The following is a 144,179-nucleotide window of genomic DNA, read 5'->3' on the forward strand; positions in this document are numbered from 1 at the left end:
TGGCTTTCTGCGACTCTTCAGTGAGTCAGAGCAGAAGAGACCGTTTCCAACCCTCTGCCTTAGAGCAGAGAGACTGCAGTCTGTTCTTCAGTGAGCTCTCCAGGCCACACCATCTCCGTTTCAGTCCGTGCTGCTATAAACTGCAGCGGCCTGGGTTGTGCGCCCCTCCGCAGCGCTCCCAGTCCTGCCTCCAGGTCGGGGCACGTCTCTGCCCTTTGTGCTTCTAAAACTGCCAACCGCTCACAGTTGGCGTGCGCATGACCCCGCCACTCTGGGTTTCCGACCGGGGGGCTGCAGTTCACAGGCGCGACCCCGCCGCTCTGGGTTTCCGCACCGGGGGCTGCCCTAAAGTCCTTTCCCAGCCGCTACCGGTCTGCGAGTCTGTGCCCATCTGCAGCACGTGAGGCTGTCGCTCACCGGCGGTGTAGGATCCCCATGGCCAGGCACCCTCCCGCTGCCATTTATCCTCCGATATCTGCCCGCGGAATCACGGCTCCCCGCTTTGTACCTCAAAACCAACCACCTGCGATAATCTGTTTGTAGAGATCCAGATCTTCTTACACCTCAGTCTGGTTTCGTGGGTGCTCAGAGTGGTCCGGTAGATATCCAGCTCAATTCCGGGGACCAGCTGAAATTACATTAGCAACAGACCTATCCAGACCTACTCCTCTGACATCTTTCCCCCCTCCTGTTTTTATCTTCTTCTTCTTGTTGTTTTTTTTTTCTCTTTTTTCTTTCTTTCCCTTTCTTTCCCCCCAGTTTCAGGTCTTTTCTGATTTGTTTAGAGTATATTTTCTAGGGATGTTATTACCCTGTTAGCATTTTGTTCTCTCATTCATCTATTCTCCTCTGGACAAAATGACAAGACCAAAAAAATCACCTCAACAAAAAGAACAAGAGGCAGTACCTACTGCCAGGGACCTACCCAATACAGACATTAGTACGATGTTGGAACTAGAATTCAGAATGATGATTTTAAAGATACTAGCTGGGCTTGAAAAAAGCATGGAAGTTATTAGAGAAACCCTTTCTGGAGAAATAAAAACTAAAATCTAACCAAGTCGAAATCAAAAAGGCTATTAATGAGGTGCAATCCAAAATGGGGGTGCTTACTGCTAGGATAAATGAGGCAGAAGAAAGAATCAGTGAGATAGAAGACCAAATGATGGAGAATAAAGAAGCTGAGAAAAAGAGAGATAAACAACTACTGGATCACAAGGGCAGAATTCGAGAGATAAGCGATACCATAAGACGAAACATTAGAATAATTGGGATCCCAGAAGAAGAAGAAAGAGAGAGAGGGGCAGAAGGTATATTGGAGCAAATTATTGCAGAGAACTTCCCTAATTTGGGGAAGGAAACAGGCATCAAAATCCAGGAGGCACAGAGAACCCCTCTCAAAATCAGTAAAAATAGGTCAACACCCCGACATCTAATAGTAAAACTTATGAGTCTCAGAGACAAAGAGAAAATCCTGAAAGCAGCTCAGGAGAAGAGATATGTAACCTACAATTGCAGGAAAATTAGATTGGTAACAGACCTATCCACAGAGACCTGGGAGGCCAGAAAGGACTGGCAGGATATATTCAGAACACTAAATGAGAAAAATATGCAGCCAAGAATACTATATCCAGCTAGGCTGTCATTGAAAATAGAAGGAGGAATAAAAAGCTTCCAGGACAAACAAAAACTAAAGGAATTTGCAAACACGAAACCAGCCCTACAAGAAATATTGAAAGGGGTCCTCTAAGCAAAGAGAGAGCCTAAAAGCAACATAGACCAGAAAGGAACACAGATAATATACAGTAACAGTCACCTTACAGGCAATACAATGGCACTAAATTCCTATCTTTCAATAGTTACCCTGAATGTAAATGGGCTAAATGCCCCAATCGAAAGACAAAGGCTATCCGTTTGGATAAAAAAACAAGAACCATCGATATGCTGTCTGCAAGAGACTCATTTTAGGCCCAAAGACACCCCCAGATTGAAAGTGAGGGGATGGAAAACCATTTACCATGCTAATGGACACCAAAAGAAAGCTGGGGTGGCAATCCTTATATTAGACAAATTCAATTTTAAACCAAAGACTGTAATAAGAGATGAAGAAGGACACTATATCCTACTTAAAGGGTCTATCCAACAAGAAGATCTAACAATTGTACATATCTATGCCCCTAACATGGGAGCAGCCAATTAGATAAGGCAATTAATAACAAAAGCAAAGAAACACATCGACAATACAATAATAGTGGGGGACTTTGACACCCCCCTCACTGAAATGGACAGATCATCTAAGCAAAAGATCAACAAGGAAATAAACACTTTAAATGACACACTGGACCAAATGGACTTCACAGATATATTCAGAACATTCTATCCCAAAGCAACGGAATACACATTCTTCTCTAGTGCCCATGGAACATTCTCCAGAATCGATCACATCCTAGGTCACAAATCAGGTCTCAACCAGTACCAAAAGATTGGGATCATTCCCTGCCTATTTTCAGACCACAGTGCTTTGAAACTAGAACTCAATCACAAGAGGAAAGTTGGAAAGAACTCAAATACATGGAGGCTAAAGAGCATCCTACTAAAGAATGAATGGTTCAACCAGGAAATTAAAGAAGAATTTTAAAAATTCATGGAAACCAATGAAAATGAAAACACAACTGTTCAAAATCTTTGGGATACAAAGGCAGTCCTAAGAGGAAAGTATATAGCAATACAAGCCTTTCTCAAGAAACAAGAAAGGTCTCAAATACACAACCTAACCCTACACCTAAAGGAGCTGGAGAAAGAACAGCAAATAAAGCCTAAATCCAGCAGAAGAGAAATAATAAAGATCAGAGCAGAAATCAATGAAATAGAAACCAAAAGAACAGTAGAACAGATCAACGAAACTAGGAGCTGGTTCTTTGAAAGAATTAACAAGATTGATAAACCCCTGGCCAGACTTATCAAAAAGAAAAGAGAAAGGACCCAAATCAACAAAATCATGAATGAAAGAGGAGAAATCACAACCAACACCAAAGAAATACAAACAATTATAAGAACGTATTATGAGCAACTCTATGCTAGCAAATTAGATAACCTGGAAGAAACGGATGCATTCCTAGAGATGTATCAACTACCAAAACTGAACCAGGAAGAAATAGAAAACCTGAACAGACCTATAACCACTAAGGAAATTGAAGTAGTCATCAAAAATCTCCCAAAAACAAAAGCCCAGGGCCAGATGGCTTCCCAGGGGAATTCTACCAAACATTTAAAGAAGAATTAATACCTATTCTTCTGAAACTGTTTCAAAAAATAGAAAGGGAAGGAAAACTTCCAAACTCGTTTTATGAGGCCACCGTTACCTTGATCCCAAAACCAGACAAAGACCCCATCAAAAAGGAGAATTACAGACCAATATCCTTGATGAACATGGATGCAAAAATTCTCACCAAAATACTAGCCAATAGGATCCAACAGTACATTAAAAGGATTATTCACCACGACCAAGTGGGATTTATCCCTGGGCTGCAAGGTTGGTTCAACATCCACAAGTCAATCAACGTGATACATTAACAAAAGAAAGAACAAGAATCATATGATCCTCTCAATAGATGCAGAAAAAGCATTTGACAAAGTACAGCATCCTTTCTTGATCAAAACTCTTCAGAGTATAGGGATAGAGGGTACATACCTCAATATCATAAAAGCCATCTATGAAAAACCCACAGCGAATATCATTCTCAATGGGGAAAAACTGAGAGCTTTCCCCCTAAGGTCAGGAACGCGGCAGGGATGTCCACTATCACCACTGCTATTCAACATAGTATTAGAAGTCCTAGCCACAGCAATCAGACAACAAAAAGAAATCAAAGGCATCCAAATCGGCAAAGAAGAAGTCAAACTCTCACTCTTTGCAGATGATATGATACTTTATGTGGAAAACCCAAAAGACTCCACCCCAAAACTGCTAGAACTCATACAGGAATTCAGTAAAGTGGCAGGATATAAAATCAATGCACAGAAATCAGTGGCATTCCTATACATCAACAACAAGACAGAAGAAAGAGAAATTAAGGAGTCGATCCCATTTACAATTGCACCCAAAACCATAAGATACCTAGGAATAAATCCAACCAAAGAGGCAAAGGATCTGTACTCAGAAAACTAGAAAATACTCATGAAACAAATTGAGGAAGACACAAAGTAATGGAAAAACGTTCCATGTTCATGGACTGGAAGAACAAATATTGTGAAAATGTCAATGCTACCTAGAGCAATCTACACATTCAATGCAATCCCCATCAAAATACCATCCACTTTTTTCAAAGAAATGGAACAAATAATCCTAAAATTTGTATGGAACCAGAAAAGACCCCGAATAGCCAGAGGAATGTTGAAAAAGAAAATCAAAGCTGGCGGCATCACAATTCCGGACTTCAAGCTCTATTACAAAGCTGTCATCATCAAGACAGTATGGCACTGGCACAAAAACTGACACATAGATCAATGGAACAGAATAGAGAGCCCAGAAATGGACCCTCAACTCTATGGTCAACTCATCTTCGACAAAGCAGGAAAGAAAGTCCAATGGAAAAAAGACAGTCTCTTCAACAAATGGTGTTGGGAAAATTGGACAGCCACATGCAGAAGAATGAAACTGGACCATTTCCTTACACCACACACAAAAATAGACTCAAAATGGTTAAAAGACCTAAATGTGAGACAGGAGTCCATCAAAATCCTAAAGGAGAACACAGGCAGCAATCTCTTCGACCTCAGCCGCAGCAACTTCTTCCTAGAAACATCGCCAAAGGCAAGGGAAACATGGGCAAAAATGAACTATTGGGACCTCATCAAGATAAAAAGCTTTTGCACAGCAAAAGAAACAGTCAATAAAACCAAAAGACAACTGACAGAATGGGAGAAGATATTTGCAAATGACATATCTGATAAAAGACTAGTATCCAAAATCTATAAAGAACTTCTTAAACTCAACACCCGAAGAACAAATGACCCAATCAAGAAATGGGCAGAAGACAAGAACAGACATTTTTCCAGAAGACATCCAAATGGCCAACAGACACATGAAAATGTGCTCAACATCGCTTGGCATCAGGGAAATCCAAATCAAAACCTCAATGAGATATCACCTCACACCAGTCAGAATGGCTAAAATTAACAAGTCAGGAAATGACAGATGTTGGCTGGGATGCAGAGAAAGGGGAACCCTCCTACACTGTTGGTGGGAATGCAAGCTGGTGTAGCCACTCTGGAAAACAGTATGGAGATTCCTCAAAAAGTTGAAAATAGAGCTACCATACGATCCAGCAATTACACTACTGGGTATTTACCCCAAAGATACAAATGTAGGGATCCGAAGGGGTACGTGCACCCCGCTGTTTATAGCAGCAATGTCCACAATAGCCAAACTGTGGAAAGAGCCAAGATGTCCATCGACAGATGAATGGATAAAGAAGATGTGGTATATATATACAATGGAATATTATGCATCCATCAAACGGAATGAGATCTTGCCATTTGCAATGACGTGGATGGAACTAGAGATTGTGCTAAGCGAAATAAGTCAATCAGAGAAAGACATGTATCATATGACCTCACTGATATGAGGAATTCTTAATCTCAGGAAACAAACTGAGGGTTGCTGGAGTGGTGGGGGGTGGGAGGGATGGGGTGGCTGGGTGATAGACACTGGGGAGGGTATGTGCTATGGTGGGCGCTGTGAATTGTGCAAGACTGTTGAATCACAGACCTGTACCTCTGAAACAAATAATACAATATATGTTAAAAAAAAAAAAGAAGAAGAAGATAGCAGGAGGGGAAGAATGAAAGGGCGAAATCGGAGGGGGAGAGCAACCATGAAACCATGAGAGACGGTGGACACTGAAAAACAAACTGAGGTTTCTAGAGGGGAGGGGCGTGGAAGGATGGGTTAGCCTGGTGATGGGTATTCAGGAGGGCATGTTCTGCATGGAGCACTGGGTGTTATACACAAACAATGAATCATGGAACACTACATCAAAAACTAATGATGTAATGTATGGTGATTAACATAACAATAAAAATTAAAAAAAAAAAAGAAGTGCCACTGACTTACTTCCCAGTGAAACTGGTGAAAATTATTTTTTAAAAAATAATTATTCAAAGCCTTTGGTAATGGTCCTAAAGGTAAAAAGCAAAGGAAGAAGTACCTATTCAAGAAAATCTATGAAAATTCAGACAGAAAGATGAGAGTCTATGGTATCTGACTCAATAACTGTTCCTTTCTTCTCTTTCCCTCCAGCTCAGTAGTTGGACACTTCATCCCAGACTACTTCAGTCAAGAGCCCAGAGCTCCTACTTGGTAACAAGATATCTGTGTTTCTTATTCCATCCTCAGTACCTTATTGCTAAAGCTAAGTTTGGGCAAGTGTGATTAAGAAATGGAGATTCCCTTCTTCCACCCAATTCCTACTCATGGAATAGAGGTTCTACCTTGGGTGTGGCACACTGAGAATACTAGGGCCCTGATGGTCCTTTCTTTGACTCACGAATCAGTGGTTCCATAGCAGAAGAGGCAAGCTGAGAAGAACCCAGGCTGCTGCCCCCTAACAGTGTTCAGCAGCTCCTAGAGTGGGGGTGTCCTTCAAAGAGGCTTGCCATTTTCCCTACTCTCAGCCCCAGAGTCCTGCCTCAAAGATTTTTGCTTAGGGGAAGAAGCAGGTCATAAAAAAGATAGCTCCTAATATCTTCCCAAAAGAACTGACTTCATTTTCAACAGAGCATGTAGAAGTTCAAGCCTCAGAATGCTCTCATGAATAATGAGGATTGTAGTGAAAGGCAATTGGAAGGAGATTCCATGGATCAATGAAGATACAGCCTAGAGTGTAGGCTGGCTACTACAGTAGAGAAATGAGGAATAACACAGCTGGGAGGAGCTTTCTTGAGATCAGAACAAATATGAAGCACTAACCACAAAAATCATTCCTACAAAAGAACCACAATTTAATTAGATTAGTTTGCAGAGGAATATATACTCCAGAGCATTGTTAAAACCCTGGAGCAATCAGCTGGCAATTAATGGAGCTTAATAGCTGTGTGTGAAAGGAGTAGAAGAAAGCTTTATCAGTACCACCACCATGTGGTTTCATCCTAGGGTGAGGAGCAACATCAGAGGATTAATACTGTGGGGAAGGCAGGGAACAGACTTCACTAAAATAATCCAGCCAGTCATTAAACAAGCAAACAAGCAAATAACAATAAAAAGCCTAGGCAGTGTTGAGGGGAGTTAAACCAATACCCAGATTTGCTGCAATATATTAACTAAAATATCAGTTTCCCTAAAAAAAAATTACAAGGAATGCAAAGAAATAGGAAAGTATGACTAATAACAGGCAACAGAAACTGCCTGTCAGAGTGAATAGACAAAAGATTTAACAGAAAAAAGGTTTCAAGGTAGCCATTATAAATATGTTCACAGAACTATAGTAAAGCATGATTAAAGAAGTAAAGGAAGGCTTAATAACAATTTTGCATCAGATATAGAATATCAATAAAAATAGAAATTATTAAAAAAGGGAAATTCTGGAGCTAAAAAGTACAGTAAGTTAAAAAAAGATGAAAGATTCAAAATTACTAGAATCAGACATGAAAGAGGGAACATTATTACCAACCCTACAGAAATAAGAAGGATTCTAAGGGAATACTATGAACAATGCATGCTAATAAGTTAGACTAGATGAAATGGACACATTCCTAGACAGATACAAACTACATAAACTGACTTAAGAAGAAGTAGACAATCTAAATAGACCTAAAACAAGTGAAGAGATTAAATTACCGATCAAAAAACTACCCACAAAGAAAAGCCCAGGTCTCGATGTTTTCACCACTGAGTCCCACCAATCAGTTAAATTAGAATTAACACCAAGTCTTCACAAACTCATCCAAAAATAGAAGAGGAGAGAACACCTTGCAACTCATTTTGTGAGGCCAGTATTACCCTGATGACAGAACCAGGAAGATACCACAAGAAAAGAAAATTACAGACCAATATTTCTTATGAATATGGATGTAAAACCCTTCAACAAAATGCTAGCAAACAATATCCAGCAATGTATAAAGGAAGTTATACACTATGACCAAGTGGGATTTATCCCAGAGATTCAAGGTTGGTTTAAAACAGGAAAATCAATTAATGTAAGACATTATATCATAAAAACAAAAATTACATGATCATCTCAATAGACACAGCAAAAACATTTGACAAAATCCAACATTATTTCAGGATAAAAGCACTCCACAAACTAAGAACAGAAGGAATTTCCTCAACCTGATAAAGAGCATCTATGAAAAGCCCAGAGCTAACATCTTACTTACTGGTGAAAAATTGAAGGCTTTTCCCCTAAGATCAGACACAAGACAAAGATGCCCATTCTTGCCACTTCTATTCAACATTGTACTAAATGTTCTAGCTGGGGCAATTAGCCCATTTGAGCTGCTATAAGAAAAACGCCACTGACTGGGTAGCTTAAACAACAAATATTTATTTCTCACAGTTCTGGAAGCTGGGAAATCCAAGAGCAAAGCACCAACAGATTCTCTGTCTGGTGAGAACATGTTTCCTGGTTCATTGACCAGTCTTCTCACTGTATCCTCATATCTCTTTTATAAGGCTCTGCATTCAAGACTTGATCACATTACCAAAGACCTTACCTCCTAATACCATCACATCAGCGGTTAGGATTTAAACATAAATTTGGGAGAGATACAAACATTCAGTATATAATAGCACTTAATGAAGAAAAATAAATAAAAGGAAATCATATTGAAAAGGAAGAAGTAAAACTATCTCTGTTCACAGATGATATGATCTTATATATAGAAAATCCTAATGAATTCACTAAAAAACTATTAGAACTAATAAATGAGCTTGGCAAAGTTGTAAGATACAACATCAATACATAAAAATCAATTGTATTTTAATACACTTGTAATAAATTATCCAAAAATGAAATTATGAAACAATTGCACTCATAATAGCATTAAAAAGAATAAAATACTTAGGAATAAATTTAACAAAGAAGTGCAAAATTTATATGCTAAAAACTACAATACATTATTGAAAGAAATTAAAGAGCTAAGTAAATAAATAAACATGTCATGTTTATGGATCAAAGGCTCAACATTATATTATGAAGGCAATCATCCCATGTAGCATTGTGTGTCAACTACACTTCAATAAATAATAAAAATAATAAAATTAAGTTAAATTTTAAAAGATGGCAATCATCCCCAAACCAATCTACAGATTCAAAGCAGTATCTATCAGAATCCTAGCTGACTTCATTGTAGAACTTGACAAGCCTTTTCTAAATTCATATGGAATTGCAAGAACACAGAATAGCTTAGAAAATCCAGAAAAAGGACAAATAGGCGGGATTATACTTCCCAATTTTGAAACTTATCACAAAGCAATGGTAATCAAGACAGATTGGTACCAGCACAAGATTAGACATGTAAATCAATGGGATAGAATTGGGAGTCCAAAAATAAACCCATACATCAATGGTCAACTGTTCTCCACAAGAGTGCTGAGACCATTCAAAGGAGAAAGAATAGCCTTCAACAAATGACACTGGAACAACTGGATAGCCACAAGCAAAAGAATGGAACTGAACCTTTACCTCACACCGTACACAAAGATAAATACAAAATGAATCAAAGACCTTAACGTAAGAACTAAAACTATAAAAATCTCAGGAGGAAACATAGAGGTAAATCTTCATTCACAACGTGGTATTTGGCAAAGGAGCCTTAGATATGACAACAAAGATAAGCAAGATGAGAAAAAAAATGAACAAATTGGTGAGGATATGGAAAATTGAAATGTTCATACACAGCTGGTGGGAATTTAAAATGATGCAGCCACTTTAAGAAAACAATCTGGCAATTCCTCCAACAATTAAATGCAGAGTGACCAATATGACCAACCAATTCCACTTCTAGGTATATACACCCAAGGTAAGTTAAAATATATTCCACACACACATACAAAAATTGTACTTGAATGTTTATAGCAGCATTGTAACAAGCGGGAAACAACCCAAATGTCCATCAACTGATGAATGAATAAACAAAATGCAGTAAATTCCATCAAAAGGAATGAAGTACTGATACGTGCCACAACACTGACCAGCCTTGATAACATTATGCGGAGTGAAAGAAGTCAGTCACAAAAGCCCACATATTCTATGATTCAATTCATATTAAATGCCAAGAATAGGGATATCTACAGAGACAGCAAGTAGATCAGTGGTTGCTTATCGTTGGGAGGTTAGCAATGTAGGAATAAAGCGTGACAGTTAGCTAAAGGATATAGGACTTCTATTTGAGGTGATGAAATGCTCTAAAATTCACCGTGGTGATAGCTGTACATACCTGTGAATATACTAAAAAACCTTGAATTGTACATTTTAAATAAGATAATTGGATAGTGTGTGAATTAGATCTCAATAAAGCTGTTTAAAAAAGTTTGAGCCATTGACTATTGGGGTCTATTTGTTACAATGCTTCAGCCTATCCTAACTACTATAACCCATAATCTCACAATCCAGTGAGATACTTATTTTGATATATATCCTCTGGACTTGTTTTGCATGAATATAGTTTTAAAAACAAGCCAATATTCCTTAAAATGCATTCTTCCACTTAATTATAACTATTTATGTCAATAAATGTCTCTTTTTCATTTCATTTTAATATCTAGCACTAAAAACTTTGTTTTATTACAGTTTAAAATCTTGGGTTTGTCAAATAGCTAAATTTTCCTTTTCTTTCAGTTTTTATTTTTTTCATAGTAGTATGAATTTTTTAGCTTTCTCCCCATATTTGTGTTATGTTTTATATTTTGAAAGATTTCCTTAACTTTATTACACCAATTCTTTTAGCACATTTTATATTTCTAACCTTCTATCTTTTTCTCTGAATATTCCTTCATTACAGTATCCTATTGCTTTTCATGAATGTAAAATCTTCTCTTATGTCGCTGAAGGTATTGGAAGTTTTTGTCTGATCTCCACATTGTCTGACTTCTCTGGGTTCTTTTTTTTTTTTTTTTTTTCCTGTTTGTTTGTTTTGTGCTCTGTGTTTCATCATAAAGGATTCTTCTGAGTATATGTTCTTCACTGGCTTTCTGTTCACGTCTAAAAGCAAGGCACTAAAACATGACTGGAAGCTAAGTGTGTCAAAGTGCAGTATACTACCTGGTGAGCTCACTGAGCATGAGGGAGCAAGTATCTGACTCCTTTGCTGTGGTTCCTAGATGTCAGTATGTGGCGTTATTCTATCTTACACTAGACAGTTTCTCCAGGCAGAAGTCCTCCCACCTCCTGGCCTTCACACTTAACCGCTGCCAGCTTTTTGGTTGCTGGGAAAGGCAATGAGGTGGAAGTTACCCCACCCAGTATGTAGAGTTTCCCTTGATCCCTTTTGTATTCCTTTGCCTTACTTCTGTGTGGCCACTCCCAAGCCCAGAGCTTCTCCCTCCCAAGCCCAGAGCTTCTCCCTCCCAGTCTCTCTCCTGAGCACATTTCTCTCTTCAGCTCATTCTGATCAGTTTTCCATCCTGACCTCTGCAATGAAGAGTCTCTTATCTAAGTCCTTAATGGCTTCCATTTTGCTAAATCCAAAGGATGTTTTTCTGTCCTCATCTCAGCCTCTTAGGAGAACTGAACAGAGTTTAGCACTCCTTCTTTCCAGAAACTCTTTATTTACTCCATGACAAGGGATCTCTCTGCTACCTTGCAATCCATTTCCCACAGTCTTTGTAAAAATAAAACAGACATGCCACTCTCCTGCTTAAAACACATGAAACTTCTCAACCCACTTTGAAAGTATCTGGTTTCCTTACCATAACCCACAAGGGTCCACATCACCTCTCCCTACCTGCCCCTCACTCATCTCCCACCACCCACTGTGCACTCACTCTGCCCCAGACACCCTTACCTTCTTTCTGTGGCTCCAACATACCGACTCGGTGCTGAGGGACAGTTTTGCACTTATGTTCTCCACTAACCACTCTTCCCTCAGATCTTCCTGAGGCTGGCTCCTTCTCATTATTCAATTCTCAGGTCAACATCACCTCCTCACCAATCCAATGATGCATTCCTACCACCATTACCCCAGCTACACTTACTGTATCAATCTCTTCTGCTGCCACCATGACATTTAAAATTATGTGATATTATCTTATTTTTTATTTGCTCTCTGTCTGAATTCCCATCAAGAATGGAAGCCCACATGGACAGAGGTGTTGTCTGTCTTGCTCACAAGTGTCATCAAATGATGCCTGGCATGCAAGAGGTCCTTGATAAGTGTTCACTGCATGAAGGAGTGAAGTGGCTCTACAGTCATGTGCTGAGCCCTCCGTGAGAAATCACTGCAGTACAGCTCAATGAAAGATCTATTTTCAGCTCAGACTACCACCCAGAAGGAAACTCTTCCCAACAGAACAGACTTAAATTCTCCTCAACCACCATGGTTCCTAGAACTACTCAGCACCTCAGAGAACACAGAACTTTTAACTAGAAAGTCAGGGGACATACCTCATACAGCCATTTCTCATCAGTAGAAAAACAGGCGACTAGCAAGCAGTAACATCTTTCAAAAAAATTAGTTACAATAAAGTCAGCCAGCACCTTAAAGCAGAACTTTGGACAAGTACACAAGTAATTATTAAGAATTTCACACAGATATGTGCAATCTGCAATAAGCAGAAGAATATCCAAAATAGTCTAAAAGAGGGACTGTTCTCTTGGTCCCCCTGGTCAAGGGTTCTAGCCACTTACTCAGTGTGAAAGAACTAAACTTTGCCACCAGAATTCACTATAAGTATTTTAGTTTTCAAGTTACATAAATATGCAAAGTGAACTATATAATAAAATGGTGATGGATTAGTCACTGTCAATGAATTCTGACTTAAAGAAATTCTCTCAATATTTCATACATACAGGACCCAAACAGATGGACTGTGCTGTGATTTCTTAAAAATTTGAACACTTTTTGGCCCTACAATTCTACTTTAAGGAAGTTAACCAAAGGAAATAATTAAGAATGTGTAATAATTTTTGACTGTAAGGATAGTCATTACCCCATCATTAATAATAGCAATCTAAATGTCCAACAATAGGGGGCACCTGGCTGGCTCAATGGGTAGAGCATGTGACTCTTGATTTTGAGGTTGTGAGTTCAACCCCATGTTGGGTGTGGAGCCTACTTAAAATTTAAAAAATTTTAAATAAATAAATATCCAACAATAAATATTTATTGGCATAGAATGAGTTCATCAGGTTGAAAAAATTTTAAATAAATAAATATTCAAACTCACATGCCCTGAAGTGTTCATCCTTCTCCAATCCTGCTTCTTCACCATATTCACCACTGTGAGAGATGCGTGGCACGACCATCCACCCATTTACCTGTGCTGGAAGACAGACTAGCAGCAGATGGCCTAGACTCTTCCTTTCACCCATAATAGCTAAGCACTCATTTTGTATCAGAAGCCTTGGCAGCTCCTGCCCATAGAAAGACACAGAGTACATAAGAGGTGTTCAGGCCCTGAAGCACTGGCAGAGAAAAGGGGAAATTGCTCAATCCAGAATCTCAGGACTCAGAATCCAGAGCTTAGCGTGACAGGTGCGACTTGCCTTGTGTGGAACTATCAGAGGCTTTAGGTTCTGATGCGGCCAGGCCATGGAACCCATAGCCCTTGGCCTCCCTGTCGTGGTGGACATCTCACTGAAGTGGACTGCCAAAACCTCCAAAATACAGGACCCCTCTAGAAGCAAGAGAGTCAATAGTAGGTCACAAATGGCATATCATCTGCCTACTTGAGGTTTTATGAGCAAAGTAAAAGCAGCCTTGGACTGAGTTGAAATCTTCCTTCTCGCCAGATCTGTCTTAACTCATACTGGTCCTGCAGGTTTCTAGAACATGTCCCAAATTTCCTTTTCCCATTCCTCTTCCCTCCTGTTCCAGCCATTTCTCATCCAGATTAAAGCTTAACTCCTAGTTTCCTCCTTCACTCAAATCTCTTCTGACTCCCAACTACTGTCCATGTTGCCCCAGGAATGGCCTTTCCAACATGTAAATCTAACACATTTCACCCATTGAAAACCCTGGGATGGCTTCCCATTATCCCCCAAAACAGGGATCCTTTATGACCTGGCTCCTGCTTGCCTGCCCACACCTCCACACCTCCACACCTCATTCTCACTCACTTTTGCCAAATTTGCTATTCCCGAGCAAGCCATGTTTCCGATGTCACCTCTAATCCTTGCACATGCATTCACTCTCACTGGGTCTCCCGTTCCCAGACTCCCAGCTCCTCTCCCACCTGAGAACTTCCCGGGGAGCCCTCCCTGACACCGCCCCCAGAGAGTTCAGAGTTCCTTTCTACTTGCCCCTGTTGTACCTCGTATAGCCTCTGGGGTAGCCAAACCTCACCATGTTTTGTGGACCTCTCTCTCCTCCATGATGTAAGCACTTAGAGAAGAGCTCTGGAGTCTTCTTACCTTTCTTCACACTTGTATTTTTGAGCTTAGCTATAAATGTACAATATTTTTGAATGAGTTGATTAACAAGATGAAAATCAAATCAAAGAATGACCAGGTGGCACCAATGAAAATAGACATTGCCTCTAGGGTTAAAAAATGCTTCCAAAGTGCTTGCAAAAAAAAAAAGTGCTTGGGAATCCTTGTGGTCATGGATATGGGACATTGGAATTGAGGGAATAAAAAGAGTAGGGGGTCTCTCTGTGATACATGGAAATCAGGAGAATCGGGGTCATCCAAAGATGGAAAGACATGAGATACTGGCCTGAAGAGATTTGCGAGCTTCTGTAATATGGACTTGGTGATTTTCCAATACCCAAGAGAAGGAAACATTGGAGCTTTTCTTAGCAAATAAACTCACATTTCCTCAGCAAATAAACCCACCCTTCCTTAGCAAATAAACTCCAAAAAAATGACCCTGGGAAAATAAACCCTACCGGAAGCAACATCCTTTTATCGGGGGCTCTGAGATGTGACCTGCCCAGGAGGCTACTGGACCTCTTCTGCCATTTTATATTTCCTCTTTAATCAAATCCCTGGATGCTACAGTTCTCAACTTGCAGAGATTTAAAAGGCACTTTGATTAATGGACTTGATCAGTGTCCGCTCTTGTTTAACCACGGTGTTCTCCTCCATGTTTCACATTTCACACCCACATAGCACCATTCTCCTTTTATTACAGGAACTGAAGAATGTGATGGCCTGCCAGACAGCAGAGTAATTTATGAAAAATATATTTTTAAAGGGAGAGTGTATTAAAACTTGAAAAGAACTCAGTGCCTGTTGCTATTTTAATTTTAAATAGGCTATGCAAATAATTAAATGTCAGGTCATATTGACACCATCAAATTTAGGAGAGTAGAGATGGTATACAACTCCAGAGTCCTAGGGAATATTAAATCAGATCAGATTTACCAGGACACTGAAACATATCTTGCTTTTGACATGAAATAACAGTACCGATTGGGTTAAAAATGAGCCAATTTCCAAAAACCTCTACCTGCTACAAATGTTTCCATATATACCACAATTCTTTAAAAAGAGATTTAAAAAAATCAAGATGAATTTGTAACTTTATATATAAGCATTAAATCCCTCTTTGTTTTTTTTTTTTGTTTGTTTGTTTGTTTGTTTTTCCCCAAGCCTCTCCTGCTTTACGCTAGCCTATTTCAAATATTGACTTCCAAGAAAGGATGGATGAAAACAGCCAACATTCAGGGCTAAGGTAATGGATGCTGCTCACCTTACTTTAAAACAGTTTAATTTGGATAGTTACCTGAACTTGCTCATGGCTTTGTACACTTGAATCTTAATTGGTCACACCAATGTGCACTGTGTACTATGTACTATGGTGCAGCTATTCTAGATTAATAGGAAAGTCAAAAATCCCTTTAAAATGGCACTGAAAAAACACAAGTGGTCAATGAATAAATATTTGCTGTGGGAAGAATTGCATAATATCATAGAAGTTCTGTGATCAATAAGACACTATAATACTTTTGAGGAAAGGAAATAACAGCAGAAAAATGTGCCCTTCTCCTTTTAAATTCTTAATTGGTGATTAAAGGAAATTCCTATTTCCAGAGTACCTAATGACTGGTCAAGCCAAATCAAGCTGCATGTCAGGAGGAAGCCAGTTTGTCATCCAGGATTGGTTGTCCAATGACCCAACCGTATGATGACAAAAGCTTGGCACCAACATCATGACTTGTCTATCCATTGACTATGGCAGACACCACTAATCAATACAGCATTTATCCATCAATTCCACCAATATTTACTGAGTTTTTCCTACATATCTGCACCCTAAAAAGCACAGAGACATTGTAGTGGATGAGAGAAACAAAGTCCTTGCCCTCTTGGAGTTCACATTCCAGTAGGAGAAGAGGCAATGCACAAGAAAGATTGATCATTTCAGATAAAGAAAGGTCCTAGAAATACAGTTAAGTAAGGAAAGGTGATAGAGTATGGCTTAGAGGATGGGGGAGGGATGTCACTTTAGCTAGGGTGGCTAAAGTCCTCTCTGCAGAGGTCACTTTGGGGGAGAAACTTGACCATTGAGAGAGGGCCAGCCATGAGCAGATCTGATTGAGTTCTTCTCAGCACAGCACTGCAGGTGGCCATTAACAGTCAACTGTTGATTGGCTGTGGATGAGTCCTGTGCAATGCATGTTGGGGAATGTAGAAAAATCCAAGGTGAAAATGCATTCTGTATAGCTATGGAAAAAACATTTAACAACATCAAACACCACAGGATTCTGAAACAGGGTATGGAAGGAAGACTTGGAATGCCTGGATTCTAGTCTTCCTTTTAGAATCTGGTTTCCTCACTGGTAAAATGAGAGGGTTTGACCAAATGACCTATAAAAATCCTTTTAGATCTTATGGTCAATAATTCTAGCCAAAAAGTAGAATAGGGTTTTAAACAATTGGAGAGATTAAGGTAGATTACGTGGAGAAGGCCTTTCGTGAGTGGGGTCACATGAACAGTTGAATGAGAACTAAAATATAGCTATGCCTTCCTGGAGGCTTCTTGGAGATTTCAGGAAAAAAACATAATCAGTCCCTAGTTTTTCAAACAGCTTCAACTGCCACAATCCAAAGCAGTTTTCACCTTGAATTCTGAATGAAAATTAATTGGTGTGATCTTCTCAGCCATACACATATTCAAAATCATCAACATCCCAATATGTCATCTGGTCATCTCAGAACAAAAGGGCTGCACAAAGGCAAATCACAATGCTGTGGAATAAAGAGGAAAGAGTTGTCAGGGATTCATATGAAAGAATTCACCTTTCACTGCTGCCTGACAACAGGAGAGCCAGCACAGGAGTGCCACAGGAGAGAATTATAGGCTTGCATGGTAATGATGGGTCTGGATCAAGACTCAGGTATTTAGTTCAAAAGTTCCTGATCTTGCTTCACAATGGCATTAAAAACATGTCCCAAGTGCATGAAAATATCCCCTGTCTTATAGGCAGTAGTTCAAGTTTGGGTCATCAGCCATAATACAAAAACTTACATGTTACCGTGATATTGTGAGTTTGGATGATAAATGATTGAAATTCACCTTGTGGGTGCAAAGTGCTTCATAAATACTTAACCTCCAGAGAGACTTCAACTTAGAGTTACTCACTCCATCTGGACTTCTCCAGGGTCACACAGGGTTCCTGTTCCACTTGTAAATACTTCATGTTCTGCACGAGCCTCTTCACAGTTCCCACTGTGGCTGATGGGTACTGGCTTGGATCTCGCTATTCCAGCAGACCAAGAGATCCAGGACAAGCCAGGAATGGTCTTTTGAGTAACTTCCGATTCATGAACAGCCCCACTGACTTATTATTTGTTTTTCCATGCTCTGAAGCAAAAATGGAACTCTCCCTGTGACTTATCCCAAACCTCAGGGATGGATGGTTTCATGGAGGATGCTTTCTCCAAAGAAAAGCCCATAAAACCAATACAATGCTTTGGGCCCAGGAACTGTTAATTGGCCAAGTTACAGCCCCCACTTCTCAGCCAGGAGCTAAACAGGAGAATAACCAAAGGCTTGCATTCTCTGGGAACATACAAGAAAGGGCAGTGCCAACATCATCTCCTCTACCTCCCTCCTAAAGCAACAGTTCTAAAGACACTCACTCAACATGGTTTTGGCCTGCACTCCAGAAACCCTTTAGGGCCAGGATGGAGTTGTACTGGCCAAAGAATTCGTGGTTAGTGATAGAACACAGCAGTGATATTATGCCCTCTTCCTGGTCCTCAATCTTCTCATTTATAAAATGAAGGCTTTAACATCTCATGGTCTCATAAGGCTTTAACATCCATGGTAGCCTGTTTGGTGGATAAGCCTGCTAGATGTTCAAAACTCATCTCTGGCACTTACTATTTCTGCAGCCTGACCTCAACTTACTTGTTCATGTAATAAAATAATGCCTACCTCACAAGGTAACTGTAAGAAACAAAATTAATTGAGCATGTGAGTGTTAAACCACAGTGAGCTCTTTCACCTTCTGTAGCAAGACCTCATAGATTACCATCCAGCATAGTTCCCTCCCCATGGAGGTGCTCACTAAACACTGGATTGATTACTTGTTAGACTTAAGCTGAGAACAAAGTTGGGCCCTCAGGGTAACCCAAACCCTGTTTGAATGAAGAGTTTATCTGGATAATCCCTGTTGAAGGTGGAGATCCCAGGCTAATCATACCTCCGAACTCGTGAAATCTGGTTAGAGCATCCACGCATGCAACATGAAGGATCCACATTAAGAGAAAAGGAAAACCAGGCACCAAGGTGTGAGTAGTAAGTGCATGTGTATCTGTTCCATTATTTTCCTGTCTTAAGAAAACACCATTTTATTATATCTCATAATTTTGTGGGTCTGGAATTCAGGCCAAATTTAGCATATTTAGCAGGCCAGTTATTAGTATATCAGCATTAACTGAGGTCAGTCTGTGGTATTTCGATGGTGAGTTGGCTGGACTAAAGGGCCCGAGACAGTTTCACTCATATTTTGGGGACCTGGGCAGGACTGGCTGGAAGTCTGGGCTCAGCTGGACTGTCAGCTGGAGCACCTGAATACAACTATGCCAACATGGTGATGCCAGGGTAGCCAAACTTCTTACACAGTAAGTTGGAGTCTTGAGGTAGCATTCGAAGAGACCAAGGCAGGAGCTGCAAGACTTCTTCTGACCTAGCTTTGGAAGGCATACACTATTGCTTCAGCCACATTCTATTGGTGTGCTGGTTCTGTTGGATGATTGAGGCTGATCCAGATTTCAGGGGACAAGTATCTTTAATTTACCTCAATACCTGAGCCTCAGTTCTGCTGCCTAGAACCAGCTATGGGTACCACCTCTTTCATCTTCGCATCCTTCCCATTGTCACCACCAATGTCTTCATCATGTAATGAGAATGCCAAGACTGAGATGTCACCAAGGCAACAGAAATCCCCAGCAGGTAAGAATGGAAGGACCCTCTGACTTGCCACCATCTTGAAATACCTGGCTGTGTCCAGCCAGCTTTTATTAGCTCAGAACCTAGAATACCAAAGGTCTTCCCACAGTCTCTGCTCCACAGAGATGAATACTGTCAACAGGAGGTTCTCTGGAGGCTGGCACTTCCCAGGATGCTCTCCAAAACCTACTGTTGATGGCAAGCATGCTGAAATGTGAAGGGGCTCAGTCTTCCTCAGAGAGGACAGTAAAACTGGGCAGCCAAAAGGCTGTGTTCTTCTGCAGTTGGTAGTCATCATGCAAGAGAGACCCAAGGCTGCTCAGAGTTGTCAGGGTGCCCAACCCCTCTTCATTAGTATTAGCATGCAGAGTCTTACAACAACAGAAGTTTAATTTTTTATATGCTGCATTCTTTGTGGGTCAGCTGTGGCTCTGTTCTGCATCATCCTTACTCCAGGACCAAGACTGGAAAAGCAGCTTCTATCGAGAACATCGCCAGTTGTCATAGCAGAGGGAAAAGTGAACACCGGGGTTCTTAATCCTTCTGCTCAGAAGTGGCTCCTGTCACCTCTGACACACACATGCCATTGGTCAAAGCAAATCAAATGGTCACACTGAATACCAAAGGATCAGGATGTAAAGCCCTCTCACCACAGGGAGAGGCCCTGCAGAGAAGGGTACCACAATATTTGGTGAATAAAAATATAATCCACCACCATCTGTATGCTGTACACCATACATGCAGTTCCTTTCCCTGCGCACGTAAGCGGACACTTACCCTCCCCGAGAGAGACAATGTCAAACTCCCCTCCAGGTGCCATTCTGAGCTCAAAGTCCAGGATCCATGCATAAGCACAAGCACCTCTCTAGCAAGTTTGGATGTGCCTCCTTTAGGTGGGGACGCTTCAGAAATTAAGTAAGTCACTTGCTCCCACAGACAAACTCAATATGCAATTAGGGGCAGGAACACAATAAACACTCCCACTTGGAGGTGGCAACGGGGGAGTATTAACAGTCCCTCCAGTCCCTCCAAGCAGATATTACAAGCAGCCCCTTGTCCTAAGGGAGGGGAGGGGCACATTCTTTGATTAGCTCCCACTGATTCTTTTCCCCCCAGAGAAACTCCCCAGTCCACTGTTCTCCATGGTCCTTGGCTCTGTCCACTGAGAGGTCCTTCCTTTTTCACTATTCTCCTTTGCTATATCTAAAAAGGACTATGGTCTCTTTGGGGTTAAGCAGAGCTCTCAGCCCACTCCCAACCTATAAAATGTTGGGGGGTTGGCAAAGTTTGTTTTAAGTATCAAATGGATGCAGTCTCTTTTACTCCAAGCTGGTAGCATTTTTGCCCATACAATTCTCTTAAAATATTAGTTGGTTTCTTATATGTTTGATTCTAGTCAGCCCCAAGGACAAGGAAAGATAATAATAAAATGACTATTTTTGCCTTAAGCTCCTCCGTTTGGGGTTGGTCTGTTATGTAGCTATAGATAAGCGGAACAAAACTGCTACAAAGTCCAGACACCCAGGCCTAGGCCAGGCCAACTGAATCAGAATCCCTGGTGGAGAAGCGTGTACCTCACCTATTTGTTTCTCTGGGTGATTCTGTTGTTGCTGAGGGTTGAAAAACTGCTGATCTTCTGTAGGCCATACAGGGAACAAAAACAAAGGGTTACACAAAACGTCATCTTTGGCTTATCCCTGCAAGAAACCACCTTTTCTTGTTTTGTTTTGTTTTTCTCCCATTACATTCACTTAGCAGTCAGATATAACCAAGTAGACAGTGACCAGATGGTAAAGGGTTGGAAACTACATCAAAGGAAATACGGGAGGCATGGGGAGGTGTTTAATGCAGAGAAAAAAAGTTGAAAGGGAGCGTTTAGTTGTCTCCATGTATTTAAATGGGTAAGGAAAGCTTTCTCTGCTTACTAGAAATCAATAGTAAGCCATTAGATAGAAATCACAAGGATAAAGATTACACTTGATATAATTTATTGTAATAAGATGGAGAAAGTAGTATTTTCTTAGCAGCTGTTACCAGAATATGTAACTAGGGCAGGGATTTGGGCTTTTCACAAATAGCCCGGTGTTCTCTCATTCTGGGCACATGGCAGAACCCCTTTGAGGTTAGGAATGACCAAATGACCCACTTTGACCAAAACAAAACAAAACAAAAAAAAGATGGGATTGGAAATGCTATATATTCCAGAAGGAAACTTCAAAAGCCAGTGTGCAAATGGCCATATCCCCTTTCTTCCTGTGATGTTTGCCTGGGTCCAGAATGGGGCCGAGCAGCAGAGCCCCCAAGTAGCACTGCCAGATAAATTATAGGATTTCCAGTTAAATTTGAAGTTCAGAAAATGATAATAATTGTTAGTGTGCATTTTGGGGGACATACTTAATCCAAAAAAAATTACTGATCATTTGAGGGTGTCCTGTATTTTTCCTTGCTAATTCTGGCAGCCTTATCCCCAAGTGATCCACATGGGCCATGTAGCATTAAGAAGAAATAAACCTTTGTTATTTTAAGCTGTAGAGATTTGGGGATTGTCTGTCACAGCCAAACAACTTAGCCTAAACTGACTTAACGATTTCCCATTTTTGATACAAAAATATTTTGATGAGGCGTTAAGTGTAGCCCTAATATGTGAAAGGAGGTAGGGAGCTTCTCTGCATATTAAAGGAGAAAACTGAGAGCTCCAGGATGTACTCTGAGAAGGGGAGATGGCTAGAGAACTGTTGAAAGAGAGCCTCAACCATCAGGGACTTTTTTGTCTACTTGAAAAATAAAATTAGAGGAAACGATGGTAGAGAGGAATCTTGAGGTCATAGAGGTCCTCGTGGGTTTGGAGTAGGCGTGAAAGGACTTCATGGAAAACGTAGGCTTGCCTGCCCCACGGGTGGCCGAATAGGTAGGAGTGAGACTGCTGAAGAGCTAGCTGAGAGCAGAAATGCCCTGTGCGGGACCAGCCACCTTCCAGCTTCATCAGTGCATGCGGGCCCTGGCTTCGGGGCAGTGCTGGAGATAAAGCTCTAGGTGGCCACCTGGACCCAAGTGACAGGCCTGCTCTGACGCTGAGGGGCTGACTGGGTTCCATGATGCAGCCTCTGGCAGGCAGGGGGGATGGTGCTGGGGAGCCGACATTTCAACACCCAAAGCCAAACATTGTTGTCAACTTCTGTTTGGCACATGTTATAGGAAACCTCCTTGAGAGCGAGGGCCGGGTTCTCTCATTTCCATGTGTCCTCACCCCACATGGCCCCCGCTTGGCACATGGTGGGTGTTAAATGTGGGAGGAGGCCCTAAGTGTATTTTGAGACCCCCTTTAGCTGCTACAGCAACTCCTTTTGCCCACCAGGGGGCAGCATAGTGTCATGAACTATAAACTGGTGGGGCCTTCAGAATCAGGGTGGATGTGATTCTTATAAACCAGTTGGATACTGGGATGCTGGTCTCTGCCAACATTTTCCTGGGCCCACAGAAGAGGGAGATAGTCATTTTTTCTTTTCCTTTAAAGCTATATTCATCCAATTTAAAAGGACTGTTCCTTATTCTGAGATTTTCTTTCCCAATTTTTTACCATTAAAACATCCTTTCTTTTATGTGATAGGGTTTTTGTTTTATTTTTTACATCTTTATTTAACCAAATAGTAGTGGCAACCTTTCCGGTGTTTCAGAATGTTTTCAGTAAATGGCTTTTTAGGTTTGTGAAATCAACAGTCTGGAGATCCCTTAGTGTTGAATGTCAGAATCAGACAGGGCCCATAACAGAAAAAAAAGGAAGTAGATGAACTTCACCTTTGGGTCCCCAGGCCCTCTTTCTGCCACTTGTTCCTTCTTTTCTGCTCACCCCCACCCTGGCCAGCGAGCCAGCTCAGGGTACCCCTGCTCTCTCCCTGCCCAACTTCCTCCTCCAAGTTGAAACCTGTTCTTGGGAAAGAATCTGCTAGCAGCCGCTCAGACCTCAGTGAGAATGTAAATTGCTCCCTTTCCCTCCCAGAAACCTTGCCTCTCATGTCTTATCTCTGATTCCAGAATGCAGGTGTGTGTGGCCAGTTCAGGGGACTTCAGGCATCTGCAGAGGAAGATATGAGAGTGAAAAGCAGTCAGTGAGGTGATAAAATCAGGCCACCCAAGGGACTTGCAGATCCTACTCTTTATTTTAGGGAGGTTACAAGAGCCGCCCCCAATGCACGTGGACCAGTTCCTGAGACAGAGTGGCCCCAAATGTTTATTCTTCCTTCACCTTTTTGGAAAATCATAAATCACACCCGTAAGTGCTTATGATATTTCAGTACTGATGACAGGGTCTTCTGTCCATTGGACCAGTGCAGCCCAGGCAAGAGGCCATGCCCCAACTCATAAAGGGCCTGCTTCAGTCACAAACCAAGACGTATGGTCCACAGTGTGTTGTGGAATACAGTAGCATTTTTGGCAATGATTATACCCCATGCTAGTGTTATGGGGGGATACAAAGGAGTATGAGACACACTGGGGGCTGCCATCAAAAATACTCCAAAACAATTGTCAGAGTTGAAAAGGGGATGACAATGTGTTTGGGAGACTCGGAAAGCCCTCCTGTGCCAGGCCTGGCATAACAGGGAGGATGTAGACAGGACACAGCAAAGGTACAGCTGATCTAAGGGCTGGCGTAGGAAGTACAGGCTTGTGCTTGGAGCACAGGGCCCAGTCCCATCTGGTCATAATGTCAGGCAGGTAGCAGGGAAAACCGGGGATGATAATGAAGGACAGGAGGGCTTGGCAAGCCGGCAGGGGCAGGCCTGAATCCCACTGTCACAGTGGACTGCTCGGTGGCCGTGGGTGACTCGCTGGTCGACGCCCTAAGCCTCAGCTCCTGGAGCAGCAAATCTTAGCCCACAAACCCAAGCAATAAGACAAATTTAATAGTAATCATTACTTTTCTTACGTAATTTCTGTGTTAGGCCTCCTTCTTCCTGACATCAGAGATGTCACTGCCCATAGTCCGGGCTCCCGCTGTAGGTGTCCCGTGCCACGGTGGGCCCATCTGGTGCTCATGCTGGTCTCTGTGCTGGCCTCCCCACCTCCCTGCTCGTCAGCTGTGACCATGCTAAGTGCCTCTCCATCATCCTCACTCCTGTCAGGATCGTTGGCCGGGGCTGCCAGAACAAAGCACTACAACCTGGCTGGCTTAAAATGACAAGACACTTACTTATCCTCCCACAGTTGTGGAGGCTGCAAGTCTGAAACTGAGGTGTCAGCAGGGCCGGGCTCCTTCCAAAGGCTCTGGGACAGGATCCTTCCTGGCCTCTTTGTCACTCCTGGCAGTCCTGGGCATTCCTTGGCCCCACTACCATCTTCACAGATGTGTGTGCAGCTCTGGGTCCACATTTCCCTTTTCTTATAAGGACCCTAAAGCATTGCATTAGGGCCCACCCTAATCCAGGACGACCTCATCTTAACTTGACAATATCTGCACCAAACCCGGCCGTGTGGTGAAGCCCCAGGTGGACATGAGTCTGGAGGGGCACTGTGCTGCAGTCCACTCTCTGAGAGGTGCCTGCAAGCCCACAGATTTCCCCTGCTGGCTCTGCGCCTCTCCGAGGCCCCTGGAGCTCTCTGGCCCTCTGCTTTGGGGCGAGAACACAACCCTCTCCTCTCTGAGGTCTGTACACCCCTCCTCTGCTCCCCCCCAGCCAAGGGGGCTCAGGGCCCTCACCCTAAGAGCACACATAACCATCCTTGCCAGGCCAGTTGGCAGAAAGCAGATGAGAGTCAACGTGTCTCCCTGTTCAGAGGCCCAATCTCTCATCACCCCAGCCACTCTCTCCTCTCTCCCCAACCTGAGGAAATTGCATTTATTTACCACATCTTCTCCCAAATCTATCGGCTACGGCCTAAACTTCTGAAACTCAGAAACCAAGACCCTTTTCCTCCAGAACGTTGCCTTCCCTGACATAAGTCTCGCTGGCAAAAGGGGACACAGGAATCTGGGAGGAAAACAACAGCGATGAAATGATTCATAATTTGAAAATATTATTGCGCCGCCCCAAAACCCCCAGCTCACTGCGTGTGTGTGAAGGTCTAGCCTTGTCCCTGGTGTGTACTGTTCCAGGCAGGCAGGATGACCAACCACCCCGGTGCCAGGAGCAGGAAAGTACCAGACAAACCTGGACACGGTGGTCACCCTGCAGTAAAGACCGGTTGCCTTCCCGTTCCAAGGACACTAAGCAACCTGGGGAGGCTGCTGCTCAGGCCTCAGAACCCAAACTGTTCAACAATGAGCAAGTGTCTCCAACAGAGGCTTTCTTTTATGGGACAACTGGCTACATTTCAGAGCACTCAGCAGCATGGAGCAGACTCCAGAGGAACACCACCAAGGCGGCACCGAGGACTTTTATGACCAGGCCTATCGGGAGCTGAACTCACAGTCCTGTCCTCCCTGGGAGACTTCTCTAGGACTCAATTCCACATATCTGCACATGGCTCTCCCCATCACAAAAAGGACACTTTGGCTTCAGTCCCATATTCGTGAAAATAAAAACACTGTAGTCGCCCCCACCTGGTCCTTCAGCGCTCCCACCCTGAGATTTGTTCTCATCAGCTTCCTTTCCTTTAACAGTAGCCAGGGCAGGCGTCTGATTCTGTAGCTGGTCTGTGGGGTGGAAAAACACTATGGAGTGCCACAACCTGAAACCTAATTTCTGGTAGGAAGGTACCATCTGGTGGATAGTTGGGAAACTGCTCACGTCCTGCATTTGAGCCCATGCAGCAGCATGCCAATGGAAATGCTACTCTGAGGCGGAAGGAGAGCTCTGCATTCAAATATGGGCTGAACCCCTTAAATGCTGGACTCCACGTGCAGGCAGTTATTCTCAGAATCAATCAGAAGCATCCAGAAGAGTCTCTGTTTTCTGGCCTCCTGTCCAGTTTACCAGGAATTCAAACAGCTATTCGTTGTCTGTTCTCTTCCTCTCAAAGTACAGTTCTTGCTTCTCTTTATCACAGAAACTTATTGATGAGGGTTTTATCTTGAGAAATCTAGTCACACCTCATTCCACGAACATGTTCGCACAGCCAGTGACCCTTTGTGGGGTCCTCTCCCTGGCTTACCATGGCCCCTTCTGCTGAACCTCTGTCCTGGCCTTTATGCCCTTGCATCAGCTAGTCATTGGATGTGGGTCACGTGAGGAAGGCCAGGACCTTGGACAAGGAGGCTCTCTACAGCTGAAGGCTGTCTGCTAGGACAGTGAGATGGGTCTTTCCCTGAGGGAGACCCCAATCTGCAAAACCATGCTGGGCTCTTAAGTGATCTTTACCCACTAGCTAAGGTCTCCTTCCCACTAAGAGATGGCATCTTTCTTGTTCTCTGTTTTGTTTTTTGTTCTCTTCCTTCTTTACCTCATTCAATGAGCAATGGACATTTACCTAAAGTACACTGAACCACCCCCAAAAGATCAGGACCTCTGTGAGGAATACAGGGAAGTCATGAGTATCTGTCCCATTTCTACTCTTGTTCCTTTGCCCTTTCCCTTTGCTGTACCCTCTCTCCATTCCTTCCTTCTACAGTCATAGAGTTCTGATTTCTAGAAGGATAAGCAACAGGACAGACTGATTCATACTACGGAGTGAATGACTGCTAAGCAACCATTCCTGTCCAATGTAATCTTCTCTATTCCTGCTGTGGTCCAAACATTCATCATAAGTGTATTTAGACACTCTTCTCTCTGCTGTCCCTTCTCCATTTCTTCTCTAGTCTACAGTATGGAGACTGTAGACTACTGAAGCCATACCGGTAATCTTAAACATCACTTTTGTCATGTCATCCCTCATTCAGTGCCACCTGACCTCACTGACAATGCCCAGTCCAAGGACAAGGAGCACTGGACCAGGAGTCAGAGGCCTGAGGGGCCATGAGGAACTGAGAAATTAAGAGCACAAGCTCTGGAGCCCAACTGTGGCATGTGAGTCTCAGTTCTACCACTTACTGGCTGAACTTTGGGCAAGGTACTGGTACTCTTCTGCCTCAGTTTTCCCATGTGTGAGAATACCATTTCAGGGGTGAAAATAACATAACCTGCTGTATTAGATTAGTTAACATACTTAAAGCACTTAGGATAGTGGCTGGCACACATAAGTGCTCTATAATCTTAGCCAATAATAGCAGTTAGTACTATCATTAGTACTATTATTGGTACTCCTGGTCGTAGTACTATTAATCACAGGGTTCCCAACAACTGAGTGACCTTGATCTTGAACAAACCACTTCATCTCGTGGAGAAGGGGCCTCAGTTTCCTCATCTTTAAATTGAGGGGACTGTCCAGTGTCCCTTCCAAAACCCCACAATTTTGTTTCTCCCACTGTCCGCATATCATCTAGGACATAGCCATCAACATGCATTATCATATTATTGTGTGGTGGCTATAATTTTCAGCTCAACCTTACATAAGCCTTTCTTCAGACTTCTGCCAGCCTAGAATTGTCCATGCACCTCTCCGTGTGCTGTCCATCTTCCTAAACACAGGACAGAATGTTGGTCTCTCTGATATTTGTGTGTGCCTGTGGAATCTGGAATAGCTTCTATCTAGGTGTAGAATAGCTTCTAACTACCCTCACTCAGGGCGCACTGGTAGAATTTAGGAAATGATTTCTAAACATTTAGAAAAACGAGTGTCCTTGAATACAGGAATATTCCAGAAAGAAGGCCTCCTACACACACTGTTTATTCTTTTGTATGTTGCTATGTATATCACCAACCATAAGTAGTTTGAGGTTAGGCCATGGTAAGAGAAGAAAATGACAAAACGTCTCAAGACCCACAGGTGTGAGAAGGGAGGTGGGAGGTGCCCTTTATTTCTTGAGGGATCAGTAATAAAGCTGTGGTATCAGATGAAGAAGCCACCACAATGTGAATGAGTGCGGCAGCCTTGGACCAGTGTCCTCCACCTAGAAGGTCAACAAATATATTTGCATATGTTTCAACCTGTGTATATTTGGACCTTTTACAGTAGCCATACTGAGAATACTTGCTATAGGTTTCAAAAAATATAACATCCTTTTTAAGAGGTAGCCCGATTTCTGGCAACTTCAACCCTCCAGAACACAACCAGGATCCTGGTGATCAAGTAAAAAGCCACAGTGTCTCTGTCTTGCTGTACACTGGCATGCACTCAAGGAGTTAGAGAATCATCCTAGTCTCAGCAAACCGCATGCTCACAAGCATCATATTCACTGTGAAGCCCAGCCAATCTTCCGGGAGCTCCTTTTGTGCTGCAGATATAATTCTGAAAATGAATGCAAATAAGCAGTGCTTCTGAATTCAAAGTCGGGTATGTCCCAGGTTTGCCTTGCCAGCCTCCCAGCCAATGCTAATCTCACCTGTTTATGCGGTAGTTCCGTCCCTGATTAATCTGATCGAAGGACACATGGCCAGTATCTCTTGCTAATACATCATAGTTGGGTTCCTAACCTAGGGCTTGCTGCCATCTGCCACAATATGATAAGACATTACAGATTGTCTCCTGGGAGAGTGATCTCTACCATCTAGCCTGAGCAGTTGGAAAAGGCCTCCCCTATATGCACTGCTTTGAAATCCAACCTCCTGAACCCTAAAGGGGTCATTTTATAAACTTCAGAGTTTATATTCAGAGTAAATAGAACAGAAAAATCTCTTAAGGAGCATGTCATGCTGACAACAAGCGACTGCAGCGGGAATGCTCCATTCTCACCCAGGAAGGGCTCACCCATCATCTCCTCCTCCTCCAACAGAAGACGGACTCCTCTAATTCACTCATCCCTTGGCACTTTCCATCCCACTGTCTCTTACAACTCTTCTGGAAAACTGAGTCAGAAACACTCTCTCCTCAGTGAGCCCCCAGAGAAAAGCAGTCAATCACTCCTGTCTCCCCAGTCTCCAGCCGCACTCCATGCTCACCCAGCCTGTGACCAAGCGTTTCTATCTCTGGCACACAACCCTGTTTGGAGTCTCCAAACCCAGCAGATTCCTGCGGTGCACTCCCACGCCACTCCTCCCCGGATCTGCCACTTGTTGGGTCCCTGCTGGAAGAGCAGTGGCCCGACTGTGCCCCGGATCACAGTTTATGGCAATCCCGAGCTGAGAGCCCACTCCTCGGCTCCATCTTTGCAGCTGGCTTCCCCATTGAATCACAGACCTGTACCTCTGAAACAAATAATACATTACATGTTTAAAAAAAAAAAAAAATGAAGGGGGGGAAATCGGAGGGGGAGAGGAACTATGAGACACTATGGACTCCAAGAAACAAACTGAGGTAGGTTCTAGAGGGGATGGGGGTAGGGGAATGGGTTAGCCTGGTGATGGGTATTAAAGAGGGCACGTATTGAATGGAGCACTGGGTGTTATACACAAACAATGAATCATGATCACTACATCAAAAACTAATGATGTAATGTATGGTGATTAACATAACATAAAAAAAAAAAAAAAAAAATACTCTCCTGCCTCCTTTGCCCAGGCCATTTGCTCAATGCTTCCGAAGGACACAAACCTTGCAACCTGTCCTCCAGCCTTTCCTCCCATTCTCCTGCTACCCCTGAGCCCTTCTTTTACTCCTCTAAGTGCACAGTTCTTAAAAAAAGCTATTTACAGTTACTGGCTGTGTCTTGGTACCCTCTTTTACTCCTCAGCTCCATGCAACCTACTTCAACTCCCATTTCTCTTCTGTAGTTGATCCCTCAAAAGCCAGCAGTGAGCTTACAGTTGGGAAATTTAATGACCTGCCATTCTTCTTCTTGGTCAGCTCCCTGCAGCTTTGGCATTTCTACCAGCTACTTCCCTATCCTTTGCTCTCCTAGTTGCCAAGACACTCCATACCCTGCTATTCTCATCCTGAGACTGTTGCCACCCCTCCTTCCCCCTTTGACTCTTCTTCTTCCTTGAGCCCTCTGCATGGCATTCTTCAAAGCTCTGTCCTTGCCTATTTATCTCCTTTAACTTTCCTTTTTCATGATTTCAACATTCACCTCCTATGTGTAGAACTCTTGACCTCACCCTCAGTTCTGAAGATGCTACTGAGCTGGAGATCTCTACTTTCACCTACCCAGTGGGCATTTCCAGTGTTACCTTCCATACCCCCCTCAAAATCAAGAGGTACCAAACTAACTCATCATTTTCCATCCTAGACCTGGTCTACTCCTAGTTCTGCTATTGGCACCAACACTCATCCTTACTCCCAACCTGATCATGTCGGGCACCACCCAGGCTAAACTGCTCAGCCTTGTCCTTCCAGGCCTGGTGAGGTACCAACCTCCATGGGTGCCACCCTGCACCAGCTTTCTCTACCCTGTTTCCATGTTCCACTCTAACTCAGGCCCTCATCACCTCTTCCCGGGATGACCGTAGGGCAGGCTAATTTGTTGAGATATCAATTTGTGTGTTTTCATGTTGCCTCTCCCTCTATTCCATGAAGACACTGAATACTTTGTGCATCCTTGCCTCTAGCAAAGTCCTTTCTGGCTTTTATTGGAGAAAACATACTTAATACCTTTGAGAGCAACAAGGTGAAGGAGGAGACGTTTTTATGGAAAGAGGAAAAGAGAAGGGAAAGAAAAAAAAAAAGTGAAATAGTATTCCACAATAAAAAAATACTAAGCAACAAAAAGGAATGACTATTGTCATACACAACAATATGATGAGTCGCACAGATAAAATGTTGAGGGAAAGAAGCTGGAGTAGGATTCTATTTATATGAAATTCTAGAACAGGCACACTAATCTATGGGGTAGAACTCAGAAGAGTAGCTACCTCAGGGTAGGAAGAGGACTGCTTGGAAAGGGGCAGGAAGGAACTTTCTGGAGTGAGAGAAATGTCCTGTACCTTCAATGGGATGTGGTTATATGGGTATTCCATTTATCCAAATGCTTCCAACTCAACACAGAAGGTCTATAAATTTCACTGAATTCAAAGTTTAAAAAGAGGTCAGAGATTGGGGGACGGTGATGGCAGCGGTACTGATGGCAGCACCCGGAGAAGGAAACACCACTCAGAGACTGCCGTCTGGTGTCTTTAGGGAACCTGGACCTTGGGCTACCCAGGGTCCCAGAATTCACAAAGCTTTGCACACTCTAAGCCATAGGAAGCCACCAGCCTTCATGGATGTCGGTGCGACCATGATGGAATGAAGGTCAGGGGTTCTTCCCAGGCCTACCGGGCATGTAGTAATCTTTCCAGATTCCAGAGCATTCTTGGGAAGGCAGGAGTGCCAAAGAATGGCTGATACTGAATTTCCTATCAGCCCAGCAGAATGAAACTGAAAACTAAATGTGAAGAAAATGAAAAAATGGCCATTTCTGGCACACCAGACTCGGTGGACTGAGAGTCAGACCTCCCACAAATGTAAAAACCTCTAATAAATCTCTCAATTCTTATCCACTCTGACAGTTTAGTCTCCCTAAATCGCAATCGGGGTCATGTCTTCCTCTGGCTAAAATCTTCAATGACTCTATATTCCTTGGAGCAGGAAGGAAAAAAAGTCTATATCCCTTAGCCTGAAATTCAAGGGACTCCTTAATCTGTCTACCTTCCCAAACTCAGTAGCCAGCACTTCTCAGTAAGGAGAGAGCAAGAGGGACACTATAAACACTCACACCAGTCAGAAGAATTGTTTTATGCTGCCGTCCCCTTGCTGGGGGGGCACCCTCAAAACCACAGTTGTTCCACGCACCACTTGGCTAATGTTCAGAGCCAGTGAACACATCTTACTACTTATGTAACCCAAATATAATTACAAGTGCAAATCTCTCAAAAACTGGGATTTGTTCCAGTCATGTTTTTACAGGAGCCACATGCAGGAAACCCTCATCCACATGTGAGCTTGGGGAGTGAGACAAACGCGGGCTTCGGGATGAGACAGACTGGGCTTGAATCCCTGCTCTGCTCTGAGTGCAGCAGACATGGTTGCACATGTTATCTAACAACCAAGCACACGGGCACATACACCCCTTCCAAACTGCCAGGTTTCAGTAAGTCACATTCCTCCGCTTGGTCTCCCACTAAGCCAGTCACTGAAATCCATCCCACTTAGGACAGACATACGTGGCAATTCTGATCACTGAGACATAAGGAGAGCTCTTCTGAGAAGCTTGCAGTAAATTTTCCTCTCTTAAAATTAAATGACCACCCAGGAAGAGAGGTCTCTTCTGCTGCTGGATTTGATTATGTCTGGATGTGAAGCCCGAAACAGCAACATCATCTGTCAACCACAGGAGGAGACACCCTGAGGACAGAGCCTCTCCACCAAGAAGGGCACAGCAGAAAGATGGGGGGAAATGCTAGGGGTACAGGTATTGATATCGGTAGATCAAGGACACAGTCCCCTTCCAGGCTCTGAGAGGCAGAGATTTCCGTTTCTCCACCAGTCCCCTACATAAAGGGCAAGGCCCAGGGTGAAGGCACTTGAGTAAATTGAGACTGTGCTTTCAATGTTGCTACATTCCAATCTATTAATGTCTTCGGTGATTTTCCTGAGCTATTTTTAATTGATGGTTTAGTTCACTCTTCTTCAACTGAAGTGGTGGATGAACAAAAGTAAATTCGCAAAGATTTGAAAAACAAATCAGGTTGAGGTGAGGAATTGTGCATTTACTTCTGCACATTTTCAACTGCAAATGACATTGTTATTTCCTTAGAGTGGAATCTGACAGCTGATCACCTCTTTGAGTTCCTGTGCATCTATTTTATCTCTAATGATACTGCTAACAGGGGGCTTATTTGCACTTACCACACATTACGACAAACACATCTATCCATTGACATTTAGGTGACTGCAGACAAATGCAGCTATAAAAAGCTTCAATTGCTCAGTGCCTCATTGCCTAAGGGTAATTTGTACATTATAAGGTAGAGGTGGAATTGTGATGAAGATACCACAATCTGCTGGTTTCAAACTTTGGTAAAGTATCAAAGAAATAGCTAAGACACAAAACTTCCTTGATTCAATGTGGAAAGTATTTATTGAACATCTACTGCACAACACCAGCCAAGACATTGAAAAAACCTCAGGTGAAATTTTAAGCAGGCAGATTCTACTGTCCAAGAAGAGATGCTACTTTTGTGGAAGTAAAGTATCTACATATAAAATCATAAAAGTGAAAAAAACTCGACACAGGACTGGTATGTAATGTACATCTTATGTAAATACATTACACATACACATATATTTAATGCTAGATTGAGAACTGTCAAAATGAAAAAAAATCAAAAAAATGTAATTGTCAAAAAGGAGAAAGTTTACATGGTCTCAAATCTGTAATATCAAACTGTTAAAGAGTGACACCTAATAAATCATTAATGCAACTGCCTTCTTGAAGTGTTCCTGAACACTCAGTCAAAATCAGTTTCTGGATCCTACTGTGCTTTGCACTTTTAATGCACTTCTGTCCTAGCCCATCAGCCTAAGACCTCAGGAGCAAATCAATAGTCTGACAAAGTCGTTTATTGACCCATTACTATGAAGGACACAGCACATGGAGGAAAGGTGGAAATTACAAGATTTGGGGTTGGGCATTTAAACAAAAATTTAAATAAATTAATATGGCGATATGCTCAGAGCAAAGCAGGACTGAACGTAGAGGGCTGGACATCAAATCTGGACTGCAAAGTGGAACGAGGGGCCCGTATCCTTGGAAACTAAAGTTTAGATGTGGAGTGCTGTGTTCCAAAACCCCTTATCTGAAGCTCTGCACCTTGTTTGGAAACCGAGGCAACTTCTCTGGATCAAAGTAAATTATGTAAAAGTGGGATGTTTCATTCTTACCCATGTCATTTCAAATAGCAAAATTTCTGATAGTTTTAGAGAACAAAGTTCCTCTGAGTGAGAAAGCAGTAGACACTGGAAGGGAGTTGTTATGACAGGTTACAGCTGCAGCATGTCCTTGGGAAAAATATTTTTTCCTGTTAACTACAGCTGGCGTTATCTGTATCTGATGCAGGGCAAAGCAGATTTATATTTTCTTAGTCTGAGCTAATTTTTACTTTCTCACCTCATGACAACTCAAAACACAATGCCCTGCATTTTGGTTAGTAATGTTCAGAGCTGTCTCCAAGCTAGACTACAAATACAAAGTGCTGTATCCCCATCAAGATCTAGCAGTTGTCTCCGATGTGGTGGGTGCTCATAAATATCCTCTGGATTTAACTTGATTACCAAGAAATAGCAATATTTCAACTTCATCAATGACGGCATATCAGGCCCAAGCAAAACTAAGATCAGGCGACATCAAGTGGCAGGTTAGGAAGCTCTTCTAACAACAGAAAGACCTCCCACTTGCAAAACTGAAGGCAGGCCATTCTTCCTCAGCTGGAAGAAACATTTAACAGGATTTCAACAGGAATCCATTCAGCAAAGTTGCACCTACAAAGGGAACTTGCAAAAGAAGCAAGCAGCTAGGCACACGGGTTAGCCTTCTTCTACAATAGCAGTATACTTTCAAATCTGCATCATTCAGATTTTGCTCTTATGAATGGTGACAATAATCAGCACTTTCTATCTTATCCTGCCCTAGGCATACATAATTGCTTAAAAAGGCATAGCCTGTCAAGTTTTTATTTGTTCAAGTAATGTCTGTTCGATCATCTCAGTTCAAATATGTCATCATTAAACAATCACACCCATTATAGAGAATATAATGAAACCATTTGGAGTGGAAAACTGTTCTTAACCCCGAAGTACCCCTTAAGTAAAGGGCTTTTGTGTCAGAGGAACACTTTCCACTTCCTCTCATCATGAAATGTTAACACACTTCAAGTTGTTTGTATACTGGCCTGGTGGGTGAAAACCAGAGAGCAACCAGTACAAAAAGCTGTTGTTCACAAGACCTAAAGAAATGACACTAGACTCTTTCTATGCATTGAATAACTCTAGGGTAAACTTACAAGGATTTGGTGAACGCCAGAATTCCCATCTCATAATGCAGTTCTGCTTTGCACCAAACTGCAAGCAAGAGTTCACGTCAACATTGAGATTACCAAATGAAAACCATTCTTAAAGAACATTCCTTACCAAGCGTTCTTCCACGTCCTGATGATCAGCCACATCTGGGACAACGGGCATTCATCTCAGGGCACATAAGACACACGTTCAGAGGCAGCAGTGATGACAAATGTCAGCAATGCCTCTCCCTAAAAAAGACTGCTTTGTTTTCATTCAACATGTGGAGCCCCCTTTTGAGATAAGGAGCAACATGACATGTGTGATTACTATAGCTGTGTCTTCGAGCCAGAGGTCTCCCACCTGGTGTAATCTGAAAGTTCCCTCACTGCAAAGTAACTCAAGGCCACCTAAAATTTAACTTATGCAAAGTCAAAACAATACATGGGACATTTATTTCATTTTTCAAAACATTTGTATTTAGCCTCAGGGAGCTTTGATCTCAATCTGAATCACCATCCCCCAAACTCAAATAGCCATGGGACAGAGATGTGGGGAGATTCTTTGAAGAGTTAGCTTTGGCTTGTGCTGAGTTCATTTTGAGGTTTATGAGGATGCTCTAGAAGAACACAGCAGCACATAGAGAAGAGAAAAATGCTTGTTTGATAAAGTAGAACCAGTTTATTTACTACTTCCGCTAAAATGCCCCACATCCACTTAACCTTTAATCACTTCCTTCTGCTATTATGTTGCTCACTTTTGAGACCATAATGGGCCCAAGCAGGAAAGCTTCTTGGGAATGGGCCATTATCTACCCAAGAACACAAGCAACCCAGACAACACAATTATTAGGTCTCAGAACACCATAAAGTCTCAGTTTTTGTTACAACTGTTAAGACGTTCATCAGTTAGGGAAAAAGAGTTGAGATTTTCTATGGGAAATCACTAACCAATAAATTATTAGACTATAGAACAGAGGAGGGAATATCCGGACTTAATATATTCTGGAATTTACCACCAAAACCACAATCCTCTCCCATCCCAAAGTTCAAGTATCAGGACCAGGCTGCCTATGGTTAGTTCTATGCTAAAACAGTAAGAACTGGCTAAACCAATCATGTAAAACAAACTACTCATGGAGTTCTACATCACATGTTGCAAAACAATAATAGTTTTGGAACTTTGTTTCCAGAAAAGAACCTTCATTTACACTACATATATTAATAGGAAAATGTGGGACATTAAGCTGATGGTTGCCTGATATCTGCATGATGAATTAAAGGCAATTATCATGTCCATGTACCTTAATAGTTAGGGAAGGAAATCTGTCTTCCATTTCTTTGTTGACTCTGCAATCAAACTTTACATCTTTTCAATGATCCTTATCACTAAAGAGAAATTGTACAAAATTATAAAGAAACGTGGAGAATACTAGGAAGTACTATTAAAAACTGAACTTTAAGCATGAAAAAAAGCTTAAAATATTACCCAAACCCTTACCTTTTCTGGCTTTCCTTAAAACGAGAATATAAATGATGATGGTTCTCAGACTGAAGTTTTAATATATTTTGCTGTGGCCTGAACATTCTTTTAAAGTTCCAGGAGGCAAAAACATGTCTGTTTTGCCTATTATATCCCCACACACCTTGAACAGTGTTGAGCATATAAAACGTTCCAAACTGATCCTGCTGAATAAATTCCACTGAATTACTGTCACAGCCTAAGGAACATCTTTGTTTTTACTGAAATCATGGGTATGTTGCTGAAAATGGCACACTTTAAATGGGAACATGAAATGTGTTATTTCCATAACTTAGATCCAACTTGCTTTTGACAGCAGCAAATTTAATTGGAATATATTCATTCACAGATGAGGGGAGAAAAAGAGACATCTAGTGGATGGACTGAAAGATTCAAAACTCAAAAGCCACATCTGCCTCTCCTTTCTTCTCTTGCTAAATGTCTCTGAAAAAACCAGTCTTCTTTGTGAAAGAGGTCAAAGACAAGTAGTTACTTCAATTTCAAGACTACTACTAGAATGCTAATGCCTGAATGAAAATTCTTCTACCTGGGAGTTTAAGAAGTCACTTCCTTGGGGCGGGGTGCGGGGGTGGGGGGACAGTTACTTAAAGCCATTTCAGTCATGCTTCAAGTGCCCTAAAGAATAATGCCCACAAAGTTGCAACTTTCTGTATAGAAAAATTTAGTACTGTTCAAATCAAATAATCCTATTTCTTTTGAGATATATTAGAGGCAGGTGAATCCACAGACATACAATTCAAATGTAATCCGAATATGAGTTCATTAGCAGATCATTCATCTTGAGTTTATTAAAACATACATTTGTACAAGGGTTGAAACACTTTTTCAATGGACCATCTTGAAAGGGATGAATTTTTAAAAGACAGCTATAAATGGATATGTAGTATTGTAATTTGTACCAAACGTGATTTTTTTTTTTTTTAGAGAGGGAGAGAGAATCCCAAGCAGGCTCCTCTGCCCAGTGTGGAGCCTGATGTGGGGCTCCATCCCACAACCCTGAGATCATAACCCAAGCCAAAATCAAGAGTCAGATGTTCAACCAACTAAGCCACCCAGGTGCCCCAAACATGTGATCTATTTTAAAAATAGATTATCACCCTACCTACATCATAAGTATTCTTAATTACTATCAAAACAGTGATAGGATCAGAAACACCATTTTCACAAGTGTTTTTTATCCAGAACTTTATTCAACAAATATTTGAGCACTTGCCACATGCCAAGAATTGTATTTCCTAACATTATCACAAAGTGCACTTTTATCTGTAGCCTAAAGATGCTCTCCCAGTCTTTAAAACCAGTTCAGGTACTTTCTAATTCATAAAAATCCAGTTATGTCACTGACAAGTTTAACTTTCAGTAGGAGATCTGCTAATAGGTACATAAATCTAGCTAATTTGGAGAAACATGGCCAAAATGTGTAAGAGCTCAAATATACTACTTGGCCTAGATCACAACAGTTCAATGTTTCAAAGGCTGTTCTGTATACAGAGCGGTCTCTTTTTTCTTTCTCTTTTTTTAAAGAGATCATTTCCTCGTAACATCCAATTCAGTCTCCAACAGACTTGCTGAGTTTTAGGCTCTTGCTATTAGCTCAGCACTTTAGCCTGCTAACTATGGGCATCACGCATGATTTGGTAGACATATTGAAGGTCATTTAATGCCTCCCTCTCATCAGCAGCATCTACAACAATAATGGTATCAGCTCTCCCAACTCAATGGGTCATTGCCAAGTAAATTTTGAGAAAACTATTTAATAAGCCATATGCTATTCAGTATAAATAAAACATAAAAAAAATCATTACCGAGTCTTATTCTGCCCCTAACTACTTATATGGCCTTTGCCAAGTCACTTATAATATCAGTGTGTTCCCTCATCTGTAAAATATGATTAGGACCAGACCAAACTGAAAATTCCAGATTACTGATGTCAGTTGTTGGCATGAGTGGTCTCAACCTTAACTGCATCCATTTTTAAGTTTTTCAGTCCATGCATGAGGACAGCAGACATCCCCAATGCAACCCACCACTATTTCCAACTTGCTTATAGTCATTACACACTCACCCCTGCCCACAGTCACTAACTGTTACTCAGGCTGCTTCTTCCATACCTAAAATATCTTCTCTACCTACTCTCCACCTACCAAATTCTTACTCACCGTTCAACGTCTTGGGAAAGAGAAATCAGTCTATTCTAATAGAACTGCTCTGTACTTTGGTCATCTCAAAAAGGTACAAGAGGGGCGCCTGGGTGGCTCAGTTGGTTAAGCGACTGCCTTCGGCTCAGGTCATGATCCTGGAGTCCCGGGATTGAGTCCCGCATCGGGCTCCCTGCTCAGCAGGGAGTCTGCTTCTCCCTCTGACCCTCCCCCTTCTCATGCTCTCTCTCTCTCATTCTCTCTCTCAAATAAATAAATAAAATCTTTAAAAAAAAAAAAAAAAAAAAGGTACAAGAGATCCCTAAGCATTACTGCACCAAAGCACAAGTCTCATATTTTCTTACTGCACAACCCTCTGAACAGTAGATTCTTAATTTGTTTGCAGAAGATACTGTGTACTCCTAATAAGATAAAGAATGTACTCTCAATTCCAATATCAACTTTCTAATAAGCCTCCAAGAAAGAGGAACAATCTACCATACCAATGATTCTCATTCATTGAAAATGGAGGAAATTTGGGGGCACCTGGGTGGCTCAGTTGGTTAAGCGTCTGCTTTCGGCTCAGGTCATGATCTCGGGATCCTGGGATAGAGCCCCGCATCAGGGTCCCTGCTCAGTGGGGAGCCTGCTTCTCCCTCTCCCTTTGCCCCTTCCCCTTCTCATGCTCTCTCAAATAAAGAAAAAAGAAAAGAAAATGGTGGAAGTTTTGATTTAAGTCATTATCTCTAAATTATCTCAAAATGGGATTTGGGGGGCGCCTGGGTGGCTCAGTCGTTAAGTGTCTGCCTTCAGCTCAGGTCATGATCCCAGGGTCCTGGGATTGAGCCCCACATCGGGCTCTCTGCTCGGCGGGAAGCCTGCTTCTCCCTCTCCCACTCCCCCTGCTTGTGTTCCCTCTCTCTCTGTGTCTCTCTCTGTCAAATAAATAAAATCTTTAAAAAAAAAAAAACAAAATGGGATTTGGATAAGAGAGAATCAAAACTGGTCCACAAAAAAGCAAAGCTAAAAATTAGTAGAGTTTCTACTATTGCTGTTGAATGGTACCAAATATTTCAAAGCATTTCAGTTAGCACTGTACAATGCTCAGCTTTAGAGTGCACAATCATTTATACTATAAAGACTTAAAAATTACCAAAACCTAAAGAACTACTGAAGGCCCACTTCAGAAAATTTATGATCACTTAATAATCCTTCACTGTTTTATATAGAATATCACTGTTTTATTTAAGCTAAAAACTAGAGGAACAGAAAAATGTGGTAATTCAGTTTTACTTCCTCGATAAATACGGGTATTTTTTAAAGGACCAAAAACTATATACACAAATTACTCAAAGTTTTAATTTCACAATGAAAGATGGATTTTATTCACTCATCCATTCATCTATCAAACACATTTACTGAACCACTACTATGTGCCAGGTAATATGTAAGGCACTAGAAATACTAAATGAGTAAGAATGATCCCTACTATGAAATTACTTTCTTCAACTATCGTTGGATTTAACATTTCTCATTGTTTTAAGAATGTCAGGAACACATAAAAGACTAATTTTAAACAAGAGCCACACATTGTAACTTTTATCGTACTTAGCCGAGTTTTTTTCCCTCAAAACCACCACCACAACCACCATCATCTTTATGAAGAAAAATCCTAGGCTTATTAAGACATCTCTGAAATCTCACTCCTCTGTGTATTTACCACTACACTAGCCTCTGAGCTCAGGACAGAAAGTTTTATTCATCATCAGACACAGTGACTGAAACACTGTATGTGGTTAAGAAATGCCTCTGGGACTGGAGGCCCAAAACCTGATGCAGTACATGGGTAGTATAAATGAGTTGTAGTGTTTGAATAAATGTGAAACCATTTTGATTCAGCACCTTAGTTTTAATGTAATGTATAAAAGTCACCAAAAGTGATAGAATGCTGAAAAACAGTAAAGATCAATCATTTGTTAAATCAAAATAACACAATTTTTTTCTAATTTTTAATTTTCTCAGTTTTTTCTTTCAGTTGCCATTTTTGCTAAATCATTCATTTGTATTTTTGTACCCTTTTTTTACTGCTGCTGCATTCACTTGGAGCAAGATTAATACAATTCTGAAATCGAATAGGTGTTATTTAATTCAGCTCCCAAGTTCCAAGTGCCATCAGTTAAACTGGGTTATGGCATAGAAAGTACCAGAGACAACCAGATTTTAATTTATTTTTGTTAAGATTCTATTAAGACCAAGCACATTATCATGAAAGTGCTGGTATGCTGATAAACAAATACTATGGAAGAGGAATGAACAGTATTGAGGAATCATCAACAAAGAGTAGCAGAAATCCTTTCAAGTCTCCAGACCCTCCTACAGATCTAAAAATTCTTAAGGTCAGCTTAGATGTGATATGGGCCTAACTATAAAAACCAAGTACTTATTTTTAGGATTTGCTGTAAAAGTTCCCCATAACTTCTTGCTGACAAATCTGCCCATGGCCAAGAGTATAGGCTACATGCTATTACACTGAAATATACTCTAGGGCACAGAGTAGGAGGTTTCACTCAGAGTTTTAAGTATGTTCATTTCTGTGTACTTTAGGTAATATATTTAGTGACATTAACCTAAGCTGGGAATCTAGGTGCTAACAGCTACAGAGACTGCAGAAGGCTATTGGAGGTACTCAGGCATGGTGATATGAACCAGATAAAGGAGTAGAAGGTCACAGGAGTCAAACCTGAGCTGGTAAGAAAAGCAGAAATACACTGGACTTTATCACGGACTGATTAGTCCAGTATTTAGAGGAACAACAACACTCTTTACAATAGCACAAATACCCTTTGACACTATAAATAATTTCATCAACAATGTTACAAAGTACCCTGGTACCACCATTATGGTTATCTGAATGAAGAAAGTTTCTATTTCTGTAGATATATTCTCTAGGACTTCTCTGGAGAAAGTAAATAAATAATATAATAGCCTATTATCCCTATACTTCATATTATTATTTCTGAAGATATTCCTACAAATAACTGCAGGAACAGTTATTTCAACTTGTTCAAGTAGCTTTGAAAGCAAACCAAAAAATTATATTGGTGGACCTGAACAGATAATTGCTGTATATTTTAACAAAAAGGAAGGCAGACCGGAAGAAGGTATATGCCATTTACTAAGGGGTAAAGATTAAGTTGTGAAAACCAGCTTACTGAAGAGTAGGCAAGTTCGAGAAACATCATCTACTTTATTTCTGTCCATTAATATTTCCCAATTGATCAAAGCCCTGCCTATTAAAATGGAGACATCAGAAAACACCTTTACTATCACAAATGAATCAATTCTTACAAATGATAAAAACTGCATTGTTAATCCATACAATCCATATAACACCACCTTCTATGTAAACTAAATTAAGGTCCAGAAAGTTCAAAGAATTTGTCTAAGATTATACAAATTTATCTTCCATGTTTTAACAACAACAACAACAACAAAATTAAAGTTGAAGGAGTTCTAACATCAATTTGTAGAACCAGAATAAAAATTTCAATCACTGGTCTCAGTTTGGTGTTTTTCCAATGTACCATGCTCATGTAGCTTGACATCGAATCAGTGTTGCAGATTTGAATTCATCTTGGCCAGCATCTATACATATACAACCAAAGGTGCTGTAAGTTGAAAAATGATATACAGTGATAGGAAAGATGTGAAGAAATAAGAGCACTGTTTCTATCATATTATAGCTAAGTCCTATAAAGGCAGAGGAAAAGGGTTATCAAGAAATATATAGGAAACGTTTGAGTCTTCTTGTTTCCCTAAATACATGTAAGTTTAAAGGAAAATTTTTGACCTTCACATTTTTGTATCAGTTAACATCTTTATAAAGTATGCATGAGATTGTAATCTGTGGCTCTGTAAACATGTCTTTTGAGCTTACTCATTTACTATTCAATAATACTAGGTGGAAAAGACATATTTAAGGCAATGCTAATAATACTTTATTGGACCAAGAGGATGAAATCTTTAATGCTTATCCATTTAGTTCTGTATCAAAAGATCTTTGAAAAAGCAGAATGAAGAACAGTATATGTAGCAAACTCCAATTCGTGTTAAAATAAGGGAGCTATACTTCTTTCTATATTCCCAGAAAATTACAAGGACACAAAGACATTTCTAACTGTAATGGGAAAATAAGAAAAGATAGAGTGAAAAGGAAACCTACTTTCACTACTCTTTGGTACTGTTTGAATAGTTTTTTTTTTTTTTTAACATGTTCATGAACTACTTTTTTAAGTGAGGGAAAAAAAAAAAAAATCTTTGATTCTGATACTACCACTACCAGAGGACATACACTTGTTCTTTACTCCCATACTCAAAGTTTCACAGAAATGATTAATATAATTTTAAGTATCCTGCTTCATTCTAAATGAAATCTAAAGTTTACTCCTCAATTCTATCTTTATATTAAATACAAACAACAAAGACCCTTTCATTGTTTTTTAACTTTTAGATAGACATATACTAATTCTATGTGCATTTTCATGGATAATGAAGTTCAAGTGTTCACTGGCATTAACGCTGAAGTTCTAAAAAGCCTAAAAAACATCTTCTATTTTTATTCTTCTATAAATATAACTGGTAAAATTTCAAGTTCACAGATATTTTCTACCATACACATTATAGAGATTTCAATGAATTCCACTATTCCAACAGAAACAGAAATCATATAAAATACATACACACAAAGTAGAATGACACTGCTTCTAAAAAAAAAAAAACATTAGAAAAGGTAATTCAGTTTTAATTTATTTTCATCACTTTTTCTTCATGGTTCAGATATTTTAAAATGCAAAGAAAATTAACTTTCCATGATATGTCAGGGACTGGCACTAAAAAAATTTTCAGACTGCAAATGAGTTATACAAATGAAAATATCAAATGGAGATCCAGTTATCAAAATGAAAGCACTCAATGTATTAAAATTTCACAATTATTTGTTTAGAGCACATAAAAAAGTCAGCTTGCTAACCAACTGTTGTGATTTTAAAGAACTATTGCAGAGGTTTGAAGAAAATAGATTAGTTAACTTATAAAGAGATTAAAGAGCTTGAAACAAGTATTAAAAAGAAATTTGTGCCTTTATTAGAATGGTGTTAGGCTTTAAATATACCAATTTTGGTAATCAAATTATTTATTTTTAATAAGAAATGACACTACAGAACTGCAGTACTGGTCCAACAGTCTTATCTTTACTTTTTCTTTAAAGCAAGAAACAGGATTCGAGTAATCAGAAAGCACTAGTGGGCATCAGTTAATCCAAGATACTAGCTTCTTAGTTCCAAAAGCACTTGCAAAGAAAACCACTGTAGGGTACAAGGGGGTGGAAGCCATTTGTAATAACTGGAATCCCATGAGTGTGTGTGTACGCCAAGTCTCATGAGGCTTTTTTTTTTTCTTAATTTATCCTTTACTTGGTCACTTGTTTTTCCTCAAATACTAGTTTTTCTTTGACTTTTTTCCTCAAAGTATAAAAAGTATGAAATATAAACAAGCTCTTGCATTGCACACTTAGAAGTGTACAACTCAAGCATTATAGAGCTATCTACATACCGATAAATCCCATCAAATCTTGGATAATTCAATAATATACAAAATATCAGGGCACAGAAAGAACTAAAACCCACTTCTTTTTGTTACACATAAGATTCAAATACCCAGTCTAAAGAAAAACACTTAATCATTTTGGCTCTCCTCTACATTCTCATGTTGATATACTTATTAAAATATTCCTGTATAATTATGTTTGGTCTTCTTACTTCAAGTCAGGTTTAAAACCTCAAAACCAGCCATCCAGACAAAACAGGTAATCAGAAAGATTATTTCTTCCCCACCTCCCTAACCCCAATAATTATGAAATCAATTTTACGACATGACTCCAAACACTGGATTGTGACGACAAATGCTAGGTCCAATTTCTTCATAATCCTTTTTGGTGTGGCATACTTGGTAGAACTCGGGCTGAAAATAAAAACATGCATTTTTACAAAGGTCAAAAATGTACCACCCTCTCAATATGCTTTAAAATAGATTTGTTAAATCTAAAATGTTTATTATTAGTCCATCTCGATATTTGAATGAAGCTTAAAAATTCTAGAAACCGTGACTTAAAATCAGCTATAAATCTTTATCAGAAATGAAAAGTAGGATTTAACACATGTCCTAACACATATCCCCCTACCTCAGCATGATTCTGAAATTCTGAGGACTGGAAGACTGATTCTCAAAAGCTCAGACTATTCTGATGAGATTTCCCCACATTGTACAATAAATCAGTACTCCAAAAAAGCAGCATTAATCTAAAATATAAATAAGGGGCACCTGAGCAGTGCAGTCAGTTAAGTGTCTGACTCTTTAAGCTCAGGTCAATGATCTCAGGGTCATGGGATCAAGCCCTCATTGGGCTCCCTGCTGAGCGCTGGGGAGTCTGCTTCAGATTCTCTCTCCCTCTCCCTCTGCTCCCCCACCCCCAACACTCACTCTCTTTCTCACTCTCTAAAATAAATAAAATTTTTAAAATAAAATATAAACTCCTCTTAGTCATATACAAAAACTTCTAGATTAACTTGCTTTCCTCACTAAAGGTCTGGTATAGACAGAGGCTCTCTCTCTGTTAACTTCTTCAAAGGGCAAACTTACAAACTCACCAGGTTATATGGCACAAACAGAAGATAACTAAAATTAAGGAAGAAAGTAACTTTTACCTCTTATTTTTAAATGGTTTTAAAAATCCAAGTTTATGTAATTTTCAATAATTCAGATAAAAGCTTCTTCATTTTATTTAATATTATGTGTACTACAGGATAAAGCACTGATATTTAATAGGCTAATGATGCTAAATTATCTTTTAAAGAGGTTTTAAGATGTTTTGGTTTGGGGAAAGGGCCCTTAGAATAATTCCCTCTACTAACTTTTGAACATCATACTTCCTATGCAGTGATCTTAGTGTTTTTAAATATTTGCACAGAAAAAACAATGAACCTTCTGATATCTGTATCATCACAAGATTAAAAGAACTTTCCCTACAGATGAATTTTAAAACTAAATTTTCACTCTAAAAAACTAACAAGCAAAAAATAAAATCCAAATAACTTCTACTTTTTAGAATACTATGTACATATATATGTAACCAATTCTAAAACTTCCTCATGTAATATACAGATATATTGCAGATAAATTTAAAGAAATTTCCCTTGTTATTCTATATTGTATATGTACTGGCTATTTCTTCTAACTGGAAAAAAAAAAATTCAAATTTTAAATGTAAGCTTTATCTCACCGTGGATGCCAGCATAGATCCTCCAAACCAAACTGCGTATCGCTGCATGTGGTGTGTAATGACTTGTACATCAATAAGTTTTGGCTAAAAATGACATAGTAAGAGCAGTTCAACAGTAAATTCAAATAACAATTTCTGTATCATTTAATTTTTAATGTATATACACAAAACTGTATATTCAAAAGTAAATAAAACTTTAAAAGAGGCAGGATGCACATAAAGCAAAACAGAATACAACAGAAACAAATTAAGCTAATTTTATTTAAAAAAAAAAAACAAAACAGTAACAACCACACTGAAGTGGGGAAAGGGACTAACCCAAGTAACTTATGAACACAATATTATGACTAGCCCTCTGTCTTAAGATAAAAACTAAACAGGGGGCCTGGGTGGCACAGTGGGTTAAACCTCTGACTCTTGGGTTTCAGCTCAGGTCATGATCTCAGGGTCAAGAGACTGCTTAGGACTCTCCCTCCCTCTCCTTATCTTTTTTAAAAAAGATAAAAACTAAGTAAATATTGAACTCCAGTTAGTATACTTCTCACGGTGGTATGGATTAACAATTCTGAAAGCACTATAATAAGTATTCCAGTTCGAGCAAAAACATCAATACACTGTAGATAATGGAAGCCAAGTTTCTCACTGTCAGAGAACTGCATTACAAATATGAAAAAGTGGAAGGCTACAATGAACTTCTGGTATTCTGGAGCTAGTAGTATCACTATGAATTAACAGTTCTTAATTTATATAAATACAAAACTGGATACAGATGTGTGTGTATATACATGCACATAAGCACATCCTAGTTCTGACTCCCAAGAAGGCCCGAGGCAGTGACCCTCAGTAACAATGAATATACCTAGTGTCCAAAATTTGGTTCCTTTTTTTTTTTTCTTAAAGATCTTATTTATTTGTCAGAGAGAGAGAGAGCACGCACAAGCACGGGGAGTGGTAGGCAGAGGGAGAAGCAGGCTCCCTACTAAGCAAGAAGCCTGATGCAAGACTTGATCCCAGGACCCCGAGGATCATGACCTGAGCCGAAGGCAGACACTTAACCGACTGAGCCACCCATCCCCAAAATTTGGTTCCTTAACAGCATTTTCCACTAAAAGGAACAAGGGTGTCTCAGGAAAAAAAAAAAAAAAAGGCTGATTCTAATATTGAAGAACAGAAAGTACAAGATGAATCTGAATTATTTTGCTGGGTCAAAGAGTAGCAAAAAGCCTAAAGAATACTAGGGCCACATCAAAAGGACAAAAAGCCACCTTTAATGGCTCCCACTGGCCAAATCTGAAAAAAATTTGAGCATCAAAATTAAACATATTAATAGTATTAATGATAGGTTATTTTATCACAATGATATTGATGATATAGTCTAAAGAATAATATGAAAAATCAGGTTTTTATAGAGGTATTACTGAATGAATGAGAAAGAAAAATTCTTCCTTACAGTAAAATGAGACTAAAAACCATAGAAGGAATGATGGAATTTGCAAAATACCAGTTGGCAACTACCACACAGTGTAACTATTTTAGGAAAGAAAAATGGATGTTAAAACCAGTGGTTGAAAGTTTGATAAGAAACAGGATAGTCTGAAAGTATCTTCCCATAGGATTCTTATTACACATAAAGAAAAAATAATAACTTTATAGAGAAACCCAGCAGACACAACTTTAACCAACTGATCAAAATTAACATCTGGGACAAATTATACCATGTGTCTAGTGATACAATCCACTAAAAAAGGATACATCATCATTTCTGTGGTATTACTGCCAAAAGTACATAATCTGAACCTAACTAATCATGAGGAAGTATCAGACAATCCCAAACTGAGAAACATTCTGTAAAATAAATGGTCTGTATTCTTCAAAAGCAATAAGGTTAAATAAGAATGACAAAAAAGAGGCACCTGGGTGGCTCAGTCAGTGTGGAGTCTGCTTCAGATTCTTTCTCCCTCTCCCTCCCCCTCTAACCCTCACCACTCAAGAGCACTTGCGTGCGCTCTCTTGCTCACTCTCTCTCCAAAATGAATAAACTCTTAAAAAAAAAAAAGAAAGAAAGAAAGAAATACAAAAAAAAGACTGAGTACTTGCTCCAGATTAAAGGGACATAATAACTAATTCAAACATGTGGTCCTAGACTGGATTCTAGACCAGTATTTTTTTTCTCCCTTTTGCTATAAAGGACAATAATGGAAGTGGTGAAACCTGAATCAGGTCTATAACTAGATTTTTTTATTGTATCAAAGTTAGTTTTGTGATTTTGACAACTGCAATGTCCTGTTCTGGGACATACACACTAAAATATTTAGGGGTGATGGGACATTATATTTCCAACTCACTCTCAAATAGTTCAGAAAAAAATATTTGCATGTGTGTATATTTGCATAGGTACGTATCTTTATAGATAGAGAATAAAGCAAATATAAAATGCTAACATTTGGAGAATCTAGGTGAACAATATAAAGGAATTCCTTTAGGTTTTGTCTTTTCTGTAAGTACGAAATTATTTCAAAATAAAAAGTTTAAAAATATTTACATGTCATAAAAAATGGCTTATCTTTTTGTTAAGAAAAGCTATTTAGTTGCCATTAAAAATTACAGATTGAAAGGCAATAAAGCCAGATTTAGATACAGATATATTAAAATGATATGAAAATCAGTAAGAATATCAAGTAAAATAAAAAGGGAGGCAGAGTCCTCCAGTAAACTGGATTTCTCCTGTATCATTAATGTCAGTACAGTGCTGATATCACGGAGGGAAAAAAAAATTCTTCATTTCTTGTTTTTTAAATGTACAAGCCTAAAAATGTTAAATTTTTACTTTATTAAAATATTACACTCAAAAACAGCATGTTTCATTTCATATGTCTATAATGAGTCCAACCACAAACTAAACAACTACTTAAACATACTTTTTTACTGCTCCCCAAGAGATAAATTTAAGATAATCAAAATTTAGGGGCTGAAAACAGTCAGTGGTCATGCAATTTCTAAAGCAGCAGCAAACCCTAGAGGATTGTATTTTACTTTTGAGTAATTTTGAATGACTAGTAGTCTCAGATGAAGCCCTAATTCTTGATAATTTTCCAAGCTGAATAAAACGTGTTTTTATTAAGCAATGTATCCTCTAAATCAATGTTTTGCTTCAATATTCTACATTGAACAAGGATGAAACATAACATTTACTGAAAAACTGTCTCATAAATATAGAAAGCAGATATCTGAGAATTTAAAATTAATTTTGATTTTGACAGCAAACCCAAAGTCCAGGACATGTAAAAGAAAAGTTATTTCTGCTAAACCACCAATTCGATTTCACACTATGAGGCTGCTGTGGCGGACGCTAGAACGAGTCTGTGCAAGCAGGCTTGACCCCACAACATCAGCTTCTCTCTCAACTCCGCTTTGTTGTACTGCTATAGTACTATTTAAAATTGTGTGGATCCTTAAGGAATATTATCCCTAGAGTATGCAAGGAATTCTTCTCTATATACGTTATCTGTGAGAGACATAGGAAATAATGTCACTCACACAGACTAAGAATATTTTCCAGAAATGCTGATAATATCCTAGAGGAATCAAATGACCAAGAATATCATAAATATGATATTCTTGAATGATTCCATATATGTAAATCCTTTAAAAACGTATGTTTTTCTGAATACATGCATAGTTAAAAACATGAACTGGATATACCTAAATTCATGACAGCAACTACCCTCAGGAGGAAAAAGAAAGAATTGAAACCAAAGAGAGAAAGGAAAAGGTCTGAGGAAGGTAAGGTACTCTTTTTGTTAGTATTTTATTTCTTAAAATAAGATCTCAATATGATTAACCACTTTCCATTAGAAAGCCTGATAGAAATCCTTATTTTCCTAAATAAAAGCAAAAGTTAGCTGACATTTCCCATCCCTATTACAATAATCAAGGCACCCTCAACCCTCCCCCTAATAACTAAGAAAACCAACCTTCAATCTGCCACCACTCAATTCCTCACTTAATTTCAGCCTGGCATCTACAGTTCTTTTCAAATCTCTTTGCAAGCGACGTCCAAAGTCCCTGAACATGGTTGAACCTCCAGAGAGGACAATATTCTGTATTAGTGGAGAAAAATAAATAAGTAAGTATGACTTTTATTTAGAGAGAAAGAGAAAAATAAAGACATAAGAAATAGTATTAAAATACTATCATAGGCTTTTGAAGAGAGGATTTTTAAATTTAATATTCAACAATGGACAGAAATATAAAGAAGTTTTTTAAAAGAAGACCTTGAACAATTTTGCTGTAAATACTGACCTTGTAGAGAGGACGTCTGACATCAATAGGGCAATTCTGAATTACTTCATCTACAACTTCTGAGATAGGTTGAGTAAAGTCTGGATTAGCAAACTGAAAAGTAAGTAAAGGTGGATGTATGATAGAGATTAGATCACTACTAACATATATCACAATAAAAAATTAAGAAAGTTTTCAGTTTAAAAATAAAAGAACTTTTTACAAACATAAATTCTGGTCTCTAATTCAAAATTAAAGACACAGAAATCAGAGATTTCAGAAGAAATCAAATTACAGTAATGATGATATATACCATTTCATAACTATCAGAATAGCAAAAATGTAAAACCACACATATAGCATGAGCTGGTAAAAATCTGTAGGCATGCACATGAGCAGAGCTCTGAAAATGAGTTGACCGACACATTTGTAGTTGAGGTCAAACAAGGAAATGCTCAGTCTATTCATTTCAGCTTTTATGCTGTAAGTAAGTGTCCTTTTCATGATCTATTTAGTGCCACAGTTTCCACATTTTTGCGGGTGATTTTGCTATTTAAAAGGGTCCCCGGGGCACCTGGGTGGCTCAGTCGGTTGGGTATCTACCTCCAGCTCAGGTCATGATCCCAGGGTCCTGGGATCAAGCCCTGCGTTGAGCTCCCGGCTCAGCCAGGAATCTGCTTTCTCCCTCCCAGTGCTATTGTGCTCTCGCTTGCTCTTTCCCTCTCAAATAAACTTAAAATAAAAATAAAATAAAATAAAATAAAAAGGGTCCTCAACCACAGTAGTGCCAAAGTGCCATCTACTGTTCCTAAGCTTAAGGCTGTGATATATGTCATGGAGAAAATACAGTTTTGGATAAGGTGCATTCAGGCATGAGTCACAGTTTTGCTGTTGGCTGTGATATCAATGCTAATAAATCAACGATATATATTAAATAGTGTGTCTTTAAACAGAAACACAAATAAAACAAGGTTTCATGTTCAGCTGACAAAAGTGTTGGAATCTAAAGCTCACAGAACCGAACCGTTTCCCGCTATGAGCAATGGTTCGGTATTCACTAATTCAGCGTTCACAGCAACTTTGTAGGAGTATCTACTGTGAATAATGAGAACTGTATACTCACATGATGATATACCATAGTTAAACTATTTCCAAGTAGCTGACACTCAAAAGCAAAACTCATTTTTTAAAAAGATAACTTCATAAAAACTTGAGTTATTCCAAATATGTAAATCCTTTAAAAATATATGTTTTTGTAAATACATGCACAGTTAAACATAAGAACTGGATATACACTAAATTTATGACAGCAACTGCCCTCAGGAGGAAAAAGAAAGGATGGAAACCAAATGGAAAAGGAAAAGGTCTGAGGAAGGTAAGATACTCTTTTTATAATATTTTACTTCTTAAAATAAGATTTCAATATGATAAATATTAAAATATTACTATGTATTTATTTGGAATGGAAGGTACACGTATTACACAAAACTTTTCAGAATTCTTTAACAGACTGGATAGGTAGGTTTGAGATGTAAAGCAGTTTGACAACTTCAATTATTATGGAAACAGAATGAGGTTAAAAATTTTTTTAAAAATTTTATATACAACATCAGGTCTTATACAAGGAGAAGTAAGATTAAGGAAGGCTTCCTTTCTTCCCCATCATTTATTTTTACATGCATGCCTATGACCCTCCAAAATCATACTGTGTATTTCCTAAGAGGAACTATACAAACATATACATACATATATATATATACACACACATATATATATAAATAATTTGGAAATGTTAGATCTCAGAATTAAACTTGTATTCTGAAACAAAGACCTAATTTGCAAAAATATATGTAAGTGGCCATGTATTACTCTTTAAAATTGGAAAGGAAATGCTACATGGGATTTTTCTTTTTTCCTAGGTATTAAGGTCAAAATTCAGCTCTAATTTGTCAAAATAAACAAGTCTATTTTATTCAAATGAATAAAATTTAAAGTAACTGTATAGAAAATGAGTTGCCAACCACCTCTCTTGGCCTCTCATTTTTCCCATTAGCTTGTCTAATGGGAGAAACAACATTCCTTTGTTCATTAAACGGATTCTATAACTTGACTGGTAACTATTAGATGTGTCAATTTTTTCCAGTTATTAAAATTAGTTTGAAGTTATTTAGAGTCTGGGCATACAATGAAAAGAGATTTAATGTTACTTAAGTGATGAAGCATAATGATACAAGATATTTTAATTTAGATGAAGATATCCCTAACAAAGATTCTACTGACTTCTGTTATCATAGTAAGAGAAAAAAATGGCAGCCAACATCTATCTTTCTGAAGCATGCTGATGAGTGTACATAAGAAACTTTAACAGGGATATAGAATTCCTTGGGATAATGAATACCTAAGAGTGGGTATAGAAATGTGGCTCATACTGAACCTTGAGAAAGCAACCTACAGACTATTTGTTCTATCTGTCAGAAGTTGTCCATATTGTATTCTGTGAAAATGGGAGAATATAACTCAACTTGGCTGGCTCTGTATGCCATGTATACACAAGCTTAGTTTAGAGGCAGAGAATGGCTCAGTCCATAATTAACTAGAATGAGCAAAAGAATTGGAAACCTGAAAATTTTATTTTGTGACCTGTAGAAATTCTCTAGGTTTTAGACTATGAAATTTCTAAGGCAACTTAAGTTCTCAAAACATGCTTTTATGATCCCATAATGATACTTCAACCTGAGACCTTGTCATGAGATTTAATCCCCAAAATGTGGACAAAGAACATTAACAATAGAAAATATTAACAATAGAAAATATGTTCTACAATATCTTAGTATCTTATCAACTTATTAATACAGAACTTACAAATTCTCTACACTGTCTTTGTTAGCCATATTCCTTCAATATTTACCTAAACAACACACACACACACACACACACACAGAGGAGCGCGTGTGCTCAACAGATTAACCCTCCCATAATTCTTTCCTTAACCTTTAAGACAGTTTATCTGCTGTAACATGAGCAAGTAAAAGGCAGGAATAGGGTCATTCATTCCTGTGCTATGCCCTTCTCACAGCAATTTTTAATCAAGAACATACAAAGGAAAGAATTTATACGAGCTTTATATATTCACATACTCATAATCAACCCACAGATACTCTGATTTGCAAAGAAAGAAATGAAGTCTGATTTGAATACATCTTCACAAAAAACTCATGGACCATTGTGCTATATAGAATCCCAGGTGAGAATGAGTAGAATAATATGTAGTAAAGCAGCAAACAATGGATACTTAATAAAGGGAAAGAGTAAGAATTAACAATAAATTGTTGTAGGTTACTCAATACTTGACTATGCTCAACCTAGGGTCCCCACTAAGAATATTTTTAGGCCTTTTGATTTCACTTTCAGCAAAAGGATTAGTCCTGTCTCTAAATGCTCTCTGATCAGGTCTTAATACTACTGCAAGTGGCTATCAAGGGAGGAATATCTAACCTCTCTTCTGAAAAATTTATAGAGAATACACCCAAGTAAACAAAGCAGTCCAAATAGCTTTGTCAAAAAAATTTAAATTTCCCTTAAAAAAAAAAAATCAGAGTGCCAACCCCGTTCCATCTAAAAACAGTTCTTTCAAGCATTTGTGATGAATTTAGCAATTCAAAAAATAAATATCCTTACTCTTTCATACAGTTTATGTTTAGTGTCCAAGTTTAGATACCTACACATTCATCTAGCCAAAACAAAAAACAGAGTGAATTTTCCAAATGACAGAGGATATCTAGAACTACAGAAGACAGAATCTTAAAATTCACTTGGGAAGTGACACAGTTCATAGTATACAAAAAAAAAAGTCTATTCTGGAAATACATGGTGAACTAAGCACACATATCTCAACTTGCTCTCCCTACTAAAAGCACCAATAAAGAAATTTTTTTTTAAAAGATTTTATTTATTTATTTGACAGAGACAGACACAGCGAGAGAGGGTACACAAGCAGAGGGAGTGGGAGAAGGAGAAGCAGGCCCCCGCCGAGCAGGGAGCCCGACATGGGGCCCAACCCCAGGACCCCAGGACCATGACCCAAGCTGAAGGCAGACACCCAATGACTGAGCCACCCAGGCGCCCGAAAGAAATTTTTTTAAAAAAAGGAATAATCCCAAATGTATGGAGAGAACAGAAAGAGAAGAAACAGCAAAAAATTTGGCAAACTGCAATGTGGAAAGCAGATGGACAAGACCATGCACTCCCTCCAAAACACTCAGTAAGTCATCAGTAGGGAAAGCCAAGAATAAGACTGTTTTCTATCACCACCACCACCACCACCCCAAAAAGAACTGGCTGTACCTATCAGCACTGAAAGTGAGGTAGAAGAAGGACAGGAAGGAACAATGGTTGAAAGCTTCTCTGAAAAGCAAAGTCACAGATCCCAACTACAGAAGTCTATGAAATACCTCCTCCTCATCCAAGGAGAAAGGTGGCTTATCTATTCTCTAAAGGGAATAAATTAGAGAGCCCCCAGACTCTTATACATGGCTGAAAGGAATGAAAGCTGGGGGCTTTTAAGTGAAGGTATGCAGCCCACTCCAACACACAAATGCTGACCCTCTTCCCATTTGGCTGCCAACCTCTACCCTCCAGGCAGTAATCTTTTTGGGAATCAAACCATCTGAAACGATCTAAGGAAACACACATAGGGCATTCCTCCAAAGTAAAGACCATAGTCAAAAGCCCTACCCACAAAGCTCAGATTTCCAATCAGGTTTTTAGTGTCCCCTTCTTAAATGAGTGGCCCCCAAAAATCTCTAGCATGAAAAATACAGGAATCAAAACAAAGAGAAAAAGCAACCTGGAACAAAGAGACTATGCAGAAAGAAGAAACTTTCAAAAAACCTAGACTAACATCCTCAGAGAGCCAGAAGATATGCAACCATGAAACAAGAACACAGCATCATAAAAAAGAAATATTCAAGAGCAGATGTAGGGGAAACCCTTGAAAATTAGGTATGTTACCAGAAATAAATTCAACAGAAGGTTCAGAAGGTAAACTGAAGAAATCACCTAGAGAGGGGAACAAAAAGAAAAAGTACAACTAGAAGAAAAAACAGAGAGAGCACATGAGAATGTCAGGGGAACAAAGGGATAATCTACAAGTATCTGGAAAGAAAAAAAGCAGGCCCTGTACAAGGTTTAGAAATCAGAACAGTTTTTTACTTCAAGTTATAATGGGAAGCAACTGAGCTAAGGCTTCAAAATGCTGAAGAAAAATGATTTACAATCTAGAATTCTACACCCAAATTATCAGACAAGTATGAAGATAAAATGAATACATCTTCAGACATGCAAGGTCTTGAAATTTTCATCCCTCATGTGCCCTTTTTATCAGGAACCCCAATGGGAAATGATTTCCACCAAAATAAAGAAAGGGAAAGGTATGGGATGGAAGAAAGAAGGATTTAAGTGAGAGGCAACAGGGATCCCCACAATGATGGTGAAGGAATATGACAACTCTGTGCCAGGTGCAGAAGGAAGCAGGTTCAGATTGGGACATGTGAACACATGCTCTGGAAAAATAAATTGCTTTTAAAACCCTTTGCATCTGAATATCCTGAGAAGACAGTTAGAAAACTGGTGGATAGAGTTTAGAGGTGAATTAAGGATCATTATTTTAAAACTAAGCAAACAAGTTATTGTTTCCCATGGAAAACAAAATATAGGACAGGAAAATATTTCATGGTAAACTGCATGACTCAGATCTAATTAGAATTTGTGTTCACAGATCTGATTAAAATTTGTGTTCACAAAAATGTAAGCATTGAATTTTTACCTAACTGAAATTATAATGTAATTATTGGGACAAAAAGGTATGGAAAGGTACTGTTTGTCACGGCAAAAAAAGGGAGAAAAGGCAATCCTCTTCCTCCATAGCTGGAAACTGATAGAAAATGCCTAAAACTGAAAAAACTTGGCAGTTGCAATGCAACCAAAGCAAACTGTAGCTATGGAGGCAATCACCAAAAGAATCAACTAAAAAAGGTTGAAGTGCTTACCTCCAGGAAAAAAATTAGGGAGAGAAGTATGCAGGACACTCCTAGTTTTTGTCAGAATTTCAATAACTAGGACTTGTAAACAATGTGCATATACATAACTGATTTTAAAAAACAACTTTCAAGAAAAGAAAAACATGGATTTCTCACAGAAGAAATTATTTACAAAGAAAAAAATGCTATAGAGTAAAAGGTGTTTCAAAGTTTTAAAAAACTTAATGAAGAAAGCTTGGTGTGTATCAAATGATAAAGATTAATAGAAAAAAAATTACATATGAAACATTAGCAACAAGGTAAACTGACATCCAGACAATTATCCCTTTCCTAAGCAACACGGCACAACCAAAACACAGTTTATTTACGTATCTAACATGTCAAAGGTTTTTTAAGACTGTCAAGACCTTAGCTGAGGATGTCTGTCAAGAGTACTGCACTCAAATGCTTCCTCCTTTAAAATCCAAGATATCTCTTACCTCCCACGCTATTACCTATCTTGGGGTAATGATCCTATTCATCTAGGACTTTAGTCCTGGATCTTCTATAATTCTCTAATTCCTGTCCTCCACTTGGAGGTTTAGTATCTCTCTCCAGTATTTCAACTTCAACTGATGTTCCTTAACCCATGACCTTTAATTCATTTGACTTCAGCAGTTCACATACACATGACCCCAGAGGAAAATGGGACCTGACTGCCAGCTACGTGGTTATCTATCTTCTTAAATCACTACTAAAATGACAAAAGAAAATTACAAAAAAGGAATGTTACATCCTAAGTGCTTCCAGAGGGGCATACTGCTAAGAAGTCAATCCATTCACCCTGTAGAACCTTGAAGTCCCCAAAATTGAAATGATAAGAAACCACAAGGAAAAGTAAAACAAGGTTTTAAAAAACCTGTTAAATTTCTCTATATAGAAATAGTGAGACCCCCAGGATCCCTTCCAGATCTTGTAAAAACAGTTAATTACAACCTCAATGAATAAATGAAATAAATAAACAAAGAGAAAATGACACAAATGAAGAAATGAGGCAAAAATTTAGGAAAAGCTCAATTTTAAGAGAAAAAATTTACAATATTACAATTTTGCCTCAAAAGCAAAAAACATTAACAATATAATACTATTCATATACTGTGAAACTACTGATTTAGCTAGTAACTATAACATAACATACAGACAGGCTGAGGGAAGAGGGTCTAAGGAAATATCAACTAACCTAAAAGGAAGTTGGTAGATAATTACTTACATTGCTATGTCAAGAAATAGGAGGACAAATATCTGGAAATGTGCAGGTAATTACCAAGAGTGCTGGCTAAGTGAGAGCTAGTGAATGCTCTGCAGAACACAAAAAGAGTGAGAGTAGGGGTGGAGGATGAGGAGCCACTGTTTTTGTTTAAGCCTGTCAGTGTTATGTGACTTTTAAAACTATGTACATATATCCTTTTATGAATTTTTATTTTAAAGATTGCAAAGAAAATGTGCTAAGCCTTAAAATACCCATATACTTGTCCGACCACAATGCCTTATCCCAGGTGCTCACTCCTTTGCTCCCAACTTACAGCTATATGCCAATTCATCATGATCTCCAATCCCTGCTCATATCCTTCACATCCAGTTGTTCAAGTTACACATATGGGAATCATCACAGAGTCTTCATATTCTTACTCCCCTCACATCTAAGTAATCAGTAAGTCATGTTGATTCTATTGCTTTTCTCTTACCTCTTTCTCATTCTTATTGACCTTACTTTCTCCCATGTGTTGGCTTCATTCTAAGGCTCCACTTGGTGATGAGCTTCTCTTGCTCAGATTCAAATCCACTAGAAGAGCTATGCTTCTACAGAAGCCCTGGGATTCGCTCTGATTGGATGGGCTCAGGGCACATGCCCACCTCTGAACCAAACACCATGGCTGGGGGAATGTCCTGCTCAGACTGGCTGGATCCAGGGGCATCCCTCCCAAGACCCACCCAAACCACTTGGCCTGAGAGCAGGGGCAGATGGGATCCCTAATGTCAGAAGAGGGGGAATAGATGGAAGGCTTCATCCGGAAAACTGCAATAAAATCACCTGTTTCCAGTTTTTCATGTTAATATTGTAAATTTGATTTTAATTTCTAACTGAATCACACTCTCATCATTACCTGTTTCCAACACAATTCACTCCTCTGTTTCAATCCATCCAACCCAGTGCAGTCAGAGTGACCTTTCTAATACCATACATGAATCTGTGTCATTTGCACTGAAGATTTCTGCACAACTACAGAATCCAGTAAACGCTTTTCTATAGCATATTAGTCCCTCATGAACACCCATCTGGACCCATCTCCTACCAATCCCTTCCTTTATAATTTTATTATCTAGCTCTCTCCTATCCCAGACTTCTACCCAGCCTATCTCCTCTGCCAGAAAGATACTCCCCTAACATACCTGCCTGACAAATACTTACTCACCCTCAACTGTCACCTCCTCTAAGAAGTTTCCCTAGTTCCCCCAAGCAGACTTAGATGCTCTTTGTTCCTATGCCCTCCCCAAATCCATGCATATTAAAGCAACTACACCTGTTTATTTTATTTTTTTTTTTTTAAAGATTTTATTTATTTATTTGAGAGAGAGAGAATGAGAGAGAGAGCCCATGAGAGGGGGGAGGGTCAGAGGGAGGAGCAGACTCCCCGCAGAGCAGGGAGCCCGATGCGGGACTCGATCCCGGGACTCCAGGATCATGACCTGAGCCGAAGGCAGTCGCTTAACCAACTGAGCCACCCAGGCGCCCATCATCTTTAAATATCCCATACTTAAACTGAGACCATAAAAATTATATTCACTATTTGCTAAGTGAATAAACAATATTTAAAAATAACCGTTTTTAATGCCAAATAAGCACAGTATGCATTTAATGTAATTCTATTAATAAATTTCTTATACTAAGTTACTAGAAGAATTTTTCATTTAAAGCACACATTTCATTAACTTAATAAAACCTGCATGTTGCTAACATTTCCTAGACACAGAAAACTATTTTGCTAATATTTTGTTATGATAGTCAACTAATGATTCTTGGTTTAATGGTTATTTTATATGGGGCCAGTGGTAGTTCTAGAACTTTTCCAAAAATATTTCATTTAAATGGTCATAAATTTTAAGGGCTCCCCTCTTTCCATGACCCCACATAAGCCACAAATATTAAAAAAGACATGTTTTAGTTTTCTAAATATGTGAAAAATAGTAACTTGTTTATAGCCTATTTCACATAGGCAATTTTTCCTCTTGAAAATAACTCACTATAGCATTTTAGTATACAAAAGAAAGTTCCTGAGATTAACTCTTTCCTGAATTTCTTATGGTTGACTGATAATTTCTGAATATTTCAAAACAATTCCATCTAAAGAAAAAAAAAACTTACCTCTGGATGAAAAAAGATTTCAGGTCCCAAGAATCTCTCATAACCAACATCAATAGAAAATTCTTTCTTTGAGATAGCATTGATTCCAGTATATTGCTTAATCCACTTTGATCCATCTGTGTCATACTTGTTAAATTCTTTTACTAAATCTGGGCAGACATAACTATAGCGCTCCTAAGAAAACAAAGAAATGAGTAATTATTTCTTCATTTTAGGAACAGGAGAAAAGGATGACATATTTTTAGCAAACTAGAATCAAATGAACAAATATCTTCAGAAAATAAAATTAAGAAATTAAGCTGAAGAAAATTTTATGTTAGGACATTAGTTTATGTTTAGTACAAATAAACAACTCATCTCTCATCTCCTACACGTAATTCCTGGCTTCATATATAAAGTGAATAAGATCTGACCAACTAAAGAGAGAACCTCTACTATCTCATGAAAACATTCATTAATGTCATTCAACATTTTATACAGTTCCAATAATTAATGGAGTTTGCATTATGAAGAGGAGAAAACATAAAATAAATACAGAACTGGAGAATAAGTAATAGTTGATATAACCCACAATATAATACAGACCCTTAATCCTTAATACCTTCCTGGAATAAAACTGAATATGGTCTAAGTAAATGAGCAAGAGAAAAAATGCTTAAAATAAAAACTATTCTTTTTTACTGTATCACCTGCAATGCTAAATTGTTGAATATCTGGTTATAAGTACTAAGTAAAAGTTTTCATCAAAAACGCAATTAAAAAATGTTATGGGTTATAACATTCTATTTGCAATTTATGGACTCCCGAATCCAAGTCTCATTTTTTTTTTTAAAGAAAAACACACATTTCACATATTTTTGTACATCAAGAATTCTACTCCATGACAGATGCAAACATTATTACTAATAATCGAAAGACATAAAAGGAAAGAATATGGAAAACAAAGGACAATTTGATTATGTTGTTGTAGCTCTTCTTTCTCCAAACGTTGGAAGTAGGAATTACATGGAAATGATAATTCTTAAAAGACATTCAGACTGAGCATCAGTATTCTCTCCAACAGATTTGAATCCTTGTTGCTTTTGTTATTTTTTTAAACTCCACAGGCTTCCCAAAGATGCTGAAGCAGTATTCATGTTAATTTTTCATATATTTAATTTTGATGCCACCCTTTGGGTAAGTTTTGGCAGCCATTTCGTAATTCCTTTACTACTAGGAAGTAGTAAATTCTTTTTCATTCCTAACCTTTGAAGAGTGAAAGAAACCCTATAATCAGGCAAAGATAGGCAATAAAGTTATTTTTGCTGGGGCAGTTTTGCTTTCACATACTGAAAACATATGAGAAACCCACTGAAATTTTTGTAGGTTGGCAAATGATAAATTTAAAAAGCAATGCTAAGTATTTTGACAGTTTACATGAAGCACTAATCTAACAAAGACTTATATAACATACAAATTATTAAAACACCTTAAATAGTCTTCACATTTTTCTTCTGTTTGCTATATCACTTGAGCCAAACACCACCTCTATTCTATAGTGAAATGAAACAATTACATAAAAAAAAAATTTTTTTAACAGAAAATTGTTCAGATTAAAATAAAGAATTCAGTGAAGAAACTGAGATACAAGGACTGTGAAGTGAACTAATTATTTTTACTACAGGGAATAATCACAAAAATGTATGCTAACGTCAGTTGGTACAAATGTTCTTGACTCAAATGTGAAATGTGGAGACAACAGGCACAGAGTTGATAATCCTGCAAAATTTCCTTACAAGAAATACAGAGAAAACATATATATAATTAAGAGTAATAATTACAACTGGCTAAACAAAAGGTTTTTTTAAGTACTGTTCTTCACCTGATAGTTTCTCATGTTAATATTGTAAATCTGATTTTAATTTCTAACTGAATCACACTCTCATCATTACTTTTTTACCTTTACTGCCTTAGCAGTTTCCAAGGATTGCTCTGGAGGGATTCCTACTTCTCGGTCTCTCAGCAACTGCTGAATAAAATATGTTATATCTCGTCCTGCGATTGGAATGTGCTTAATACAGCTGCCAATCACATACCCTTCAGCCTAGATGAAAAAAAAAAAAAGTGGCAAATTTACTTTCAATGATTTCAAAATTAATATAACCTAAATAACCATCAAAGATTAATTTCTCAAATTAGTGTGTTTATATTCCCAAATATTGCTTTATCCTAGGAGAATTCTTCTAGTCTTTATTCTTCAACTGTATTCCTCACAATACTACATTATATAATTTATAATACTGTACAGATATTATGAACAAGAATGGCCAGAACTTAGATTATTCTTTTACTGGTAAGAGTTTATAACCAAGACTGAAATGACTGAACAACACAGAAATTACGAATTTCAGAAGTTTTAAATGTTCTGATAGCAGACCAGATAGGAAATTATTTTAAAATCTTTTATAATTTCAGTAAACAATTTAGATAGCATTGTAGGAAATTTGATCATTAATCCACAAACTCATTTTTCCTAATGAAGTAGGTACCACTTTCACAAGGCTGAGGCATTATATGCATTATCAATAATGCCAAATAATTAAATTCTACACAATGAATTCATAAATTTACTGATATGAGTTGGAAGTACAAAAAATAATGTAACAAAATTAAATTTCATTGGGGCGCCTGGGTGGCTCAGTCATTAAGCGTCTGCCTTCAGCTCAGGTCATGATTCCAGGCTCCTGGGATCGAGTCCCACATCAGGCTCCCTGCTCAGCGGGAAAGCCTGCTTCTCCCTCTCCCACTCCCCCTGCTTGTGTTCCCTCTCTTGCTGTGTCTTTCTCTGTCAAATAAATAAATAAAATCTTTAAAAAAAAAAAATTAAATTTCATTATCAAAGAATATCATCTGGCCATGACAGAGTATTAGGGATTGGATTTATCCTCTCACCTTAAAGAAAAGAAACAGGACAAATTAAATGAAATAAACATTTTCAGACACTGAACAGGTAGAGTAGGGCAGTGTTCCCAATGATAAGGGAAAACAAACAATATGAGTGCTATAAACATCCCATCTCACTGCCTAGGAAGCGTTCCCAGGCAGCAATAATGGGTCGGAGAACCCAAGCAGAGTCAGAGAGTCTCATTTTCAGGTATGATTTAAAAAAAAAACAAAAAAAAACTACAAATCTATAGATTCAAGAAGCTCAACAAACCCAAACCCCAAGAAGAAATGGGAAAGGGAAGAGAAAAAAAAAAAAAAAACAACACACACAAACACATTTAGGTACATCACAATCTTGAAGGGAGCCAGACAAGTAAGAAATATCACAAAGAAACAAGCATAGGAATGACAGCAGACTTATTTTCAGAAACAATGTAAACCAAAAGACATTAGAACTACATCTTTAAAATACTGAAAGGAAAAAACTATCAACCTAAAATTCTACACCAAGTAAAAAATCTTTCAAAAATGCAGGCAAAATGCTTTTTCAAAGGATGTACATAAGTTGAAAGAGTTCAGAGTCAGTAGACCAGCACAATAAGACATATTAAAGGCAGGGATGCCTGGGTGGCTCAGTTGGTTGAGCATTCAACTCTTGATTTCAGCTCAGGTCATGGTCTCAGTGTTGTGGGATTGGTCTCATACGGCTCCCCGCTCAGTGTGAGTGTGCTGGTCCCTCTCCCTCTTCCTCCCCCTAAGCCCCTTCCTCCCCCCTACCCCCACATGCACACATGCTCTCTAAAATAAATAAATAAAATCTTTAAAAAAAAAAAAAAGGCAATGTTAAAGGCCATCATTCTGGCAGAGAGAAAATGATGCTAGATGGAAATCTGAACCTTCACCAAGAAACAAGGACTGGGAATGCTAAATGCGTAAATATAAAAGAAATTTATCTTTTTCAAAATCTCTTTTAAAGAGGAGATTTGTTCTCAGCTGACATGTCCTACCCCTCCCAAAATTCTTATGTTGAAGTGCTATCTCCCAATACCTCACAATGTGATTGTATTTGGAGACGGGTACTTTTTTTTTTTTTTTAAACATATAATGTATTATCTGTTTCAGGGGTACAGGTCTGTGATTCATCAGTCTTACACAATTCACAGCGCTCACCATAGTACATACTTTAAAGAGGTAATTAAGTTAAAATGAGGTGATTAGAGTGGATCCTAATCTGGTTCTGGTATGATTTATGTTCTTAAAAGAAGAGATTAGGACACAGACACAAGGAGACCATGTGCAGATGAATGGAGAAAATCAGGCCACCTAGAGAGAAGACACAGAGAAGCCTCAGAAGAAATCAACCCTGCCAACATCTTGATCTCTGACTTTACTGCCTCCATCTGTGAAAAAATTAATTTTCTATTGTTTGAGCCACTCAGTCTGTGGTACTTCGTTATAGCAGCCCTAACAAAACTAATATACTACTTACAATGAAACAAATTAATAATGCACTATAAGTTTGTAACATGTAGAAATAAAATGAGTGACCATTATAGTGCAAAAGGGAAGTACATTGTTGTACACTTTCTATTTATAAAATAGATTATTTGTAGTTAGATTATAAATTAAAGATGTTTATTATAAACCCTAGAGCAACCACCAAAAAATAAGCAAATGACAATAACAAAGAAGTAGAACACAGCTAATAAGTCAATAAAGATAAAATGGAATTATGAAAGAATACTCCATTAATTCAAAAGAAAGCAAAAGGAAAAAAGAACAAAACACAGAAATATCCAATTCTTAATATCCTTATAAAAATTCATTCTTTTTCATGTTATAACTTATATTTGAAAATTACCTATTTGAATATTATCAAGATACTGATATTACTGATTAGTTGTGCAGATATTAAGACTGGGGTCAGACAGAACCAGTTTGAATCCTAGCTCTAAAACCTACTATTTGGTGATCTAAAGCAATTCATTTATTTGCATTTTTAATGGATAAACTGAGGTCTTCAATATAACCTACATTATAGATTCTGAGGTTTAAATGAAAATCTTAAGAATCTCTATGTACCTAATAAAGAAAACTAACTATAAAAAAAAAACATGAAATATTGGACACATCCCAATATCCAAGATACTAAAATATCCCCCAATGACAAAATAAAATCTGGTATAGCCATAGAATGAAACATTATTTGGGAATAATAAGAAATGAAGTACTATACATGCTACACCTTGGATAATCTTGAAAACTTTAGGCCTCATGACAGAAACCAGTCACAAAAGAAAACCACAAAGTGTATGATTTCCATTTACATGAAATGTCCAGAAAAGGCAAATCTATTGAGACAGAAAGTATATGAGTGGTTGCCAGGGGCTAAGGTTATCAGGGGGAGACTGACTGCTAACAGATACAGGGTTTCTTTTTAGAGTGATAAAAATGTTCTAAAATTGACTGTGTTGTAATGGATGCACTCTGTGAATATACAAAAAACCCACTTAAGTATACACTCTAAATGGGTGAACCACATGGTGTGTAAATTATATCGCAAAAAAGCTATTACTAAAAAAGGGGCAATTATTACTAAAACTATTGTGACATTGGGAGGGTAGATTATGACATCTAATCTAAAAGTAGTCACCCTGAGTATATAATTCTCAAAAGAGGTTGCCTGATGCATTAAAAATAGGAATGACTAGTAATGAAGAAATAAAAGTTCAAAATAATTTCATTTCTTACAGGATAGTCAATATAATATAAAAATTTTAAAAGATAAACCTTTCTATATATCTAATACTATCAGTATGATTCCAAGTAGTCATTTTTAGTGTATTAGGTAAAATAAAAACCCTAATTTGTCATTAAGAATTGGAAGCACAAGGGCCTTGGCAGAAAAAATGCTATCTCTAACAAATAATCCAATCTGGTGCATTTTTCTTAATAGGCTTTACTAAATCCAAACCATAAAGTACGATCATAACTCGAGCTTTTTATTCAAAAAAATAATTTCCAGGGGCACCCGGCTGGCTCAGTCATTAAAGCATGTGACTCTTGATCTCAGGGTTATGAGTTCAAGCCCCACATTGGGCGTAGAGCTTAATTAAAATAAAATAAATAAATAAAAATAATTCCCAGAAGTCATTAATGGCCACGTGCTTATAACAAACTGTTATGTAGTTAACCTATGCACCAAACTGAAATCTGTTAATTAAGGATAAGAGAGACTATCAACCGGCTAACCCATACAACACAGACACAGCCAAACCAGAAGAGAGAATTCCATGTTTCAGAAAGGCAAGACTGATGAATCACAGACCTGTACCCCTGCAACAAATAATACATTATATGTTAATTAAAGAAAAGAAAAGAAAAAAGAAAAAAAAATTGTTTCAAGACATACATACATACATAAATGTAAAGAAAGGCATAGGGGCGCCTGAGTGGCTCAGTCAGTTAAGCGTCTTCCTTCGGCTCAGGTCCTGATCCCAGGGTCCTGGGATCTTGCCCCCACATCGGGCTCCCTGCTCAGCAAGGAGTCTGCTTGTCCCTCTCCCTCTGCCTCTTCCCCCCCCGACCACCACTCATGCTCTCGCTCGTGCTCTAATAAATAAATAAAATCTTAAAAAAAAAAAAAAAGGCATATTTCCATTCTGGTTACTCCAACACTTTCTAATTATGAATTAGAAACAATTTCTAATATTTTTAAATCATATTCTAATTACAGTACCAACCTAATAACAAAAGAAAGATTTTGGAATTTGTTTATAGAATTTTAATATTAATATGAACAAAATACAGCCCTAGCTGAACAAATGGCCAAATCAGAGTAAACTTTTCAAATATTTAAAATTTTTTTAAAAGTAGCATTAATTCATATCATTTAACTCTGCCAGATTTGTTATCTGATAGGACTATTTGGTAATTTTAAAATATCCTTACCACAGGAATGACATGGGTGACACCATCTCCACTGTCTATTACTGTACCGGTCAATGTCCGTTCTCCTACTTGTCTTGAGGTCCAAGATGCAGCTAAGGCAAGAACAGCCTTAGACAAAAAGAAATGTGACAGGCAAGAAAATAAAAACAAGCACAAAGAGTTAATAGAAAAAAATATTTCAGAGTACTTCAATTTTAAATGTACAGTTGACTCTGGAACAACACCAGGGTTAGGGGCACTGATCCCTCCAACACAAGCAGCTGAAAATCCAAGTATAACTTCTGACTCTCCAAAAACTGAACTACCAATAGTCTGCTGTTGACCAGAACATAAACAGTCGATTAACACATTTTGTATGTTACATCATATACTATATTCTCACAGTAAAATAAGTTAGAGGAAAAAAATGTTAAGAAAACTGTAAGGAAGCCAAACATTTACGTACTCTATTTATCGAAAAAAACCTGCATATAAGTGGACTTAGGCAGTTCAAACCTGTGTTGTTCAAGGGTCAACTACAGTCACCTCTGGCAAGACAATACACAAAACTCATTTACATTATTCAATAAAACTATTCACATCCTACATTTTAAGACAAACTTACAGGCTTATATTTACTTTTAGGGGCATATTTATAAATATTCCATGTTTTTACAAGGGTCGAAATGGGGAAGACCAACATGAAGTATCACAGTACTAAAATTGCCAGGACTTAAAATTATGTTTATATGGGCTAACCTGTATACAAACCACAAAGTGTAAGTAAAGAAATACACAAACACCCAATCACCAGTTATTCCACACACAGATGCCTATAAACAAGTATCTCTATCATAAGATTAGCTCCAAATTTTCTAAGTGCAACATGCATTTAGGAATATATAACAAGTTATTTAACCACAGAAAAAGCCATTATACACTTCTAAATATGATTTAATAGGAAACAAAGTTGATGAAATTACATTTTTCTATGAAAAAGACTGGCATGGGAAATAAAGTACAATTCTTTCTTTTAAGTTTACAAATTAAGAAATTAACACAGCTAACTCATTTTTTAAAAACTGAATTTCATACAATCCAAGCCTCCAACAAGATACATGGCCAATAATTAAAAACAGAGCTAAACTTTTACCTACTTGCAATGTAATAGCTGAAAGGGACCTAGAAAGTTATCTAGGCCATTCTCCTATTTTAACACAGGATCACACATCATAATCATTGTTACCTAAGAGAACTATACAATAGTTTACATACTTATTAAGCATTTGTGATATGTTAGGCATCACATTCACTACAGGGTTAAAAAACAAGTAAGAGGTGAGCTGTGATCCTGAGAGGTGGGAGAGAAGCCATTCCATGAAAATACATTTACAAAGTAAGTTCAATAAAATATTACAGGGATTTATGATACACAGAATACAGAGGGGCACAAAGGAGAAGGTGGTCAAATATACTTAGCAGTAAATCAGTCAGTCAAAACAAACTATGAGAAAAGGACACACCAAATGTTTCAAGGATAAACGAATATGTATATAAAGTTCTTGATGTGGAATAAACATTCAATAAATATTAATACCCTTATTTCTGTCCCATGAAAAGCTCTGAATTATCTAAAGATCATTAACTTACTTCCTTCAACATTTCTTTTGCTGACTAACTCAATTTCCTATGATTTCTAAATTACTGATTCAGGAGAGAACTATATGCTTTGAGGTGATAAAAAATATATTTTTAAGAGTGAATTAAACCAGAAAAAAATTCAAGAGTCAAGCTTATCCTGACTTGTGAACTTTCTTACCTGCACAGCAATGTACAAGCCTGGAACATTGAAGGACTCAAACATTATTTCAGCAGTATATTCCCTGTTTTCTGGAGTATTCAATGGAGGTTCAGTCTATTAAATTGAATAACATTTTAAATCGACAAGACCAGATTATTTTGACAACTTTTAGGCAATTTTTAAATAAGAAATAATTTATGTCAAAATTTTATTTAAAAATCTTAAATTTAGAGATACAAAGATAGACAAATAGACCAAAGAAAAACTATATAAAGAACTCGAACAGATCTATGCATATATGAAAATAGTATAGTTATTCACACAAAAAAAGAAACCAAATTCCTACATTACATCATTAAACACTGATAAAAGGAATGAGAGAGAGAGAGAAAGGAGACCTAGTCAAATCATCTTATAAAAGGGTAATGACAGATCCTCAGGGAGACATACCAATGGTGTTTCTAGTAGCAGAATTCTCACCTATATATTGTAATGTTTTCAGCAGGATGTACCGGGTCTGTTTATAACTACAGTAAATAAGCCAAGATTCTACAAATTTATGCCATGCTTCTTGGAAACTGTTATTTAAGTTATATAACTGTTAAGAGTATTAAATTGGAGATATTTACATAGTTCTCTTCAGTTTATATGACCACATACATCATTTAGAAACCTGCAGATTAAGTCTGGGCCAGAACACATTCTAATGAGGTGAGAGAGGACTGAGGAAACAGTACTTGCAATCCTGAACTTCATGTTTCCCTTATGCCTCATGATTACTTAAATCATTTAAATTATTAAAGCTTGAAACTGGGTAAGACCTCTGATTCTTACGAATCTGATTTGACCATTCTTTTTGTTATCTCAAATATTTAAAATGAAAGGCAAAAACTTTTAAATTTCATAAAAACAGAAGAATGATGTTTTTGACCGTGAGGTAAGAATGATTCCTTAAACTTCAAGAGCACAAATTACAGAGAAACATGGATAAAACCTGAATTCACTGAAAATTAAATCTTTTTGTTAATGTAAAAAAATACTATAAGGTGTTTTGTGTTTTTTTTGCACTAAAATACTATAAGGTTTTTAAAGAAAATGGTCAACTAGGAGTAGACTTTGTGCCTATGTAAAATCTTTAATAGCTAAACTACCTGATGTGTTTTAAACTTATTTGAAAGAGTTTTGGAACTATGTTCAAGGCTTTGGAGATAATTTAGTGATAGATACATATAAAATTAAGCAAACTGAAAAAACTAAGGCAGTTAAATTATAAACTCTAAGAAAAACAAAAGTTCTATATAAAATAAAATATAATCAGAAGACCTCCCAAAGAAAATATAATAATAGCTAATAACACATTAAAAAAATGCTAATAAAACATCATTAGTCATCAGGAAAATGCAAATTAAAACCAAAATGAGAAATCTTACACACCCACCAGAACGGCTAAAATTAAAAAGACTGACACACCAAACGCTGGATAGAATGTAGAGCAACCAGATTGCTAACACATTGTTGGTGGGTGTGCAAAAAGGTACAACCCCTTGGAAAAAGTCCTGGAAGCACCTACCCTATGACACAGCAATTAGATATCTAGGTATTTGTATAAGACAAATGAAAACATGTCCACAAAAAGACTTGTATAAGAATTTTCACAATAACCAAAATATTCGTTAACAGTCAAAAACTAGAAACAGCCCAGGTAATCATCAATAAGAAAATGGATAGTGAGGCATATTCATACAATAGAATATGATCTAGCAACAAATTACCGGTATATGCAACAATGTGGATGAGTCTCAAAAATTATGCTGAAGTCTTACCAAAGATCATATCTTGTATAATTCCATTTATATAAACCTCAAATATAGGCAAAACCAATCTGTGCTAGAAAAAATCAGAACACTGGTTGCCTCTCGGCACAGGGGCAGGAATTAATCAGGAAAGGGCATCAGAAAACTTTCCAAGCTGATAGTAATGTTCTATATCTTGATAAGGGTTTAGGTTACACCGATGTATACATCTGTTAAAACCAGGAGATGGGCAAATTGTATCATGCATCCTATAAGACAAATCCAGCTCACCACTTGTTTTTGTAAATACAATTTTACTGGAACACATTCAGGTATCATCTAAGGTTGCTTTCCTGCTACAACAGCAGAGCTGAGTAGCTGCAGAGACCAGATGGCGCTCAAAGCCAAAAATATTTGCTATCTGGACCTTCAGAGAAAGTATGCCAATGACTGGTCAATACCCACAGAATGGTAGAGTTAAGATTTATACATTTTATAGCATGTGAATTTTACATACATAAAAGAACTATAAACAAATAATGATCTCTAGCTGATGATACACATGCTAATGTATTTAGGGGTGAAACTACTCCATCTGCAAACTCATTCTGAAGTAATTAAAAATATAAGATGAAGTGATGGATAACCTGATATCTTATGCAATTATAATAAAATTAATACTTGAGTCTAGGTTGTGTACATTTATTGTAAAGTTCTTTCAACTTTATGTGGTCTACCCATAAACAATATTCACAAATAACAATAAAATATAGAATGTACATTTCATATAACTATACTGTAGAGAGGGGGAGAAGATAAGGATTCTGTGTTGAGAAGGAGGGTAAAAGAAACAAAAGCCTCATTTTTCCTACTTAGGAAGTCAGTAGGTAGTGTCTAATATTTAAATAAGCAAACAAGAAATAGAAAAGATGTTTAAATTTGTGAGATAACTATCACAAAAAGCTCTTTAAAAATCTAAAGTGTCTCTAGATAATATGAATCAAAGGCTGGGAAAGGTGAGGAAGGAGAGTGCTATTTTTTTTTGTTTTAAATCTTACAGCATTTGATTTTTGTAAGCTATAAACATTCATTGCTTTGATAAAAATAAGAAAAGTTTAAAAATTACATTGTATTTTTCTTGCCAAGAATTACTAGTGAAATAATAACCACATCAGTTCAATAAAAAAAGCGAAGTGCCGTATTTCCAACTTTTTTTGAACCTTACTGTTCCTATCATAAAGATTACATATTAATTATGAAAAGAACTTTCTAAGTGCCTAAACCTTGTTGCTTCAACATATTACAACTCTACTAAAACCCAGAACAGGATGATCTTAAAGACGATACAGCATTATAACAAAGTCTTTTAGACACAGGATAATAAACAACAAAGTATGCCCTAGTGAGTACAGATGTGACGAAAACGTTCTCATTGTTTCTTCAAAAATGTCCTTGGTGAAATTATAATTTGTACTTACCAAAAGAAAATAATGGTCTTCTGGTTCTGCCCTTAAATATTTAAAGATCACTTGTTCCATAAACCTTTCCATCAAGTCCCAATCTTCAACTATACCATGGCGAATTGGCCACTATTAAAACAAAACACAAATGAAATCTTATTAATGTCAAAAGTAAATAAAACTACCAAAAAATGGAGAATATTAAATCAGGACAGCATTTTTCAGGTGTGATTTAATGACACTGTAGATCATCCTTAGGAGACGCATACTTTACTATTTAGAGATCAATGAAATTATTCCCACAACATATTTTCAGACGGTTCAATTAAAATACATAATGTAAATATTAGGAAGAGAATCATCACAGCAATCCTGTGATAGACAAATCAAGAAGGATGAAGATTATTATACACAATGGGATTAACAAAGAGCTTAATAATAATCTGTGCTCAAAGAATCTGAAACTAAATAAGAAGTTTGGTGGGGTTTTTTTAAGATTTTATTTATTTATTTGAGAGAGAGGGAGAGAGAGCACTCAAGTGAGCAGGGGGAGTGGGAGAGAGAGAAGAGAATTTCAAGCAGACTCCCCACTGAACCCAACCTCAGGACCCTGAGATCATGAACTAAGCAGAAATAAAGAGTGGATGCTTAACCAACTGAGCCACCCAAGTACCCCAAGAAGTTTGGTTTTAAAAGAAAGAGAAAAACAATAGCCAAAAGGCTGAGGAAAAAGAGTACACATAAAGATTGAGAGAAGTTTTACGGTTTGGTTTGTCTGTAGCATTTGGAAGACTTAAAAATGTGTTTAAGAGAACACAATCAGTGAAGAAAAACTCTGGCCTCTTAGCTCACTGACTTCATCACCTTCAAAAATTTCTTTTCCATTTTGGCTGCAGTTTAGATCTTAGTATCACTATTACATCTCTAAATTCCTAAAATCCAAATACAACCCTCTCTGATTACTACCTTTTCTCCTCCTACCATACTCTTAGCAGCCCACTATACTCCTGATCACAATTAGACTTGCAGTCCACTGGCTTTTATTTATTCCCTAGCCATCAAACCTGCCCAAACACACACACACACACACAGAGTTTAGATTTTATGCTCCATCACTCTGAGTATTCATATTTCCTTCTGTCATTCCACCTATCAAAACCCAACCTAGCATGACACTTCACTAAATTTGCCTATACCCAGAATGCTGATTACACTGAAGGCACATACATAACTAGGTGGATAAAACTAAGAATTCTAATTGCTATTCTCAAATGAACCTAACTTTGTGTGGCAAGTCTTTATTTCCCTACTCTGTTCATCTTCACTCTTCACAATGATAATTTTAAATGTCCTATCACTCATATTTCACCTTCTCCCCTGACTCCTTGGGCAGCAGAGATGATGTCACCATGTATTTCACAGAGAAAGCAGAGGCCAAAAGTCAGGAATCCGACCTTCCTCCACCAAATCTATAAAACTGATTCCATACTTATCCATTTCACTTCTTTATAATGTAAGAGACCCTCCACATATCAATTAGATCATCTGTGCTCTGGATCCCATTCCTCTAGCTTTCTCAGAGACCTGGACTGGACTCCATCTTTCCTGTTACTTAAATCTAATGGCTCTTTCACATTAGCATTTAAACATCTCTTCCATCTTAACCCCACAACTTGTCTATTCAACTATCTCTGCCTCCCAATTGCAGCCAAACCTCACTGAATATTACTGTCATTTTTTCCTGGCCTAACATTCACAATCCAACCTACCTGAACCCAGCCTCACTGGGTTCTCACTCTTCTAAAACTATTCTTATTAAGGTTACAAATGATATCCTTGCAGCTAAAGACAGTAAGTAATATATGGGCTCTAGCTTACTTGATAGATTCCACACTATTTACATTCCTTCCTGCCTAGCCCAGGCTCTCTAACCACGGCTTCTCAGTCTCCTTTGTAGGCTTTTCCTTTTCTATCCAAACCTAATTGGTACATTGAACAGGCCCCATCTTGGGCCTCTTCCCAAGTACATTCCCCTAACTAATCTCATCCTTTCTAGAAGTTTATTGATATCTTCCAAGTATTTGTCTCCAGCTGTCCTGTTTCAGAGCTCCAAAAGCCACATTATTTGACTGCCTAACAATGTATAAGATGTCTTTCAGGTACCTCAAACGTAACATTCAAAACTAAACATGTCTCTAGATATGGCAATGTGGAGGTAAAAGAAAGCCACTCACATTGACAGCTCTGAGATCTAGTGAGTATGGAAAAGTAAAGACTGCTCATGTGAGTGAAAATTTTCCTCTCAGGATAAAAAAAAAAAAAAAAAAAAAGAGTTAAAGCAAGATTGGGAAAAGCTACAGGGAAAAAGAAATTTCTCTGGTGAAGAGGTTGAGGGTATTAGGCCTGTAACGGAGTAAAATTCCAGATGCCACAATCACTGAAATAATTTTTTTAAAAGATTGTATTTACTCATTTGTGAGAGAGAGAGAGAGAGTGAGCACAAGCAGGGGGAGAAGCAGGCAGGGGGAGAAGCAGGCTCCCTGCCCAGCAAGGAGCCCGATGCAGGACTCAATCCCAGAACCCTGGGATCATGACCTGAGCCGAAGGCAGACGTTTAACCGACTGAGCCACCCAGGCATCCCAAACAAACTAATTTTTAAAAGAAAATATTATTTTTACAAATCATAAAAATATACCTTTGTTGCATACGTAGGTTTTTCTATTGCTTCATCACCAATAAAGAAGTCTAGGTCATCAACACCTTTCATCACCCTCCTTTGAGCTTGATCACCCACTTTTGCGGACTCCTTAATAGCAATACCTCAAAAATAAAAGTTATTTATACATGTCAAAGTTTGCTTTTTTCAAATGAGACAGAATTTTAACTTCTATTTCTTCCATTATAAAGTATTACTAAACAAAACATGATCTAACATAACACACTTAAAACTGTTAAAGCACAGAGGTCATTTAAAAAATTGATGACAAAATTCATTTAACACAATGAAATCTCAACTTCCATCCACAGACAAGGCCTCAAGTGTACACAAGGCCAAAAAAGAGTACTGCTGTGGGAATGTTTCAGTTGTATTTTTTAAAACTATGTAAGATCTATTTCAATTTGAGTAAAATTATAATCCCACCAAGTCAATATATGCTTGATGGACAATCAGAAAGAAAAAACTGGAAACACTAACAAATGAATATGGGAAAACTGCAAGGAGAATTTTTTTTAAAAAAGCTTTCTTCTATTTGCACTATTATGGACTGGTAATTTAAAAATAACACTGGCATAGGGTTCTGTTAAACTTTAATCACATATACAAAGGGAAATTTCAAATCATTTAGGTAAAAATCACAATACTCCCCTCAAATAATTTCAGAAATCCAGCACACAGTTCTTGACCTAAAACTTGTTATATATTTTTAATTAAGTTATAAATTTCTGAATCCATCAAGTTAAGCAGTCATTCATTCAAAATAATTATCTGCATGCACTTAAATACACTTCCATTTAATAACAATTATATCCCAGTAAGATGGGTAGAAAATACTGAATGAATGACATTCTAAATCCAGTCTACTCCTTCAAAATTTTAGAAAGCTTCTCTAGTAATTTATTTATAATGTACATAGACATCCAGATGGCTCACTGTAAGTTTCCTGAAAAACAAAGATGTATGCAAATAACCTTGAACCATATAAACAGGCTTTCCAGATCAAATATCCATGCTCATCAGTGGCAATCAACTGTATGTATCTGCTGGTTAAACACTGGACTTGCAGTATTAAAACTGGTGGAAAAAAACTCCAAAATCAAAAATCTTCTTTCAGCAGGAAAATGGATTTTTAACATGCTGCAACTTCTCATAAGAAAGACAATGAAAACTAAAATTGCACATTTTAGCAAAGAGATGAAAATAGAGACTGAATACAATGGTGATAAGATCCTAAGGTTTAAAAGATCAAGATTATATGGGTCTCCAACAAAGACAACACAGCCACTTAAGAACATAAAACATCAGTAATCTCATGAAATAAATGTTTAATCACAACGTAACACCTTATAAAAGATTATAAATTATGAAATAACAAAATTGGCATTTTATGGGTTGAACTGTCTTCCCAAAAGGTATGCTTAAGTCCAAACCCCCAGTACCTCAGAATGTGACCTTATTTGGAAATAGGGTCTTTTGAGTTAAAATGAGATTTTTAGGGTGGGCCCTAATCCATTATGACTGCTGTCCTTACAAAAAAGGAAATTTGGACTCAGCCACACAGAGAAGACAATGTGAAGACAGGGAGAAGACAGTCATGTGACTGGAGTGATGCATACACAAGGGAACACCGAGCATTGTCACCAAACATGGGAAGCTAGAAGAGGCAAGGAGGGTTTCCCCCCTAGAACTGTCAGCAAGATTATGGCCCTGCTGACACCCTGATTTTGGACTTCTAGCCTCCAGAATTGTAAGTTTCTAATGTTTTAAGCCACCCAGTTTTTGGTACTTTGTTATGGTGGCCTTAGGAAATTAATATAAACATACCTAAGATTCTAACACTAAACTCAAATATAACCGAAGCCAAGTACAGGTCCACAAAAGTATTCCATATTAGTCAGAAAAAAAGCTAGTATTTGTCATCAAATTCTTAAAATAAAGAACAATCAATATACTGATACATAAATGTGGAGGAAAAGTTAAAACACACACACACACACACCTGTCTTCAAAGTAGACAACAAACATGCATAAATAAAACATAAGGAAAATACAATAGTACCACTAAACTAAGACCACTATAGTCAAGTGAATGAGCTATTTCATCAGTGTCACCTAAAATCCATTCTATGTTTTAAAGAATTAGATTTAGGTAGTAGCCTTAATTCTTTTGTTCTGTTTTTAATTGAAGTATAATCAACATAAAATGTTATGCTAGTTTCAGGTATATAACACACTCATTCAACAATTCTATTCATTACTCAACACTCACCATGGTTAAGTGTAGTTACCATCTGTCACCATACAATACTACTACAGTATTATTGACTATATTCTCTATGCTGTACACTTTTCATCTCCATGACTTACTTATTTTATAACTGGAAGTTTGTATCACTTGGTAGTAGCCTAAGTTCTTACATAATCAATTCGTAGTTAAGTATCTAAAAGTATATCACAAGTACAAAGTCCAAACAGGTTTGTTACTGGAGAGTTAAAATTAAAAAAATAAAATACATATACACATGTGTATACATGTATGTATGTATGTGTGTGTGTGTGTATAAGCTCCCCTTTTAAATACAATTTTGACAATGCATTTCCTATATTTCACGTTTAATTTTGTCCTTGCTATATTAATTACAAAACCACTGACCTATTCATGTCCAATGAGTGCCCATTTGAAACTAAAGATATGCAGTTTTTGACAAGCCCAGTAATTTCTACCTTGCTCTCAACTTCACTGATTTGAAACCTAAGCTGTTTTCACTACCATCCCTACATGTTCATTTTTCCATTTCCTTATTTTCATAAATTAAGAATACAATACACAAAAATATTCAGTCACATAAACTCCTGTGTAAAACTGGTGACACTCTAGGAGTCAGCATCACCAAGCAATGGCTCCAAACGTTTTTCATCTGATAATTTCAAGTCTTCATATGGCAGTAGGACAAGTAGATCAGAGGTATTACTATATAATGTATGAAAGGTAAACTGTTTGAAAGTCAAAAGTACAAAAGTATGTCCATCAAAAACCAGATACATAATCCATGCTAACAAATGAGAACACTAACAAACCAAGTGTGAGAGTATTTCTAAAAACTACTGACAAACTACTGAAAGTCAATGGCCAGGCCAGAATGAAGTTAACAAGAGGACAGAACAAAAACAACTTAAGTATGGTTATAAGATACTAAAAAACAGCTAAAGTCAACATCTCTAAAAATGAGATGCCATCCTTTTGAAACATGGACTCTCATCAGGGATGTCAATAAGCCTAAGCCTGGCAAACGGTAATCACGTCCACACACCAAAGAAGAGTCTTCATATGTATGTGATGGAGGATGCACTACTTAGTATTTACATCCATGCACTGTTAACAGCAATATCCTCAAAGCAAAAAATTGTTTACTTATCAGCTCATTTATTTTTGTCTTTAAAAAGAGACATTTGGTAGATTTGGTAAACAAAGAACTAAAGAGCTAACATGAATGGTGAGAGGTGTGGAAATGAGGTCACACTTAGCAAACCATGTTTCTAAAGGACTAAATCTTATACAGTGTCAGAAACAATTACCTTTTACTTTATTATGAAAAAGATCTTTAAATCAGCGTATTTGTGACTTAAAAGAATACTTACAGGAAGGAATGATAAACTGTGGTTCTGTGTTTCCAGCATATCCTAGTTTTGTATACCTGCAAAACGAAAAGGAGAATTATGAGGATTTCACTAATATCTTAGCGATTATGAACTTATTTCTCAGATTTCCATTTGTTATGAAGTGAGATTCCACTGTGAGTAAATATACAAAATTCTATAGGTTCAATGCATTTAAACATCCCTACTTTCCAAAGTTATACCAAAATTATACCCACAGCTTTTAACAAGAAATTCTACTTCTACAAACTGATCCTACAGGGATACTCATACATACCTGAAATAACATATAACAAGACCATTTGCTACAATCTTGCTTATAACAGCAAGAGACTAAAAATAAACATGAAATGAGAAACTAGTTAAATATGCTAAAATGTTATGCAGCTATTAAAAAAGGTTGAAGAAGCTTTTTATGGACTAATATGGAACAAACTCCAAAATGTATTGTTAATCGAACAAAGCAAGAGACAGAACAATGTTTTAAGTATGCTATATCTGTACAAAAGTAAGGAAGAGCAGTAAGAACATATGAAATATATTTGATTGTACAGGCACAGAATATCTCTGGAAGAATATAAAGCAACACTAATTTTGCTTGTCTCCAGGGAATGAACTGGGTAGGTGACAGGCAGGAGTGATAAGGAGATTTTTTATTAAATATTTCTCATACCATTTGAATGCATTACTATTCAAAATAACCGTAATTTTTAAATGTTTTGCCACACTGGATTCAGCCTATAATCTTAAAATAGGAAAATAATGGTAACGATGATTAGGAACTATAAAAACTGAGCTTTGATAAGCGGCATGTTGTGGGCTACATAGGAGACAGCTGGACTTTTTCTGTGGCTATGCATGAAAACCTATTAACTATGAGCAGGCTTTAAAGAGAAAGTAACATTTTATATTATTCCATATTCAAACTCACTGCTAAAGAGCAGGCAGGTAAATTGCTGTGAAATTCTTGGATTCTAATAATATCTGCAGAACTTTTTTTTTTTCCCTAATATAAGGAGGAGGGGAAAAAAAAGCTCTCTTTGGGGGATATTTTAGTCCCAAAACTAAGTTCAAGAACTTAGAGTGCCAAATATGCTAAATCACTAAAAATAAGTAGAAAACATAAACTGATCCAAATAGGATATGCTCTGACTAAACCTCTTCCAAGATTCCCCACTGTCCACGTTTAAAAAAACCAACAAACAAAACTTCTTTGCAAGGCATAGAGAAGAGCTCCTTTAATATTTGGCTCTTGACCACCTTTCCCAGCAGCCCTGACACACTATACCAGTCTCCCTAGCCATAAAACTGCTAACAGTTTCTGGACAGACCAACTCATTTCATGCCACGGAACCACTATTAACACTGTTCCAACTACAGGAGATGCTCCCCTTTCAACACTGAATGTAGCTGCTAAACTCTTACCCATCCTACAAAATTCAAGTTAAGTATCACTGCCACTCTATGAAAACTTTTCTATCCTTCCAACAGTATACTTTGCCCCCACAGGAGACAAACGGAACTGACTTACGTCTTACTACAATAAAGACATACAAAACAAGACACTCTAAAACTGTCTGAGCCACAACACTCTAAAAGTCTACTCTCTTAACACTTAGTGAAAGGATTAATACCTAATTATTCCTTCATCTAATCCCTCCACTTTTTTTGCCATTAGTCACCAAGCAGTTCAAGTCATTATATGCAATGCCCTAACAGAACAGAATACCTTACTTCCAATTCTATGACCCCTACAAAGAATAATCACCCTAAAAATCATTGCCTAATTCAAAAATCTTCAAATGAAGCTGTACTGCCCACAAAATTAAGTACAAACTTATTCCCATTTCTCTAAAATGATTAATTCCTTGTAATTCCTAAAGTCCCTTTCAGATAAAAAAAAAAAAAATTACATGATTCTGATTCCTTCAGCTGAATATTACAGTACTTCACAATAAGCCACAATTAAAGTTTTTAAGTGTCTCCCATCATTTGCTTCCATGAACTCAGCTCAAAATACACTGCACTTGTTACTCATTTTCCCCTACATAACTTGCAATTTCCCATCACATGTTATCTGTGTTTACATTGCACCCTCTCAAAATGCTCCCACCACAACTTAGGACTCCTCCATGAATTCCTTCCTGATCATTTTAACTATTAGTCATTCAATAAACTCTATTTCAACAACCACTCACTATACAAACCTATATTGTTATTTTCATGTGCATAAATACCATCTCCCAAATACGGCAGTAAGATATTTGAAGTAGAAACCATATTACAGAAGAAATTCCCTTAAGAAAACCTCATGTATCAAGTTCACCAAATTAATCAACATTCCATCCCTGGTCAAAATCAAATTCCCTAGGCTGAGCATATTCAGCAATAAATTACTTTCAGAAAAACACCAAAAGAAGAATCTAATGAACATAATACAAAACAGTCAATACAAAGTCAAAATAAATGTGCTCTTTCCAAAAAGACAAAAATAGCTACCTATAGCATATCAACTATATGGAAACATTTAATCATTTTCACTACATTCATAACACCATAGACAAATAACTTCATGACACTGGATTTAGCAATGATTTCTTGAATGTGATGCTAAAAGCACAGGCAATAACAAAAAAATAAATTAGACACCATCATAATCTGCACCACAGGACACCATCAGCAGAGCGCAAAGGCACCCATGGAATGTAAGAAAGCATCTGCAAATCATATACACACAGTTCCCAACTTAGAATGATTCACCTCAAAATTTTTTGACTTTACAATGGTGCAAAAGTGATATGCACTCAGGAGAAACTGTACTTTGAATTTTTAATTTTCATCTTCTCTTGGGCTAGCAATATGCAGTATGATACATCTGGTGATGCTGGGCAACAGCAGTGAGCCTCAGCTCCCAGTCAGCCACGTGATCATAATAAACAACCAATACACTTACAATCACTCTGTACCCATACAACCATTCTGTTTTTTACTAGCAGTACAAGCAGTCAATAAATTACATATTACCTTATTATAAAACAGACTTTCTGTTAGATGCTTTTGTTCAAATGTAGACTAATGTAAGGTTTTGAACATATTTAAAGTAGGCTAGGCTAAGCTATGATGTTTGCTAGATTAGATGTATTAAATACATTTTTGACATAGGATACTTCCAACTTACAATGGGTTTATCCAGATCAGAACTCATTTTTAAGTGAAGATCTTTATCTGACAGAGTTAATATCCAGAATACATAAAGTACTCCTACAACTCAACCACAAAATAAACAAATACAATTAAAAAATGAGCAAAGCACTTGAATAGATATTTCTCCAAAAAAGAGATATACAAAAAGCCAATACACACGAAAAGATGCTCAACATCATTAATAACTAAGGAAATACAAATCAAAACCAAATTAAATGCCAGTTCATACCCATTAGATTGGCTATTAAGGAAAGGAAAGGACAGGAAAGGAAAGGAAAGGGAGGAAAAAGAAAAGAAAAGGACAAATGTTGGTTAGACTGTGGAGACACTGGAACCCTTGCACATTCCTGGTAGTAAGGTAAATGGTACAGTTGCTGTGGAAAACAATATGACAATTCTTCACAGAATTACCATGGGATCCAACAATGCCATTTCTGGGTATATACCCAAAAGAAAAAGCAGGGGGCTTGAAGACCAATGTTCACAGCAATATTATGCATATAAGCCAAAAGGAGGAAGCAACTTAAGTGTCCATTGTCAGGTGAAAGGATAAACAAAATGTGGTAAATACACACAGTAGAATACTAGCCTTAATAAAGGAAGGAAATTCTGACACATGCTACAATATGGATGAACCTTGAGAACATCATGCTAAGTGAAATAAGCCAATCACAAAAGGTCAAATATTGTATAATTCCACTTATATAAGGTACCTAGAGTAGTCAAATTTTTAGACAGTAAGTAGGACACACCAGTCAGTTTGGAAGTTCCACTTTGAGAAGATGAAAAAGTTCTTAAGATGGAGGTGAGAGTTGCACAACAATGTGAATATATTCAATGCCACTAAACTATACACTTAACAATGTTCTGATGTTGTGTTATTTTACCACAATTTTTTTAAAAAACCTATACTTTGTAGCTGCCTGGAAAAAAATTAAATTGGGTACATACTATACCATACATGCTGAAGTAATATAAATCTAAATGCATCAAAGATTAAAAGGGAAGAAAAATTAAACCATAAGTTTTAAAATATAGGATAATTTCTTTGTAACCCTGGAGTAGAAGAGGCTTTCTAACTATAATTTAAAATCCAGACACTAAAAAAGATTGATATTTCAACTATGCAAAAATTAAAAACTTCTTCACAAAACATACCAAAAGTAGCCAAAAGAAAAATAACCAACAGAGAAAAATTGTACACAAAGACAAAGAATTAATCTCCTTAATATATATAGGATACCCAGAAGATGATGATAAGGGAGAGAAAGAAATAAAGAGAAAAGGAGGGAAGGAAGAAGGAAAGGTAAAAGACAGTATCCATTTGAAGAAAAAGAAGTAGAAATGGCTATAAATGAAAAGGGACTCAACTCCTTGGGGTTAAAAAAATGCAGATTAAAAGTACACTGAGGTAACATTCATACATTCATAGTTGGAATACAAAATGATACGGTTATTTTGGAAAACACTTGAACATTCACTTACCCTATGACCCAGCAATTCTACTTCTAGTACATACCCCCCCAAAATAAAAACACATGTCCACACAAAAATGTGTACACATTTGTTCAAAACAGCATTATTCATAATGGCCCAAACGTGTAAGCAAAACATGTTCATCAACAAGAAAATAGATAAACAAGGGTGATTTCTTCATATAAACCAAAATTACTCCACACATGAAGAATTTAAAAATGTAACCCATTCTCCAAGGAAAAGTATTCAACAGAAGACAAAATGACCCAAATGTTGGAATTATCAGATAAGGACTGGAAAGAAGCTATAACTATGACAATGAAATAAAGAAAAGTATACTTGTAATGACTAATAACATAGTAAACATCACCAGAAACTCTAAAACTATATAAAGAACAAATGGAATTCTAGAACTGAACAATGCAATACCAGATAGACAAAATCACCAGATGAGCTGAACAACAGAACATAGGTAACAGAGGAAATAATCAGTGAACCTGAAGGCAGATCAGCAGAAATTTCTAATCTGAAAAAGGGGGGGGGGGGGTGGTTAAAAGAAGAAACATGAAGAAAAAAGAATAGAGCCGCAGAAACTTGGGAGACAATATGAAAAAGGTGATATACTGGAGTCCCAGACAGAGAAGACACAGGGCAGGTAACACTTTTTGAAGGAATAAATGACAGAAAACTTTACCAATTTAGTGAAAGACAGCAATTTATAGATCTAAAAGGCTGAAAAAAAAACCAGAGTAGTATAAATACAAAGAAACCATACTTAGGCACATCATAGTCAAACTAAAAATCAAAGATAAAGAAAAAATACTGAAAGCAGCCGGAGGAAAAAGGTCCGTTAACAGGAAACAAAAATTCAAATTACTACCACCTTATGAGAAACTAACTACGAAGCCCCGAAGACAATGGAAAAACATTTTTAAAGTCTGAAGAGGGTAGGACAACAGTGAACCCAAAAATCTATATGAACCAATATATCCTTCAAAAATGGAAGTGAAATAAAGACATTTTCAAACAAAAGAAACTCACTGCCATCAAACCTGGACTAAAGTTCTTCACGCTGAGGGAAAATGATACCAGTGGGACAGTGAGGCATTAATAAAGAACATCAGAAACAGTAAACACATAAATGTAAAAAGACTTTTTTTACATTTAGTTTTTTGAACATACTTATAACTAAAGCAAAAATCATATTATCTTGTGGGGTTATACTGTATGTAGAAGTAATATCTATGACAACTACAACATAAAAGGACAGTGGGAAGCACTGGCATGGGAAGCAGCAGGCAGGGGAGTTAACAGACTTCCTGAGATGCAAGGTCTCTACTCTTTGCATGAAGTTTTAAATTAACTATAAAGAAACCATGAGTAGCAACTTTTCTTAAAGATGTGTATTATAGTCCCTAAAGCAATCACTAAAAAATGCCAAGAGGTATGGTTAAAAAGCCAAAGGTAAATTAAAATGGAATTCCAAAAAATATTCAAATAATTCAAAAGAAGGAAGGAAAGAGGAAAGAACAACAAACAGGGACAACAATTTTTTAAAAATAAACAAAACAGTACACCTAAGTCCAACCATAGCCATTATTACATTAAAAGAGACAAAACTCTCCAATTCAAAGGAAGCATTGATTTAAAAATAATAATAAACCAAGCCCCAACTATATGTTGTCTGCATGATATGCACTTTAAATATAAAGATGGAGAATGAAAAATGATGGATGGATAGCAAAAAGCAAGCCTAAGAATGCTGGAGTGGCTATATTAATATCAAAACTACTCTGTAAGAAAAAGAGTAAATACCAGAGATAGAGTAACTTTATAATAATATAAAGGATAAATTCATCAAGACATAACAGTCTTAAATGTGTATGTGCCTATTAATGTAAGTTTCAACATACTTCAAATGTATCATAATTAAATGCTGAGATAATTCAACTCTTACAGTATCTCAGTTAATGGATAAAATGATAAATACACACACCGAAAATCAGTAAAAGCATAGAGGATCAACGTTAATAACCATTTTGATCTAACTGATACTTACAGAATATACTCAAGAAATGCAGAATATGAATTCTTACTAAGTACACATGGTACCTTCATTTGGACCATGGATGGGCAAATTATGGCCCAAAAATAAAATAAAACAAAAAGCCTCTGTTTTGGTATCACCAGTGAATTTAAAATGGCTTTTACTTTTTTTTTTTTTTTTTTTTGCGTTTTTGAGAGAAGAAAGAGAAGTGAAGACAAAAGGGAGGAGAGGAAAGCAGCAGCAGAGACCATGCCTGGCCCACTAGCATAAAACAAAGACCATATGTGGCCCACAAAGCCTAGAATACTTACTATTTGGTCTTTTACAGAGAAGTCTGCCAATCTCTGACCTAGACCATATGCTAAGCCATAAAACAAATCTCAATAAATGTAAAAGACTAAAATCATAAATACAATGTTCTCTGACTAAAAAGGAATTAAGTTAGAAACCAACAATAAAAAGATACCTAAATAAACCCCAAACATTTGAAAATTAAACACTTCTAACTATAATCCATGACTCAAAGAAAAAACCACAAGGGAAATTATTTCAAGCTGATTAACAGTGAAAATAAAAATTTTAACATCAAAATGTGTGGGATGCAGTTAAAATAGTGCTTAAAAGGAAAATTCCAAGTTTCAGTGCTTATGTTGGAAAAAACTGAAAGGTCTAAAATCAGTGACCTAAGATTCCACCTTAAAAAGTTAGAAAAAGGAAAGCAAAGTAAACCGAAAATAAATAGAAATAAACAATAAACAGGATGGCAGAAATCAAGTTAATAGGAAATAGAGAAAATTAACAAGAAAAAGATGGTACCATGAAAAGATAGGCTGATCAAGAAAAAATAATATGGAAATTGCCAACAAAAGGAGTGGGAAGCTGGTTAACACTACAGATCATATAGACATGAAAATGGTAAGAAAAAATATTATAAACAACCATGCCATCATAATAAACTCAAGATGTAATGAACAAATTCCTTCAAAGATACAATTTACCAAAATCAACACAAGATGAAACAAAAAATCTATTTGAATAAGCCCATAGTTATTAAATTATCAGTGACCTTCCCAAAGAGGAAACTGCAGGCCCAGGTTTCACTGGTAAATTCTATCACTCATTTAAGGAAGAAATAATCATTTTACGTAAGCTCTTTCAGGAAAGAAGAAAAAACTCATCCCAAACCCTTTCATGAGGATAGCATAATTCTAATACCAAAATCAGAGACAGACATTTCAAATAAAGAAAATGGGAGGCCAATATCCATCATGAATACAGATGCAAAAATCCTTAACAAAACGAATACAATATGCAAAAAGGGTATATATATACCATAACTAAGTGAGCCTTAGCCTAAGAATCCAAGCTTGGTTTAACAGTTGAAAAATCAAGCCCCTGCTTTTTTAGAACATCTCAATTAATTTCACTAGTTTGAAGACCACTCCTCAACATGTTATGGTCTGATGCCTACTTACCTCCCCAGACTCCTCTAAATACCCACTTGACTTTCATATCCCTCAACCCCTGCAAAACACACTGTAATATCTAAAGTAGATGGAATTACTCTTATAAATCTTGGTAATTATAGTTACAAACAGAACACATAAATCCTAGCACTTACATAAAATAAATGCTCATCCTTCTTTCCATTATTGTTTTTGTTTTATTTCACCCCAATCCTTCATTTCCTCGCAGGCCCTTTTCAAATCTTCCATTTTCATCATTCCTTTTGGATACATTCAATTTTCACAGTATGATTCCTAAGCAAAATTAGTAGAGTCTTAATGCCTTCCAACTTGCCATTCTTTAATAAATGGTGTGTACTTATGTGTGTTCATGTGTGTGTACTTTTATTATTGCTTAAAGTACACTTTGTTACCTTGCACTTGTTACCTTGCACTATCTTAAGAATACTTCAAACCTAGTCCTTTTTAATGTCAATTCTAAACAGGGAAATTACACTTCGTAAATACCCTGAAATCTCAAAGATACTTTCATGTGGTATCTCTTTTTGATGTCAATTGTAAACAGAAATTTACATTTACATGCAGAGTAAAAATACAATTACACATCAAGAACAATTCTATTATAGAATGCTAGAATATGCATACATTTTTTCCTTCTGGAACTCTACAAAAGAAGCCGTAAATTGTGATTGTCTCCAGGCAGCAGGATGGAGAGAAGGGAGAATTTTGTTTTCTAAATATACACTATTCTGTCTTAAATGATCTAACCATACACATACATTACTTTTTTTAAGTAAAAGAACTTTTAAACTGATAACATTTGCCCATTATTAAAATTTTAATAATACTGAAAAAATATTAATGTTAAGTTTCCAACCATGCCTATATCCCCTAGCCACCCAGTTGCCATTCCAAGAGTAAATCACTTACATATCCCAGAAGTAATTCATGCATGAACTTGCATATGTATTACTTTGATTTAAAACCCGTCACTGGGTTATCTGGGCAGTCAAATTATGAATCTACTTTACTTCTCTACACTTTCCTGTATTTAAAAAGAAAGTGTCATTTTCTAAATGGTTTTTAAAATGAGACCATAAAATGAAAAAGGCGAAGCTAGCACAATATAGTATTTTGGAAAACTGAACCAAAATTTTCCTTTGTGACCCAAGGCAGCAAGTTAAATTTACAAAAACTCTCCCTGAACTATACAACAATGAAAAAAATCTCCGATGCTGATTTGGGCCAGCAAGGAGGGAAAAGGAATTGGAAATGGCTTAGAGCAAGAAACAGAGTAGAGAATTCAAAAAGCACTTTTGAAGTTATCAAAGGCTCAGTGACTAGAAGAACAGTAGTGGAAATGTAATGAAGTTACAATGTAACGAAGTTACAAAATAGGGATGACCTGCACTGGGAGTAATGAATGGCAAAAAACAAACGAGTTTTATGTAAGAAATGGTTGGTCTATCATGGTCCTAACTGCCTCTGGGGTAGGGGAAAGTAGATTTGGGAATGGTAATAGTCATCAGTAATGCACTCTCACTCTTAAAAAGAAATGAAACAAATATAATAAAATGCTAGCAGGCAATAATTCTGATAAACAGGAGTATCTGTCCTATTATTCACTGTACTTTTCTAAAAGAAAAGAATCCATTTAAGAAAAATATTTTCAAGTAGTAAAACCAGTTATGCTTGTTAAAAAATATTAGCATGGATATTATTTTTAATTGTTAGATATTATTTTTAATTCTGCAAATTCAAATTTTACTTATTAAAAGCATATGGTTGACAAAGAGTACTTTAACTTAATAAATAGTTCATATTTCTTTTTGCTTAGAAAATCATCTCACAGCAAAAAGCTATTTGAAGATTCCAATATGTTACTGATACTGAACCACTAAACGGAAACAAAATCTTAAAAAAAAAAAATACAGTTCAAAATGAACTAGAAAAAAAAGCTACAATAAAAAATCATTCCAGAAAAGAACAAACATGTATTGAGGTTACCACACTAAATCCAGTTAATAATCTACAGCCTATGTAAGGCAGAAAGAGCACTAGAATTTTAACTTTCCATGTTTCCACAATCTTAAACCATATAACAAAATGAATATAAGACCCTCAAACTTTAGGATAGAAAGAACATTAATGATATAGTGCAACCCATTTTCCAAAATTTCTGAGTATTAACCACTAATTTAAAGTTGAAAGAATTCTATCTCAATATGACCAGCTTCCACCTTTACTGTATCATAAAAATAAAGTATATACTAAGGATAAATATCAAATTTTAAAAGAAAATGGAGGTCTACAAATGAAACCCACTGCTTAACTTCTGTAATACCTCAATTCTCAGCTTAGCTATAGTCTTCTTTGTACTACTAGGTGTTAGAAACTTTTAGGACAAGAATGCAGTGGCTAATTCACAGGGAATATTGGCTATAAAGATAATTAGCAATTATTTGAAAAGCATTTCCAATGCCCTCCAATGTTCTTCTCATTACATTAAAGTCAATGTTTAACGTGACACACAAAAAAACTGATAAAACTGTTGAGTGGAAGAAAGTGGACTCCTTTGTGTTTAACAGAAATGGAATTCTCCCAGTCCTTTTAGATCTAAAACTTAAAATCTAACTCCTTTTCACTAGTGGGGAAGAAAAAATATGGACCTTAGAATCAAAAAGTCATGAGTGAAATGTCTGTTCCACCATTTACTATCCTATGATCATAGACTTTATTCCTAATTCATAAGGAATAAAACTGAATTCACAAGACTGCCATGAGGATTAAAAAAGGTAACAGTAGATGGCACTAAGTATTCAGTAAATTCTCCCATCCCAGATCATTTTCCTTTATCCATGAGCCTCCTTTTATTTCTCTACCCATCCCTATAATTATTCTAAGACTCAGCAATGTTTTCCCAACCTCTTTGCTAGTACACCAGTCCAACTATCCACCACTTAAAGATGTAGATTTCCACTTACATGAAATGACCACGACAGGCAAATCCATAAAGACAGGAAATAAATTAGTAACTCCCAAGGGTTGAAGGAAAGGAGAATGGAGAGTTTGACTGTTAATGCGTATGAGGTACTTTCTGGGGTGATGAAAATATTCTAAAGTTGACTGTGGAGATGGTTACACAAACTTGTGAATAACTCAATTATACACTTTAAAAAAGTAAATTTTACGTACGTGAGTCATATCTCAACAGAGCTATTAAAAATAGAATACAAGACTCAGACTGATACTGCGTTAAGTTTAACTTTTATCAATCTTCTGCTTAATGATCTACACAATCTACTGCCAACCAAATCAATTCTAAACCATTGTTTCCCATTTAAAATCCTTCCGAATAAGTTAAGATATAAATAAAATTAACTACCTGCTGTCCCACAGCTCCAAACAGGGTCAACTCCAAGTAGGGCAATCTCCTAACTGATCCCTCCCTCAAATATTTTGAAACTCCTGACTGACTTGCCTTTATCAATAAAATATTTACTGAGCATTATTAAATACTATGCACGAGGCCATAACTTGGAGAGAGTGAACAAAAAAGGCATCCTACCATCATAAAGCTTCCAATTTAGCTTCCAATAACAAAGCTTTCCTTCCCTTCCATCTATCATAACCTACTTAGTCTTTTCCAAGAATTTGAGCAAGTTCAGCTCCTTCATAAACCATCCTCCCAAAAACTACAGCCTTTATTAATCTCCCCAATTAACTACTAATATACCATCTTTAGTTATTTCACATACCTTAGTTTCATCTCTGGAACTAAACTGTAAGCCTAAAGAATAAAATCATACCATGGCTTTCTGTATGTACCATAGTATTCAGCATAGAACTGAGAATTCCAGTGGTGAAATAAGTAGTTGATTACTTGCAATACCTTTTTTTTTCCCCACATATATCAATAGTTCATTCCTTTTTATTGCTGAGTATTATTCCATGGTGTACGTACCAGTTTGTTAAACAAGTTAAAGGACATCTAGATTGTTTCTAGTTTGTTGTTGTTGTTGTTGTTTTTAAGCCTTCTAATGACTTTATTTGGGGTTTTGTTGTTGTTTTGTTTTTTTTTAATTAACATATAATGTATTATTTGGTTCAGGGGTACAGGTGTGTGATTCATCAGTCTTACACAACACCCAGCACTCACCATAACACATACTCTCCCCATGTCTGTCACCCAGCCACCCCGTCCCCACCTCCTCCCCTCCAGGAACCCTCAGTTTGTTTCCTAAGATTAAGAGTTCTTATGGTTTGTCTCCCTCTCTGGTTTCATCTTGTTTCATTTTTTCCTCTCTTCCCCTATGATCCTCAGCCTTGTTTCTTAAATTCCGCCTATCAATGTGGTATATATATACACAAAATGAAATATTACCCAGCCATCAAAAAAAATGAAATCTTGCTATTTGCAATGACATGGATGGAACTAGAGGGTATTATGCTAAGCGAAATAAGTCAATCAGAGAAAGACAATTATCATATGATCTGATTTGCAATACCTTTTTATAGCAATTTTAACTATAGCTGCTGTTGTTACTGTATGTCAATTATTTTGCTATGTGCTTTATAGTATCCCTAATCGCTATCAAAACCATGCAAAATGGATCTGTTTCCATATTGGGGAAACTGCACCTCACAGAAGAAGAAACCACTGCAAAGAAATACTAAAGCTAGGGGCGCCTGGGTGGCTCAGCCGTTAAGCATCTGCCTTCGGCTCAGGTCATGGTCCCAGGGTCCTGGGATTGAGCCCCACATTGGGCTCCCTGCTCCATGGGAAGCCTGCTTCTCCCTCTCCCACTCCCCTGCTTGTGTTCCTGCTCTCGCTATCTCTCTGTCAAATAAATAAATAAATAATCTTAAAAAAAAAAAAAAAATACTAAAGCTAGAAATGAACTCAAATACCTATCAGCTCCCAAAGTCAACGTCTTTTGTACGGTCTCCTTTAAATATGAGTGGTTACTTAAAAAATAAAACCAGAGTAAGAACTAACAGTATAGTTTGTCATGCTAACTATGGGATCTTCCCCACTTACTCTTTCTGTGTCAGTTTCATCTTTAAAAGAGAGTAACTACCTACCTTATAGGATTAGGTAGCAAATGAATTAATACATATAAAGCAATTAGAACAGTGCCTGGCACACAGTATGTACTATATAACTGTTAGTTATTATTTTTATCACCATAAATCACCATAATGAAGTCACCAAATATACTTCCTATTCTCATAAACTTGGTTTATGATAGATTATGGCTTCATACTACCTACAATATAAATACCAAAGCAGTGCAGAATTCAAGGACTTTCAGACCTCCATAATCCAGCTCCAACATATCTTTTTAATTCAACTCAAGAAGCACTTACTGAGCACCTATCATACCTTAGACACTTTCACTACTTTCCTGTACCATATCAAGTATTTCACTACTTCTCTGTACCATATTAAACATTACTATTTCCTTGTACCATACCAAACCTAATATACCCAAATTCAACCTATACTTTTCCACCTCACTTTGTTTCCTACCACTGTTCTCTTACCTTGTACACTAGTCTTATTTCTGCCTATCAGTACTTTATTCATCCTTAAAGGCCTACTTCAGTTATTATCTCTACCAGGAAGCCTTTTTACATCTTCCCTGGAAAAAGTAAATTTTCCTTCACCTATGATTCCAAAAAAGTTTCATTTATACCTGGCAGAGTATTTACCACATTGTTATTATTATGTACATGTAAGCTTCCTAAAAGCAGGCATCATTTCCTAATCATCCTTATATTCCCTACAACACAAGTACTGCAAAAGTATGCATTTGCACAGATGCTCACTAGCGTTACTGAAAAACAATTCTTCCAACTATCAACAAAATAGATGCAAAAGCTATTTCTTACTTCCTAGTTTTTTTTGTTGTATATAAATAAATATATACGGCCCATTATCTCTGAAGAAGAAAAAAATAGTGCAGTTCAAATTCTCTTAATTATAATTCAGGTTTACTATTCTAAAAAAAAAAGGCTTAAATAAATGGCCTATCGTATCACTGCATTTATCAAGTTGGTCCTACTTTCCAAAATATCCCATAATCCCAAAATTACTAGACTGTTACACCTCTGTTCTAATGAAAAATCCCATATTATTCACACCATCATTAATTATTCCTTTAAAAAACTGTTCTTGATTTCACACATTTAGAATGAACACTGTGTGAAACTCACACGGTTTTTGCACTTTTGGAAAAGAATGTGTTAATTCAAACTGCTAATTATTAAAAAGGATCATGCAGTTATCAAAATGAAATGAGGAATTTAAGGCAACATAAAGAAAAATGGACAACAAACTTCCCCTCCTCATCTTTCTCCCAATAGTAGACACTTACTTTTTCTGCCAGCATTAAATCCCTACTCCTATTCTGATGAATCCACCAAAGATTAAGGCTTTGCAGGTCACAAAACCTCACATCCCTTTATAGAATGACGGACCCAATACTGATATATTCTACTCCTGCCACCTACTACACATCACATGATCGATATCTAACCAATCTGAGCTCAGGTCAGAACTTTGAATCTTGACCGAATAACTACAAGATGAAGAGATGTTTTATAATTTATATTGCTAGTATCTAGTTGCCAGCATCCTGCAGAATTCCCGCAACATGACTTTGATAGCAGACTCTCGCTGCCTGGTCTCTCCTTTTCTGAGCCTGGTTCTCCAGCCTTCCCATCAATTTTGTGATCTACACCATACCCTTTCACAATAATTACTTTTTTGGCTTACATTAACTAGTTATTTTGTTGTTTGCATCCAAGATTTCTCACTGATATAACCACGTTACACTTCTCTCATTTCTACTTCTCAGAATCTTCCTATCAATTTAAATCCTGTTTCACTACTAAAAAAAAAAAAAAAAAAGTTTTGTTTTACTTTTAAAATAACTTTCCTGACAACAAGGCAACTTGAAACAAGTAAAGCAGGCCCCTTCCAAATGCATTTTGGAAGCAATAAAATGCTCAACTAGTCCATTATCTGAATAACAGGTTAATCAAGAAAAGAAAAAAAGCCCAAAAAGGCCTCTTTCCTTCGCTCTATTACCTCTACCATTTTGATTAATATGAAGCAAAATTTTAAAATACATACTTTCAAACAGGAAACATAAGCTTCTACTAAAACTGTGTACTTTTTAGATAAAATGCATCAAAATTCATCCTAAACTCCAGAAGATAACAATCTCTTTAATTCTATTTTAGGGAAAAAAAAGTTACTTTCTCGTAACCCATGTGTTTCTCTTAAACTATATATTCACTATTTTCAGATTCAAATACCAAATATTAAGTACTCTGAGTCTAATAAAAAGTTTCTTTTTTATAATCCTATATTCTTAAGTTCGACTATTTGTTTTTTTAATGCAGGCATTAATGAGAGAAATAACTTTTGTATGGCATCAATTATTCAAACTGCAGCTTCAGAAATATGTATACCTTTATTCTGAAGTTATATGTAATTAAACATGACTTCCTTAATTAAGCTGTCTTGAATTAACCAGCAATTGTCAGCTTTATCATGTTTCATATAATGCCTGTCCCTGCAGTTAATAAATAATCCTATGTCGATTAACTTGCTTGTGTTTTGGGTTAATCAAATCAATGAATTAGTCACTAAGACTTCCCTATATATCTCATATTTGTACTAAAAATTAACAGTTCTAAAAATATATTTTTTTAAAAAACGTATGTTTAAATTTTAATACTCTTCAAAGACTAGGTTAACAATTTAACCACCGATACTGACTATACCCCAACTGAAGGCAGTATTAACAGTGGGCTCTGGAACCAGACTGCCTAGTATTAACAGTGGGCTCTGGAACCAGACTGCCTGAGGGCTCGATGCTAGATCTACTACTTAACTGTAGCTACATTTACTTGAGCAAGTTACTTAAGTTCTCTATACCTCAGTTTCCTCACCTTTAAGATAGTTATTATATCACAGTACCTACACTTCATAGGGTTTCTGAAAAGGTTATAAATAATTATCTCAAAAACATAACTCCTAAAGGGCTCTCTGAAAGGCTGATTTGTACACATCCCATGTAACATTTTAAATAACTGAAATCCAAAAACTAAATTAAGTACTTCTAAAATTTAAATGCCTGAAACAATAAAAAAGCGTATTTCCTTTAAAAAGGCATTCATTTTATGAAAATAGTTTCTGAATTTGTGTTAAAATGTTATGATGGGGGGCACCTGGGTGGCTCAGATAGTTAAGCGTCTGCCTTTGGCTCAGGTCATGATCCCAGGGTCCTAGGATCAAGCCCCAAGTCAGGCTCTCTGCTCAGCGGGAAGCCTGCTTCTCCCTCTCCCACTCCCCCTGCTTGTGTTCCCTCTCTCGCTGTCTCTCTGTCAAATAAATAAAATCTTTAAAAAAAAATATGGTATAATGGGAAACAAAATTAGTTTTGCATCTGTGCCATCTAGTATGCATTTGTATTTGTATTACAACAAAAACACTTAAAGATTTCTGAAGCATGTATTGAACCAGGCCTCAACCAAACTACTTTAACTATAAAAAACATATATTGTTATTTCAACTGGCAAAAAGAAACTCCAACGACTGTAACTCATATATGTGAGCTCCTAAGAAAATTTAAGAGAATTCAACAATGCTATCAATTGATAAGTAGGAGCAATCCTGAAAAACATTTCTCAACTCTGGACCTCTGTCTCATTTATAAATAAAGAGGGTTAAATTATTTCTCAGTCTTTTTCATCTCCATAATTCTATGTAAGTCATTAGGCACTTCCCTTAATTCACTAAAGTAAGTTTCACAAATACACATTAAATGCTATTTTTGTGGTCTTGAAATAACTGAAGTTAAAAACGCTTAAAGAAAAACGCATATTTAATTATACTAAGCTCTAAGACTTTAAGCAAGCAAACAATAGTTTTATCATGGACCAATACTAAAGACACAGTTTGTAATTTTACACAGTTCCAAAACCAACCGTGAACTGTAAGGCATTCTGCACCCTAATTCCCCATCTTAAGACTTTAAATCTCCTTGTAGCAACCTCTCATTCACACTAAGTACTGTAACTGAAAAAGTCTTAAAGACAAGGGCACCTGGGTGGCTCAGCCGTTAAGCGTCTGCCTTCAGCTCAGGTCATGATCCCAGGGTCCTGGGATCAAGCCCCACATTGGGCTCCCTGCTCCATGGGAAGCTGGCTTCTCCCTCTCTCACTCCCCCTACTTGTGTTCCCTCTCTCACTGTGTCTCTGTCAAATAAATAAATAAAATCTTAAAAAAAAAAAAGTCTTAAAGACACCCTTCCCAAGGGAATTGCATTTCCACAATGGGCAAGAAGACTTAAAGGAGAGAATATTTAAAGATGTAATGTTCAGCATCAGAACAGATGAAAAAAATATTTTTGTGAAGTATGTGTTAGGGGTAGAGAGGAGTTAGAAAGGAAAATATATTAGACCACACAAATTCAAGGCTGTTCCTTTCCTGGTTATAAGGAGTATGTAAGAATGACTTGAGTTTAAGTCAACAGTTATGAAAGGTTTTGAAAAAAATCTTGAAAGAAAATAAAATTACACGAATGGTCCTCTGGAAAAATTAAGATATTATTTGGTTTTTTTTGTTCTGGTATTAATCAATTATGGAGGTATCTTTTATATATTTATTGTACGATATAAAGGTCCATATAAATATATAAAACCACCAGCACACAAAGTAGTATTAGTCACTATCCTATTTTGGAGAACCAAATTTAAACATTAATCCAATAGCATCACCTTATCTTGTGCTGTTACTTAATAATACATGAATTTATAAGTGCTTGATAAACTATAAAGCGTGTTAATGTAGTGTTATTATTACTTAACTGCTTTGGTCTTGCCTCTTTATGCCAGTGGCTATTATAGATCAGTAATGTCATTAAAGAGCCTCCAAGTTCCAATAGAATTACACACAAGCATTCAAATGCCTTTATTATAGGGGAATTTGGTTTCAGAAAACATACTGCTTGAAGCTACATTTTAACCACTCCACACTCCTGCCCCTACTCCGATCATTCAGCTGTTTCCACCTGTTTGGTGGGGAAGCACACTGGACAAGGAGGAAAACTTTGGAGGGAAATTTAGCCCTATGCTGAGCTAAAATCTCCTCCTATGGATTCTGCCTCTTAAAAAGTGGGATGAAACAGAAGACTGGCTGTCAGCATACCTGATCACTCATCACTTCCAAGCCATGCGTGCTCCCTCATTCTTCTCACTGTGATGCTCAAGAAGCCAGATTACATATCCAAGATTTTTAAAAGGAACAGTAAAATATCCAATCTTTTTGTTTTTCTTTATCATTTTATTAGCTTCAATTTATAAATTGTAATGATGATTGCCACATCTCCACCTTCATTCTTGAAGTTCCTGTATTTTCAACTTCCTCTAGAATATTTCCAATTATGATCATCATCCAAATTCAGTAACCAATTCAAGTAACAATTTTACTCAGCTTCTTAAAACCAACTCCCTTAATTGTCCCACTCAAACTCAAAATTCTGAAATCTTCATTGATGACTACAATCTACCAAAATCAACTGCCAAGCCCTAGCAATACCTCCATCTCTCAAATCAGCAAAACATTCTGACTGTGCACTGTGTTAAGCCAAGCAGTGCAGAAGAAAAATAAATAAACATAAGACACCGTGTTCCGTTCCTTAAAAAATGTCAATTCAATAAAAGAGAACTAACCGATAACTGTAATAATTATGATGTATCAAGTTTTTACTATGTGTCAAGCAGTGTGACTAACCATTTTCATGCATTATCTCAAAAAACAAAAAACAAACCAAAAAACCCCACCCACAAGGTAGATACAATGATCTCCAAATTACACACGGAAAAATGTGACCTGCAGAGTTTAAAGTGTACAAAGTCATACAACTAGAAAAGCTTGAACTCAAAAACAGCTATGACTACAAAGCCCTTGCTAACCATAATACAAAACAACTGCAGAAGTACAAACAAAAAAGAAGCAACCTTTCCCAAATTTATCTCTTCTGCTCTATTCCCACTGCCAATATCCTATTTCAGAATTTCTGCAAAGCTGGTGCTGAGAGGGCTGCTTAAAAATCATCTAGGAAGATCATCTAAATTTATATTCCTAGGCCCAACCCTTGAGATTCTGAGTCACTGGGCATAGGGTGTTTCCCAGGCAGTTTTTTTTTTAAACCATATCGCTAATTCCTGTTCCGTCATTCATTTGCTCGCTCATTCAACAAAGATGTGAGTTCATATTATGTGTCAAGTTCCATAACTTCATCCCAAATACCTCCTCTACATCCGATCCAACTGCATTCCATTCTGCAAATATTTTAAAAGCCCTATTTACAACATTTAACTCCTCTTGTAAAGGATTTTTATTTCCTATCAAGTAAAAATATTTTGAATCAAAGTTCTGCTGTAAGTGCTCAATAAATGTTAGTTCCCCTTCACATCACATAATCTAGATGTGCATTATTACATGGTCCTCAATTCGAATGGAAGGGGGTGGTGCAATGTATGCTAACAGGGCTAAACACAAGAAGCAGCTACTCTCCTCTTTCTGCTGTATATGCTTTCCCTTCTCCTGTATATATCCAAATCCTTAAAAGGAGAGCGCATACCCTACCTTCCCTGCAACTTCCTTGACTCTTCCTGACCACAATAATCTTTCTTACAACCTACAGAGCAGCTATTACTATAACAAAAGTAAATATCTTAACATTTGATAAAGTTCAGTCTTTTATCATCCTAATTTTTTAAAATAATTTTTAGCTCTTATTAAGATTCTTGAGAGCAGACTGTATTATACATTTTCATTATAATTCCAAGAGTGTCTGACCGGCCGCCAAGTATATAGTTAGCCTTGATTTGGCAATACCACTTTTTCTATGTGTGCAAGTAATTCTTAAATTACTAACACTGCTTTCTGCCTTTAAAACATCATAAATGAATTCTCTCAAAAAAATATCTAAATGATTTGTCAGAGGCTCATCCTCTATGTAAGGAGACTATTATATAGAGTAGGGGCTGTACCACATTTATTTGTTGTAATACCTTGGGCATATAGTTTAACTTCTTCTAAACCCTAAATTTTTCTTTAAAACAGAAATAATTCTCAGGTTGATGTGAAAAGTAAATGAGATAATAAAGCATTTAGCACTGGGTCTGACATGTAATTCTTAATAAATATCAGCTGTTAGTATTTCCTGATTAAACAAAATGTAGAGAGTAAACTTCTTCCAGAATTTCAATTTAAGCAAAGTGACAAGGAAATAAGCTAGGAATTCACATATCCACATATACATACACACACATATATGTATATATACACATATGTACATATATATACGTATATATACGTATGTATGTATCTCAAATCTGAAAGATTTCCACAAGAATGGTTTCTCTATTTCATTAAATCAAATGCATAAGGCTAGGATTTATAACAATATTTTAAACAAGAAGAGAATTAACCTTACTAACAAAAACAAAGAAACGTGCATAGTTCTGATAAGGGGCTCAGGAATGGCCACAGTGTAATAGAACACAGGGCTTCAAAACAGAAAAGCTCAAGTCCAAATAGCAACTCTTACCACCTGCTAACTACATGCCACTAAAAAGGTAATTTAAATTTCTCTAATCCTGTTTGCTCACTTGTAAAATGGGGTAAAAATGACAGTCACAAAACTAAATAAGATAAATAAAAATCCTGACCAGCAGTCCTCCACTAGTGGAGCTTCCCATTCTGTGCTCAACTGTGTTTTACAATTAGGCTGTAAAGTTCATTAGATTACATATATATACACAACCCAAAGTCAATATTTCAACACAAAATGTGCATGGAGGGAAAGAGACTGGTGGGAAAGGAAAGCAGAAAGACTTTAGGTAAGTCTAAGTAAGAAAGTGACTTTAATTCCCATCACCCAGATATGCCATCCCCCGACCCATCTCCCTTTCTGCAACCCTCACTGGGTGTTATATTAAACTAATGAATAACTGAACATAATATCAAAAACTAATGATGTACTGTACCTTGGCTTATTGAATTTAAACTTAAAAAAAAAAGATGCTAAAAAAAGTGACTTCTCAACAGGAAGGAGCCTGTTACACTTACTTCAAAGGGCATGCAAAACATGACCCCTAAAGGAATAAGAATTTCAGTGTTTTTTGGTAACAAGATACTATAAATGTTTCTGCCCTTGGAGATGGCTGGAGAAATAGTGTTATTATTAAATATTATGTTCAGAATCCACATAGGAAACATGAACTTCCCATTTATGTTTTCCCCCACCCACTCAGCCCTTCCCCATTGGTTCTCAAAGAAGATCATCCTATCTATACTAATTGCTAGAAATGTGACCACAGTATGAATTATATAAGCTCCCCATCCACTGACTCCAACAAAATATTTATGCTTACATTTTAAAATTATGCTAGGAAGCTTAAGTTGATTACGGAAATTCCTGAATTCATTCTAAATCTGAATATATCTAGATACCAATATATAGCTCTACAATAAGGCCGTATTAACCTCTGCTATCATAATGGAAATAATTTACCAAAGCAGTATTGATCAGGTAAAAAAGAAAGACATAAAGGGGAAAAGGAAATTTAACAATGTAAAGTTCTGTAATCAAGCTATAGCATAAAATGTATATAAGGAGTTCCTTTATTTGGCCTGAACGCTGAAGAAATGAGTGAAAACATGCAAAAAATAATTTAGGATCCTCTTAAAATTTGCAAGTGTAACAATGTTATAAAATAGCTTTTGAAAAAAAAGTTTCCCTCACCACTGGTAGCAGATTTGAGTTCCTTAATTTAGTTCTAAAGCAACCAGTTCTATCAATGAAAATCTCTACCCAAATTTTTTTTCTACAGTACTATTCTAATGCAAATCAAAAAAGTGTGTAGATATGATATCACTCAGTATTAAAGAAATAGTTCTTTCTAAATTCTTTTCCAAAGGAGTTATTTTCTTTTATGCCCTGAGCTTAGGTGATTCTTTATCTTATGTTGAGATAAAGGATCTTTGCTGGAGGATCTCTAACTTTAAATCTGGGGATTAAGCCGCATGTTTCCTAACTCCTACAGCTTTTCTTATCAGAGAACATCAAGTTTCCTAGATGGCCGCTTTTTTCAGTCATCTTTTTCCTAACTTATATAATGGAATGAGCAACCAGGTTCAGGTTATAGCTTTTCACTTATATTAAGTGGGTAATTGTAATTATAGACCAAATAGATGAATGCATTCTCTAAAGCACAAAGAAACACACAAATTATAGGCGCACAATTTGCATCTGGGGATCACAGTACTCTGCAACATAAAACTCCCTATGAAGGCCTTCCTTAAATACGCTTATTGCAGGCCCAATCTCAATGAGCTATCTTCTTCTATGTGCTAATAAAGCTGCAGGTGTGACTTTCCAGGAGTTGCATTAATAGGCAACACAAAAGACGAAAAAACTTTTGAAGACCAAAATAAATGGAGCTCTGACAGATGTTAAAAAAGATGAGAGGCAATGGGGAATCCTAATCAGTTCCATTTAAATCATGAGTGTCCAGATAACTACCTCACCTTTGTGAGGTAAAACTAATGCAATAAAGTAAAATGTAATAATGTAGTAATAACTGAAAATATTAAAACAAAAATAATCCTAAGTATAGATTGAACCCCCTCCTGCACCTCCTGGTTACTCAGCATGTGTTTCAAATTCAGGGTGGCCCTATCAGAAGGAGGTCACTTAAGGACAGTTAACCTCAATGAAATACCTAGTATACTAACTCAAAAATAACCAGAACTGATTTCAAAAGAGGAAAAATAGAATGAGGAAAAAGTAACATCCTACTTGTTACCCTGTTACTTATTAGGATTACAATTATCTACACTAATTTTATTAACAACCCAATAGTTTCTAAAACATAAAATATTAATTATGTAGCAGTATTTTTCACTTTAACAAAATGCACTTGAAAATTCCTTCTCACTGGGGCCAAATCTAATTTTAAAACTGACCCTAAGCATGAAACTACTCACCAATGAGACTGAGAGAGAGGGAAAAAAATACTGGCTCAAGGAAATTAGCATAAAAAAATAATAACTTTAATAAGCTGTCCATCAAAACAATACATTTAGAAGTTCTAAGGCTAACGTAGGCTGGTGTTTCCCAAAGGAAAATGTTAATAAATCAGTTGTTTCCACATGCATGGCTGGGATTTTAGAAACTGTCACACTGACAGAAGTTCTGAGCATGAAGATTAGAGCTGTTTTACAGAGAGCAAATGGAATTAGGAGCATACACAATCCTTTAGGCAACAAAAGTTTGCTGAATAATAAAAGGAGGGAAAATAGGCTGATACTCTACCTCTCATAACCCACGCCCCCCCCATTGGATTATGTTGGGAATTAGAAATGTAAAAATATATACCCACAGGACACACACACACACACACACCACACACACACTCCTAACACTGTAACATAAAGAAGTCATTCCACATTAAAATATAGACAGTATTTTCTATGAAAAGACAAAGTGTGTCAAACTCTAAAATGCCTATTTATACACTTTAACGCCAGTCTACATGTTAAAAGGCTACCCTACAGATCTGGTAACTCCTTGAGAAGCAACCACGTCCCTTTATAGTTCTGTACCTTCCTTCTCAATCTGAGATACCTTCACAGAATGAACACACACAAATTATTCTCCTGGGTGCTTCCCTTCCTCCTTCCCCGCGAAACACTAATACATATATTTTTAAGTTCACATAAACTGATAACTAGCACCAGTAATTCAATCTATTTGAAATATGCTTAATTTTTCAAGTTCTAATAAGATGTGTTCAGGTTGGAAACGAAAAACTACCTTATAAGGGTATAAAAGGCTGAAAGCAGGAAGCGGCTTTGACAAAACTAAGGAAGTTGCAGCGCGCTTGCTCACTGGGGGACTTTTTTGAGGCAAGAGAAGTAACACATGACATCTTTCTCTCTCAAATTAAAATGTGACTTGGTTCACCGGTAAAAGCGCAGTAGGAGATGGAAAAGACCCGGAGTCGGAAAGGAAGAAGAGGTGGGTGGTCAAATAAAAGCCCCGACTAGGTTCCCATTTTCAGAGTCCGATTCTTCCCTTTTCCCACCCACACCCTGGGCAGAGTGTTGTCACAGCAATCTTGCAAAACCTACAAGGAGCGCTTCTCTTTTCTCGCTCCTCTGCCAGGCTGTCCCCGCGCTCGATCCACTCGGTCCCCAAATCCACGGGCAGGAAGGGACGTGGAGGAAAAGGAGAGCCGGGTGCGCCGGGTCGGCGACCACCCCGACCGCACCGTGGGCCCCGGTGGGGCGACCGGCCCCACGTCTCCTTGGGCGGCGCTGCCCACCGCGATGGGGGAAGGGCCGGGAGGGGTTGCGCGGAGCAAGCCGCTCCCAGGGGGTTTCTCGGCCCCGCGCCCCCGCCCCGGTCCCAACGGGTGAAGCGAGGCAACAAGGGAGGCCCTGGCTCCGGGCCCCACCCCTGGCAACACAGAGCGGCTAAGACTGACACGGCCGGCGGCAGCACCTTGCCGCAACACACATCTCCCGACCTCCACCCTCCCCCGCCATTTTCCCACCTCCGCCTCAGTTTCCCCACCCCACCCCCCCGCCCGTCAGTCCCCTTACCCCGTGCCACAGTCCACCACACAGGCCGGCAGCCGTCCCGCCATCTTCCTCCTCGCCTGCTACTGCCGCTGCCGCCGTCTGCTCCGTGCTGATTGGGGCCAGGGATTAGCGGCGGGAGATCGGAGCTATCTGACCATCCACAGCCGGGTCGCCCTCTCCGTCCGGGGGGGGAGCCGGGAAGCCGAAGCAGTAGCGAGAAAGCAGCAGGCTCGGTCAGCGGCTACCACTTCCGCAACCCAGGCGGGCAGGCAGTCCCCGCCCTGCCCCGCCGCGGCCTCCTCCCCCTCTCTCTCCCCTCCTCCTCCCTCCTGCCCCCACCCTACAACTTCTTCCCCCCACGCCGCCTTGCCCCGGGAAGCCAAGATGGCCGCCGGTGCCGCCGCCCCGGCCAGGCCAGGCCCAGGCCGCGAGCGCTCCCCCTTCCGGCTCCGAGCGGGAGGGGCGAGAGAGCATGCGCAATGACGTGCTGCCGGCGGCCGCCGCTCGCGTCCCGACGTTAAGGAAGTCCACTTCGGGTTTTCCCAGAGGGTAGGGGCGGGGAAATCGGCTCGAGCCTCCGGTTCTCCGGAAGCTGGTAGGGCTTTTTCGTTTCAATTACTTCTGTGCTAGGTTGAGAGAGGAATGGAACTGCCTCCCGCAGCCGTGAATATCTTCTCCAGTGCCCCGGGGAAAACTGGCCTAATAGAAAACGTTCTCAGCGGCACACAACACTCTTGTAACTTGGAGAGTCTGCTTTTCTGAGTGGAAAAGAGCGATATCAGACCGAGGGTGAGCAGTCGGGAGGGATGGGTGAACAAAGGCTTGCACCGTAGCTCTTCTGCCTTCGTGCGGAGTTTTTAGTCATTTACACCTGTGCATTGTTACAACATTGCACATAACAAGTGTTAAAACATTGTCTAGATTGTAGGCCCCCCAGGGGCAGGCCTGTACCCACGAGGAAAACAAACCTCCTGGGGGTACGTTCTACATAATGTACTCTACACAAATAGGCCGTTATTCAAGGCTTTTGGATGATGACAGAGATTCCATCTGCGGTAGTTTAAGATTCTACTGTTTTACCAGCAGGATTATACCAAGAATTAAGGACAAAAAAAATTAATTAGGAAAAAAAGGCTAAAAACTGGAGAGCCTAGAACAATGGTTTTCAAACTTAAATGTGCATCAGAATTACCTGGAAGGCTTGTTAAAACAGATTGCTGGGCCACATCCCCAGTGTTTTCTGTTTAGGTGGTCCGGAGAAGGGCCTGGTAATTTGCATTTACAACAACTTCTCAGGTGATGGTGTGGGACCCCACCTGGGGAATCTAGAAGTTTAACAGCTTTCCCCCAGGCTAATCTTCTGATAAATCATCAATTTGCTTATATGGCTGAAGTAAAAAATATTTTCCCTAAGAAAGGATGTCTTATTCACAACAGAAGATAACAGTAAGTTGTTAGACTGGGCTGCGGTATGGAAAGTGGGTTTTTCATTCGACATAAGTATTGCTCACCTACTCAGTTATGGCAGGGACCGTACTGCCCCAGAATAGTCACTGGGCACAAAACAGATTAGGTCCTTGCTCTTAAGAGTTCTCAGTTTAGTGGGAAAACATAAATTGTGTTAAAAGCAGTTGCAGAGAGCAGGGGGCTATGAGAAATGGGGAATAAGGGTGGGAGAATGGGAGAGAAGTGGAATATAGGTAAGGCTTCTCTGACAAAGTGACATTTTAAAGGTGAGGTGGGAGATAGAGGAAAGGGGGAGGAGGAAGGGGAGCCCTCCAGAACAGGGAACAGCAAGAGTCAAGGACCTGAGGTGGGAAAGAGCTTGGCTTCTTTCACAAATTCAAAGAAGACCCAAATGGTCAAAGTGATGTGAGCCGGGGAAGATGCAATAGGAGATGGAGCCGGGGAGATAAGTAAGAATCAAACTGCAAGGATCTGTATACTTCTCCACGAATCTTAAAGTTTAGCCTAAAAGCAGCCTGGAAGCCATCAAAGAGATTTAAGCAAGGAAATGTGACTACTTTGTAGGGAATGGACCCCACAAAGTAAAGAGTAAAGTGAATGGTCTTATAATACATCGTGTGCTATAAATCAGGGATAGAATTATGTGAGCAGTAACATCCAGATGGGATCAAATATGTGCAGAACAGACAACTTAGGGGAATCATCATTACCAACTAGAGCCCAGCACATCCACAGCTACTCACAGAAAATAGATAAAAATCCTCCAGGGAGGCTTTTCTCAGTGACTGTCTAACAAGAAGTCATGCAAAAGTGGTTCTCTGTTCAGATGCATAGTTGTTTTTTTCCCTACATTTTAGAAGATACTAAATGGGGATTCTTTGCTGCCTTTTACAACATCAGATATTTATGGTCATTTGGGAGAAAAGATGCCTGAAGATCAGCTGTGACAGAAAAGGGACATGTGGGTTGGTTGGGGTAAATAGTTGTTTCCAGCATTACCGGTAGTAAGTCAGGAGTGAAAGGATCTTACCAAAGGGGTCCCAAGAACAGAGGTTAGGAACTTGAACAGGTCGCTCAGGGAAACTCACACTGGTGGATCCTCAAGATGGCTGCTCACACACAGGCCTTGTGTGGGTTGTCACAGAAGTAGTTACATCAACGGTCAAGAACTGGGATGCTCCCAGGGTCCAAGCAAGTGCCATTATGACTGAAGGGAACCCTGAGGAATTTTGGCAATATGGAGAGTCCACTCCCCAGCAAAGGCAGTAGAAAACTCTTGCTATGCAGAGATGTAGACCCAGTGTTGCCTGAGCTTCCCTTTGTTCCAGAAAAATTGAAAATCTGTATTTTTATCTGTTGGTAACTAATTCTCTGCAGGCTATATCTGACCTGCGGGCTACCAGTTTTCAACTTTTGATTTGGGAAGCTGTTTAACATTTACATGTATATTGCATTCCAATATGCAGCTCAGGTCAGTGCTAGATACTATATCTCATTGGCATGAGGAAACCTTCTAGGATAGTCTCTTTCATGTAGTCAAGTCTGCCCTTTGTAAAGAATGTGACTGTTAGAAACCTTTGGAAGCTTCTAACACTCAGAAAAATGACTTGTGCTTATTCCTCATAATTTGTCTACCCAAACACTTTGCTTTCTTAAGACCCCTCCTACTTCCTACTTGCTAGTGCCAAAATTGGTGAACCTCTGTAGTGCTGCTGTGGTTCAGCCTTCCTCAGTAGCATGCAGCCTTCAGATGCACATCTAGCCGGAGCATGTCTCACCACCCTGTTTGCATATGTACCCTTCCTCCAAATACAGAGAAGCAGAGGATGTCGGAGCTAGAAGAGCTCACAAAGATGATCTTGTTAGACATGAAAAGGAAAGCAGTGGTGGATGGGTGGGGTTTGCTTGACTGCCCCATATCCATTCTTCCCTAATAGCACCCCGATTTCCTTTTAGTTCAGATCAACCAGGTGCTTGTCACTTTCTAAGCCTGGTCCCCAACATTTCAAACATTTGTGAGTCTTGTAATATTCTCCCAAAAAAGCCCCTTTTGCTTAAGTTGGTAGTAATCAGCTTTCATTACTTACATCAAATTTAAGAATACTAAGTGATACAGAAGCCCAGAGAATGCAAGTGACTTTCCAGTATCTTAGAGAAACTAGGGAACAGGACCCAGACCAAAGCCCAGCTCTTTTCAGGGCTCTTTAGTTGTAATGCCACAGCATTGTTTAATTTTGACTGATATGCTAGTTACCAGTTACTGTGAGATTTCCTAGGTTATTTGTGCTTTAAGGCCAACTTAGCAAATGTCTCTGGATTTTAAATGTCCAAGAAATTCATATATCCCTCAATCTCCATTATTTTAAAATGGGAAATGTTATTATTTTTAAATCAACATAATTTCTACAAGAATGACTATTTGCAAATTAGCAGACCAATCAGATCCACAGAGAGTATTGATTAAGGGCAGATAGATAAATGATCAAGCTGTCCATGCAGCCTAGTGGTTAGAGGGAATGGCTGTGAACCTTGGCTTCTCCCTACTCCAGTTGTGTGATCTTAGTCAACTAACTTAGTGTGTAGAGACAGCACTGAACTTAGAATCAAGAGACTTGAGGGTTGGGGAGCCTGGGTAGCTCAGTTGGTTAAGCGTCTGACTCTTGGTTTTGGCTCAGGTCGTGATCTCAGGGTCATGAGATCAAGCTTTTGTCCAGCTCAACGTTCAACATGGAGTCTGCTTGAGATTCTCTCTCCCTCTCCCTCTGACCCTCCTGCTCATGCGCTCGCTCGCTCTCTCAAATAAATAAATAAATAAAATCTTAAAAAAAGAGAGAGCCTTGAGTGTGAATTCTTTAAATTAATCTATTGTCATCTGTAAATTTGCAGAAATAACTAACCTATGGGGTTGTTGTAAAGCTTGAATTTTAAGGAAGCATAAGTTACAGAATGATCTTATGGACAGATCAAGAGGACTGTGGTTTAATTATAAAGTAATGACTCTTTTACTTATTACCTAAACATACAGACTTAAACATCCAAAAATGTGTCCTCCTCATCACAGAAGTTATCTTGGGGCCTATGTGTTTACTCTTTTAGTACTACCATTGTGCAGAATATTTTTAGAAGGTCTCTTACAGACTTGCCTTCAGAGCCCATGGCACATTCTCTTAAATGTCTCCGTTGGTGGCAAATCTTGGCCTTTTGTGGGTAGATTTGATTTTTGGAATTGGTCTAAAGTCACTTTTTTCAGAGCCCACGTCCAGTGAATAAAATGGCTGATTAACAAGAGCTATGTTTTTTGATCAACAGCTTTGTGTGACTATAAAGTAATAAAACTGGTTTTCATAAGTGACTTACCAGCTGCTGCTGCCCGTGAACTTCTAAAAAGAAGTTCTGGAAGGATTTTACTCAATGGCCACATCCCTGGGATAAAAAATGTTATACTCATTATATGCTTGATTTCAATTGAAAATATATTTCATATAGTAATAATATCTGTACAGTGTTTGAAATGAGGTGAGATGCTGTGGGATCTATCACTGTCTCGTTTCCCTCACTACTACAAAAAATGAATAATTTATTTAACATGTAAATCAATATGAAAGAAAATACAGGTTAGATTCCCAACCGCCGCCCACCCACACACATCATATTACATATAAACACAAGTTCCAGATGGACTACAAATCTGCAGTATAGAGTAAAATCCATATTCCTCGTGGTAGTCTGCTAAGCCCGTCGTATTCTGGTGCCTGCCTCCCTTTCCAACTTCTGCTGTCCCTCATGAGTTAGCCACATCAGCCTTCTTGCTCTTCTTCACACACACCGAGGCCATCTCTACCTGCATCTTTTCCTTGGACTTCTGCCCTAATCATTAGTTATTGCAGAATCCATTTAAATCTTACTTGCTCAGGACAGCCTTTCCTGACCACCTATTCTGAAGGAGCCTGTCTCACTCCCGCATGTCACCATGTTTTAATTTTCTAGTGAAATGCCTTACTTATATATTGATTTATTTGCTTATTATCTCTCCCAACTAGAAAACGTGCCCTCTAAAATTTGAAAAGGAACTGGCTCATAATAAGTGCACAACAAATATCAATTGAATGAATGAGTTGAATAGCAAAAATAAGACTTTAAATATATTGGAAGAAAATTGGGGAAAATATTTGTATAATCTCAAAGTGGGGGAGACTTTCTTAATTAGAGACCCATAGCCATTAATGGAAAGATTTGGGGGCCATCTGGGTGGCTCAGTCGTTAAGCGTCTGCCTTCCGCTCAGGTCATGATCCCAGGGCCCTGGGATCAAGCCCCGCATTGGGCTCCCTGCTCCGCGGGAAGCCTGCTTCTCCCTCTCCCACTCCCCCTGATTGTGTTCCCTCTCTCGCTGTGTCTCTCTCTCTGTCAAATAAATAAATAAAATCTTTAAAAAAAAAAAGAGAAAGATTTGGTTACATAAACAATTGGATTTTCATTGACTAAAGTTTTTTTTAGAAATTATAGATTAAAAAGTATTTATATTAAATATAACAAAAGTTAGTATTCTAAGAGTTAAAAAGAATTTTAAGAAGTGCAAATAATCCAACAGAAACATTGGCAAAGACCATTAACACAAACTCCCTACAGAGGAGTAGGATCATTAAAATGGGCAATTGACATAGAAAAAGAAGCTTTTCATTGCTGGTAGTAAGGGAAATACAAATTAAACAATGATACCATTTTTAACCCATCATTCACAACATTTAAAATGAGATAAAAGGGGCACCTGGGTGGCTCCCTCAGTTAGGCGGGTGCCTTCGGCTCAGGTCATGATCTCAGGGTCCTGGGATGAACCCTGAACCCGGGCTCCCTGCTCAGCGGGGAGTCTGCTTCTCCCTCTCCTTTTGCCCCTTCCCTCACACTTGTGCGCATGTGCAAGTGCTCTCTCTCTCTCTCTCTCTCTCTCTCTCTCTCTCAGATAAATAAATAAAACCTTTTAAAAAATAAAATGAGAAAAAAATATCCAGTGCTGATAAGTGTATAGAAATGTACATGCACTGTACACTGTTCCTGAGAATGTGAATTGCCCTACCTCCTACAAAGTTAGCTATCGATACCAATTCATTTATTTCTATGTATTAGTACATATTAGTCTTAGGAATCCCATTTTGGCAAATCCTAAAAAAATAAGAGTACTGTAACAGAAGAAAGAGAAGATTATGATCATAAAGAACTATTTTAGGGGCACCTGCGTGGCTCAGTCAGTTAAGTGTCTGATCATGATCAGGTCATGATCCCAGGGACCTGGGATCGAGCCCTGCATCGGACTCCTGGCTCAGCGGGGAGCCTGCTTCTCCCTCTCCCACTCCCCCTGCTTGTGTTCCCTCTCTCACTGTCTCTCTCTCTCAAATAAATAAATAAAATCTAAAAAAAAAAGATTTATTTTAAAATTTGGAGATTTAGAAATACATTCTTCAAGTGCCTCTCTGACCAGATAAATCTCAGGTTTCTTTTAACATAGAAGAAGGGGAGCTTGGGTCTTGAGAGGCATTCACAATTTCTTTCATATGTCAGTAATAACCTGCAGGGAAATGTAGCAGAGATTGATATTTTTGTTTTCTCCTTGATAACAATACCTGGATTTTACTCGGGTACCTATGTGCCCGCCAAAAGGCGACATTTCTCAATCTCATTTGCACCAGGTTGTGGCAGTGCCATCAAGTTGTGGCCAGTGAGATATAAGTAGAAGTAGTTGAGTGGAGTTTCTAGAAAATAACTTTAAAAAGGGTTTACTCAGAATACCAATTTTTTTCCCTTTACCTTTCTTCTGCCTACAACATGGATAAAGTACATGGAGCTCTTCAGCCACTATGGATAATTAACTGACCTTGAGACTAGAAGCCATGTCCTAAGGAAAATGGAGCAGAAAAAAATGGAAGGAGCTCAGGTCCCATATTGCCCTGAAGTGCCATATTAGCCCTTGACCACCCACCTTCAGACTTATTTTACGTAAGAGAAAAATAAACCCTTAGTGGTTAAGCCACCATAATTTGGTATTTCTTTTATATGCAGCTGAATCTAATCCTGATTGGTAATGCCATGATACAATGCTAAATACAAAAAGCAAATTGTTACTGAGCAACTGGTATGGCTTAATATCAGAAGGATATAAACTCAAATGCTTACAGGTGATTAGTGGGTGAGCAATAGGGAATGGAGAGGACCACGTTAAATTGGAAAGCCCATGCAGCATCAGTAATATCATTGCCATGTAGGCATGTGGAGCCAGATCTTCCAGTTTTTCATATTAAATATTCCACAATGTTTTGCGAACAAAACATTTTCTTTGCTCTATCTAGGCTGTAGGCCACCAGTTTGTGACCTTTGATCTGTAGTGTGATCTAATATTTGGAAAAATAAAAAAAGGAGAGGAATAAGAGAGGGAGAAAGGAAGGAAAGCTCTATTGATACAAAATGAACAAACCTTTAAGAATCTCTAAAAGTAAGAAGGAGAGTTTAATTCGAGCCCAAGTTAGGACAGCTGCCCAGGAAACACGCTCTTCACAGGGAAGAAAGTACTCCGGAGAATGAACAGTTTTTAACACAGTTAAATACTTTTTTTTTTTAAGATTTTATTTATTCATTTGACAGAACAAGAGAGCACAAGCAGGAGGAGTAGCAGAGAAAAGGAGAAGCAGGCTCCCCACCAAGCAGGGAGCCTGATTTGGGGCTCGATCCCAGGACCCTGGGATCATTACCTGAGCTGAAGGCAGGCGGTTAACCATCTGAGACACCCAGGCGCCCCCAGAATTAAATACGTTTTACATCTTGTCAAAGCTCAACATACGATAGATTCACATACAGGGAGGAATCATGAATTTTATCGTAAAGGAATGCAGGCAGTGGGAGCGCTGATGGACATCTCAAGGACAAGACGGTTTTCCATTGGGCTGCTCATTCACAAAGCAGATGTACTATCCATGCGTGGCGGGCCATAAATCAGGCTTTGGGTTTGAACGAAGTTTATGGACAGTCATGTTGACTTAGAATGAAAGCTAAAATGGCTTCCCTTGTATATCAGGCCTTTAGAGAGTTTTTCTCTCATTACTGTATATGCACCTTAGTCCCCCCTTTCTGTCTTGCTTTCCATGGTTTCAGTTACCCAGGGACAGCCATGGTCTGCAAGCAGATGAAGCACTTGAGGTAGCTTCAAAGGTCAATGGTAGCCTAACACTACATCACAACACCTGTTTCATTCCCCTACTTACCTCATCATGTAGGCATTTTATAATCTCACAGCATCACAACAAGGGCAATAAGATATCTTGAGAGAGGGGGGCGCCTGGGTGGCTCAGTCATTGGGTGTCTGCCTTCGGCTCAGATCATGATCCCGGGGTCCTGGGGTCAAGCCCCACATCGGGCTCCCTGCTCTGCAGGAGGCCTGCTTCTCCCTCTCCCACTCCCCCTGCTTATGTTCCCTCTCTTGCTGTCTCTCTCTGTCAAAAAATAAATTAAAAATCTTTAAAAAAAAAAAAGATATCTTGAGAAAGAGAGACCACAATCATATAACTTTTATTACAGTATGTTGTTATAATTGTTCTATTTTATTGTTAGTTATTGTTAACCTCTGACTGTGCCTAATTTATAAATTAAACCTGATCATAGGCATGTACGTACAGGACAAACATATATAGGGATCAGTACTATCCACGGTTTCAGGAATCCACTGGGAGTCTTGGAACGTATCACCCAAGGATCGAGAGGGACCACTGTACATACTTATATGTGGTATAAACATAGAGACGTTACGGAAGGTTGCATAGAAAACAATGGAAACCTAAAAGGGATGAGATTGAAGGGGGAGGTTATTAACTTTTTCCTTTAACTCTGTATTTTCTGTCTTGTTACAATGAATACACATTAATTTTGTAATTTAAAAAGGTCTAATAAGATAAGAGGAAAATTGCTGAAGTTAGCCAGGCTGAAACTCCAATGCAAATATCACAACATAATCATAGAAAGCTTTTAGGATAACCCAATCAGAGGAAGTTCGATTTGTCTTAGGAGCAAGTCATTAATTTAAGTATTAATACCTAAAACTAAAAAATATAGATTTGAGAGGGAAAACATACACACGTTGTAGGTTACAGTGACTTTTGTTAGGTGTAGATGAACTGGAGGTCACATATATATGCTTGCCAATTAGAGAAAAAAATGTTCCAGGAAATGGTACCTTGATTATTTTTTCAATGAAAGATAAAAACAAGTATGTTCTTAGTTCTCTAAAATTACAATGTGGCCAATGTGTACATTGCATTTAGCTTAACATATTATGCTATTTTATTAAAACTGATTCTAGTTTTTGAGCAACTCAGATTTTTAAATATTTATTGCTTTTTTTTTCTGCTTGCCTCTCAGTCATTACAATGCTCTTGAAAACACATATTTGAAAAATGTCTGGGCTTCTTATTCCAATCTAAAACTGCATTTGGTTCCAGTTTGAGGAGAAGAAACTAAATTGTGAATACATTTTTTCAGACACATTTATATTCATCCTTTGGTAAATTTGACAACCTGTGACAGTTCTCACATTTCTGGAACAAGTCCACTAATTATAGAAGAACCTAATAATGACAACCTGAAAAATAATAAATTACTTAACTGTTTGGGGTTTATCCAAAATGAAGTTATCAAACTTTCTCCTTGTGCTTTCTCCCCCTAACCCCAACCCTCCCTGACATACACCATGTACCACCGCAGCATTTATGCCTAGGGAATTATGATCCTTAAATAGTAGTCAATTGCTCTAACATCGAGTTGATGTTTCTCTCATAGAATAATAATTTTACATGAGAGGCTTGGTATACCTCCCCACTTTAGCAAATGAGGGAACTGGAACACAGAATTAAGTGACTTATTTAAGATCTCACAACAAACTAGTAGAGTGTACCTCTACTTAAATATATCTCTAGAGATTCATAGAGGATAAAAGCTATATAGAAAAATCTAAACAATTGGGGCGCCTGGGTGGCTCAGTTGGTTAAGTGTCTGCCTTCGGCTCGGGTTCTGATCCCAGGGTCCTGAGATTGAGCCCCATCTCTGGCCCTCTGCTCAGCAGGGAGCCTGCTCCTCCCTCTCCCCCTGCTTTCTCTCCTTCTGTCAAATAAATAAATAAAATCTTAAAAAAAAAAAAAAAAGAAAGAAAGAAAATCCAAACAATTCTTGTGAAATATAACAAATTCGATGATGCTATAAAATCTTGGCATAATTTCCAGTGGGTCAAGACACTTACGGTAGTAAATAAGAGAAGCCAAACTCAAGTCAGCTCAAAAATAAAAAGGGATTTTTTTCTTTAGAATGAGTGGATTTCAAATAAGTGTAAATTCCGAGAGGCATATGGGTTCAGGCATCTCTGGATGCAAAGCTCAAAAATATCAGAATCTGCCTTTGCTTCATTTAGGCTTTGCCTGCCACTGTGTTGGCTTCATTCTCAGGCAGCATTACTCACACAGTGGCAAAAATGGCCTATGTTCTAACAGTTTATCAACAGCAGGACAGAGAGTACATCTTTCTCAATGGCCCCAACAAAGAAATGGGGAGTAACACTCATTGGCTGGCTTGGATTGGGTGTCCTTCCTGGCCCCTTCCTGGTGACTAGTTGGCTAAGCCTGGGTCACATACTCTACCTCTTCCCTACCAACCCCACCAAAAAGAAGCACGTGGATAGGAAGTGGAGGAGAGGTAGTCACACAGGGGAAAAAGTGTTTATTACCCAAAGAGAAGTAATAAATATAAGGCAAGCAAAAACAAAGTCTATTAAATTTGTAACTGAATTTAATTGTAAACTGATGCAATTAAGTGCTAATTTCTTGCTTAGTCATTGGGGGCTCATAGTATTTTCATTAAAAAAAAAAAAAAAATAGTACCAGCCCTCTAGAAGAGGATATTGCAAGACCAGAAAAAAAACAAAAACAAAAACAAAAACGGAAATACACTGAAAAATACTGATTTTGCAAAAAAAAAAAAAAAAAAAATGTATGGCATGTATATGTCTATATTGTCAGTCCACAAATGAACACAAAGGCAAATGAAAAATTAAGATGTTGGACATGTGCCAAACATTATATTAATTTAAATGCTTAATTATTCCCTCAATCTTGCACTGGGAAAGCAATCATTATGGTTTTGCAGTAGCATTTGTTTATTTTGGTTTCCATTTCATCTCTAATGCTGATGAGCTTGTGCTAACTTCACTTAATCGTATTCCAGTGGAAGGCATATAATTATTCAGTTCATAAAGAGTAATGGCCTCATACATAGCTAATTTTTATCACAGTGTAACTAGAACTCTGCTCATTCATTTATCCATTCGTTCATTTACTTATGGGCCAGTTACGAACCAGGAACAGGGCTGGACATAAGATTAAAGAGATGAGTAATTCGCAGCCTCACCCCTTGAAGAAGTCAAGGTGCAGGTAGGGAAACAGACAAATAAACGTTAAAGTACACCGTGAAAAGGGATTTGTACAGGACTTTAGAAGCAGAGGAGGACCCATAACTCACTGAGAGACCAGGCAATGCTTCAAAAAAGAAGGTGTCGGGCATTCTTGCCAGGGTAAAGCAGGTGACAGGCAATTCTGGAGAGAATGACATGTGCAGCGACACAAAAGCTTAAAGGAACTGTGGGAGTTTAAGAAACGGGATAGAATTGCGGCTGTGGTATAAGCTGTGTACAGGGTCAGGGTCAAGGTGAATGACTTCGTGTGCTAAGTTTGGACCTGATCTTGCAGTTCCAAAACCCTGGTTCCCAAACTAGGACCCAGCTGACAGCAAAGAGCCATCTGGAGAGCTTGTTAAAAAGACAGATTGCCCAGGCACCACTTCTGGAAGTTTGGGTTAAGGAAGAATCTGTGTTTTAAGCAAGTTCCCTGTGTGATTCTGGAACACGTGCAAGTTTGAGAACTACTGTATGTAGACAACGGGGATCCTCCAGAGGGTACTGGGAAAGAGAACATGTTTTGGAAAGATAGTTCCTTGCCAGTGGAAAGTTGCAGTACAGCAGGTCAAAACAGGAGATGGAGAGACCAGAGAGGAGACCGTTGTGAATGAACAAATTAAGAAATGGCTAGCACCCACACTACAGCCGAGGCCGTGGGGGTGCAAAGGAGGTACAACTCAGAGATATTTCCGAGAAATGTAACGCATGGGCCTAACGATCCGTTTGATGTGGGAAGCGGTGTGTGTGGGCGGATGGGGGTGGAATCTAATTTATGAGGGGTGCCCTTGAGAACTGGAAGTAAGAGGCTAGCAAGGAGGCGCAGCTGTGTGTACAGCAAGGGGATGTCAGCTCAAGGTGGGGGACCAGGCTGGAGCTTGGCACGGGCAGGAAGCCAAGGCTCGGCATTGGGCTGTCCACGATCCAGAGGCTCGGACCTGAGTTTGAAAACTTGCTAATGATCTCCACCGGGGGATACCTCCTTTCTTTATGCTACGTGGGGTCCCTGCCAGTAGTCATTTCTCACAGCCCCTCTAGTAGCTACTTAGGCTTTCTCTCTCGTTTATAAACTGAAGCCAGGGATTATGTGACTGTATGTTCTCAGAGCCTACCCTAGTGTCCGCACATGCTTGATGTTCGTGTTTCTAGGTGAATGAACTTTATTAATTACCTAGGTAATTACAGCTACAGCAGCCTCATTTTATCTGTATAGTCTTAGGGCCTCGTGTGTGTGTGTGTGTGTGTGTGTGTGTGTGTGGTTATAGAAACTTATGTTTCTATAATTTTACATGCTTACTTTATTACTTTCCAAAATGCACATTTTTATGATGAATAAGAGTATGCCAGATACAGTGCTTTCTTCCAAACATTAATTATTGCAAGATGCATGTGTAATTAGTGAACCAGGCATCTGCCACAGATATTTAAATTCTACCAAAAAGAGCTTGATTAATAAAAAAAATTACTTTTTGAAACTTTTAAGCTAATTAATTAAAGACAAGGAGTAATTTTCAATTCAATTTAAGTGCATATGGATCTACAGAGATTATTTTTAAGTAGATCACTTTAAGGTATCAATCTTTTTCTCATATGGTGCTACATGGAATAAATAAGATAATAAATAAATAAATAAGAGTCCCCAAGGAGTCACTGCCATGCAAAATAAATAATAGGACAGAAAATGTAAGGCTAACTTGAAAGTATATGCTTTCATTCTGTTCATTGATTAGATCATTCCTTTTTTGTTTATTCCCTATTATTTTTGCCTTCCTTATTGCAGATAAGTGCCCACTGAGTACTAAACAGGAACAGATTTTATCTATCTTTTGACAGAGAGAGAGACAGTGAGAGAGGGAACACAAGCAGGGGGAGTGGGAGAGGAAGAAGCAGGCCTCCCGCTGAGCAGGGAGCCGGACATGGGGCTCGACCCCAGGACCCCGGGATCATGACCTGAGCTGAAGGCAGACGCTTAATGACTGAGCCACCCAGGCGCCCCTAAACAGGAACATCTTACTTACAGAGTTTCAAATAGACAGGAAACTCAAATAGTTACTTTTCTTTATAATCTACTGTCATGAGAAAAAGCAATGACAAGTAAGCAAGTTAATATCAGCAATTTCAAAGTGCAATTTCCAAGCAGATGTGGGAATTAACTTCAGATAACCAAAAAATGTAAAATAGCAAAGATATCAGCAAAAATTAAGAAAAGTGTTTTTGGGGGGCGCCTGGATGGCATCCACCTTCAGCTCAGGTCATGATCTCCAGGTCCTGGGATCAAGCCCCACGTTGGGTACCCAGCTTGCTGGGGAGTCCGCTTCTTCCTCTCTCTCTGTCTCTCCCCACTACTCGTACTCTCTCTCTGTCTTTCTCTCTCTCATATGAATAAATAAAATCTTAAAAAAAAAAAAAAGTATTTTTTGGATTCTAATGCCTACATTTCAAACTGGGTATTTGTACTAAATTTTTACAGACCGAATTGTACCTCTCTAAGCCTATTAACCCTTTATTATTTCCCAGTGTGTGTAAATGTACTTCATAGAGCCTCATTATTGTGAAAATCTGTAACTTCCTGTTTCCCCTGATCTCCAGGAGGTTGTTTTATGCTTCTCAACTTACCATTTTCGGTATGAGTGTGCTAGATCCTTGCTCTTCTCTTGTTCTAGCTATATTGAAGGAAGTTGGTTCCTGCCAACTCCATTTGCTAGGCTCACTTGCCTATGCCACAAAGAAATTAGGACAATGAAAGATAAAAAGACGAAGTAGGAGCACTGGCAGAAGAAGAGGAGAAACCAAGGTATTTCTCCTCCTCTCTGATTCAGGGAGCTTCTCCCACAGTGGCTGCCTCTCTATGATTCCCATTCCAGGTCCAGCCAGCATCAATGGCTCCAGGACTCTGTTGACCCTAGGGATGGATAGGAGAGGCTTCCTGCTATGGCTACTCGCTGGGGTGCCCATCCTTCCCCAATTTGGTTTTCCAATCCTTCCAACACCTTTGTACCTAGTTCCTGGTGTTAAATTCCCTCAACTGAACTACCTCATTTGGGCTCTGATTTCTGGTTGGACCCCATCTCATACCCTGAGGACACAATACCTGGAAAGTGGTTAGGCAAAGAACAAAATAATTATCATCACAGAAGAATTTATGTAGGTACTGCAAGGCTCACATCCCAAAATGTCCAGCAGAGATATAAAATAACTAACAAATGTGTTGTTGAAATATATAACACAATGGAAACAGTTATTTAATTTTTTTAAAGCCACTTTGACTTAGTTCTTATCTTCATTCATTAGTAATCTCCCATCAATAGGGAAACCTCGGGGAATGGAGGAGAGTGAACAAAGAATCATGCCCACTCTGAGCCCGAAATAGTTCCAAGTAGAGTTGCCTGCACAAAAGAAAGAAAGAAGTAATCAGCACCCAGGGTAGGAATCAAGACGCATTTACACTGTTACCGTTAAATAACAATGAAGACCTTGCTAAAGTCCCCTGCAGCTCTTCCCAGACACTCTTTTTCTCTCTGCATTAATTTGAACTTCCCATGACACAAAGGCAGTCAAGCTTCATTGGATGCGAGAGTCTAAGACAGTTGTCAGTGACCTAAAGGGCCTGGGGGTGAGCCATCCTTTGAGATAGGTTTTGAAATCAGATTTTGTGCTCCATGCAAGGTTGAGGCTGTGGTTTCATGATCTTGAGCAGGATTCGGTTCATCAGGTCTAGCTCCCAAGCAAATCTGTTTCTGGTTTTGTTGAGATGAAGCCAAACTGGAAGCCCCATAAGGGACTAGTTTTATTCTCCAAGGAGTGATGGGCCATGTGTTAGTTTCCTGGGACTGCTGTAGCAAAGTACACAAACCAGGGGGAGGGGGGGATGTACTTAAACAACAGAAATTTACTGTCTCACAGCTCTAGAGGCTGGAAGTCCAAGACCAAGCTGTGGGCAGGGTGGCTCCCTTCTGAGGGCTGGGGGGAAGAATGTGTACCAGGCCTCTCTCCTCACTTCTGGTGGTTTGCTGGCGATCTTCCATGTTCCTTGGCTTGCAGAAGCATCATCCTGATCTCTTCCTAGCATTCTCCTTGTGTGTGTGTGTCTCTCTCCACCCCAATTTCTCTCTCGTCAGGACAGCAGTCATTTTGGATTAGTGCTTACCCTGATGATCTCATTTTAACTCAATCACCTCGGCACAGACCCTATCTATAAATAAAGTCACATTCTGAGGTACTAGGGGTTAAGACTTCAGCAAATCTTGTTGAGAGGGACACAGCTCAACCTCTAACTGGTCATTTACACAGATTAGCTCATTGTCTCTTGCTGAACCTTTCTTCCCATGCCCACCTACCCATTTCTTTCCACCACAGTCTTCTGGTAGAATTTAGGTCGGGAGCCCATTTGGTAAAACTCATTCATATTGAAGTATAATTCAGTAGAATTGTCTTTGTCTATTTATAAAGTATAACAGTCCAAAAGGATATGAAGCAGCAATAAGAGAGCAATAAAGTTTAATATGCTGTCCCTTCTGGAAATATGTACCTTTTATCAAATCATAAGGATATACCCATTCCTCACTGTAATGTGAATGGTAGCAACACTTGGGGTTATAAGTAAAAACTTGCTAAGCAGCCCTTGGTTTTCATTGTAATTAATATAAGAACTGCATTTTCTATTATTGGCAAAATAAGGTTAGATTACATGTTATTGAGAGAGTGATATGCACTCATAATTTCTTACTGAAGATTACTGTAAACTTCTTTAACACTAACAAAAAACATAAACACTGCTGACGGAACTGTAAACTTGGTAGCTACTGCCACATTATTTATTTCATAAATGGTACAAGATCTATGAAATTGGCAAGATATTTGAACCACTCGAAGCAGCAGTGGCTTTCTTTTAAGTCTGTGCCCTCCTATAATGCCTCTACCCCTACCATTTAAAAGCCATGTTTGCACTGCAATAGAAAATTTATCTTTTTTAGGCTCAAAATTGTGGGATATGATGGCACAGCTATCATATTTAAGAAAAACTTAAACTGACACTAAGAACTAAAAAGTAAGATAGGAAAGCTTTATGTGTTGTGCTCTAACACACAGCTGATTCTTAATAGTCACAGGATCTATGTTGTATAGTCTCTGCCACCATGGAATTAGCAAGTACTGAGCCATTGCTCCTAAGGGAAATACAGGGTTAGGTTCCTATGAGGCTCTGCTCACAACATTTTTGTCAACCAAATACATAATCTTATTTTATATGTGCTTCTGTTTAAAGGCACATTCCTTAATATACATTGCTGATTCATGAATATTAAACTCATGGCCAGCAACACTGCAACTCCTGCCTGAATGAAGCTTGTCTAACTGTTTTCTCCTTCAGGCACATCACAGATTTCTTGCACTTAGGACCAGCCGGCAGCACATCAGCACTCTGCTTGGGGGCCATTTTAAACAGCAAAATCAACCGCAAAAAGCACAAAAATGCAAAAAATTAGCAGTAGATAGACCACAAAAGGGATGTTTATTTATAGAATCAGAAGGCAAAGAATCCCCTTGTTGGACCTTAGCTGGGAACATGCATAGTCAGCAACTCAAATTTTGCCACTCTGTTCATGTCTGGGAATGAGCATGAAAGTGTCATGGGTATTGATTTTGGGGTTACAAAAAAATTTTTATTGAGTAGGAGAATTTCCAAACATGGAAGTCAAGAATAGTGAGGTACTTTAATCTGGCTTCCATGACCCATAAGTCAAAAGAAAAAAAAAGGCTCTATTTGTCTAACAAAATAGATTATTTACATTTAAGGTTCATATTTGTAACGTGAGACCTTGTAGAGTGGTGTATAAGTATAATTAATGTTCGAGCCCTACTACTGATTCTCTGAGTGACTTCGGGCAAAAAGGCAGGATTTCTGTGGGCCTCAGCTTCTTATTCATTAGATGATAGGCTTGGACTACAGCTAAAACATGTGTACGTATATACGTTCATATACATATAAATACAGATACTTTTAAAGCTATCTTAGAATTCTAACACACACAACAATGCTCACTTTTTTACATGTGTTTACCATCAGGAAAATACACAAGAAATAATACCCTAGATAGATGGAGGGCGGTGATGTGATGGGAGATGTTTCACTGTATTTCTTTTGGTGTTTGAACCATGAAAACATATTAACTCTTTAAAAAATTAAACTGTATAAAGAAGAAAGAGATTAAGAATTAGACTTTTAGAAGAAGGAAGGGGAAAAGGAGGAAGAAGAAGAGAAGGAGGAGAAGGAGAAGGAAGAGGAGAAAAAGGAGGAGGAGGGGGAAGAGGAGGAGAAGAAGCAACAGGAGAAGGGGGAGGAGGGGAGGAGGAGGAGGAAGAAGGGCAAGAGGATCGAAGGAGAAGAAAGAGAACTCCTAACAGGCATTTCATATTCTGTGTAGTATGGAGCAGATATTTTAAGCTCAGATTACGCTATGACCATTAGATCACAGGGTTTTATTTACATATCTTTTTATAAATCACATATTTATTAAGCACTTACTAAACACAAGGGACAGTACTAGAACATTATTCTATTTAATTTTTTTCTTATGTCTGTGAAGTAGTTATTAGGTTGTATCACAGGAAATTGCTGATTTTTAACAATTTTGACCTGCAAAAATGCCTGTTGCTTACATTCAACTAATATTAACATCCTCGTTTTAATGATGAGGAACCCACGGTTCCCAAAAGCCGAGTAACTGCCCAGTGGCACACAGGGTTTCAAGAGACTCCTGACCTGAACTCAGATCTGTTCCCACTGAGTAGTGTGTGTGAATTTCAGGCCATGAAAATAAATGTACAAGAACTGTTTAACTTTCTTTTCCTATATGTGACCTTAAATGCCACCAAGTGGTAGAGATGTGGCATCAGCTAAGTCAGGATTTTCTCCTCTCACCACTTCCCACTCACTCCCTAGAATTGTGCTAGGGAGGTGCCTCAGGCTCAGGAGCCCTGGTGCTCTTCCAGTCATTCCTTCTGCTTTCTGCTCCTTATTGGCGGGGGAACGGAACTCTGGGATCCCACTGCCTTTACCTTAGCCTGGGAGGCTCATGTTCCCTCTGCTCTCGGGCAGAAAGTGTACATCTCTGAAACCACCACTGGCTTCCTCACTGGCTCTCCTGGATCCAGACCCTTGCTAGTCTCAAAAGGCAGAAAAGTCTGGCTCTGACATATTATACACAGTCCAAGCCTTGAGTCCTTTAAGGCATTGGCTTTGAAATTTCAAAAGCTTAATCTTCTACCTTCACAGACTCAAACTCTTTCCTGCTTAGAGTTTCAAAGTCTACTTTTCTAACTAAAAAAACCCAAGAAACAAAAACAACCCAAAAATCTGTGTTTGCTTCCATTCTTTTCTTGAGGCAATAAAGGCAAAAGAATTAGTAGCCTAGGGCTCCTGGGTGGCTCAGTCGTTAAGCATCTGCCTTCGGCTCAGGTCAGGATCCCGGGGTGCTGGGATTGAGCCCTGCAGCAGGCTCCCTGCTCCACAGAGAGCCTGCTTCTCCCTCTCCCTCTGCCTGCCGCTCTGCCTATCTGTGCTCTCTCTCTGTCTCTGTCAAATAAATAAATAAATAATCTTAAAAAAAAAAAAAAAAGAATTAGTAGCCTAAAGGGTGAGTGTCAGGGAAGGGATAGGGCTAACAGGAAAGATGGAAAGAATGGATGGGAAAAGAGGAAAACGTAAGTTAATGTTCAAAATACTGTCCTGCCACATACATGTGTTATTCTTCTCTCAACACAACTTCTCAGGTAGTTGTCAAGCATAAGGAGAAGGGGCACCTGGGTGGCTCAGTCGGTTAAGCATCCAACTCTTGATTTCAGCTCAGGTTGTGATCTCAGAGTCCTGAGATCAAGCCCTGCACTGGGCTCTGTGCTGGGCATGGAGCCTACTCAAGATTCTCTCTCTCCCTTGCCTTCTGCCCCTCCCCCTGGCTCACTCTCTAAATAAATGAAGGAAGGAAGGAAGGAAGGAAGGAATGAGGATGTCCAAGAATTGTCCAAGGAAGTTGCACAGACCCCACTTTATTTCAAGAATACTAGTCTAGACCCATGGAAATATAGTAATTTTCATTTGTGACCATGTCCAGATTAAAACAAGACCTTGCCAATCTGACTAAATAGAAGGGATCTTTTCAGGCAAATGAAACTGAAACTTATTTTCCAACCAAGAGTTGAATAGCAACCTGGCACTGTTTGAATAGGAAAGCCCATTGTGGCTACAGCTCTGTGGCCCTTTTGCTTTGCCTGTGAAGCAGTTCTTTCAGACACAGATGGGGTGCTGGGACACCATTTAAGCAAGACTCATGTAAAATGAAATCCATCAACATGACATGACAAATCAGAGAGCAGAATCAAGTAAATGGTACTGCTAGGCTTCATCTAAATTGCAAAAGAGAGGAAGAATGGGGGAAACGGTGTAATTAGAGGCATTTAAACTCTCTTGTAGAAGGAACAGCAAAATATACTATATTTGAAATTGTAGTGGGAACTTGAAGTTCTAAGGAGGTAGGGATAGGAATAAAGGAACAAGGAGAAGGGTAGAATAAAAGGAAGAAGGCACAATGTGCACTCAGACTCAGAAAAGTATTTGATCAGACACCTCAAAGAATCAGAGAAGGAACAGCAAAAAAACCGTTTCTCCTAAGTACGGTGAGAGATGTTAAGATTGGAGAGGAAAAGAATGAGAAGTGGCAGGGGAGGGTTTGACAGGGCACTAAGAAATTTAGTGGAAGGAGAGTGAATATTTATAAGAGATAAAATAAAAATTGATTTTTTTAAGTAAAAATATTTTCATGGTACAAAGTCCCCAGGCATGCCATTAATGTTTAATTTAGATTATACAACTTTATCGCGCTCGTTATGTATTTTTCTAAAAATAGTTTGAAAAGTGCTACCCAACCTTCTTGGCCACAATTCAGAATACAGTAATGGAGCCTCATATAGTCCCAGAGAGTTTCTTCTCCTCAAGGTTAATTTTGTTCTCTACCTGCCAAACTGAGAAAAGAAGCATGAGCTGTTTCTTCATCAAGGAGCAACTGTTAAACCTGCTCTAGTTCTTGAAGGAGAGGCAAACATAAGGATGTTTCAAGTTTCTCTGATAAAGGTTTCTCCTTGGGGCACCTGGGTGGCTCAGCTGGTTAAGCATCTGCCTTTGGCTCTGGTCATGATCCCTGAGTCCTGGGATGGAGCCCCACGTGGGGCTCCCTGCTCAGGGGGAGCCTGCTTCTCCCTCTGCCTTTCACCCCGCTCGTGCTTGTTCTCTCATGCGCTTGCACGCTCTCTCTCTCAAATAAATAAAATCTTTAAAAAATATATAAATAAAGGTTTCTCCTTGCACAAAGGATCTCTCACAATTGTGGGGTGTTTTATGCTCTTAGAGCACTTTCAGATGACTTACTTCATTGGAATTTTGGCGAATTCTATCATAAAGGGCATTTTCCATATCATGTGTTTTTACATACTGTTTTTCCACTATCAAAACCAATAAAACAGGGGTGCCTGGGTGGCTCAGTCATTAAGCGTCTGCCTTCGGCTCAGGCCATGATCCCAGGGTCCTGGGATCGAGCCCAGCATCGGGCTCCCTGCTCCACGGGAAGCCTGCTTCTCCCTCTCGCACTCCCCCTGCTTGTGTTCCCTCTCTTGCTGTGTCTCTCTCTGTCAAATAAATAAAAAAATCTTTAAAAAAAAAAAACAATAAAACATTAGACCTGGTTAATTCATTAGTTTCTTATACCCTAAATACTCTCAACCTTTCTTTGTTTTCACTCAGTTTTGCCTTTTTCTTTCCATCTGATTAGAGAGTTCTTATGCCCCTGGTCAGTTCTGTTTATGCTCTAAATTTCTAGTCTTTCACTTGGCAAAGTAACACAAAACCTAGAAGACCTAGAAAAAGTTCACAATGGGATAAATATCTGGACCCTAATATTATAGTCAACTGCCCAGCCTTTCAATGGTATCGTGAGAGCCACTGTGGCCATTTGAGGTAGTCAAAGGGCATCAGGGGCTATCAACCAAAGTTTTAAAGCCAGGCTAGACCCGACTTTTAACCCTGGATTTACCACTCAATAGCTATATGGCATCCTACGTAAAGTGGTGATATCAACTTGCTACCATTTATAAAGTTTCTTTCTTTTTTTTTAAGATTTTATTTATTTATTTGAGAGAGAGAATGAGAGAGAGAGCACGGGGGCGGGGTCAGAGGGAGAAGCAGACTCCCCGCTGAGCAGGGAGCCCGATGTGGGACTAGATCCCGGGACTCCAGGATCATGACCTGAGTTGAAGGCAGTTGCTTAACCAACTGAGCCACCCAGGCGCCCCAAGTTTCTTTTTTTTTTAAGATTTTTTTATTTTTCATTTGACAGAGAGAGAGAGAGAGAGTACATGCAGGGGGAGTGGCAGGCAGAGGCAGAAGGAGAGGGAGAAGCAGGCTCCCCACCCAGCAGGGAGCCCGATGCAGGGCTTGATCCCCGGACCCCAGGATCATGACCTGAGCTGAAGGCAGACACTTAACCGACTGAGCCACCCAGGTGCCCCTCATTTATAAAGTTTCTAAGTGCACTACAGTTCCTGCCACATAATAGACATTGAATGAATATTCATTCCTCTCCCTTACCTCATAGAAGGACTGTTGAAGTGCTGAGTCACACGCAGTTTACGTGACAAGGGCTGGGGCTTGATCTCCCTGCCAGAAATAGAGGTGGAAACTCTACCCTCAAACCCCAGGGTGATTGTGTGTGCTGCTGAACTCTGACCAATCCACCAAGCCTGCCGAAACCAGGGCATCTGCTGACACCCAAGTGGATGACATAATCTCCCTCGGGCAGGTCATGAGGCACCTGCATCCCATAATCCCAAAATAGCCCAAATGCATACTGTATTCCAAAGAAGACCATCCTAATTAGCCCTGTAATTACACAACAACAAATGCAGATATCACCAGCCAAACAACATGACTCAAACCTTTTAATTTGTTAATATGGGACAGACAAGGTTTAAGAGTTTTGGCTTTAAAAGACCTACCCCCTGGGGCATCTGGGTGGCTCAGTCGGTTAGGAGTTCTGGGATCAAGCCCTGCATCGGGATCCCTGCTCAGCGAGGAGTCGGCTTCTCTCTCTGCCCCTCACCCTGCTCGTGCTCTCTCTCTCTCTCTCTCTCAAATAAATAAATAACATCTTACAAAAAAAAAAGACCTACCCCCATTCTCCTTTCCTAAATCTCATCTATGAGGGGCTCCTAGACCTCTGCCTCCTGTCTAGATCAAGTTCCCTGCTTTTCCACTTCAGCACTTAATCTTAGGTCTCTAATAGTCTTATTATTATTATTATTATTATTTCTTAAACAGCACATAAGAAAAATTAGCATCAGCCTTTGTGGCAAAGACTTGGCCTTTCTTCCCCTATAGAAGAAAGTAAAAGAAAGCCCCTGTGAACATAACAGGACAGATGTTGATTCTCTGCATAAAAAAGAGAGCCACACTGGGAGAACTGGACTGGAAGGTAGGAAGAAGGTGCTTCGACAGTACAACTGATGTCTGAGACAGACGGTGGCTAGGTTTCCGTGAGGACACAGGGTACGTCTATTGGCCAAATACTGCACTAGCTGCCAGAGAGATGAAGATGAGTGGGACACAGCCCTCATCGTAAGGACTTCAAAGCCTAGTGGAGGAGGACAAATGAAGCACATAGGACAACACATCATGATTGCGATGGATGCTAAGAAAGACTCAAAGTGAAAGTATTCTGGGTCATAGAGGGGAGCAGTCAACTGTGATGGGGGGAGGGAAGAGGGTGGAACAGGACACCTCACACAAAGGGTAGTCCTGATACTAATTAGGATCACCATGTTGGTTCTAGCCAGCAGTTATTTTTGTGAAAACGAGAAAAATTACAGCTTACTGACATTTCTGGTCTGTCCTAATTCTTGTATCTTTTCTTAATGATCTTTTCACTTTATCCATAAATTTATATTTTATAAATATATATGTGTGTATGTGTGTGCATTATATACATGTGTGTGTTTGTATGGATATGTATGTATGTGTTTGTACATAGATATATTAGAAATATTGTGCTTTCTTTTATGACTCTTGGTTCTGTTTCTCTAGCCTATGTTAAAAGTGTTTAAATATGCTTGAAGCTATGTTTCTCCATTGTAGATACTAATGGTAATTTCTTCTAAATAAGTTGAAATTGGAGTCAGTATGCATATATATATGTACATGTACCCCTATTAACACTAATCCCCCCAAAATACCTACCTTCTTTCTTTCTTTTTTCTTTCTTTCTTTCTTTCTTTCTTTCTTTTTCTTTTCTTCCTTCCTTCCTTCCTTCCTTTCTCTTTCTCTCTTTCTCTTTCTCTCTCTCTTTCTCTTTCTTTCTAAAACTTGCATCTTTGTTGTCTTTTCTGTGTTTTCTTCACCATGTTTGTTGTCAGCATCAAACAGCCTGTAATTCAGCAACATACCTCAGGATTCCTTAAAAGAAACACCTGGAGAAGCTCAGCATTGTGGGCTTAGCATGCAGCCTCTGTTCCTGCTTTCACACCTCCACAGACACTGCAACTTCCAGATAGGTGTGCACTTTGGAAAGCGCTGCTGTCTTTATTGTGAGGAGAAGCCCTATGTCCCGCATTGCTCTCCTGATAGCTCCAAGAGTGTTTTCTGTTAACAGTAGATTTGCTGGAGCTCTCAGCTTTGACCTGTTGAAAGCTGTTCCTGAGTCACACTGATCTAAAGAGAAGGCATTTCTCACATTCACATTTTCATAGGAAGAGAGCCTGAAGTAGTGGGACCTGATAAATATTCCTTAACTGGACCAAAGACTACTTTCTGTGCAGCTCAGGAAGAACCAAAGACTACTTTCTGTGCAGCTCAGGAAGGACGAAGACTACTTTCTGTGCAGCTCAGGAAGGACGAAGACTACTTTCTGTGCAGCTCAGGAAGGACGAAGACTACTTTCTGTGCAGCTCAGGAAGGACGAAGACTACTTTCTGTGCAGCTCAGGAAGCCCCCTCTGTAGCTGCTGCTACTTCATTCCATATGCACCCCTGGGGAGTGGGGCAGCCTGGGTTGAAGCTCACCTCACATCTCACTATTCTATAGGCCACAAAAGCACTTTGCAAACTCTAATGCATTGCACAAATGTAGAGTATTGTTGCAATTATGTTAGAAACAGCAGCGCATTAAAGACAAGTCTTCCTTCGTAGATCACACCCACCCCTCATTCCTTTATCACCATTTACGTGAACTGCCTTGAACTAAGTTGCCTTGTTGTTCCTTGGAGTCCTTAAGAGGCTACCCATGTGACTGCAGAGGATCCAAAGGAGACTTCGACTTTTCAGGGGTATTTCTTTATCTAAAAAAAAAAATGATGAACTTTAATTTTTGATACATTGTTTTCCTATCATCTGTGGGGATTTTTTTCTGCACTAAAAATATCTTCAAATTAAAAGAAAATTAAAAATACCCCCAAGCAGAACTGCATATGTGCTAAAACATACACAATTAATGTCCAAGAAGCAGGGACCCAATTCCGCTGAATCAACTGGCTTCTAACTCTCCCACATTTACCTTTTTCCTTCTAAAAATGCTCCTTTCCTAATTTTTCTTAGTATCTCCTCCTCTATTTATGGTGAGAATACCCACCGTGCTTACAGGAGCATATTTATAACAGACAACTGAAAAGGTACTAGATGCAGACATTAAAAAAACTAAGCTGGGGTGCCTGGCTGGCTCAGTCATTGGAACATGTGACTCTTAATCTCAGGGTCGTGAACTCAAGCCCCACGCTGGGCCTAGAGCCTACTTAAAAAAAATAAAACAGAATAAAATAAAATATTAAATATTAAATAAATGTTAAAAAAGAAGAGTAAATCTAATAACAAACTGTGTTAATGTAAACATGAAATTTTAATAGTGGCATACTGAATTATATATTATGCTATGATTAAAACCAGGTAAATATTGTATACATACTGTGTGTGTGTGTGTGTGTGTGTGTGTGTGTGTGTGTGTGTAGAGGGGGTTGTATAAAATTATGAAGGAATCTGAAGAAACAAAAGATTACTGTATAGTAATATGGCAATTATGGGTGGCTTTAAAAAAGTCTCTGTAGGGGCACCTGGGTGGCTCAGTTGGTTAAGCATCTGACTCTTGATTTTGGCTCAGGTCATGATCTCAGGGTCATGATCTCAGAGTCCTGAGATTGAGCCCCCCGTGGAGCCCTGCACTGAGGCTCTTGTTGGACTCCTCGCCAGCCAAACAGACAGCAGGAAGTCTGCTTGAGATTCTCTCTCCCTCTCCCTCTGCCCCTCCCCCCAACATAAATAAATAAATCTTAAAAAAAAATTCCTTGTAACAATTTTAAGTCTGTTTAGTAATAAAGAAAAACGAATGTCCTTACATTTATATCTTTATGGCATTGAGTTTTCCTTTGCCTCCCCTTCTTTTAACTTTGAACTTCCTTTTGTGACAGTCACTTCTGCTTCTCTGGCATGTGCTCAATGTTCAAAGGCTAGATGGTAGGCTTCTTCTGTTACACATTCTAGCTGTACTGGATGGCTTCTTCTGCGTAAGCTGAAAATGGGGTCAGTACACAGATCTCTGGCCCTTCCTTAAATTTCATTTCTCTGAAGTGTGATCCATACTGTTACGCACCACAAAGATCAGCCTTGCCTCATGTTCTCTGACACTCTCTTGCTACCCACCCTGTGTGTGCAGTGAGGAGACTCTGCTAGGGAATGTCCTCTTTAATCTCAGCCCTTCATTTCTTTAATGGGTGGCCCAATCTTAAATCTGTATTGGTGCAAAATTAAAAATCACTTTCCTGATTCGTTCCTTTGGCCTATCCCATAATTCCCCTTAAGTCATCAAGCTATTATTACTTTTTACTCTTTTACGGTATACTTTGTCCCTTGTGAGTCATGCTCTGGGAACTTTCTGCTTGCTTAGAGATAAGATTTGACCAAAAATCTGGGAATTTAGAATTACTCGTACTTCCCAATTCCCAGTAGCTTCCATGTTTCTTTTGCAAATGTCATTGTTAATATACAATCTATACATGTATATAATATGTATGGATGCCAAAGTATGTGTCAAAAGTATAAAATCATGCATTAGAATGATACACACTGAATTAACAAGAGAGATTTTGATATAATGATAAACACTGACATGGAAGAGAAATAGGGGCAGTCATTAGCATAGGGGCCCTCAATGGATTGGTAACACTTTCTTTTTTTAAAAAGTGGAAGAAACTATGTCACAATGTTAAGATCTGATAAAGCTGAAAAGTGGATCTATATTCTCTTTATCTATGGGTGTGTTCCCACATTAGTCTTTATTATTGCCTACGTGCATGAAATATTTCACAATTTTAAAAATGTCATTGTTAAAACTTTTTATTCCATTGTGCTGGTCATTTACACTTCTTTATTGATATGTTACAGAAAACATCAGTAAGAGAATTTTGGAAGAGGAGGGGACCCATACAAAATAGAGAGCTGAGAGATGTAGGTTATAGTTAATGGAACAGGAAACAAAGTTACATATGTTGAGAAAGGTACAAAGAGGAAGTAAAGTAAATGCATTACCTATAATTACACTAGAGGAATTAAAAACAGTGAGGCAGTCATATTGTGGGGGAGGGTGTAAGTGAACTAAGCACTCCTCTATCAGAATGGGAAGGAAGCCCACAGATAAAGTCTGTCTGATAAATGAAGAAGTGGCAATTTGACCACATTACTGAGAGATAGGGAAGCAATCATGCAGAAGAATTAAGAACATTGTTACAAAGTTAAACTTGGTTGCTTCTCAAGTCTGGGTCTAGGGTTTGGGTGGAAAGCAAAGGGGTGGGGTAGGGCTGGGATGTAGCTGCAAAGCATTCTGACCTTTTGCAATAAGCTCTTCAGCACCATTGATTTTTTTCTAAATGTGCACCTGTACTGCTTTGATTTAGAAGATAGCACAATGTTAAGATCATTGAACCCAAGAAAATGTCCCTCCCTTCAATCATCTGATCAAGTTAGTATTTACTTCTTAAGCTATGTTGCCTGCTTGCTGATAAATTATTTACATCTTCATCCTTTAATTGGTATCCTAGAATGATCCTTTGTTTTTCTTTCTCTGTTTCTTTTCTTTCTTTTAATTTGTACCCTCTGCAAACATTTTAGCAATGGTTTCTCTATACAAAAATTTAAAAACTATTTATCCATTTATGGAAAGCTTGTTTCTGATAAACTATTAAGTGAAATAAGGAAGTCGCCTCCAATTCAACTGGCTTAAAACATGCCTATGACAAACACAAAAGAGGTAGAAAGTAGAACCCAGAGCTGGAGGCATGGGGATAGAGAGTAACTGCTAATGGGCTTTTGAGAAGGGTGGGGTGACAAAAATATTTCAGACTTAGTGGTGATGGTTGCACGTCTTTGCGAATACACTAAAAGGACTGAATTGCACACTTTACAGGAGTTAATTTTATGGTACATGAAATATATCTCAAAAAAATATGCCTATGAAAAAAATACTACCAGGGCATAAACTAGAATGATAGTCATGCAATATGTAGGGAGTATTTTTTCTTTTACTTCCCTTAAGCTTTAGTAATGTGATATAACCTTCAAAATTTCAGAAAAATTTTAAAGTAACATCATTAACATCAGTGTATATATACCACATCTTCTTTATCCATTCATATGTTGATGGACATCTTGGCTCTTTCCATAGTTTGGCTATTGTGGACATTGCTGCTATAAACATTGGGGTGCGTGTACCCCTTTGGATCACTACATTTGTATCTTTGGGGTAAATACCCAGTAGTGCAATTGCTGGGTCATTGGGTAACTCTATTTTCAACTTTTAAGGAACCTCCATACTGTTTTCCAGAGTGGCTGAACCAGCTTGCATTCCCACCAATAGTGTAGGAGGGTTTCCCTTTCTCTGCATCCCTGCCAACATCTGTCATTTCTTGACTTGTTAATTTTAGCCATTCTGACTGGTGTGAGGTGGTATCTCATTGAGGTTTTGATTTGGATTTCCCTGATGCTGAGTGATGTTGAGCACTTTTTCATGTGTCTTTTGGCCATTTGGATGTCTTCGTTGGAAAAATGTCTGTTCATGTCTTCTGCCCATTTCTTGATTGGATCATTTGTTCTTTGGGTGTTGAGTTTGATAAGTTCTTTATAGATTTTGGATACTAGCCCTTTATTTGATATGTCATTTGCAAATATCTCCCATTCTGTTGGTTGTCTTTTGGTTTTTTTGACTGTTTCCTTGAAGCAGGGGTATCTTGAGGATATTCATGGAAGTAAGGGCTCTAAGAACCTCCCAGGAATTCAGGGGAAGCGATGGGGTTAGACCTCATGGATATTGGCAGTCATTCAGGCACTAGAGGCATCCTGGGAAGAGTCGCTGACCTGGGTCATCTTGGCGAGCTCAGGGATCCCATAACCACCATGACTCAGCAGCCCTCCATCTGCACCACTCCATTTCTATTCCTACTCACCAATTTCTCAACTCCCCTGTGAATACCTTTTGATTTCAACTTACCCTGGTTTTCGCTTGTTCATTAAGTGTGCTTGCTCACCTTTTCTAATAATGCAAAGCTTCAACTTATTCGCAACTTGTCAGTTCCGTATCAAATTTCTAGGAGACAGTCTGCTTGACCTGATGATATCCCTCTTTGCATACATGTTCTATGCCAAAACATCTCATAGGCCTTTGACACATCTAAAAATTGTTTGGGGGCTAACACTGAGGTGGGAGAAGTGGGGGTTGAGGGATTAGGCAGGGGTTGGATCAGTTATGTGGTATGGAACATGCCTACCTTCCCAGTAGGAGTCACAGGCTTTGTGGTTCCCCCAAAGAGCTGTGTAGTGACTCGCTTGTCCATAGCTATACTTTGAGTAAATTATATCTAATCTATTCAACATAGCCAAAAAGGAATCTTCCTTCCATCTGAAGGAAGTAATTAATTTCCCTTTTCCATTGGTTATTTTATTATTTAGGTTGGTTTCCAACTTGGTATAAAATGGGGAAATTTTTAACTCAGAGGATCCAGTCAAGGATTAAAAAGTAGATGCCCAAACCCAATCTTTCTTCCTATATTACTTTGTTTCTTATTTTAAAATTATTCCCTGGGGGCACCTGGGTGGCTCAGTTGGTTAAGTGTCTGACTCTTGAGTTCAGCTCAGGTCATGATCTCAGGGTCCTGGGATAGAGCCCCACATTGGGCTCCGTGCTCAGCATCGGAGTCTTGGGATTCTTTCCCTCTGCCCTTCACCTGCTTGCATTCTTTCTCTCTCTCTAAAATAAATAAATAAATCTTTAAAAAAATAAAATTATTCCCTGTTTCTTTCCTTTCTGACCTCCAGTAACTCTAAATTTGAGGGATCTATTGTTATTTCAATGACCTGTTTCTGGTTTATATAATGCTTGGCCCATATGTGTATGGTTTATTTTTAGCTCCTCTAGGCTTACTTTGAACTCCTTTTACTTCCTTAGATTCTTAATTTTTTACTTCCTTTAGTCTCAGGACTCATGTTACTTCCTCTTCCTCTATCCTCCTGTCTTCAATAGCTTAGGCACTCTCCATGGGGCTTCTTATCTCCTTTGGGCTTCACCTCCATGGATTTCCCTGGAACCCCTTTCCTCCTACTTCTTCCTGCCTCTGTCATTGAGCTCATAAAGTTTTCTCCTCCATTGACTCAAAACAAAGATATCTCTGCTGGAGTACATAATCTTGCTGCTCTTTCCTCAGCAAAGGTTCATCTTGGCAATCACTGTCCACTTTTTCTTATTCGTTTAATTTTATCTCCACGATTTCCTGAAATTCATCTTCTTGTTTTTATCTAGCCTCTTCTATTGCCCCTTTATCTCCTATTTCTCTTATGGAATCAGTTAATTCCCTGGCATTCAAAGGGCAAGTGATACCAAACATTGCCTGCATTAATTTTCTAGAGCTGCTATAATAAAGTACCATGACTGGGTGACTTGAACAACAGAAATTTATTTTCTCATAGTTCTGGGGGTTGGAAATCCAATAATAAGATTGGTAACTTCTGAGACCTCTCCCTGGTTTGTAAATGACCTCCTTCTCCCTGTGTCCTCACATGGTCTTCCCCTCTGTGTGTCTATGTTCTAATTTCCTTTTTTTATAGGGACAACAGTTATATGGGATTATGGCCCACCCTAATGACCTCATTTGGAAATTACCCTTTTAAAGACCCCATCTTCAAATACTATAATATTCTGAGGTACTGGAGGGCTAGCACTTCAACATATGAAAATTTGGGGGAGGGGGGACATAATTCAGCCCTTAACAGTGCCTATTCTTTAAAATACAGATCAACATTTTTCTCCTCCTCCATGATGTTTTCTGATCCCCAAAGCCCACAGTGACACGGTCCTTCTAGAACTTGTGTGGAAGTTATTATCCCTACCATCCATCTGGTTATCAGTCATGAGCTCTCTTGTAACATCTCTTGTTTTGCCATATTAAGTTATTAGGTATGATTTGTGTTGGTAATTTCTTATGTTTTATTTCCTAAATAGGGTAAATGAGGATGAACCATACCTCTCACTCTCTGAATCACCATGATATCAGGGCCAGTACTTTGCATGTCATTTGTTCTCAATAAGTAAATTTGACAATTTTAGTCAATGTTCTCCCACTTTAGATTCTTCTAAATTCAAACCACCTTAAAGCTTGTCATTAATTAATTATTTTCAGTCAACTAAAAATATGTTTTCTTTGAGAAGGGGCCCTGTTTGCCCAAATTAGCCAGAACCCCATCAGGTGGGACAGGACAGCGATGAAACATGGTTGAGGCTGATTCTATAGGGGTCAAAAACAACTGAGATTACTGGTAAGGTCTGGATGGGGTCAGTTCAGGACGAGGTCCTTAATAAGACTGTGGTCAGAGGGTGGGTGATGGGGGTCCATTTGACTGGCAAGGTGAGTATGGAACAAAGGACATACCCAAGTTGCAAGTCAGGCTTTTGTTAGTGAAACAGGAAGAAAGCATTGCTAAGGGAACAGCACCGAGGGGGTGGGTGTTGAGAAAGAAATGCTGTCTCAACGCTCAAGTGCTCAAGAATCCCTTCACTGACAGGGCACACAGTTGGAACAATGACACATATATAAGATGTCATCCTTCTAGATGGCCCAGTGAGTGTGGCCTCTCAGAGATCCTCAGTTTCTATCTCACCGGAGTCTTGTTCTACTGGTGCCTCACTTCCCCTCCCAGCAAATGGCCCCCAAAGACCAGAGGGCTTGAGGTCTTTTCCCATCAGGCCACATCTGCCTCACTAACCATGCTCCCTCTGCAAGCAACATGTAACTTCTTTCCCAACAGAACCCTTGTTCCTTGTGGCCTTTCTTTCTCAAATCTGGTCATCCAAAATCATTTCTAATGTTTTTAAGTTTATTAAGCATTTACTAAATGTTAAGCACTATGATAAATACTTTAGAAGCATCTTTTTTTTTTTTTAAGATTTTATTTATTTATTTGACAGAGAGAGACACAGCGAGAGAGGGAACACAAGCAGGGGGAGTGGGAGAGGGGGAAGCAGGCTTCCTGCAGAGTGGGGAGCCCGATGTGGGGCTCAATCCCAGGACTCTGAGCCAAAGGCAGACGCTGAGGTACTGGGGGTGCCCCTAGAAGCATCTTTTCATTCCAACCCTCTGAGATAGTATATTGGTTTTCTATTGCTAATATTCTGTAACAAGTCATCACAAACCTAGTGGCTTAAAACGACATTAATTTATTCTCTCACAGTTTCTGTGGGTCAGGAGTCCAGGTACAATTTAGCTGGGTCCTCTGTTGCAGGTCTCACAGGCTTAAACAAGGTGTCCGCTGGGGCTGTGAACTCATCTGGGGCTCTGGTCCTTTTCCAAGTTCACTGGTTTTTGGCAGAGTTCATTCCTTGCAGCAAGGTGACCAAGGTCCTGGTTTTCTTGCTAGCTCCCAGCAGGGGACTACTTTCAGCTCCAAGTGGCCACCCTCAGATTTTTGCCACGTGGCTTCTCTTCTCGTGAGTTGTTTGATTTCTTCCATGGCAGTAGGAGAGTCTCTCTGAGGCTTTACCTTCTTCTAAAAGCTGATAGGTCAGGCTCACCTAGGATTATCTCTCTTTGATTAACTCTAAGGCAACTGATAAATAACCTACTCACAGGAGTGATATTTCATCATATTCACTGGTGCCACCCAATACTTGCAGGGGAAGGGCATGCACACCACAGGGCAGAAATCTCGAGGCCGTCTTAGATGCTGCCCACCACGTGGAGGTACCACTGTGACACTCCAGATTACAGATGCAAAGCATAGTCACACAGCTGGTAAGTGACAGAACTGTAGAATTCCAGGCATTTGGATTCCCAAACCACTGAAACCAGTGTATGAGGCCACTTTTATTAGCTTGACTTCTGCCTGCAACATTGTGCTTATCCCTATTTCTGTCTGTAAAATTGCATTTGTTCTGTCCACGTCCAACATCATTCTCATGTCCCTCATAAAGTCTTCTTGATTAACCAAGCTTGATGTTGACCACAACTAACCATCACATCTCTCATACATTTTCAAAACCATCTGTCAGCTAAATATTTACAGGACACACTAAGTATCAAGAACTAATGTTCTGTGTTTATGCTAGAAACATATTGACTATTTTCTGTAACTGACCAGTGTTTATCAAACTTAGCCTAAAGAACACTTTATCCCTAGGCATAGCTAGAAATAAAAAAAAAATAAGATTTGTTTCCACCCCTCAAAAAAAACCTACAACAAATGGTATGCCCTTTGCCCAAGAGATAAACTATACTGGAAAGAGTGAAGTGTCTTTCGGGAGTTGGACCAACACGTTGTAGTATCAATGCAACTAAAAACTCTAAATCAAGCTAAATGTGTCCAGGAAAGTTGGTCCAAGAGTCTTGCTTTCTAATGCAGTGGTTCTCAAATTTGAGTACATCGGAATCACCTGAAGGCTTATTAAAATATAGATTTCTGAGCCCCCTCTCCAGAGTTTCTGTTTAGCAGGTCGGTAGCAGGGCCTGTGGATTTGCGTTCCTAACAAGTTACCAGTTGGGTCTGGGGGCCACACTGAGAAACGCTGTTCTGGAGGGGAGAACAAATAGGCAGAAACTATAGAGTAGCTAGTTTTAGCCAAAGATTTAGAGGAATCTTTTCTTAAAGCCATTGTTACTCTCCAACAAAGGACAGGCTCTTTAGTGAAGAAGGGAACTTTCCATGAGTAGAAATAAGCAGATAGAGCACCTGGGTGGCTTGGTCGGTTAAGCCTCTGCCTTCCGCTCAGGTCATGATTGAGTCCAGCATCAGGCTCTCTGCTCAGCAGGGGGCCTGCTTCTCCCTCTAGTCCCCCGCTCATGTTCTCTCTCATTCTCTCTTTCAAATAAATAAAATCTTAAAAAAAAAAAAAAAGAAAGAAGCAAATATTGGATGATTGCTCAGAGGGGAAATGGTAAAACTGATCACCATAATAAGGAATGGTGTCCTGGGTCCAATCCATGAAGCCAGGATTGACCTGGGGGAATTGGTAGGGCAGAGGGAGGGGGATATGGGATTTTCCAGGACACAGCATCAGAAAGAGAAGCCGAGGTGCTGAATCAAATGAGCTTGGCACTATCTGGAAGAGCATTTTAACTCACCAACAAGAATGAGAAATTAGAGCAGTAACTAGGAAGCAAATATTAGACCAAGCAAGGAATACTGGACCTACATCATTCTAGAAAGGATTATGTGGCTCATGACTGAGGGGTAGGTAGAAATGAAAAATCAAAGCAGAAGGAGGGGAACAAGGCATTCAGGATGATAATCCACAAATGCTCGGCATCCCAAACAGTGGCCCTATTGTACAGGTCTAGTCAAATATTTCCAGATTGGGACAACAGGTGGAAGATTGATTGGGTGAGCACCAGTCACCAAGGGGAACTTTTAACAATACCAGATCTCAGAATCCCAGTGAGTTTAGGATCAGCAATGCAGGGTCACATGTACTGGGAGACAGACAGGAATCTGCCATTCCCGGCCATCTTCAGGTTTGTAATTCACTAGCCCTAATGCTCTCCATCAACATTAACATTTGCTAGTTGTCCCTGAAGCTCTTTCACAACAGGACACTTGGTCCTGTGAGTTCTTACTCCTTAAGCAATTCCATCTGGTCCTCTTGCTGAGAACACACTTATTTTTACAAGCAGGCCACCGAAAGGAAACCAAAGTGCTTCTACTTTAACTTTTTTTTTTTCCTGTATTGAGCTGTGAGGTGACCATTTTATTTGCATTAAAAAAGACTTCTGCTTTTAAAATGAAAGGTTTGAAAACAACTGGGGAATAGTGGAGGAAGGAATGCTAGTCTTTGAAGACAGGCAGACCAGGTTTGAATCCCAGCACTGCCACTTCTCTCTGCAGTAACCTTGGGGGAGTGCCTTCATCTCTCCGAGTCTTGCTTTTCTGAACAGTATGCGGAGAAAAATAGGCCAAGCTTTCCAAACTATTTGAGGTCACTGTTGTATTCCTAGTTCTTGGCACATGGGAGTTCACAAAAAAACATTTGCTGAATGGGCTAATAATTTATGTGTAGACAGTAGCACAGCACCTGCTTACTGAAGGGGAGTTAGTGTCATTATTACTGCAAGCTACCCCAACCCCCTCTTTTTTGGGGGCTCATGCTCAAATACTACATGTGTCTTACCTCACATTTCAGAAAAAATCATTTGAGGAGGTATTGAGATTTGGATGTGGTACAGTTGAGATGTGGCCAAAGGGGACTTTATTTTGACCTATAACTTTTATAATTGTGGAAGGGAAAATATGTTCATGTATTATTTGTTCAAATAGGGAAAAAAATAGAAAAAATTTAAAAGTAAACTAAAAATCTCCCTCACATCACCCCATGAATGGTCTGCCAACCAGCTTAGGGGTTCTTCTTGGATTTTTTACTTATAGTCACACACACACACACACACACACACACACACACACCAGGCCCTCAGCTTTCCATCTAATTAACATATTTTCCTTTTCATTAAACAAATTGCTTTGAACCCATCTTCTACTGGAGAAATATGTTTAGCTCTTCTTATTCAACTGTTGCCTCACCCTCTGCCATCTGTGCCCCTTATCATCATGTTCAGAACAATTCTGATTAATTTATTTAAGTCTTTTATCTTAAGGACTCCAGTTACAACATCTCTCTCTCAGTGGTGTGTGCTATTGTATGCAGACTGGGCTGAGGGTGGTCTCTCTCTCTCTCTCTCTTTAAAGATTTTATTTATTTATTTGAGAGAGATAGAGAGAGAAAGCACAAGCAGGGGGAGCGGCAGGAAGAGGGAGAGGAGGAAGCAGGCTCCTGGTGGAGCGGGGAGCCTGATGTCAGGCTCAATCCCAGGACCTTAAGATCATGACCTGAGCCCAGCATCCTGAGATCACGACCTGAGCTGAAGGCAGATGCTTAAAGGGCTGAGCCACCCAGGTGCCCCTGAGAGGGGTCTCTTAACCTTTTGCTGCCCCAAAGTTCTGCATTTAACAGCCATCAGTCCAAAATTTTCTGATTTCCTGGCAGGACCACCCAGGTTGGGTCTCACTTGACCTAGTCGTCTCTTTCTCTCATGTGTAAACGCCTCAACTCCTCCAGCGGATGATGAATTCCTTGGGAGTGGAGCCTAAGCCTGCAACCTGTTGATGTCTCTTTTGCCCAGCAGTCCCTTAGTCATGTAGGAAGTGCTCCTGTTGGATGAATGAAACTGGAGTTTTGATCTTGTATTTTTTTTTAATTGGTCTGCTCACTACTTTTTATCTACAATAAATAGAAGTTGGGCCCAGGGAGCAACTTCCCCTTTTTATAACAGGTAATTTCCAACTGTCTACTATTTTTCAAGGTCATTTCTAACTTCCGATCAAGTTTTTAAAATGTGAATGTTGTAACTTCTATTGGCCATGTACTTAAACCTGTCCTGGGTTTTATTCTGAATGCCCTATTAATTTTCTTCCCTCCCTATTAATTTGGCTAAAGACATCCTTAACTTCTGTTCTCTTCTTGCAGAATATGCTGATTTTATAGCTTATTTTTCATGACAACTAAGCCAGTGGATGTAAATATTGGATAAATTTCAACATCTTCTCATCCAGAGGGTTTTTTGTTTGGTTGGTTTGTTTTTGGTTTTTCCTAGTAAAGACTACTAGCCTTGGGAAGTCCTGGGTTTGAATCTGGGTCTGCCATTTAGTAGTTGTGTGGTTGTGGACTACTTATTTCACTTTTCGAAGTCTTATTTCCTTGTTTGTAAAAGTAAAAGAAAAAAAAAAAAACACTGCCCGTATATAATTATTGTGAGGATTAAATGAGAAAATGACATTAAGGACTTAGCTCAGTGGCCAGTCCACAGATAATGCTTAATAAATAGTATCTATGATTATTATCTGGGTGGATATCATGGACTTTATTCACTCATTTATTCATCTATTCATCCAGTTATTATAGTGCACCTGTTATAGCAAAGCCACTTCCCTAGGCACTAGAGGGAAAGAAAAATGATCAAGACATTCTTCTTGCTTTTACTAAAGGAACATATATGTGTGTGTGTGTGTGTGTGTGTGTGTGCATGTCTTTTACTATCTCCATATATTTAGCTATACAAACGATGGTGATATAAGTACTGGCAGTAAACATGCTTTTTTTTTTTAATTGAGGTATAATTAACATAGAATGTTATATTAGTTTCAAGTGTATCCATGCTTTTTTATGTTAATCATTTAACCAACAAGTCTCTATTAAATCTCAATACTCACTACTCCAAGGAACTGAGAAGTGCTATACACAAAGCACTCCTTACAAGAAGTTTCTATGAGGCTGTAAATACAAATATAACAAAGAAGGACTCCATATAATCAGGATATCAAGGCACAAAATTGCAGAACAGTGGTTCTCAGCCTGCTCTCAGCCAGGACACAACTGCAGGACTATGATTCACACTCTCCAATTAATCATGGTTGTGTCAACATCTGTTCTGTCCCCTATTACTCTTGCTCAACAGGATTGAATGAGTAAGTGCAGTGCAGAGACAGGGATAGTTCTAAACTCAATCTTCTGAGCTATGAGGTACAAATTATTTGGCTGAGGTTGAGAAACAGTCAGAAAAGGGTCGTAAACTGAAATGCCTGCAGGAAGTGAGGTGAGCTAAACATGAGAACCCACAGAAAGCCATTGGAGAAAACCATGGTGCACAGGATTACATACCTTCTAAACAGGGCTGTGCTCACATGGCTCTATGAATCATAGAACTGGTATTGAGAGCAACTCTGATGTCTCAAAAAACCCCAGATATCTGCAATCTTAGGTGAAAATTTTGGACTTGAATGTTGATTCAAACAATTTTAAAACAGTGTGAGACAAATCAAACGTGTCAGTTTGTGACCAAATTTACAGACCAAAACTCTATTGATTTTATATCCTTGTCAGTAAAAAAAAAATATTGAACATGCAATTCAGAATGTAATTTATAAATAATTTACACGTACTCAAAAATCTATGAATTCAATGTGAATAATGTCTTCTTTCTTTTAAGAATAAAGTAAATCTAAATAAATGTTCTCACCTTTCCCCTTTTCACCCTAGTGCACCGTGGTGTGTGGTACCATGGAGACCACTGCCCGGACTCTGGCTGCTGGAGGAGTTTGAAGGTCGTGGGACATAGAGAAGTGAAAAGTAAGTCTCTCTTGCTCTCTCATGCCTGACACCCAAGTTCCCAATTTCCTTCCCCAAAGCAGCCACTATAAATAGTTGGTTTGTGTGTATGTGTGTGTATTTTTGTTTATTAATTTATTCAAGAGAAATGTATTAATAGCTGCTATGCACTAGACCCTGTTTTAGGTGCTTGGGGGATAAAGGCAATAAACAAAACAGACAAATATGGCTTCTGTCATGGGGTACATGATTGTAGGGTTCTTCATGGGACACTAATTACATTCTGTTGGGAGAGATAGCTAATAAACAACTAAATATTAAATATATAATTAAATGTCAAGTGGTGCTAAGTGCTATGAAGAAAAATGAATGAGGGTGGGGTGATAGACAATGATAGGTAGGTGGTGTGTAGGGAGGGAGGGTACAGAGAGAGGAACTAGGAAAGGTCTCTCTGGGGAGATGACATTTGAGCACGGATCTGAGTGAGAAGCCAGCCTCACAGTATCTGAGAAAAGCACCCTAGGCAGAGGGGCTATGAGTTGCAAAGACTCTGAGGTAAGAATGAAGTAGAACAAGAAAAACTGAGGTCAGAACCAGATCATATGAGGCTGTGGAGCTCTGGTGAGGAGTCTGGTTTTATTTGGCAGATTGAAAAAATACTTTAAAGGTTTTGAACAAGGGGATTATGTGATTTAACTTCTCCCTTAACTGGATTCCTTGGGCTGCTGTGTGGAGACAAGACCTAAGGATGGAAGCAGGGAGGCCAGTCAAGCAATGAGAGGCTGCTAACCTAGCAGAGGCATGACATGATGGCTTTCTGAAGGATGAGAGCGATGCAGGGAGAGATATGGCTGGAATTGGGATTTATTTTGAACGTAGACTCAACAGAGCTTGCTGATGAATTATTATAGACACACACAAAATATATATTTATATCTGTCACTCCATTTTTATTTATTTATTTATTAAAGATTTTATTTATTTATTTGACAGAGAGAGACAGTGAAAGAGGGAACACAAGCAGGCAGAGTGGGAGAGGGAGAAGCAGGCTCCCCGCTGAGCAGAGAGCCCGATGCGGGGCTCGATCCCAGGACCCTGGGATCACGACCCGAGCCGAAGGCAGACGCTTAACGACTGAGCCACCCAGGCGCCCCTGCCACTCCATTTTTAAAACATAAATAATTGTTTAATATACAAGTTATTCTGCATCTTGCGTTTTGTCACTTGATATTAGAGACTACTACATATCATTCTGTATTAAAGACATTGATCATTTTATTTTCTGTCTCTTCTTTTTTTATTTGTATTTAAGTTAACATGCACATGTTGAATACAAATATTTCTGTACAGCTGATTGTGAAACACAGCAGGTCCTCCTCCCCCCACTTATCATTTCCTCCTTCCCAGAGGCAGCAGCTTCTCCTCTTTTACCTGATTGTTTTGGTATTAGTACCCATTTCTGTAGGTAGCATTCTTGCATTTTTACTTCTGGACTCTCTAGTTGTAAATATGATGTCTTGATTTTCCTTCAGGAAGAGGACCAGAGAGAAGGGCTCCACTCTTTAATCTTTCCTGCCCCACTATCTATACCCACTTTTTGCACCCCATTTTTTTCTCCTAATATGGTCAATCTGTAATTTTGGTTAGTTCAATATTCAGTGTTGACTGGCATATGACTAAACACTAATTACCAGTAAGTCTGTTGCAAACTATGGTTATTTTTATTTGCTGAACAATGTTCTGATATCCTCAGATATCCTGTTATTTTTCCCCCTTGCTTAGTTATCTTTATGATTCTCATAAGTTGAACATCAAACTCCTTGACAATTGTCTAAATCTTCTCTCAGCATGTTCAGACACATTGAGAACATTTTGCCAATTTTGTCATCTTAAAGAATTTTCTCCTGGAATCTTTTGCCAAGCTCAGTGGTAGATTGCTAACAAAAATGGTCAACAAAGATTCCCTTTCTTATATCCATGCTCCCTTGCTCTATATAACTCTGAGTACAATTTCCACTTTGATTCTGAACTTGACCATGAGATTTGCTTGGGCCAATGAAATGTTAGCAAATGTGACACAGTAGAGGTTTGAAAAGTCCTTGTGCTTTGGGCTCTTAGAACCCTGCTGCCATGTGAAGAGTAAGACTCACCCGATTGAAGAGGAGAGAAACATAGCCCATGCACCCTGATGGC

At 38.4% G+C, this 144,179-nt stretch overlaps 1 protein-coding gene across 1 annotated transcript; it reads right to left on the reverse strand.

Annotated features, from left to right (window-relative positions):
- Window positions 1-43,907: 43,907 nt before the first annotated feature.
- On the reverse strand, window positions 43,908-103,629 carry ACTR3 (actin related protein 3). Its single transcript, XM_036121071.2, has 12 exons — window positions 103,356-103,629; window positions 78,449-78,504; window positions 74,786-74,910; window positions 72,108-72,218; window positions 68,855-68,950; window positions 67,057-67,164; window positions 62,120-62,263; window positions 60,181-60,354; window positions 50,761-50,853; window positions 50,433-50,558; window positions 46,459-46,542; window positions 43,908-45,140 (listed from the first exon to the last, which is right to left on the reverse strand). Exons 1-12 carry the CDS (start codon window positions 103,397-103,399, stop codon window positions 45,045-45,047), a joined length of 1,257 nt encoding a protein of 418 aa, XP_035976964.1. The 5' UTR covers window positions 103,400-103,629; the 3' UTR covers window positions 43,908-45,044.
- Between the last annotated feature and the right edge of the window lie 40,550 nt (window positions 103,630-144,179).

The sequence above is a fragment of the Halichoerus grypus genome, chromosome 4 (genome assembly GCF_964656455.1).
Source record: "Halichoerus grypus chromosome 4, mHalGry1.hap1.1, whole genome shotgun sequence".
In the NCBI taxonomy this organism is placed as follows: Eukaryota; Metazoa; Chordata; class Mammalia; order Carnivora; family Phocidae; genus Halichoerus; species Halichoerus grypus.

Coding starts and splice junctions, on each gene's coding strand:
- ACTR3 (XM_036121071.2), bottom strand. CDS start 103,399: ATGGCGGGACGGCTGCCGGCCTGTGTGGTGGACTGTGGCACGGG. Junction 72,219..74,785: donor AACCTACGTATGCAACAAAG/GTATATTTTTAT, acceptor TTGTTTTAATAG/TGGCCAATTCGCCATGGTAT. Junction 46,543..50,432: donor TGAGTGGTGGCAGATTGAAG/GTTGGTTTTCTT, acceptor TGTCATTTTTAG/CCAAAACTTATTGATGTACA.